Genomic DNA, 144,179 nt, shown 5'->3' with positions numbered 1-144,179 from the left:
ATAATACAAATTTTGTATTCTAAATTATACATTATAAAATACAAATTTTATATTTTAGATTCCAAAATAAAAATAATTATAAATCTTAACTTTTAGATTCTATAATTTTAGAAGTCACTGGATTTTATATTCTAGAATTAAAAAAATGTTAAAAAAATCCAAAAGATAATTTGGATATTTTTAAAGTATGGTGTGCTAAAAGAATGACATGCAACTGTAGGAAGAAATCCACTTAGGTTATGCAAAACGAACCTATGATGATGACAAACTTAAATGTGTAAATTGTAGTGCAATTGTTTACAACTGGCCATTAAGATTTATTTTGGTATAATCTATCCATTTTTAAGATAAAAGGTATCTCGGATCACGATTTTATGTCCGACTTAATTAAGAAGCCAATTACAGACCAAAAATGAAGTTAAGATGAAATAAAGTTGGGAATTAAGAAGATTAAAATATTTAAAAATTATTTTATTTGAGTATATCATTCTCAGTCTGAAGTTAAGACAACTTTTTTCTATCTTGAATAAATCTTCACCAATTGAAGTTGACATGCTTAGCCTGTGCCTGAGAATTAAGAAAGTAAAGTAAGAATTTCCCTTTGTTGCAAATTTATAGATAAAATTAAACTCAATTTTCATATGCATATATAAAAAAAGTAGATAAAATTAAACACAATTTTCATATGCATATATAAAAAAAAATAGATAGTTGAGGTGAAGAAGATTAAGATAAACAAAAAAGAAGTGGTGGCAATTCATTCCAGTCTCACCTGCCTCTACCTCTCAACTCTCAACATCAGCCATAACTTTAAGAGGGTCCCTCCTTTGCCTCTACTAATGTACCAATATACTATACCAATACAAAACAACAACACAAATTACATTTTCTTCTTTACCTCAAAACCAGTGAAAAATGAGAAAATGAAACTTTCTCTCCAATCTCATGCTCTCCCAACTACCCTCTTGCTAGTGCTTTCACCTTCTCCTCCAAATTAATTGGAATTGAGTAAAGTTATCATCTTTTCCCTATATTCATTTCTGGGTACTTCTTGCTCATAGCATTGGACTGTGCTGATTTGTCACTGCTATTAAGCTATGAACTCACCAATTCGTGCACCTTCATCATCAGCATCTTCTTCTTCTTCTTCCTCCCATGTGTTTCGTCCTCCTCCATGCCTCACTCATGCTTCTCGTAACCTCAAGGGTCCTCTGTAAGTGTTCCATTTTTCATGATTCTGATGCTTTTGTATTTTTTATTCTGACCCATGTTTTGGGAATCCAACAACTTTTCCATTTCATTCCCGGAACGGATTCTTAACATGACCTGAAATGGAATCAATGTAAAGGGTGTCCTGTTCATAATTTAAGTTGTTGATACTGGCATTTATAAGAAGGGTTTTCAGACAATGTTTAAATTACGAAAATGGCATTTCTTTCTCGGTCGGAGATGCAGGTCTACAAGATAATGCTTTATTGTTTGGATGGTAATGGTTGCTACTTAAGCTTTATTTGTAGAGTGGAGTTTAAACTACTACTTACATGGTTGGTTTACCTAAGGAAATATCCTTAGAATCAAGCACTCTTTGTTCCCTTTCAAGTTTATTGTCCATGAACAAAAGAATTTTGCAGAGTGCTCATGAGCATGATTTAAATTTTTGTTGCGTTTTTTGCCCTGAAGCTGCAAACTGCTAGACTTTCATCCGAACATTTTTATGTGTATAATTTTTATTTTTATGTTCATAGGTTGTTTCCACAGACAATCTGTACCTCTCAGAAGAAGATTCGCTGCTTTGGAGCTCATGTAGAGGCTTCTTTTAGCACTAATCCCTTGAAAAATTACAAATCGTCCAGATGTTCTCCATGGTGGTCTGAAGCACAATCCCTGGTTTCTAATCAATCACTCAACAAACAGTTCTCAGTAGGATCTTTAGCAACTTCTACATCTCAAGGTGTTTCTGATACCACTCGTCTTATTGATGATAAGATTGGAGTGTTACTGTTAAACCTTGGAGGTCCAGAGACTCTAGAAGATGTGCAGCCTTTTTTGTTTAACCTTTTTGCCGACCCGGTAATACACTTGGTTTTATACATTTTGCATTTCAGCTGTCATTTTTTATTCTTCAGTTCCTTTAGGTTGAGATTAACCCAAAACTATCAATTCCTTATTGTTTGATATTTTTAGAAGAAAAAAAAATGAATTGCTCTGATACCATTTTAGAAAGATAGCAGAATCGAAACAGAAGAATTATTATTATCTATGTGAGCTACATGAGCAGAGCTGTTTATATACAGAACATGAAAAGTAAATAACAGCTAGGTGAAATAGGTAGATAAGAGCTAGGTGAATAACGAATAACAGAAAGGTAAACCAGAATAACTGACTAACAGATATTATGTACAATCACACAGGACATAATACGATTGCCAAGGATATTTAGTTTTCTTCAAAAGCCATTGGCCCAATTTGTATCTATTGTAAGGGCCCCAAAAAGCAAAGAAGGCTATGCTTCAATCGGTGGTGGCTCTCCTCTCAGACGTATGACTGATGCACAGGCATGACTCTTCCTATCACTTGTTTATTTTCCAATATGACATACTTCATAGTCAAATTTGTAATTAGGCATTGGATACTTTCAATTTCAATTTCCACAAGTTGAACTGATTATATTTGAGAGGGAGTTGAGCTGTGTATATGTACCAGACATGAAATTTGTCTCTTGCCAATTTGGTCTGCTTCAGATTACGTAAACCGAAAGAAAAGCATAGAAGTAAAAAATTGCAAAGAGATTTCAAGAAATCATTGTCATGTGCATTTCAATTTTATTTAGCAATAGTATTTATAAATTATAACTAATATAAGTGGCTAATATTAGAGTAGTTTTTTTTTCTGTAAGTACATTAAGTTACTAACTCGGACAATGTTATACCATCACCTCATCCTTAATATTTTTCCAACTAATACAATCAAGTTTTGCAAATTTCAGTAGTCCATTTAGATATTACAATCAACTTATAATGCTATGGGACACGTTACATATTCATTCCATTAAATAGGTACTTTTGTTTGACTCTATTAGTTTCCTAGTAGTCCTGGTTCATCTAATGAGCTCCTTCACAGGCTGAAGAGTTGAAGAAATCTCTTTGGGAAAAGAATGTCCCAGCTAATGTGTATGTTGGAATGCGTTACTGGCATCCTTTCACTGAAGAAGCTATTGAGCAGGTAGTTCATGATGTAAAAGAATTTGTTGATGATCATGCCATTGGTGGATTCTCTTCCCTGTTATTGTCCTTCAATCTGAGTTAAAAGATGTAGCTGCATGCATCGAAATCTAAAAGAAAGCTTGCTACATTTAAAAGGGTTGCTTGAAGCAATTGTCTTTGATATTGCATTTATTTGGCAGATTCCATGCAGCCAATGTGTTTTATCCTTGTGAAGTTATGTCTTTGCCAATACCAACTGAACTCTGACTTCTAAACTTTTTACTAATGTTGTCAGTAATTAGCCTGAGATATTTCCTGGTCTCTTTATACTGTACACCAGTGAGCACGCATTCACATGCTTGTGTGAACAAAAGTATTGAGCTCTGATTCATAAGGAGATCACTGTGCTTATTGTAAACAAGTTAAAAAGATCAAGCTTGATTAGCAAAGAAAGAATAAATGATAATAGTATTTAAAATAAATCTTAAGGAATCATGAAATTTTATTAAAATCATGATAACTTTTACATCCATATTTAGCATTTATCTTTTTTGTGATTTCTTGACTACTCTCATTGTAATTAATTTATCCCTTAAAATATATTGTTTAGATTAAAAGGGATGGAATTACAAAGCTTGTTGTTCTTCCACTTTATCCTCAATTCTCAATCTCGACTAGTGGCTCAAGCCTACGTCTGCTGGAGAATATATTCCGGTGATTACTATAAAACAAATTGTTATCTCTTTTATTATACTTCAAATACATAAACTATCTAATGTGCTGTTATTTGCAAATTATTGTTGGTTCTTCAGAGAGGATGAGTATCTAGTCAACATGCAGCACACAGTAATACCATCATGGTATCAACGCGAAGGGTACATAAAGGCAATGGCAAATTTAATTGAAAAAGAGCTGAAGAGTTTTGACTGCCCTGAGGAGGTTCAACATTTTGTTAATGTTTTAAATTTAAATGACATAAAAAAAAGGGCATGGTTCGTTGACATTTTTGATAATTCAAATTTGACCGTATGGTAACAGATTGACAAACTAACTATACTTGATTTCATCATACTTTTAAGATATATTATACTTTGTTTTGTTGAAATTGCTCTGTTGACAACTATTGTTATACTCTATATCTTTGTTTGGCATTGCTGAGAAATATATTTCCTGAAATTTAGTTTGATAGGGCAAAATATGACTTAGGCAATTATAATTCTGTATTAGGAAGTTATTAGGTAGTTGCTTTTATATAATTCGGGATTAGGCAGTTGTAGGTTATGATGTGACAGTTATAGTGATCTAGACTTTTAAAAAGATAATCAAGATTAAGTCATCAGTGTTCTTTTTGGTGTTTTGAAGGAGGAAACTACCTGTTAGGGTGAAACCTTGTATCTGATGATGTTTGTCCTCAAATCTAGCCTAAAAACCAAATTATTTCTATAATTCAATATTCTTGTGTGCTCAACAATTGGTCTGACATTGTTGTTTCTTTTTTAAGTGTGAAACCAGGCAGAATGAAACACAATTTAAATAGGTGCAAGTTCTGCGTTCGTAATTTACACAATTTGTGTTTTATAAACTGTGGCACTTGGCATTTAGCTTATCATGGGCAGACTAGAAGGAGGGAAGAAGGTTTTTGGCTAACCGTTTGGGCCACTTCATAGGTGTTCTAAAAGGAAATTAAGAGTGCTTATTTTGTGAGAAGAGATGACAATGAGCAAAGAGAATTTCAAAGTTTAACTGATGGAACCAAACTTAAATGTTTTACTGCAAAGGACAGTTTCCTTATTTTAGCCTTGAGGACGAGGCTGCTTCTGTACTGGGAGACATTGATAAGCCAAAATCTGATTTAAGCTGTTATAATTCTGCATTAATAAGTTATGAGGCAATAACTTTAATAGTGATTTCGGACTAGGCAGACATAGGTTATAATTTACCAAATATACTGATATATAAGTTGTGTCATAGACTAGTAAAGAGAAATTAAGGTGTCAGATTGTCATTTCCAGTGTTTTAAAGAAGAAAACTCGCTAGGGGGAAACCCTTGTTTGTTGACAATGTACTCAAATTTAGCTTAAGAACCAGATCATTTCTATAACTTAAATCAGAATTCAGTGTTTATTTATTCAGTTCAAATAGTTGCTCTAGTTTCTGTGATTGCATGAGTCCAAGTAATTCATGCTTGTTGCAGGTCAGGATATTCTTCAGTGCACATGGGGTGCCTCTTGCCTATGTGGAAGAGGCTGGTGATCCATACAAGGTTGAAATGGAGGAATGTGTGGATTTGATCATGGAAGAACTCGAGACAAGAAAGATAACTAATGCTTACACCCTTGCTTATCAGGTGAATACTTTTTTGTTTTTTTTTCAGCAGTTGATTCTCTTTAAGTTTTGATTTCTATTACTTATTCTTTTTTAGATTTTCTACTAAAAGGATGGTATATTGTCCTGAGCCAAACCATAATTGGAAATTCTCTCAGTTGAGTGATTCACTAGGCTAATATTCTAAATAGCTCATGAAGTTCACCAATGCTCGCAAAAAGAAAGCTCCTTGGGAGAATTTCTTTACAATTAGTCCATCTGTTTTCAAACATACCATCTTTTGATACCCTACAGCTGGACACTTCTTTTAGAGTTAGACATTTCTTTTTCTGGATTTCTAACAGTTGACTAGAATATTGTAACAGAGTAGAGTTGGACCAGTGGAATGGTTAAGACCCTACACAGACGAGACAATAATTGAACTTGGAAAAAAGGGAGTGAAAAGTCTGCTGGCTGTTCCAATTAGGTATTAGTTTACTTCTATCTGTCTCTATCTTCGCCATATCTTTTCTTTGTTTCTCCCAAAGCACACTGTTAACCCCTGCTTAATTCACAGCTTTGTCAGTGAGCACATTGAAACTCTTGAAGAAATTGATGTTGAGTACAAAGAATTGGCTCTAGAATCTGGTATAGAAAATTGGGGCCGTGTTCCTGCTCTAGGATGTGAACCTACCTTCATTTCTGATTTGGCAGATGCTGTCATTGAGAGTCTCCCGTATGTTGGTGCCCTGGCAGCCTCAGACCTTGAAGCTCGACAGGTACTACTCTTTTGAACACCCATATAAATTTATGTTTCATATTCTAGATAGAAATCTGGATGGTTTGTGAAAAAAAGATAGATGTCACTGGAAGCACCAGTGAAGCGAGTCCCAATAGTTGTAATCCTGTAAAAGGGGCTAAAGAAATATATTTTGTAGCTATATAGTTACATCTTGTGATCTGATTGAAAGTTTGCTCTTTGTCAGTCCCTTGTTCCACTGGGCAGTGTAGAAGAGTTATTGGCAGCATATGATACACAACGCAAGGAGTTGCCACCACCAGTTATAGTGTGGGAATGGGGTTGGACAAAAAGTGCTGAAACTTGGAATGGAAGAGTAGCAATGCTGGCTGTGCTTCTTATTTTGTTTCTTGAAGTCACTACAGACAAGGGTTTGCTGCACCAGGTCGGAATATGGCCCTCACTTAGGTGAATGAAGCCTCACCACGTGCCCTCTAAAGACAGGATTTAGTTTTGAGTTCAGTTTTGATCCTTTGTCAGTACATGGCTTTTTTATACTACAGTAAAATCCTGTTCTTAACACAGTTTTCGAGTAGTTTTTATCATAGTCAAACTACACTTTACATTGTGTTAATTCATGATTACAGTAGTGTAAAAATGTCTTGACTGTGGATCAATTTAAAACCATTCAGTTTTGCTTGTATTTCCATTATTTAAGCATCATATTATACTTCTCAGATCCAAGGCATGGACCCAGGAGTTCTCAAATGTAGTTTAGGCACAGTATTTGAGGATGGAGAGAAAATGTGTATACTACACAATGTTTTTGTATGTATTTAAACTTGAAAACTGGCTTACATGAGTTGGAAAACTACTCGGCTGTAGTCGATGATCAGTTGAGGCAAAGGCAATAACAAATTCTTATGTGAAGTGTGAACTCGTCTGAGCACACTGGCAGTTTTATTATTATGTTATCCAAGATCTACAGAAGAGATTCTGTAAAAGGTAATGAAATTCTTGTTCAATTTCTTTGCACCTGGGCCAGACACAAGTGCCGATGTAGACATGTCTAGCAAAACTTAAAGAAGAAAGGTTAGGAAAAAAACGGACATTGCCTCATCTGAGTCAGTTTACCAGCTTCAATGAACATTACTGTTTACAGATGTACTCTATGTATTTTAGGAAAGTTACAGTTTCTGCAGGGCTTTCAAATGTTTAAAGTCTCTGCATGAGAAAAAGATACGAGTTAAGAGTAATGCTAAAGTTGCTACTTCGCTAACACATAGAGTAAGCTTGGAGGATAACAAATGGAAACCAAGGAATAAAGTGGAAATTTAACTAAAATAATAGGATAAGGGGGAGGAGAATATCGCTTTTTCAAAATTGTTTTTGTTAAACTAAAAAGTTAAAATTCATTTTGTAATGCTTTCAGTATTTTACTATTACTTAATTAAAAAATTAACTGGACCATTTTCCATTTTGTTGGGACTTTTTACTTCGATTTAATGAGTTACGGTTATCACAGCTAGTTTCTGCATGAATTTAAAATATCTATAATAAAATAGCACATCAAATCAAAAGACAAATCTGCAACGTAAGCAAGCAATTGTAGCTAGTTGTGAAGGTAGATTTCGCTTTAGTGAAATAAAAAAAACACACGTACGAACAAGTAAAAGTGGTGTTTGAAGGTTTTAAAATGGTTCCATGGGAAGAAAAACTGTAGCTTCTAGAAATCAGGGAAAGTAAAAAAAAACATTATCAGTTATAACACTTGCACCTGAAACTCAAACACCATCATGGCACATAATCTGATAATATAATTACAAGTAATTTGTAAACTGAAGCAGAGTGGTTTCCCTTTTTTTCCCTCCCATCTCCATACTAATCAAGACTAAATGAGAAATCACCAATCCCTCACAGCTTCAATAATACCAACTCCAAATGTAGACAAAAATGAAAAGAAAATATAAATATCCGGTTGTGAAGAGATCATTCACTAAAATCAAAGCTTCCACTGTGAGAGCTGCTGCCATTACGACTATGCAAGGAGAGGCCTCTAATGTGGCCAGACAAATTAGACCCATCCTTGTTTTCCTGAAAAAACTTCTCCCTCTCAACATGCTTTGCAGGTGGTGGTGGAATTGCCACATGATGCGGAACATCGCCGTTCTGTTTTGGCCGTGGCGGTGGAATCACAACAGGTGGAGATCGAGTGTGAGTGTCGGCTTCACGAGATGGCAGGATCACAACAGGTGGAGATCGAGTTCCAGCATCTCGAGATTGCGGTTCTATTGTGAGTGGTCGTATTAGTGGACGATTGAGTCTCTCACCAAGTAAACCCAAGGGAGGGATGTCGGTTTCTGTCTCCTCATCTTCAGGTCTTGCACAAGCCTTTCCCTTACGTAATCTGCAAGGAATCAGCCATACCGAGAGAAAAGAATTTTGAAAATTCAGTATGATCCTACATTACAAAAGTGTACTAAATTGAATTCCAAAAACAGGGAATGCACCTTCGGACTAACTGTTCAGGCTCCTCTTCTTCCTCCCCTTCCTCATGGTCAAACCGAGTTGCAGTTGTTGTAACTCTGCCAGCAAGAAGGTCATCATGTCTTGCAAGAACTTTCTGAAGTTGCTCATTCAATTCAATTGCCCGAGAAACTATCCTTTCATCTCTGCAAAAGACCAAAGCAAAACCAATTTATGGAACAAATTAACCATATAATGCTAATAAATACCTGGGTTGTGCATACGCAAATATATAAACACTAGGAAAGTACAAGGAAAAAATTCTAGCTTAAAGTTATTCTAGTTTAGGAATAATTAACTACTCAACTCATTGAGTGTGTTCAAACTGAGTAGAAATGTTCAATGACTTGTTTGTTAATAAAACTACAAATGTTCTTATTATGAGTATATGTACATCCATTGTGGCTTTCCCATATAAAGTCTACATGCACATGTTCATCTGAGGTTCTGGTCTTCCGCTCTTTGAAGACGTGTAAGGTAGAGTGGGTATGAGTCTATATTATTAAACAACTTTCTTCTTTTGGGTTTGCTAATTTGTATAGGATGAGTGTCAAAGGAAAAATCTTAGAGCAGGGCTACCAATAGACTAGAAGCAAAGGCATCAACATCCATCCTCTGAAGTCTGAGCAATGTCAAGTTCTCAAAGGAGAAAGACGGAAATTCTATAGACGAAAATTAAAGTTAGAAAGGAGAAATTTCAAGGAGCCTACCGAGAAGCCATCACAAGATGCATAACCCTTTGCTTTTGAAAAGAACATTGTTCTACAAGATCTAGGGTGAATTCATCCCTTGCTCCCTACAAAAGAAAACATTTATAAAGCTAAAGCAATAGTTAGAATGTAATTATTTCTAGATTCTAAACTAACTCTCGGGCTGGGAGTCACCTGAGGATTTTGAGCATCAACAGCATCCAGGACCTCTTTTAGTACTTCTAATGCATTGCTAGCCTTTTGAATAATGCTACAAAATACAAGTAGACTAGAATGAGATCTGAACAAAGAGTTTGAGAAAAAATTTATTAAAAAAACATTAAGGAAAAAAAAAAATCACCCAAAAGAAGATTTTGAAACTAACTCTCATCATTCATTTCATTTAACCATAAATATTCGTATTTAGCTAAATCTTTTTTATCCCAGTCTCCATCCTATAACTAAAGCAAATAATTCTTCTTGCCATAATAAATCATTTTAAATGTTCATCTAGAGAAGGATTTCTAAAGATCCTACCAATCACAAGAACACTAAAGCTGAAGCAAAAGTCACCTAGATTCAGGGACAGTCTGGGACTCAGCTTGCTGAGAAACCGCTTCATGTCTAGGTGCGGCCTGCTCCCTGTTTGGTACATTACTAGTCCTATTAGGTTGTGAACTGGGATGGTCTGATTGGACCACTTGATCCCTTTGAGAAAACTGCACTCCGGCACTCTGTAAAAAGAAAAAAACCAATGTCATACTTTGGGTTTAGTATTGTTCAAAGAGCATATAAATTATAATGACAAGTATTGGAAAAAGAAATATATTCCCCAGCAACCATTTTTTTTGTAACAACTACTTGTATTATGTACAAAAAGGACTAGGAAAGTGACAGCACTTCATACTTTAGGTAACAAATAAAGAGAAGTTAATTAACAATGTGTGACACTGGAAATGCTTACTACCCACCATATCTGCAGACCATGCCTTGAGCTCTAATATATAATGATACCACCACCATCAATCATGCCCCTTTTTATATGACCAAGAGTGCATACCATCATGTTAAAAGCTTAAACTGCAAATAGAAGTGCAACTCTAGCTAGACCTTAAGCTTGACCAAGGTTCGCCCTCAAACTTTGAGATAATTACAAACATGTTGAACCTAGTATTTGAACCAGCAATGTCTCTGAGACAAAACTCTTGACATGTAGCACTTTGGATCAGATGCAATCCAGTACTTATTTAAGCTATTATTGAACTTTACTTAAAATTAAACATATACCCATGCTACCTTCTCCACATACCATTCCCTCCCTCTAAGAAACAGTTGCCCAAGAACCTTGAAATAAGTAGAAACATATCAAACTTGAAATTTTAATATGTACGAGCTCTAATACAAAATACCAAATGATATGATCAATAGCGTTTACCACCATACTAAAAGTTTAAAGTTGTTAGCTAAAGCGCAACTCTTGAAGTGTAACACCTTGCATCAAATGCAGACTCATTCCTATTTAGGCCATTGGACATGGGCCACAAGGTTGAACCAGATGTACAAAACCCAACATGTACTTTTGCGACCCTTTGGGCATATCACCATGGCACAAAATTCCTTTCCCATTTAGTCATCACAATGCACTCTAAACTATATAAGCAACTACCATATAAATATAACCTGACCATCATTACCCGGAGTTATCACTTAGCTCATATATCATATATCCACTCTAAATATGAACACAAAAAATACCCTTCCAATAAGCAAGTAAAATTTCAATTGCTGCTAATTGAAAAATGACAGCTAGTCTCTTCTTATACTTTTAAAATCATAAAGTTTAAATAAACTTTCTTTGCCTAGTCAACAGCCTAAGCACAGCTTATTAATCAAATGAATCCAGATCAAAACATAAGAATGTCCTCGGGTTTTGTACGCAAATTTGTACCTACCACCAACTCATAATATGCATTATAATACTGTGGAAACTTTCCAGATGCACCACCAAGGGATGTTTGTGTGGCATCTAGTAGGAGAAAGATCCTCTCCCTCACAGCCAAATCAGACTGCAACCAGAGAGCAAAACAGAATAAAAAAGTGAGGTTAAGAAAAAATGACAATGCTAAATAACAGAAGACTTCGTGGAGAAAACTAACTTTTTTCTTCACAATTTTTACTAGAATAGGAATAATCCCAGTATCAATCACCAGCTCATGAATATGCTCTCCAATATTGTTCATCAACATTTCCAGCAGCTAGAAAAGCAAAATAGATCAAAGATGGTTCAGTACAATACTACAGAACACGAAGGCGAGAAATGTAAATATTTAACACAAGAAAGTCAAATAACCAAGCTTCTCTGTATCAGATACAGTGAAAACTATGTGGTTTCAAACTATCTTTATACAAGTTTTTCAGCATAGGTTAAAACTTTTAGAAATTCACACAAAAAAATTGAGTAACTAAATTCATAATAAAGTCATTTTACTCACCAGGACAGCATAAAGTTGAGTATCAGGGTGTTTGCTTCCTAGTCTCTTTTTTATAGCTTTAACAACATCTCTAGCTTGCCTGCATATTCAAAAGATATGATAGTTAAAAACAGAAGCAATGTTTGGATTATCCTGACAATCCAACATATTTATCTACGTTCATAATTAAGTGAAGATAATCAAGCCAAGATGGTGGTGAACAAGAACCATGAACTTAAATGGCAAATTAAGAACTCCTTTGGATTTGATCATTTTTTTAAGACTTAGTTGTTTCATTTTTTCAAAACCTCTTCAAGATTTCAATCATAAGATACTTTGAACACAATTAAGCTAATTTAACAACATAACAATTATGCTGGGCATAAGATATCAGTTATTCACCAACTAATTGAAGGGTTACAACTTTTCCTTTTGAGAAAAAAAAAATCAAATAAAAAAAGGTGCACCTAGAATGAAAAATAACTGATTCCTAAGAACCCTGCAATCAATTTCAGCAACACCAAAGAAAAATGATCATTCATAAGGGTTATCCTCCAATATTAAACACACAGTTAGCCACTTAGCAAAGCTCAAGTGGAAATGGTAAAAGATCATAGGTTCGTTTCCTATGCAAAGAAAAATAAAAAACACGCGCATTCACACAGTTTCCTTAGTCAAAATCTGAAACATAAAAAGTTATATATTAACAAATTTAAATGATTTTAGTCTCAGGTGATACAATAATACCATTGGCACCAACTGTTCATTTCCCAGTGTTTAAGCATATTGTTCAATCAGAAACAAGCAAACATTGAAGAAGGATATAAAAGGGTTGTGGGTACCTTCTATCATGAGCAACTAGCTCGCAGATTTCAATATTTTTTGTCCAATCAGTTTCAGCCAGTTTCTCGCTTGTTGCACCATTGACTAGCTCAGCTGCCATCTTTTTTCTAGATTTTAATCTAAAAATTAAATAGCATATAAAACGTTAAAGATATTTCAGAAGCAGAGGCAAACAGACAACAAAGAGATAATAATTAAAATCGACAGTTTACCAGCTATTGCTATGGAGAAACAAACAAAGCCTTCTTCTGATAGATTTTCAGAAAAAAGGATACCGTAAAATAAAGATTTGAGACATACAAATACAAATGTAAAAAAAAAAAAAAAAGGATAGCTTTAAATAAATAACAACAATTGAAGACAAAATGGAGAACCAATTTTTTTCCCTATGAATTGTATGACAGAAGACCCAGAAAAACTACAGCCAAAACCATTCAGAAGAACTTAGAGGCCAGTGGTTTATGCATATATATAATTTACAACAGAACATTATACTGTCCTTTGATCTCATGCAGTGTAAAAAAAGCTTGGCCTTTTGGTTGTCGCTGTATGAATAGCATTAGCATGATAGAATATGTATTGTATCTGTCAGATCTTTGAGAAGCCAGTATCACATAGTTTTAGTTAAAAGGTAGTCTTTAAGCAAGTACAAAGCAAAAATTAGAGATTCATATCAATCAGACTGTTAACCATCATATTATCATATACAATATATCTGCGGAGAAATGGATAGTGATTGAAAAACCATATACAAAAAACTGCTATCTCGACACTCATAAATTGTAACAATATCAAATCACCTTCAAGAAAATTAACCTCAGTCCAAAGTGAAAAATGTCATCATGTCACAATAGCAATCGAAGTCTGAAAGAGTATGTCATGGACTACCTGAAAAAAAAAATCAAGAGGCCGAATATTCAGAATATATGACTCAATTTCAATATCATGCAAAAGAAAAAGCATTGAAGAAAATAAGCCAGAACTACAATCTGTATGACCCTTATTAATCCCAGAAAGAAAGAAAAAACGGTTATACTCCAGAGGGGGCAAAAAACAGAAAATGTTGAAATGAGACAGTGAACTATGAAATTAAAATTACTGTCCATTCCTCCCATCTTTATATCCTCTTAAGCAAGCATAAACATAACGGGTATCTAATCAAGCTCAAAAAACAAGAACTTCTTCAGCATCCAACTGAATCGCGATACGACTTCAACTAGTCTCAGATCTGAATTAAGGCACAACAACAAAACCCACAACTCGAAGAAACATAATTGAAACTCAAGTAGAGTGAAAACCTTATAAAAAATAAAACTTTGAGGGGTTTGATCTTATGGGGTGAGAGTTAGCACCTGTGAAAACTGATACAACGATAGAGATGACGAGGAAGAAGGCGAGAAAACACTGATAGGCCCTAAAGAGCTTCAGCATTTGATTTCACAGAAGATCAAGTGCCAATTCTCTTGCTTTTTCTCTTTTTTTCTTAACTTTAACCTTTTCTGGAATATGATGATTGTGAAATTCGCATGTGGGACACTGTATTTTGAGGTTGTGGACAAATTGTTAGCTTGCAGAGAATAAGGTAAATGAACATAAGAAAGGGTTTGCGCATTAAATTTTGCTACAATTAGGAATTAAATTAATTAAATACATAAAAGATTAAGTAAGAAATTATTACTATTAATAATTATGGGAATTGAAAATAGGCAGAAAGAGAATCTAAGGTTGGCTGTTACGGCGGTTTACTTCCTTCAAGAGACTTGCACCGCCATGAGAGCTGTCTGTCCCAAAAGCTACATCTTTTTCTTCCAACCAATCCATGAAATATGGTATTCATCAATTTTTTTTTATTTCAATATAAAGCTTTTTATTACATCTATTTTAATGATGTTTTTTAAAAAATTTGTTAAAAAAAATATTTTAAGATAAAGGTAACTTTTTTTTATTTTTATAATTCAAAATTCAAAATCTTAAATTTTATGATACCCCAACACACTTGAAGTTCAAGTGAAAAAGTGTTATAAAAATTACATTTTAAACTTGTACCAAAATGTTTAACAATTTTTTTATTTATTTTTCCTCCACAACTAATATGTATCTTCTTGCAATTTTTTATAGGTGTTTTTATTTGTATTTTTTCCATAATTAATCTCTAACATTTGTATTATCACTTTAATTCTCCAAATCATATTTATAAAAGATCAAATTTGGAAATTTACTTATGAAATCTGGATTATTTGGTTTATGCCCTATTAGTTTTATTAGTTTTTGGAACATCAGCCATTTTCTTCTAATTGCAATAGAATAATTCTAAATTTTTCAACATTTTTTACTATATTTTTATTTATTAAGCAAAAAAGTATTGAATAGTTTTAAAATTTAAAACATTCAACATGTTTATTTTTATGAAATATTTTTCATAAAAATACTAATAAAGAATATATATGTTGATACAAGTGTATTGATTTGCATCCACTCACTCCTCCAAGGATATTTTATTGCTATCATTTTCTTTCTCTTTTTTTAATGAACTTTTTATTATTTATTTAGTAAACAAAGATTAATATTTAAGAAAGAGGAAATTACTTTCCAGTAAGAGTATATTTTTATGGAAGGGTATGGTTTAAACCATTTAAGTTAAATAAATATACTAACCATTTCAAAATATATAATTAATTATATCATGGTTATGTTGAGGGTACATATTTTAAATTTAAATTGAAATTATCAAATTATATTATATAATATAATTTTTTTAATATAAATGAGTATGAAAATGAGATTCTTGTGTTGAGAAAAAGTATGAATGGGGACAAAAGTCGACCACCAAACATCATCATGCTCCTTCTTCTTCCACCTGTCACCCCTTTCCAACCTCACCTCAAATAAATAAATTCAAATAACTTCTCATTTCTTTTCCTTAGACACACCACCTATTTAAGCCTTACATTTATTTTTTTATTTTTCAATTTAATACAATTTTTGTTCTTCAAAGATATTTATAAAAGCTAGTTCCTTAAAATATAAAATTAATTTGTAATCATTCAAATAAAAAAGTAACAGAAATTAATATTTAGAAATTTAATAAAAAAAATTAATGAAGATTAGTTATTAAAAAATAAAATCATTTTTCTTATTTAAAATATAATAAAAGTATGAACTTGTAAGGTATAAAAAGGACCCAATAAAACTCCTCAAAATAATTTTTCCTTTAATTTGAACTTCGTTATATTTCATTTGTGGAAAATTAATCTATAAAAAAACAACTTTTAAGAATTAATTTAAATGAATTTGAGAGTTAGATGTGTATGTAAAAAAAGGCGATGTTTTAAGATTAATTGAGAAGAGATAAAGTCTATAATATCCAACAAAAAACAAAGTTAAAGATCAATTAAGATATAATTATGTTGTGAGAATATGGAAAATCTTGTATTTGATCTCTAAGTTGTAGAAAATTTCAGTAACAGTGTTACGAGTAAATTTTTTTTTTTTCTAATAGAATAAATAAATAATTTTTTTCTAATGTTTTTTTAGAATGATAGAATAGAAATTAAACTCTTTTATCTGATCTAAAATTTTCATTCATAGACTATATATAATATATGGTGGGATAAGGGATTTAAAAAATGTGGAATGTGTAAAACTAAATGAAATGAAGAGAAGCTAAATGGTGTTTTCAATTACACGTATAGAGTTGATCTTTTCTCTTCATTGTGAAGAAAATCATGTTACACTTGTTAGAGAAATTACTTTGAATTACTCAATTTTTAGGTTTGTTTTGTTGAAGGAACTTTGGAAGTTCTTCAATACGAAGGCAACCTTTGAAGCTTAAAAATTACATACACAACTTATAACTACAGATTCATTCTTTAAATCAAAGACTAAAGTCTATTATGAAATCATAACTAGGATACATTAATTTCATCATTTGTCAATCCAACAAAACATATCAATTAAATATTTTCGATACTTGTAATATTTTGATATAAAGAATTTAACAAGATCTCGATCCTCATAAAGTATCTTATACAATTTCTTCCTCCACCTTTATACATTTTTCATTTCCAAAGTTATTCTTAATAAAAAAGGTATTAGATTTTTTTTCATTTTTATAATCTGTAAAATTTCTTTTCAAACTCTAAAAAATCATTATGAATTATAAAATTCAAAACACAATTTTGTATTATAAATTTTAGAATATTCAAAGATATTGACTGAATTTGAAAATACATGTTAAACTATTTCGAAATACAATTTTGTATTCTAATTTTATAGTTTAAAATATATTTATAGGTTCAAAAATATATTTTGAATTCAGAATATAAAATTGTATCCCGGATTAAAGTGAGTTATGAATTCTAAAACATATTATTTCAAATTTTATAGTTCAAAATGTATAAATAAAAAAAATGCCAATAAAAGTGATGGAAAAAGACCAAAATGGTCATTAAAGTGAACTTTACATCATTATTATTTATTGTTTTTACATTAAAAATAAAACAAAATGATTTTTTCAGTGAAAACCCATTTTTTTCTATTAAAATAACCCATTTTATTGCACACAATGAAAACATGTAAAATCATTACTGGTGGGTGGGGACTACAATTTAGTGTTGTTGTTTGAAATATTAAGGGAATGTTTATTCTTCTGTGTCTCTCCAGTTGGAATGTTTTTGAGTGCAGAAGTAGTGAAGTCATTCGACAGAGAATATGAAATTAAAAAGGTTTTGGAATTATGATAACTTCTAAAGGGAAAAGAAAATGGAATAACATACTTTATGTTAGTGTGTTTTAAGGAGTAAAGGTGGAAAAAAAATTCAAATTACAAGTCCAATCCATAATTATTCAAATCCATATTAGTTTTAATTCATTTAAATCAATTTATCTCAAATTCAAATTCATATTTTAATGAATTTTAAATCCAATTAATTGGATATTATAGATATAGATTTGATACATTTTTGGATTATCCAAATTGTATTTTGGGTTGGATTTTGACTTGGCCCGATCTAGGTTGAGCCAAGACAATCTGAACCTAGGTTGAGCAAAGTCGCCCCAAGTCCATGTCGACTCGGTATGGGCCAAAGTCGAGCCAAGTCGTTCCGGGCCAAAGTCGAGCCAAGTTGTTATGGGTCAAAGTCGAGCTGAGTCAACCCTGGACCAAGTCAAGTTGAGTGGGCCAGAGCCCAAGTCAAATCGACACCCGAACCAGGTTGAGTCGACACTGGCCATGTCGAACCAAGTCGTCCTGGGCCCATGTCGAGACAAGTCAATCCATACCCATCTAGACTCTAGTCGACCCAGGTCAATGATGACTCGAGTTGGTCTGGGCCCATATCGAGTCGAGTCGACCCATGTCAAATACCGAACCGAGTCAGCTCGAACCCATGTTGAGTCGAGTCGGGCTAATGTCAAGTAGAGTCGGCTTGAGTCGATGTTGAGTCGAGTTGGTCCAGGCCCGTGTCGAGCTGAGTCTTTTGGGTCCGATATCGGGTCGAGCAAGCCCAGGCTGATATCGAGACGAGCAGGCTAGGGCATGTCAAGCCATGCAAGCCCAAATTGATGTCGAGTTGAGCAGGCTCGGGCCAATGTCGAGTCGAGCGAGCCAAGGCTGATATCAAGTCGAGCGGGCCCAGACTGATGTGGAGCCGAGCGAGCCCAGGTTGATGTCGGGCCAAGCAGGCCCGTGAAGAACGAGCACGGGCCGATGTCGGGACAAACAGGCCCTGGCCAATGTCGGGACGAATGAGCCTGGGTCGATGTCGAGACGAGCGGGCTCGGGTCGATGTCGAATCGAATTGATCCAATCCCACATTTAGTTGAGTCGACGCAGTCGATGTTGAGCCAAGCAGATCCCGGCCCATGTCGAGCCGAATTTTTCTGGGCCGATATCGAGCAAAATTGGCTTGAGCCCATGTCCAGCCGAATTTGTCAGGGCCAATGTCAAACCGAGTTGATTCTGACCAATGTCGAGCCGAGTTGGTGTTGAGTCGAGTCGGTCTGAGCCATGTCGAGCTGAGTCAGTCCAGACCGATGTCGAGCCGAGTCGACCCAGGCCCATCTCATGCCAATTAAGTTCGGGTCGATGTCAAGCCGAGTCAGTTTGAACCGATGTGGTGCCGAGTCGGCCCAGACCGATGTCGAGCAAAGTCTGCCCAAGCCTTTGTCGAGCAGAGTCGGTCCTGATCCATGTCGAGCTGAGTCAGTTTGGGCTGTTGTTATGCCGAGTCGGCCTGGGTAGATATTGAGCGGTGTCAATCAGGGTCAATGTCAATCAGAGTCTGCCCAAGCCTTTGTCGAGCAGAGTCGGTCCTGATCCATGTCGAGCTGAGTCAGTTTGGGTTGTTGTTATGCCGAGTCGGCCTGGGTAGATATTGAGCTGAGTCGATCAGGGCCGATGTCGAGCGGAGTCGGGTTGGGCCCATGTCGAGCAAATTCGGTCCTGGACGATGTCAAACTGACTCAGTTTGGGTTGATGTTGTGCCGAGTCGGCCTGAGCCGATGTCGAGCGGAGCCAACCCGAGCTGATGTCGAGCAGAGTTGGCATGGCCCATGTTGAGTCAAGTTAGCCTGGGACCATGTCAAACTAAGTCGGTCTGATGTCGAGCTGAGTTAGTTTACGTTCAGGTTGAGTCAGCTTAGACCCAGTTCGAACCAAGTTAGTTTGTGTCCATATCAAAATGGATTTAATGTAATTGACAAAGTGAATTTAATGTAATTAATAAAGTGAGTTTAATCTAGATTTAATTCACTTTAAATGGATTTTAAAAAAATCCAAATAAATTTGATCTAGTTAAAATGGATATGAATTTTAAATCCAATCCATTTGTTTGGATTTAAATTGGATCTAGATTGGATTTTAATCCAATCTATTTGTTTGGATTTTGAATTGGATCTAGATTGGATTTTGAACATAACCACCCCTAGGAAAGGCAAATACAGTTCTCATCTCCCTAATTGAAGACTCTTCCCACCTAAATCAATGAATGTCAAGCAAGGATTGGTGTTGCAAGAAAGAAGTCCAAATGGTATATTATCATTGTTATTCATGAACATTCCCATGATCCAAGTCCAACAAAATCAAAGTTATTCCACGAGAATAGGAAAAATAGTCTTAGTGCCAAAAGAACAACGACCCAGGATTGCGAATGACCATCTTGTGCCAAAAGTATGTCTTCCTCTTTGTTCATGCTTTCCAACAATATCATCTTGTTTTACTAGCAAATATTGAAATAGTATATTTCATCGAATAAACATTTGAAAACTGAAAAGGAATTCTCTTATTGCAACAATATTAAAAAAAAAGTAAATTATCTTGAAATTGTTTATTTGAGCAAATGTAGGTTGCAATGATGTGATTGGGTGAGACCAGATGTTCCAATAATAGATGGATTGGTGATGGGGAGGGAATTCAAGACAGTATCTTCAATGAAACAATAATTGGATTGAGAAAAATAATTTATTGAAGGTATTTTGAGTTACACCTTTAATAAACATTTCATGATCTCAAACATGGAAGAAGTGCAGGTCCACACGTTTCTTCTGATAAACTCTTTTTACTTCCCTCATGTAACATCAACCCTCAACTTACTAAACGGAACTTAAGAGATTACACTTCCTTATTTACATTTTAATAATAACTCAAATTAATCTCCAACTCAACAAACAAATGACAGAACTCACACAAAATGGTACCTAAGATTAAGTTATCTCTATGTTCACTCTAAGATTAAGATATAAGCGATTCAAGAACCAAAATGGCCAAATCAGGCAACAAGAAAAAACCTAAAGTAAAACGTCATTTTTATAGTAGATTCTACAATCATGCAACATTATGTGCAAAATTTCAAAAACGAGCATCAATGAATACTTGCCCATCTTCCAAAACTGGATTGAAAAACAATCCCTATTCCCTCAAAGACCAGGAACCTAATACCTATGAAGTAGGGATTGACTGACCCTCCCCGAAAAACTTATCCACCTAATGTATAAAAAACCTAAGTCCCTCAAAAGTTTCAAACTTCATAAGATTGAAGAGCTAGACAAATGTCAGATCACCTTCATTCGCTTACTCTTCTTTCCACTTGTTTACATATCTAAGGAAAGCTTTGGCAGGATTCTTCCTAGGTGGTGCGCGAACACGAGTAGACCTTCTCACCACAGAATCATCCAGGGCAATATTATGCAACAAATCCTTTGAATTTTTCTGCAATTCTGAGCTGTAAACATACAACAAAAAAGGAAAGAACCTCACAAGTCAAGGGAGAAATGTTGATAAAATACAAATCCTTCATTATTAGAAGAGTGAACATAGAAATTACCTTAGTCTTCATTCTCTTCTAAATTTTTTAAAATATTCTTAATTATTTCAAAATTTTGTCGAAATAAAAAAAAATTATTTGTTAAAGAATTATTTTAAATAATCCCCATTTCTCAGTTTTCAAATCAAGTATATCTATCTCTGGTTCACTTTATGTTACATGTTCAAAGAAAGATTATAAGTTCGACAAGACAGCAATTATATTATTTGTTTTACCATAATTAATTTAGCTGTATTCATGTTAAAATCTGCTACAGTCAGCCAATAACTCCATTATATTAGCACAACTTGAAGATCTTTTTATATAATAGAACTTTAAGAAACTTGCATTTAACAGTACACACAATAGTAATTTTCTGAGTTATTCCTTCTGTTTCTTTTACTGGCAAGCAACATCTATTGAGCAAATGTTAATATTGGGCAAGGATCACAAAATCCATAATTAAAGGCTTTTACTGAAGAATAGTCATGAAATAGCTTAAGCATTGTGCGAAACGAAATCAAGGAGGGGGAAAAGCCAAATGTTCATTTCAATGAAATCAACTGAAGCAAATCTAACTCACCATATTCTACTATAATATTTGTTCAGTTGTTTTAGCAGTGCCCTTTCCCTCTCACCTTTGCAATTCAGTGAAGTCGTCAATCCATCAAGCTATTCAAATTCAAGCATGCCAACTGAAAATTAGAAAAGATTTATTTGTAAAAAAATGCATATATAGCATATGTATCAAGTACCTCTCCCTTGCTACTGTAGTATCCCCACTCCTTGGATTCAGGACTTTCAACAAATATCCTTCCATCACGGTAAAACCACCAATACCTATTATAATATCTGTCCATACCTAGGAAACTTGTACGAATACACCATTTCTCTATCTCCCGATCAAAATATTCTCTCTGTAGTAAATAACTTCATTAAAATATAAACTTCAACATGTAACATAGAACAGTTGAATAAGGGAAACAATTTTCACCCTTTGTTCGTAGTTTTTCTCTGATTGATCCTTATCACCCTTTGGTTGTTTCAGTGATTCCTTTCTGTATACTTTTCTGAATTCTGCAGATTGATTCAGCTCTTCAGCTGACATTTTTGAAGCAAGATTTGAATGCTTGATACCACTGTTGATATATTTATAAAAAAAGTTAAGTACCAGAATAACCAAGAAATAGAGAAAAATGTGTTTCGTAGATTTTCATAAAGACATGAAGATACAGCGCACAAGTCCAACCTATCCCATGCATCTTTTTGCCAAGATGATTCTATCTCTTTGTTTCTATTCTTTCCAATACTACCATTCTGTATTCTGTTACTGTTATTATTATTATCTGTTGACACAGTTGTATCCTGATCAAGATGACGCCAATTCTCACCACAGTTGCTTCCAGAATCAGCTTTCAACTGCTCCTTTACTTTTCTTCTCTTCGCAGAAGCTTCAATAGCTTCTTCCCTTTTAGCAGCCCCCAGTACCCGCCTTTGTATAATATACTCATCCAATTTTTCCCTGACAATAGCAGTACCAAGGGCTCGATTGACTAATTCGCTAAAGATTTCTAATTTAGCATTGACATCAACATAACCATAATGTCCCCGTTTAATTGTTGCTTCATACTGCCGCAGCTTGGGAATTTTGATCATTTCTAAAAACTCACATAAATACTCTTTCCAACTAATCATTGTAATCTGAAAAAAAAAATTGCATGAGACATTTACATATGAAAAACAGTGAGGGATAAGGGATGAGTCAAGGATGATACATGAATAATAAAAATAAAACATAATCGAGACCAATCTTTATCCATCACAACACTAACAAAAAGAATATACTTGAGAGGCACCAACCTTCTTCGGTAATTTGTCTTGAACAGCTGCATAGTATTCATCATCACCTTTGATGAGCACTCGAAAGAGTACTGCATGAGATTCCACCAGGAGAGCTACATTGCTATCCTTGTGACTGATTGCTTTTTCAAAATCTTTGAGAGAGTAAGGAGACAATCGTAACAGTTTACCAAACGACATAAAAAAATCCCAAACCATTAAGAGATCCCCTACACAATAAATAGGAACATTAAAGTCTCTTGATGGAGAAGGACGACTACTGAAAACAGGATCATCTGGACTAGGCTTCACTAATAGATCATCAATTGGATATTGGATTGACTCTTCCTGAACATGATAGATTTGAAACAACAAATCATAAATTTATTTAACAAACCAATCAGAAGTCTGTAAGCTATAAATCTATAAATTTTGACATTTGGGTGTTCTTGTACTCTCTTCTTCCTTTTTTACTTTGGCAGGAAACAAAATAGAAGCTGAAACTACCACATCCCTGTGTCTACCTACCTCATTCTTTCTTGTTTTGGTGAAGACCACAAGTCCATTGTTAAAGGAAACCTTTCCTCTTAACTCCTCTGGAATGTCAGTTGAGATACCATGTTTTTTTGCAAGTTTATCGTGTAAAACCCAAGGAGCATTTCGATATGTACATCCACGGACAAAAGACTTCAAAATATTTATACTAAAAGGTCGTTTCTTCTGCACCAAATCTTGAGAACTGACTTCTGCTCTTTCAATAACATTATTGCTCTCATCAAGCCAAGCCACCACATAGCTGATATTTTCAGCATCTTCCTGCATCACTTTCAATATTTTGCAAGGACACACCCTGTCATTTTTCTTTCCATACAATTGAGAGCCCACAAACAACTGCTCCTTCAACTTTTCAGCAATAGAATCAACAAGATCCTTCAATGGGAGCATGCCTGCAATAATAAAAGACCACTTAAAAGTACACAATGAAAAATAGTGCAAGCATTTATATCAGGAAAAGAGTAAAAACTTAGTCCAATTTGAAACAACACCTTATATTCATAGCAATTCTTAAACAATCATAACTTTTAAAGTTTCAAAATTCTAGGAATTTTTCTAAGAAAAATTGTCATAATCAATCATAATAATACATAACATGAATTTAGCAAACTCCTTCATTTTATGTATAGCATTGTTTGATCAAAAGTCAGAGCCACGCACAAATTGATGGTTCACAATTAAAGCAATCTGAATGGAAAAGTCATGAAAACCACAGTTCTTAGTTGCCTCAAAGTCACAAGATATTAGGATGCAGACATATATTACTTAGCTAATCCTACATTAGTGGATCATCTATAACTCTTAGCTACAATTTCCAGAACTCCCTGAGTCTTGATTTCAGACCTTGGAATAAGGCAAGCTCTCCTCCCATAAACTTCTGTCAACCAAAACAAACTGAAGAGGAATCCACTAGATATATACAAGCAACCTAAAACCATATTTGGCACGGCTTGTTTTAGCCACAATAATTTAATCTATTATACCAGCTAATTAGCCAAAGCTTACTCATCTTCAACTAGACCAACATAGGAGATAGACATGAGGCTTAGGATAATTTATGGAATAAACAGTAAAAAGCAATACTTGCATTGAACTGCTAGGTTGTAACTTGGTAGACTACTTCCTGTAATGAAAAACGGAACAATTATTTTAAAACCATTTTGTAGACCCTTAAAAACCACTCCCAAACCACAAAGGAAACATTCATTTTCAAATAACATTGTGGATGGTAGCATGATATACTTTTTGTTCAATCATTCAATTAAGCAACGTCCAGCTTAAAGTCACTGCCCCTACTGCAGGATTCAATATGCACATCCCATCACTTGGGCTTCTGCACAAGCATCTTACTTTGTTCCACAGGCGTCTAAAAGTGTATATTATAAGTTTTTAAGCATAACACACCCTTATAAAGAAAGCAAATTAACAAACGGCTTTCTAAACCTTATATTTTAATTTCAACAAATGCAGAAAACAGTGAAAATTTCAAATCACCCATGCAGAAGGCATAACCAATAACAAGCCACAAAGAAAAAAGAAACAGACAGTTCATTTTCCATCAACATAAACCTTTTTTTTCATTTTGGACCAAAATAGAACTTACTGTACTGAATAATCCTAAGTGCAGGTGCCTTTAATTCTTCCGGAATCTGTTGAACTTTCTCAGTGGCATGCATCTCTGACACCAGAGCCTCTTCATAAGTCAAGCCAGTTTTACCAGTTACTTTGCACGTCCAAACCCTCTGGCGGTATTGATTTAAACGGTTCAAATAATCACTTGTTCGTGTCAAGGAACCAACCATTAAACAAAAAGTCAAAATGCAAAAAAGTACAACAATTCATTATTTCACTACTCAACCTCTTCAACTCAAAATCACGCTCTTCTTTTGGTTTATTCCAAGTAATTAAGTGAGACAGGTAAAACTTTATAGAAATAAATGAACGACAAAAGATACTTATAATCTCGAAATATTTCTTTAGTAAATCTAATTTGAAAAAGACTCTCGCATGGCTCCCAATCATTAGGTGGCTCAGCCAGGGCAAAAGGCTTTCTCCTCAAAAGCGGCATTGGGATATAAAGCCTCAGTCCCTCTCAATCAGAGAAACCCTGCATCGAGAATTCAACACAACAACATAACTCTTTCAGCCATATAAGAAACCGCAACACAGAAACCACTTGAAACAATGCATGCAAAAGTTTCGACTTTTAATCTTTTCTTCGTTAAAATAAAAAGATAGAATAACAACAATAAAAATAATAATCTTTTTACTCTTAATTTAATATCTAATTCAATTAAATGGCGATACATAGAAAATCGAAACGGCCAGCATTGCAGGGTCCGAATGGGGTATTGGGTTGGGGGTGGATTAAGGGAAACCCTAGAATGTGGCATTTTCGGCGATTTCGGAACAAATGAAGTTTGGGTAACGAAACACGCAAACGATGCAACTATGGGAGTGTCGAGAAAAAAAAAAGAAAGGAATATTAGAGGAAGTGACGGCGTGAAATGAACCTTAATGGGAAAAGGAAACGGCAAGAATGGAGGAAAACGGCGAAAAAACGTGAATTCCCGCCATAACCGAATCGGCAATAGGAAGAAATGTGGAAGAAGATAAAAAGAAGTGAAAGAGAGTTAGAGAAAGAGAGAGAGCTGAAAAATGGAGTGAGATTAAGAAAAGAAGGATCTTACAGTGAAGGTTGGAAGCAAGAAGAGAGAGTATGGAGAAGAAAGGTCTTCACTCACCCTTCTTCGGTTTTCTGTTTCCCAATATTCAAAGTTTGTGAGCGATTCTATTATATAGTGTCTTCTCTTCCTCTCCCTCCCACAAAATACTATTTATTATTATTATTTGGAAAATGTTAAGAACATTATTTTAACTATAAATATAGTTGGATTATTAAGTGTAATAATATATTAACATTATCAAAGCATTCCTTATTTAACAAGTTTTACCAGTAAATTATACTTTTAAATGTATTTTAGAAAAATTATGACGATAAATTACTTGACATTATACACTAAATGTTATCTATTATTTGTTAAAATTGATAAAAAAAATTGTAAAATTTTGCTAGTCTTGTAATACAACAAAAAATGAAATGTTTTATGAAATACACATATTTTATTTTATGTCTTAGTGTTTACATTTGGATGAACATTGTGTTACGTGGATGAAATATAGGAAAATAGGTTGTTTGTATAAGGTGATTGGAAAGGAGTTGAGAGTGTGGATTTTTGCAACAAAATATGAGAAGAACTTCCTCAATGCAGTGTCGCGATTGTAGAAGAAATCCACATGGAGCAAGAGTTATACGACATTCTTACTCTTATGAAAGAGTCGTGAGATTTCTTTGACAACCATGCACAGTCGCAACATGCATGCAAAAATATATTCTTGAGCATCTAAAACCTTTTAGACTGGTAGTGTGGTTGAGGTTTATTACACCCATAAATACTTAACATTGTTCATATAGATGAGTGTGATGTTGGGTGTGAATGGTGTGAGTTTGGTGGTAAAATGAGAATGTTAAAGTGGTGCTTTGGTGTGACTCGGCGTGGTGTGCAATGGTGTTTTGTGTGTAGTGCTCAGTGCTTGGTGGTGGTTTGTGTGGTCGTCGATGATTTCTTCTTCATCCTCGTTTCAGCTAAAAACAATAAATGGTGGACAATCGATTTTGATGAGGGATAATTGATTCTCAAACTATTTTTATTGAAAAATCGATGTTCAAGCAAGAAGCATAATCAATTTTTTAAATTAATTTATATGTATAATCAATTATCTCCCTACAAAATCGATTATTCCAAATTTTTTTTGTTATAATCGATTTTTGCCAACCATAATCAATGTTTCTTTTGTATTTTATTTATTTGTAGTTTAATTTATGTATATATGCTGAGTTTGTTTTGGTTTAGAATAATTTTTTCTTTTGATTTTTATCTGATGTATGTATATAAAATATATAATGGTAACTAGGTGGTTTGTTGAATAAGACGTATTTCTTAAAAATATTCATAATGGTAATTAAGTTTAAGAATATAAATATTTTTTAAACAATAATATTAAGTAGATTTAATTAGGAAATTAAAATTTATTTATATTGTCCCAGATAATTGTAAAACTTATATATAATATAAATAAGGATATGATTGAAAAAAATTTATAAATATTATTTTGAATTCTAGTTATAGTTTTAGAACAAAACTAAATTGTTAAGTATAATTTGGAACCGAAAATGAAATTATTAATTTGGGTGCAACAAAATATGCAATTTTTTATGCAAAGTATAGAAATTATAAAATTTGGGTTTGATGCAACAAAATAATTTTATAAAATATGTCTCATTAATTTATTTTAGAGAAATGAAGATTTTTTGAAATATGTCTCAGAAGTTTATAACAGGGTCTAAAAGAAATTTTGGACTTATAAATAATTTTTTTATAAAATAATAATTAAATTTTTTTGTTTAAAAAGTTATGTTTTTTAAACGTGGTTCTTTAGATCTAATAGTTAAATTTATAAGACTGTTTGTGTTAAAGGATTTGTGACCATGGATAATGATAATCATTGGCTTATGTATTTTGACAATGTCAAGATGTCTAACACGAATGACATGAATTTCGATATTGTTGGTGTGAATTTCACACTAATTTCACAAATACAAAAGAAAATCAATTTGCAAACGCAAGTAGCAATAATGACAATCCTTTGCATGATTGTATATGGATTGAATATGTTGTGTGTTAACAGAGACAAATAATGTTATATTGAAGTTGGTTCCACAAAAAGAGTGTCGTTAACAAGCATTGATGTCGTACTTGGTCCATACTGAATGATGTCGTGACATTATTTGCATGGGTCCAAAAGCATTTATTAATTTATGTCAAAGAATAAGAGGAACGGATAAGGTTAAAGATGCATTTGGATCTACAATTGAAGAACAAGTGGCTAGATGTTTACGCATCATTGGTCATAACATTAAGAATTGAAGTAGTTTGATATTCTTTCATTGGTTTAGAGAAACAACGTCTCGCCAAATTCATAATGTTTTGAATGCAATATTGATGCTGGAAGGAGAGTTTTTAATTCAACCATCTAGGACTGAGGTTAAACCTCATATCTTAAACAACAGTCGATTTTTTCCATACTTTAAGGTATGAATATGAGAAAATGTACTTAGATATTTAATTGATGTTGTATGCAATGAAAGTTATTTATAAATGTGATTTTGTTGCGTATTAGGATTGTTTAAGTGTCAGACGGAACTTATGTCCGTGTGAAAGTCCCATGAGTTGATGCTCCTAGTTTTCATGGATGAAAAGACTGAGCAACTCAAAACGTATTTGTTGCTTGTGGTTTTGACATGAAATTCATATATGTTCTTGTCGGGTGGGAAAGAACAACTTCTGATTCCAAGATATTGAAGAATGCTTTTGTACAAGACGATTAATTGGTCATTCTGGAAGGTTAGTTGAGTGTGTTTTTTAGTGCAATAAATATTGATTTGATCACATTACTTATAAGTAATAAGTGTTAAGGGATGATCCTAGGCAAATACTACCTTGGAGACGCAGGTTTTATGCTCAAACCCCAATTGATAACTCCATATCATGGGGTTCAATACCATCTAAAATAATATTCTCGAAGAGATCCACAAAATGCGTGCGAGTTGTTTAAATTAATCATGATTGAAGAGATTGGATTTCACCACGATGTTGAATTCGCATCAGCTCCATATCTTTACCCAACTAATTTTGAATATCAAGCACATGTGAATCGATATGGGCCTTGAGTGCATCCAAAATATATGATGGATTCATGTTTGCTTGTGATGTTGAAGTTGTTGTTTGGTTTCTTGTAAGAACCATATGACAACATGGTCATGGAAAAAAAAATTTCTAGACCCCACGGTGGACGCCAAATGCTATTACAGATGATGAGTTGTCCTTCTTCTGAGGTGTATGTGGGTATGGCAAGAATATCCGAGTTGCTCCAATGAGTGGTGGTGCACATGCAGAAGATTCTTCAACGCTCAAGTCAATAAGAATACAAATGATTTTTTGTGTATATGTCAATGAATAATATGATAGATCTACTTCGTGAGAAAATTGAGGTATTTATAGACTCATGGACTTAAATACAAACTCAAATAAAGTGGCTACTTTGTAGTAACCATTTAGGCCTCGTTTTTTCTTACATATGTCCTATCATTAAGGTGTCTGGCAGTTACTTGGTAGTTAAGGTCGAACACTGAGTAATGTGGTAATTACTGTCGAGCTATAAGATGAATTGTCATAACTGATTTTAGTGGTGTTCATCCACTAATACGTGATATATTATAAATATCTATTATTTAGTTACTGTTCATCCTCTAGGATTGTTACGATCTTGATTAATATTATTTTCTCCTCTTAAATTTTAAATAATAAAAAAATTCTTAAATATATTTTTATCAAATTTATCATCATTATGATATTTTTATAATATTATAATACTTCACACATTTACTATTTTTAAAATTGCACACACATATATATATATATATATTAATAATATTATATAGTTTTTTTAAAATAAATTGTATCTGTGTAATATTTTAAAAATTTTATTACAGTGAAAATATTAAAATGATAAAATAATTTTTTGTTAAACATATATTTTTTTTACCAACAAACATAGAAATTTGTGTCCATTTTTTGCTAAAATTTCCCATGCGCGAAACATTAATGGTTGGATTATATCCCATTTATTTAAAATTTGGTGTACATGGTATTTAAATTATAATATTAGCTTAATTTGTTATTTGTATAATTTTTGTATCATTAATCGTGCTGTTTTAAGTATTAAATTTTTTAATTATATTCAGGTCAAAATATTATTTATTTATTTTTATAATTGAAGTTTTTAAAGTGTTAAATTTAAATTAATGGAAAATTTAATTAAAGCTGTACTCAGGTTAAAAAAATTGTATGAGTACATGACATGATTCATACAGGAGAATAACAATAAAAGCACTTAAAAAACAATTAGATTTAAGTAAAATTGGAGACTATGCTATCACAGATGATCAAAATGTTAGAAAATATTTACGAATATCTGTTATGTAAAAAAGTGATTTATGTTTTACACATTATAAAAGTTATTATTATATATATATATATATATATATATATATATATTTTGGATTGCATACAAATATGAGGTTTTAATTAATGAAATGTTAAGTGGAGCGATTAGGAACTTTTATGAAGTATAAGAAATATTAGGAATAATCCTACAAGATGCATATTATTGTCGAAGTTAAAATAATGAAGAGTAATTAAAAAAAATAAAAACAAATTAAATAATAATAATAATAATTTTAATAATTAACGTTATCAGATTTTAATTAAATCGTGTAATTTTAAGATGACTTATTCATTTTAATATTTTTTTTTAAAAAAATACTTATTTTAGTAATTAGCTGTGAAATTTTACAAATTTGATAAAAAAAATCTCCTTAAATCACACTGAAAAATAATAATAATAATAATAATAATAATAATGTTGGTATAGTTTTTTAAAATATTTGATTGGATGAATTTACTTGACTTTTGATGGATGGATGCTTGGATATAAATGATTACCACAAGTGCATCACAATATCTCACTTAATCTTAGTTAAATTTATCAATATTTCAAATTACAATCCAGGACAAACCATTTTATGTTTAAAGTCGTAGAAAGTTTCAGTGTAATTTTCTAGAAAAGAAATAAAAATATCAAAATTATCATTCTTTTTAATTACAATGAAATAAAAATAAATAAATTAATGTTGATGGTTTGGTCAAGTAAGAAATAAAATAAAAATGTATGATTTATTTTATTTAACGAGATTCTTATTTTATCCCTCATCTTATATAACATAATCTAAAATTAATGGAGTAAAATAGTAATTTTTTTCAATAGTCCTTTTATTATGTTCATCTTCTCTGCCAAACAATCTTTAACAATTTATTTCTTTTCTATCAAACCTAATATGTTATTTTATTTTTAATTTTAATTTTATATGTAATGAAGTTCTATTATAGAAGTTTATGATAATATATTAAAAATCATTCTCTTTTTTAACGATTGCTGACATTTTCGTCCCAATCAAGGATCGTGTTCTCTACATGGTGTTCTTTTAGACTTGAAATCAGAAACATCGATCATAAGAAAGCATACATACCTTGAAATATAATAAACTGATAATCGATAATATAATGTAAAATTAAAATCTATATAGAATTTACTAGGAACGTATAATTGTTAAAAATCATGCATTTGTATCGATTAAAAATAAACGATTAGCATAATTTGAGGGTGAAAACAACTAAAAATAAACATTCTTATATAATATAATTTATAAGTTAAACTATTTAATTCTATTTTTTTTTGTCTTATTCGTTGAATGACGATTTAATTATTTTTTTTCTCAAATGGCGATTTTCACTACGAGCCACCCCTGCATGGTGGTGTGGCCGCTAAGAACGCTGCCCCGGTAACCATAACACAACAGAAAGAGAAAGAGAAAGTCTTCGTTCACAGCACAACTCTTCGTTCACAGCACAACTCTTCGTTTATGCATTCATTCACATATTCATCATCTTCATCCCAACCCTATCCAATTCAATTCTCCAATGAATTCCTTCCGCGGATCACTGAACCGAAACAAACCCGCTCCAATCCCTTGCCAACCCGGATCCACTTCCGAGAACCAATCCATGGATCCGCCTGCATTGCGCTTCCGCTCGCTCTCGACCTGCAGCCACACCCGCCCCTCCGCCTCCCGCGCAGTGCAGCGCTCCGCCTCCGCGCGCTTAACCCGCCAGAGCACCACCACGCGGGGCGAGGTCATGCTCAGCGACGTTATCGGGAACGGCATCTCCGGCATCCTTCACAAGTGGGTGAACTACGGGCGCGGGTGGCGCCCCCGCTGGTTCGTCCTCCACGACGGCGTGCTTTCCTACTACAAGATCCACGGCCCCGACAAGCTCGTCCTCAATCGCGAGGTCGAGAACGGCTCCATGGTCATCGGCGAGGAGTCCCTCCGCCGCATCAATAGCCACCGCCACTGCCCCTCCCGCGACCGCAAACCCGTCAGCGAAATCCATCTTATGGTTAGTTCTCTCTCTTTAACCCTAATAATCAAATTATGTTATGCTTAGGAAGAAGATCATTTGTAACGGTTACCTTATTTTATCATCGAAATCATGTAATAATCAAGTTTAATAATCTGAAACACGTGATCAAGAGTTTAACTACAAGTTATTTATTGAAATTGAAATATGCACACAATTGTTAAGACATAGAGATTTCTCATTAATGAAATATTATTAAGTTCATGACAATATTCATTAAATTGAATATTTTAAAGACCTAATTTATCAATTGATAAAGTAGCTCTATTTTTTTTGTTGAATTGGTTGCTTTATGTTTTTTTTATATATATAAATCTCTATTACTCAGTTTGGATTAACAAAATTATATAAAAAGAACCTGCCTATTTTAGACGAGTATGTAAATATTTGAAATACAGACTTCAATTAAAAATTAATTTTAAAAATATAATCTAAATAAAATAATATAAAGTATTAGTATAAAAAAATATTCTTTTGAAAAAGACAAATTTAATTAAAGTAGACAACAGAATATAAGTTTCATATAATTATCTCTTTAAAAACAACTTTAATTTATAAGCTCAAATAAAAAATATAAATTGTTAATAATTTCTTCATCAATGACCTTATTTTAATCACTTAATTTTAGAAAATTATTCATATAAAAATATTTATCTGACAAATAGAAAAATATTTATATTTACATATATATCCTCTAATTAATAAACATATAATTAAAATAGTTATTCTTATTATTTTCATATATCTATTAAAAATATACATTACTATTAAACATACATGTGTTGTATACCTTGCCAATTTATGTCCGCTAAATCCCGTTCAAGGATATTTTTGCTATCCTTAGTCCCATTCAAGATGACGATGTCATCATTTTATTTATTTTAAGATAATTGATTTTAGATATTAATTCCTTCAATAATTTTGGATGAAATTATTTAACATTATTTTAGTAGTCAACACAAAGTAAGAGAAACTAAAAAATATTTAATATATAAATAGGTTGTGTTGAATATTTTATTTACAAAAACAGCAGAGATAAATAAAGTACAATAGATGATGATATAATGTAATAGAAAAAAAGAAAAAAAAATGAGTTAATTAGTGTGTGTTTGAATTAAGGAAAAAGATGGTTTGACACTCTAAACAATAAAAACATTTATTTCAAAGTATCAACACTCTTGAATTAATGTGAATTGAACTGGGAATTTTAGAAACAACAAATAGCTTTGTGGTTAATTTACCCTGAATTTATCTATTAGTTTCTTCCAATACACACTTAAACTTTGAAAAAGTGAGATATCTAAAAATTATATATTCCTTTATTTAACTACTTAAGCTTCTGAGACCGTGTTGTCAGTGTTCTTCAAACTGAAGTGAAGTTAATGCTTCAGTGGTTCAACAGTGTTGTACCTTTGTTTTTCATGTTCATTTTATACATTTGTAGGTGTGTTCGGTGCGAGAGAATAGGTCAGATAAGAGGAGGTTTTCTGTGTGGACGGGGACGAAGAAGAGGCTGCATTTGAGGGCGGAGAGCAAGGAAGATAGAGCAATGTGGGTGGATGCAATGATGGCAGTGAAGGACATGTATCCTCGCATGCCCAGTGCAGAGATTTTCTCACCCATGGCATCAGTGGCTATTTCCACTGATAAGTTGAGAGAGAGGATTTTAGAAGAGGGTGTGAGTGAAGCTACAATCTGGGAATGCGAGGAAATCATGAAATTCGAGTTCGCTCAGTTGAAGAAGCAAATGGTGGCTCTCAAGCACAAGCATTTGCTACTAATGGACACGTTACGCCAGTTAGAGGTATCACTTCATTGCTGCGTTAGTGTGAATTAACCAAAGCATATTTGTAATAATGACATTGATTCTTTTATATATTTAGTCGGAGAAAGTTGATTTGGAGAACACACTTATCGAAAGCCAGAGAAAATCAAAGGATGGAGCAGATACCCATCCATCAATGCAAGAAAAATATAGCGGTACGTGCATGAAATTAGTGCACTCAGTTATGTCTTAGAGCTCTTGTTCATTGAAGTAATAGGGAAATATAAGACTAGTGAATGTTGAACTTCATCGTTATTCATATAATTGCTGCTTTCTCTTCGTACTTAGTCGATCATATAGTTAAAATTATTAAAATGAATCTCACGGTAAGCATGCCTTTTGTTTGTCATCTTCAACTTATCTTAAAATTGTGTTAAGAATTTTAGTTCAAAATATTATATATACACTATTTCTCCAACCTTAGTATTTAAAAAAGTGATCCGTTAAGAACTCGTGTCTTAACCCGACTTTTAATATTTTAAAAAACTATATCCATTTTGGTAATAAGGGGCAAGCCCCCTACAAAAAATCATGTCTAGTGTTATGCTTTGACTCCTCTTCGTCATATAGTTTTGCATTGGTACACTAAAATATACAAAAACATCATGTTTCACTTACTGTGTTTTCTCCCTAGGGGCTATATAAACGAAGTACTTTTACTTTTTCGCAAACAGTTTTTAGCAAAGATATTATGCCACTACTTGTATGCCTCTTCGACCTCCTTTTTCTCCCTGAGTTCTTCTGTTTATTTTGTTGAATTACGTGTATCACTTTTTTGTTCTCTTGGTATCTCTTAGTAGGTGCATGCAGTTAGTGAATGTGTGGTCATTTCTCATCAATTTTAAACATGACGAATTATTATGATTGTGACAGAGGGAAGTGGGGATGACTCTTCTGATGAGAACGATAGGCTCGATGCTTCAGATGATGACGACGAGGCATTCTTTGATTCATATGATTTTCTATCAACAGACTCTGATCCCGTGAGATCCTGCCATGATTCTGAGCAGGATGAGACTGGTCCAAATGAGAAATGTGATGAAAAGGCACCCGGATCTGTAGGATTTAACTATCCTCATATCAAGCGACGAAAGAGGTTGCCCGATCCTACTGAGAAAGAAAGTAGCGTCAGTCTATGGTCAATCATAAAAGATAATATCGGGAAGGATCTTACAAAAGTTTGTCTTCCAGTTTACTTTAACGAGCCTCTCTCCTCACTGCAGAAATGTTTTGAAGATGTTGAGTACTCTTACCTTCTAGACCAAGCTTATGAATGGGGCAAAATGGTTAGTTTGTTAACTCTTGTTATTTAGTAGATAATTTATATAGTCAATGTCATAATTCACTAAGGAGTTGTTATGTGTGAGATTTTTCACATGCATGCTACTTATTGTGCACAGGGTGATGGTGTGAAGAGGATGGTGTATGTAGCTGGATTTGCAGCTTCGGCATATGCTAGCACCAAAGGTAGAAGTTGCAAACCTTTTAATCCACTGTTGGGAGAGACATATGAAGCAGATTACCCAGACAAAGGCATTCGCTTTATCTCTGAGAAGGTACAATTGTATATCAGTATCATTCTGTTGATGAAAAATGCGACATGTACACGTCCATTCTACTTGTTGGAAAAGATTATATATACAGTAAAAGATCCACCATTGGATAGCACGTCGCTAATTCGTCAGTTTCTTTTGCTTGAAAGGGAACCCTTCATGCCATGGCACGTGTGTGTATATATTTTTTTTTTAAGATTCCTTTTTCTTCAAAAATATGAATAAATAATGTGTGCCTTCCACAATCGAAAACTATTATACTATCATCCAATTACAAGCCATAAAATAGTACGCATGTCCGTATGCAATATGTAAAATAAAACATTAAAAAGAGGAACATATTTTTGTTGATCAAAACACAGGTGATTAATTCAGGTCGAATATATAAGTATCCATTAAACACGAATACAAGTATTGAAAGTATTATTCATACAAAAATTAATTTGGATATGTTTTCTTCTTTTTCTAAACGGGTAAACCATAAATTATTGAATACTCTACTAGTCTACCCTTTCCCTACTATATTTATTACCTTTCTTAAATTTGCATATTTCAATTATTCTTTTACTTTTTGTCCCTTTCTGTAAACATTTATGTTATTAACATAAAACAAAGTTGTCCTGAAATCTCTCTCTCCTTACAGGTCATACATTACAATCATCCACTTCTCACTCTCACACACCTTTCCCCTTAACATTAATGCCTCACTTTACCATTCCCTGTCCAACAATGTCTCTCTTCTAACATTTGTGGGGCTCATATTTTCATTCATATAACTCCAAACCATTTATAATGTTTCATGATAATAAGCCATAGACTTGCTTATCAATAGCTTGGCGTGTTATTTTTTCTTGTGTAAAGTGCTAGTGGTTTAAAGAAAAAGGCTAACGCTATTCATCTTGAGATAGGTCAGTCATCACCCCATGGTTGTAGCATGCCATTGTGAGGGAAGGGGCTGGAAATTCTGGGGTGACGTCAGTTTAAAAAGTAAATTTTGGGGTCGTTCAATCCAGCTTGACCCTGTTGGTGTATTGACAGTGGAATTTGATGATGGAGAAATTATTCATTGGAGCAAGGTATATATAGTTTTTTACATGAATGTATTTAGTAGCACTAGTACTTGTCAATCTCTTTCCAAAATACACTCTGAATATTAGCTAATTCATTTTCTATCACCAGGTAACAACATCCATTTACAACCTCATTTTAGGAAAACTCTACTGCGACCATTATGGTACAATGCGCCTAGAGGGGAACAGTGACTATTTATGTAAGATCAAATTCAAGGAGCAGTCAATCATTGATAGGAACCCTCACCAGGTGCCCTTTCTCATATCTTATTTTTATGTTTTTATTTGGTTCCTTTTAGGTGATGTATTCATCAAAATGTGTTACATTTTTTCGTACTATGACGTGTGCCACTTGTGGCTTTCGGGCAAAAATTGCATTTCAAGTCGGAGAATTATATTAGTATTAGTTTAGTAATTGCCAACCTATGCTATTCCTTGTTCTCCTTCCCCTCTTCAACTTGTTGCAGCATGTTATGGTTCCGAAACTTCCCTACGTGTTTTTATTATCAGAAATCTTTAGAGATTGACGAACAGAGAGTATAATACTCGGAGGATTTTTCAGGAAACATTTTACTGATACACTTGCCTCTGAAAGAAATTTTCCGAGGAAATTGAAGTCGAGAAGAAAAGGGCACGAGTGAAAAGTAAAATATTTAAGCAACACCCCAAAAGTACAAAAAGATAAAAACTGTACATGGTTTTTGACTCCATTCATTGTTTGTTATAAATGATAATTAGGAAGTTAAACACGCGAAGTAATTTTAATTTCAATCGACTTATACCAATGTCCCTATTCGACTTCAATTACCAAATATGAATCTAATGTTACAGATTCTTCAACATTTCTTCTGGATTGAATCAAATGACTTCATGTCAGTTTTAGTTTGACAGTGGATGCCCACTTTATCATTTTCATAGATTAAAGAGAAATATAAGATTACATTATGAGTTACATTATTTTCTTAAGCATAGTCCATAGACATATTATGTAACTTATGCTTTGTAATTTAAGTTCTGCTGCAGATTCACGGCATAGTGGAAGATAAGAAAGGTAGAACAGTAGCAACTCTAATTGGGAAGTGGGATGAAAGTTTGCACTACGCAATTGGGGGGAGTTTTGGGAAAGGAAAAGGGTCCAATGAGTCATCAAAACCACATCTTCTGTGGAAGAGGAGCCCGCCACCGGAGTACCAGACAAGATATAACTTCACACAATTTGCTATTACACTCAATGAAATCACACCTGGACTAAAGGCGAGTATGAATCACGCAATTGCACATTGAAATTTACAAAACCGATTTTCCAATTCTAATCCAAAAACACATCCAAACTCACAATAACATACAGGGTAACGATGTTCAAACTAAATATTCACATCTATAGTTTCGGTTTAAAGAATTGATTGTGCACTGAAAAATGATTTTAAATAGCTTTTCCGTTCCATAAAAGGTTTATAGTACTTTGTTTAAAAACATCCAAGCATAAAATGACTTTTATTTAAAATCATTACAATTTAGTCAAAAACTCATCAGATAGTAAATAATCATGCAGTTTAATGGAAAATCACATCAATAACGCATTAAAATTATGTTGTTGGTCAGTACTTATTTCTGACATTTTGTGTTAACAAACAGGAGAAGTTGCCACCGACAGATTCAAGGCTAAGACCTGATCAAAGGTGTTTGGAGAATGGACAGCATGAAATGGCCAATTCTGAAAAGTTGCGACTGGAACAAAGACAGCGGCAGGTACAATTGTTGCATTATTGGACCCTCCTGTAATGAAATGCATGATGTTGTGCTGGTTAATGTGCTCTCATTCATTAATAAACAAGAGACTCTCCATAATTGCAGGCACGAAAGATGCAAGAAAAGGGTTGGAAACCAAGGTGGTTTGCTAAGGAAAAAGGCAGCAGCTCTTACCGTTATACTGGAGGGTACTGGGAGAGTAGGGAAAAGGGGAACTGGGAATCCTGTCCTGACATTTTTGGTCAAGTCTCAACCGATACTGATGTTAACCCAAATCCATAAATTTTCATCTCTTTTTACCTGAGATCTCTACCTACTCCCCCTACCACCTCGCCCTTTTGATCAAAATATACATTCGTAACCATATTTATGATCACAACTTTTTTAGCATTCAACAGATATGGTTGATTAATGGCTTTGTGTACAGTCATATATGTACAGAAACAACTTCTTCTCAACAAGGCAACCTCCCATTTCCCTATTCCAACTGGCAACAACAACAACAACTTTTCTTGCTGTCAGATGCTTGTTTCAAAGTTGGGTTTAGAAGGGATGATGTGGAGCTTTATATGAAAGTCATAGTTGCTATCCTAATCATTTCAATGTCACAACATTCCAGAATGTGGAAAAGAATGAAAACTCATTAAATGAACATGCTCCTATTTTAATGCTTATTCTGATTATCCATTGAAACATGTTTAACTGTTTACACACGTTTATTCCAATTTGGTGCAACTTAAATTTACTAAGTAGTCCACCACAAGGGACAGAGAAAATGCTGCGCGTGCATTAGAAAACACAATTGACTAGAATCTTGTATTTATTTGTCGTTTTTATTCGCTGGAAAGATGGGGTAGTTGTGTGAAAAATCTTGTTAAAGAGCATTAACAAACAAGGGAGAAACATTGATCTTTTATGTATAGCAGCTTCCAAAAGATTAAGCGGCTATTCCCGTGATCCTTGAGATTGTTGTATCAGAACATGTCAAGGAAACAAAATAGAATGTTCACAGTATTTTGTGCTGTGAGAAGAACAAATAACAAGTTAAAAGTGGGGGCAAAAAGATGCAACCACTTGTCTACACCTATCCCACTTGATGATTTCTTGTTCAGTTGCGTGTTTCCAAACCTAATTCAATCTGTTCATCCTGAAAAATAAACATTTGTAAAGCAAAATATTTCTTCAAACATCTATATCTGACAAAATACTTTCTGATATACTATTAATGGAAGTAAAGTTAAAAGAGGATGTTCTTTCAAAGTGATAAACTGTATATGATTTATATATTCATCACAAAAGACGTTCATTTTTTAATTAGGGTGTTTACTATTTTTTTTAACCCTTTAACTTTTTTTTAATTTTAATCCTTAATCTAGATTTTGATATTGGTCAAGTCTCTGAATATTTTTTGTTATTACTTTTAATTTCCACTAGAGTTAATAGATGATGTAATAGTAATATTGACAACCCAATCATCATTGTTGAAGACTATTGAATCACCATGATTATAAGTTAGCATTGTTAACAACAAATACTAAAAATGATAACAAAGAAAGGGTTAAAGGACTTTCATAAATCAAAATTTAGATTAGAGATTAAATATATTCATTTAAAAATGTTTAATTAGGAAAATAAATAATAAATTCTTAATTATATTTCAGAAGGACCATGACGTTTATATATGAAATAAATCATGTGTAAAAGAAAAGTGATAACAAATTTATTAAAAAAAATACAAAAATATTTAAAAAAGTTAATGATAACAAATTCTAAAAAATTGGATTAAGAAAAATCATATAACACTAATTTTTTTTAATTAAATACAGACTAATTTTAAAGATAAAATATAATTAATCAACATATTAACTAATTTATATACTATTTTAAAAATTAAAAAAATATTAGTATTTAAAATAATTTTTATTATTAATAAATAGTTTTTAAATTATATCTAATTAATTATATAAATTATCAATATAGTGATTAATTAATTTTTGTCTCTAAAATTAGTCTTATTTAATAAAAAAAAATTAATATAAAGATTACTGTTACACTCTCCAAATCTCATTTTTATTATTTCAAACGTGTTTTTCTGAGTACAAAATTTATAAATATAACTTCTAATAATTTAGTTATGTGTAAAACTACAAAATCATACCATCACTTCACATACAATATATATCCAATTTAGTTCGCAATATGTCTATGTAATAATATAAAAAAAAGAATAACCTATTTGATTACGTGACCAAATACAATAGCTCATGGCTGAAAACAATGATTATTACAACAAAAATTGTATTTATAGAAAATATATTCAAAAGCTTCTGCGATAAAAAAAAGATAGAAAAATAAGTCTAAGATATAAGATGGTCAATGTAATGGAAGAAAAAAAATAAAACATTATTGTATAATTCTATAGCTCTAATTGTGGACCTATCATTAATGAGAAGTAGAAAATAAATTATAATCTAGGATATGTGCTCGGATAAATTTAGTATAGTATATATGTTTTTTTAAGAAGTTGTTGAATAATTTTTTTACAAGACTTACAAAATATAATTAATTGCTAAAATTATTGTAAGAGATTGATTTTTTTAGCAAATATCAAAACTTTTGTAAAGACAAAATAATTTGTAACTATTCCATGTCATCATATTAGTAAGAATCATGATAAGAATACTGAATTTTAAAATATCAAAATACATTATCAAAATAAGAAAGACATATAAGAGATTAAATATGTGTTGACTTTAAATAAATAATTTGTTTATCCAACTATCATTTCAAAATACTATATTTAGAAAGAAAAGTCATACTTCTACAACAATATATATACCATTATATAAATTTGTTATAACTATTTTGGTGTTATTTTTAATTAAGTAATTGTGTCTTGCATTAAATTAAATTAGTTCTATTATTTAATAAAATACACACAGTAGAATCTCTCATATCTAAAAGTAATCACATACAAAAAGTAACATTTCAAATATTTTATAATTATTTGAATTAAAAAAATTGTTTGTAAACAAAACATAGAAATATTGTTAAATAATGAGTTAATGGATAAAAGTGAAGCAATTGTGGAATACATTTAAGAAAACATGTTATGTGGTCAACTGTCCCCTTCCAAGTGATTGATTTAAGCAAAAAAGTGCTTAGTTGATAACATTATTTTATTTCCAAGTCATTAGATCTAGTTTCTTGAGTTTGATGCCACCTTGTGTTGTGGCCCAGAAATCATTGCAACAAATATGGAAGATGAGATATGTTTTGTTTCATTTTTTATCCCAGATCAAAGTTACAAATCAAACCAACACACCACTTTTTCCTTTTTCTCCAAACAATTCAATGCTTCACTTCCATTATATGATGCGCCAAGTGATAATAATTAATATCAAAACATACACACATTTATAAGTTGTTAAGTAAGTGTAGTTCTTTTATATTCTTACAAAACAACAAAAACCATGCTTCAATTCAAAATACTCTATGGTGGGTTCAAACTTGTCACATTTAAATATATATATATATATATATATATAAACTTATCATCATCATCTATGATTGTTTGATTAATTTATAAACAAAAGTTGGTGTTGAAAGTGTTTATATAGTTTTTGTTTTTCATTCTATATTGGTACCTGGTAATTTGTATATTCCTATCAGAGGTCATTTGGCTCTTGCAGAATGCAAAGTTCAGAAATAGTAGGTCAACTCAAATGTGATTTATTGTATTAAAATGCATTTAAAATTTGAGGTCAATTTCTTACATTAAATTAAGCTTGAGTTATGTGGTGTGAAGTTAGCTTAAAACAAATTTAATTTCCAACATAAATAAATATTGGTCCTAACATTATGATTAATGTTAGATTTAAAAAAAAATTGTAATGTTTTAAAGAGAAGATTAAGATGAAATAGGTAAATTAGAAATGTTAGGAAAAGGAAAAGAAGAGAAAAGGTAATGGAGGTGTTTGGTATAGAAATAAAAGAGAGGAAGAGGAAGAGGTTGGTATGGCAATGTTCCTAGGCCTTAACCATAACATAACTATAACAATAACCATAAACATAACCATAACCACTTTCTCTGTGTTCCTTCTCTGGTTTTTATTTCTCTTTTCCCAAAGCACTGTCACTTGGTTCTCTCTATAGTCTCTTCTCTTCCATTGGTGACAGCAAGAGCAGCATTATTACCGTTAGAGAGTTGGCAACGGCATTTGAAATGTGAGGCTGTCTTCAGGAGGAGCTAAGCAAAAATGCAAGAGACGCTGCTCACACTGTCGGACCAACAAAAGGACAACAACACGACCACCAAGGACATCCAGCTCCTCCTGCCGCCGCCGCCCTGCCGCCGTCCCACAAGGACGCGCCGCGTGTCTCCCGGCGCGGTGGAGAGGGCGCTGCCCAACGGGGACATCTACAGCGGCAGCCTGTCGGGAAACGCGCCGCACGGAAGCGGCAAGTACCTCTGGTCGGACGGGTGCATGTACGAGGGAGAGTGGAGGAAGGGAAAGGCGAGCGGCAAGGGGCGCTTCTCGTGGCCTTCCGGCGCTACCTACGAGGGCGAGTTCGCCGCGGGCAGGATGCACGGCCACGGTACCTTCGTCGGCGTCGAAGGAGACACGTATCGCGGCGGGTGGATCTCGGACCGGAAGCACGGGTTCGGGGAGAAGCGGTACGCGAACGGCGACGTGTACGAGGGGTGGTGGCGGTGCAACCTGCAGGAGGGGGAGGGGAGGTACGCGTGGCGCAACGGGAACGAGTACGTCGGGGAGTGGAAGAACGGCGCCATCTCCGGGAAGGGCGTGTTGGTGTGGAAGAACGGGAACCGTTACGAGGGGTGTTGGGAGAACGGGGTTCCCAAAGGGAGAGGCGTGTTCACGTGGCGGGATGGGAGCACCTCCTCTGGGAATTGGGGGAAGGAGTTTGTGAATGAGAAACGTGTGTCGGTGGATGAGTGTTGTAACAACAACAACAACCACAGCACCAAGAGTGTGAGTTTTCCCAGGATTTGCATTTGGGAGCTTGATGGTGAGGCTGGGGATATCACCTGTGACATTGTGGAGACTTCTGTGTTTTATGGTGGTGGAGGGTGTGAGAGTGGTGGAGGAGGCACAGGGTGCGAGAGTGGTGGAGGAGTCACAGGGTGCGAGAATGGTGGAAGAGGTACAGGGTGTGAGAGCGTGCAGTTCCAGAGGATTCCTTGTGGTTCTGTTGACGGGGATGTTAAGAAGCCTGGTCACACTGTTTCCAAAGGGCACAAGAATTATGATTTCATGCTTAATCTTCAACTGGGTATTAGGTATTTACTTTGATTTTACCTACATTCGTTGTTTAATTTAAGTAGATACATCCCTTTGAGACTGAATTGTTTCTGTGTAGATACTCTGTTGGAAAGCATGCTTCGATTTTGCAAGGGCTTAGGCCTGGGGATTTTGATCCCAAGGAGAAGTTCTGGACGAGGTTCCCTCCGGAGGGCTCTAAGTTTACACCTCCTCATCAGTCTGTGGACTTTAGGTGGAAAGATTACTGTCCTGTGGTGTTCAGGTATGCACTAATGGACATGTTCTTTTTCTGTGAACTTTATTTGATTGGTGCTGTGTGGACTAATTATGGCTATGTCTTGGTGGGCATTTAGACATCTAAGGGAATTATTTGGAATAGATCCTGCGGATTACATGCTTGCTATTTGCGGCAATGACACACTAAGGGCGATGTCTTCTCCTGGCAAAAGTGGAAGCTTCTTTTACCTCACTCAGGACGACCGGTTCATTATCAAAACCTTGAAGAAGTCTGAAGTCAAGGTTAGTTGCTAGCCTTAACTAGACTTTAAGATGCATTCAATTTTATGAGAAAGAAAACCATAAAACCTATATTTAGTACGGTGAGGTCTCACTTTCAGCTCTTTGCCACCGTCCTTTTTTTTCTGTGGGTATTCACCATTCAATAATTAGTTGGTGGCCATGTCAGGTGCTCATCAGGATGCTTCCGAGTTACTATCAACATGTGTGTCAGTACAAGAATTCGCTGGTAACAAAATTTCTGGGGGTTCACTGTGTCAAACCGATTGGAGGTCAAAAGGTTTGTATGAACTTACCTTATTTGAACTTTGCTCTCTACTGGTTTACTGTGTGTGAATACTTGTAACAAATTACAACGAGATGAACACTTGTAAATTATGCTGTGAAAAACAGACTCGGTTTATTGTGATGGGCAATGTATTTTGCTCGGAGTATCGGATCCATAAAAGGTTTGATCTCAAAGGTTCTTCTCATGGTCGAACAACCGATAAACCCCGCGAGGAGATTGATGAGACTACCACTCTTAAAGACCTTGATCTTTGTTTTGTCTTCCGCCTGGAACAGTCTTGGTTTCAAGAGCTAAAATGGTACAGAATCTGCTGCCAGGGTTTTACATATTGCTTTTACTTTTAACATTTTCTATGCTCTTAAAGTTGGTCTCTTGTGATGACTTCTGCTCAGGCAACTTGATAGAGACTGTGAATTCTTGGAAGCAGAGGGAATAATGGATTACAGTTTTTTGATTGGCCTTCATTTTCGTGATGATAGCTCAGTTGATGACGTGAAGACTTTAACGAATGAGTTGTGTTCGGGTACACGCCTCTTCTTACTTCCTCGTAGTTCTGTGTTTCTTTTCATTTGGATTAATTGATTGGGTCCGAGAGGTAAAAAATCTGTGGAATTTATGGGTATGGCAGGCAAGAGAGACGTGCAAAATGATGATATACAGGATACGAAGTGGATACCCATAGGCCGGTATGCCCTTTACCCTTAATCCACAGTATCTGACATTTTTTGTTGTTTCATCATGATGAATAAATTCCTATGAAGTTATGGAAACGAACAGAAATTATTGTCCTCCTTGAATTTTTCATTTATATTCCCAAAAAAAGGACAATATTTAGGGATTTTAGAGATCTTTGTGCAGTTCTATTATTAGCTTGAGTGGTCATGTGAATGCCAATCCAGCCCCTCATTTCTTGAAGATGGACCATTCCAAGTCAATTAATGGAATTTGCTTCGGGTAAAGATGGACCATTCTAAGTTGCAATATTTCATGACCAGAGATGGTTTAGTGGGGATATACCTTTATTAGTCTCTTGATACTTACACCCATTGGTAGCCATAGCTTTCACTTCTATGACTTGTTTGCATGCATGTGCCATGTTCTTCGAGCCGTAGTCTGTCTGGACCCAGTCATAAAACAAACAGAAGCAAAATGCTTCTGTCTTAAACTGTCAATATGGCCCATACGCATGCAAATAGGTAAGTCTATATGGTCACAAAGTCATGTAGAAACAAAGCAATTGCAAATAAATTAGCCCCTCTCCATTTGTGATTTAGGAGTAGGTGACTTGCTAGTTATCTCCTTTTTGGAATACGATTCTGTTGGTGGAGATGGACAGAAAATGACTTGAGTTATCATGGCAAAATTGGAGGTAGTTTTATTGACAACAAATGCTGGTGGGGTCGTTTGATTTTTCTGAGAAGGGCAAAACCTTGTTTGCAAAGCTAGTTGTTAGTTGACTCGCGATTGTGATATTGATAAAGCAGTGGCTGTTGTTAGTACTTTTGAAGCTTGGGATATATATATATATATATATATATATATATATATATATATTTGCGTGCCGGTAACATAAAAATCTGGTCTTGTTTTGTTAATATATACACGTTTTTTTTGTTTCTAAACTATAATTACCAGTTGGGTTTCCACTTTTAAGATTTATCAAATAAACTGAACTATTAAATTTCTTATTAACCAAATTAATGTACAAATTTATTGTTCATATCCCAATTATGCAAATATTTGATTTGAATTCTAATTCTAATTTTTCTATGAATTGTGGTGATTCTTGGTATTCCAGGGGACCTCTAATTCGACTGGGAACAAACATGCCTGCCAGACCTGAGAGAGTGTGTAAAGCTGGATTGGATCAGCACACTTGTACTGGAAGTAGCAATTCTACCCCTTCAGAGAGTGGTGATGAGGTCTCTGATGTAATCCTCTACTTTGGCATAATTGACATTCTTCAAGATTATGATATAAGCAAAAAGCTAGAGCATGCATACAAGTCGCTGCAAGTGGATTCCTCCTCCATCTCAGCCGTTGATCCCAAGCTATACTCCAAAAGGTTTAGAGATTTCATACACAGAATCTTTGTGGAGGACAAATGATAGATATACTTGGAGAGAGACAATTGGAACTGAAACGGGACCAACTTTAGCGTGGTGACACCTTAGCATCAGGATCAGGACATGTCAGTGAATGCTGCAAATGTTGGCGATTTAAAGTTTGAACATGTTGGTGCTAAAATTAAATACAAGTCTCAAATGGGAGGCCTTGGTAGTTGATGGCTAAATTTTTCTCATAGCCATTGCAAATGGAATGAAAAGTGAACACTAGTGGGGGGTGCTGGTAGATGATAGACATGGCAGGGGATGCTTTATTTATTTATTTTTTTTTTATTTATTGAGGGGAGAGATTGTGACAATAGTTGGTTGTACATGTAAAATGCATCATAGGGCATGTGATGAGAGATATTCTTTTTTGATGACTTTTGTTGTGGTTGAGGAGAGAAAGAGGTATAGGGAATAGAAAAATGGGTATGGAGGATTCATATTTGACCGGGGTGGGGGTTAAATAACTGTACAGACAGTCAAAGATGGATAAAGGAATGGAATTGAGTGAACATACATTTTTGGTTGGCGAGATCGAAAGGAGAAGGTTTGCCTGATGTGCAAGAAAGAAAAGTTCCCACAGAGGACCCCTCTGTCTCAGTCTCTCTCTCTCTGTCTGCTGTATGCATTAAAATGGGTGTTTTCTCTTTTGCAGTGAATAAGGCATAAAAAGAAGAGAAAAGCGCAAGAAAGAAAGAGTTGGGTGTTTCCATGGTTCATGTTCTTTCTTTGTCACTCTATAAACGAAGTTTAGAAAAGCAGAATAACAATAATACAAGGGTGTGTCCTTTTTGCTTCTTTTGAACAATACCAAGATGCAAACAACTCGACAAAGCAATAAATTTGGACACGTAATGTGAACATGTTTGGTATTTGAGAGCGATAGCTATCCATGCATGTTGTGCCCCTGTATTTTAATAACAAGAGAAAAACAGTGAAACTCGAACCTGTGTCTGCACACTTGTTGCTTTTGTCAAATAATTTTTTCTTACAACTATAACTAAAGTGAAGTTAATTATTTCACATAACATGAACTAATGATCTTGTGACCAAACATTCGGGTGGTATAATTTGAAATGACGCAATATGAGTGGAATGAAATCGAGAAGTGAAGGCTCTTGGATCTATCTCTCCTAAACTCTGGTAGAAACAAGAAATGAAAACGAAGAGGACAAAAAGTGGGCTATTTAAGTAATGGACTGTTGAGTGATCCTGCGCTGCTTTGCCTGCTTTGATCCTGAATCTGGCAGGGCTTGTTTTGTTGTTGGAGTGAGTGATGGTGTCTCTTGCATGGAATATAGTAAACTTTTATTTCTTCTGCAAACTAAACTAAACTTTACCAGACCAGACCCAGGGGACCAATAAATTTACCCCCATCATCTAAAATTCCCCCTGCCAGAACACTGGATTTGTTTTGTATTCATCAAATCACAGTTGTAATATTGTAGCTGAAATTCTCCAATAGTCTAGTAGGAAGGAAAATACCATCACACAGAACTATAAATGGTGTTCAATATGCTTCCTTAACTAACACATTACCAATATTTTTGTTCCATTTCACATAACTTTGCTTCTTGCAGAATCTTATCTATCTATAATACAAAATACAAATGGAGGGGATTCACCCGAAAACTTTTGATAAATGGCTGTACCAGAAAAAAATTCAAAATAAATTAAAATTAAAACAATGCAATTTTTACAAAAATAGAAATCTGAAATGTATTATGCGCGTGACAAGTGAAACTGTGTAATGTCTACACATGTTCTATTTTTCATTTTGAATTCCTTTCATGGTTTTTCTCTATTTTTTTTTTATTTTTTAGTTTTCTCTCTTTTTCATTTCTTCTAAAACTTCTTCTTTTTTGCTTTATCTCTCTCGTTTTTTCTTTAATTTTGTCTTTTGCGTTTCTATCATCACCACCGGTTTCCATGGGTTTTTCTTCATTTTCATCTTTGTGAAATTGAATCCCCTCAATGTTCACACACTGAGGTAAGATATTTTCGTTCTTTTCTACGCATTGGTTTTTTCATTGTAGGTTTTTCTTTTTTTTAATCGTCAATCATTATCTCATTTTAGATTTTGATATTCTTTCGTGGCCACCGCTACTTCCATAGGTTTTTCTTCATTTCCATGTTTGTGAAACTGAACTCCTGGATGTTGAAGCACCGAGGTAACATCTTTTGTTTTTATTTTACGTATTGCTTTTTACATTGTTTTGAGGGTTTAATTGTGAATGAAGTCATTTTGTTTTTTTTTTTACTCCCTAGGGTTTTCACTTTTAATCTATTTTTAACCGTATTTCAATATTTTTTTTGTCAAAGACCTTTCCTTTTTATGCTTAATCTCTGTTTTCAATCTTTGGCTTATTGAATTATTTTTAGTATTTATGGTCTACCTTTTTCCCATTTTGAACCCTATTTTCAAGTAATTTTTGCAAAGATATCCATCATATGTTGCGTTATGTGATAAGTATTATGTCGAAAGTGTTTATTTAATAATAGCAAGTAAGCAAACAATGTTTTCCAAAATCATGCATACATGTACGATTATAAATTTTAAGTTTTGACTTGATGTATTTAGAACAATGTGTTTACCACTTTCTATGTCTTGGATTACATCTAAGTCTCTCTCTGGTTTGTTCTCCTTTTTCGAGTGGTGTCTCGAACCTTTGGTCTGTATGACGATGGTTTTTTGAATTATTTTTTAGCTCAGATTGTATGGGCTGAGTTTGGATGGTTTAGTAATTCTAGGCGTCTGGCGGTGTGAGTGTTGAGATGAAGTGTCTTAAATATTTTATGTTTGTATAAGGGTTGAATCACCCTTGAAGTAGTTCACATTTATTTATTTTTTATTGTCGATAAAAAAAATGTGGTTAACATGCATAATAAGGCAGCTACATCAATATATGATTTTTAATTTTCATTCTTCATTACTACCTCGTATGCATATTGTATCTGATACCATATCATTTATATTTGCACCTATCAAATAAATTAAACATAGTCACATCAAAGTAAAATTTCATTCAGAAAACTCATTTTGTTATCAACAATATTCAACTAAAAGGTATATTTAGTTCTTGTATTTTATTATTTTTGTATTTAATAAATCTTATTTAATTCTTTTTGTGACATTACATGCCTTGATGAAAATCTGATATTCAAAGGAGAGACTCTACAACCATCCTGAATTGATCAATAATTTTTGTCATAATACTTTTGTTTTTGGTCAATTTTATCTTTTCTTAAATTATTTAGTAATAATTGATGTAATTTTGATTTTTATGTGTTGGAGATCCCACATCGACTAGATATGAGGACAATTTATTGTATATAAGTGGGTGCAAACTTTACCTCATGAGTTAATTTTATGGGATTAAGTTAAACTTAAACTCCATTTTGTAATAATAATTATAAGTGTTTTAAATTATTAATTATTGTTAAATTTTTTTCTATATTGTGTTTTTAATTTACCGAGTATATCTATTTTTAATTTATATCATTCTTAATTCATTTAATTTTAACCTACAAATTATTATATAACTAATATTATAATTTAATATATTATATGTGAGAAAAACAAATTTAATGTAATATATATAATTATCCATAATTATTATAATATTATCATTTAAATGTGAAATTTTTAAAAAAAAATCCCGTGCATTGAACGGTCAAGATTCTAGTTAATAACATAATATAATTTTACATTACTTGACTTGAACTTCATTTCAGATAATGTTTCTCTTTTAGCTCAAACAATGAAAACATCGACTTCACTTCTAATATACATTTCTGAATAATGAATAACAGTTAGAACAATTCTTTATTGAAAGCATGTAAAAATAAACTCTAAACAATGTTGTCTCGTGAGCATTTTAATGTCAAACCCAATACATTTGAAACTGTATGTTTTAGACAAACGTTTGTTTTTAACTTTTTATTATTGCAGCATAATGATGAGCACAACACACGCACGCACTAGTGAGTAGTTTACAGAGATACAATCACTACCAGTGGATCTGATTCATTTTGTAACATGTGAAATGAAACAGGAAAACGAAATAAAACCAATTAATTACACATACATCATTGAAATAGGAATATCCAAACAAGCAAATTCCTCCTCCTTAGATGGTGAGCAACAAAGAAACAAATGAGATGATAAATAGAGGGAACAGAAGTGGTCAGAACACAGCAGCAGCAACAAATCAAACAATTGACAACACAAAGGAATAAGTTGGCACATAGACACAACAGAGGCGTGAAGCCGCAGAAAGGACTATCTTTGTAACATAACGTGACATTCAGATTCTTATGTTTTCATTTTCTGAAAAAAAAAAAAAAACATTGCCCAATCAAAAACCATGCATCCTAAGTTAGTTCATGTTAGTTAGTTTGGTTTTGTTGACTACCTAAAAATGATTCTTCAAACTAAATTCATAGCATGTTTTCTTCCTTAATATTTCGTTAGAAGAGACACACAAAATTTGAATACTATGTATGTGTGTGTAATTGATTTAACTCTAGAAATAACATGCTCTGCTTAACTATTTTGCAAGTTTGATTGGATTGCACATGCTATGATGCTGACTCTGGATATAATCTGAATCTGTCCTGCATAATTCTTGAGTTGTGGTAGGGGAAGTAGGTGGATGTCGGTTCATTTTTTTTCTAAATTATAAGTTTTCACAATAATTATTCTAATATACACATTTATTTAGATTAAAGTTGTGTTTGTAATAAAGTTTTCAAATAAAACAATCACGTATGAATATGACCAAACATTGAGTGCAAAATGAAAAATAAAAAAAACTATAAAAGTACAAAAGAAATTGCTGCAAAGGAATGTGAGCGTATCCACCTAGAGTGGTGCAAGAGTCGCACACATAATCAACACCACACACATGTAATGATTTGTATCTTTGTTTAGTCCTTTGTGAAGGTACAATAATTTTCCCCTTTTAATTTAGCCTAACTCAACAAAACAATCACACCGTGACATTTAAAAAATTGTTGTACCAGCAATACCAATAATAGAAAAGAAAGATAACATGTTGGGATGGCTTTGGAAGCCTTTATCAAGTTTGATTTTTATCAACTGGTTATCGATTTATATATGCTCAAGATATTGATAATGTATTTTTGAATAATTGTCTAGAAATTAATTTGTAGAATTTTTTTGAATTTATCTATAAAAATTTGAAAATCATTGTAGATTTCATAATCTAGAAATGTAATTCAAAACATGTTTACAAACTCCGCAATCAACCATACGCTTTTTAAACATTTGCAACACCTCTAGAAGAAATCACGAGGGTGCAAAAAGTGAACGTCCCAACTTGGTAAGACAAAACTAGGGATAAATGAAAAAATACATTCTGGATAAAAAGATCTGGAACATAAAATTAAAAAAGTGTTCCGGAATATTTTCGGATAAAAGGATTTGGAAGTAATTTTTATTTACACCCTTATATGTTTTAAGGTTATTTTCGTCATTATTGAAGAACAATTTTGTCATTTTCAATTTCAGATTGGATGTATGTTAGAATTGATATGGTGCAGGGAACATTTGCCAAACTTTTGAGCTAATATTAACATCCTTGTTGAAATGTACGGGGTTTCTCTTTTGCACTCCCATACTTTTCTTTTGCACTTCAATAAATATGAAAATCTCTACTTTGCCCTTTTGATTTAAAGTCTTTTTCTTTTCTGAATTTTGTAATTCAAGTATAATTTGAAAATAAAAATGTATTTTAGATGGTTTCGCATAAAAGGAATACATTGACTTCTATATTATATAATCTCTAAGTATTTTTTATATAAATAAAATGTTTGCATTGTATAATTTAAAAATCATCTTTTATTTTTAAAATAAATAAACCAAAATTTATTTTCAGTATAATTCAAAAGTAATTTTTTTATTTCCGAATTAAACCATCTCAAAAACAATTTTGCAATTTTTTTTCCAAATTACCCTTTGTAAGCTATTTTTTTTTTGTAAAAAAAAGCGGTTAGATTATATAATCCGAGTGTCGTATGGATTTCACAATTCCAATCCAAAATGAAAAAGAAATTATTGAGTATAAAAAAAGCTTCATCAGAATATTAACTTCTTACAAGTGGAGAATGCTAACTTAGAAAAGTCCAAGGGGTGGCAAGGGAAGAAAAGAGAAAGAACTAGTGACCACGACATAGAAAGAAATATATACTTATAAACTTTTTACACGTGGTGGTGTTATCATTTTTTTTAAAAAAAAATATTAATATTTACTGAAAGAAAAAAGTTTGACGTGTGTGAAAATTTTTGTTTTTTTTTTTAACACAAGCCCTTGATTTAGCTAAAAAAATCGGCCAAATGTTTTAAAACTCACTTTTTTCCCATTCTCTCTCTTTCCTCAATCTTTTTCATTCTGTTTTCGCAGCTCTCTCTCTAAAGCAACTAAATTAGGGTTTTTGAACATGGTTTTTCCTTTTCCGTGAATGGCTGTGCAATGTCGATTCCAACAGATGTTGCAGAACAATGACAGAACACCCTTCAGGTAATGGCTTTTGAATTTGAATTTCCGATTTCTAGCGTTTTTTTTCCGCTTTCCCATTCTCTCTGTCTCTGAAACTTGATTACTCTTTTTTTCTCTCAAACCCTAATCGCAACCCTTCATCTCAACCTTACACCCTCCCTTCTCTCCTCTTCCTTTACTCCTTTTCACCATTTCGGAAACTTTAGAGATATCGTATTTGAAAGCATTTTTGCCCGAAAACACCATTAGACATTTAGAAATGGCGCGTGCTTTTGAATTCTATACTTATAACATTTGAGGGAGCACAACCAGGAAAATTTCTACACGTGGCATTCTCACATTTTTTTGAAAAAAAAAACAATATTAATATTTATTGAAAGAAGAAAGTTTGACATGTGTCGCAATGTGAGATTTTTTTATTTTTTTTTGAACAAAACGAGCCCTTGCTTCAGCTAGTGCAAAACCGGTCCAATGTTTTAAAACTCACTTTTTTCTCATTCTCTCTCTTTTCCCAATCTCTTTCGTTTTGTTTTTGCAATTCTCTCTCTCTCTAAATCAACTAAATTAGGATTCCTGAATTAGGGTTTTTGAACATAGCTTTTCCTTTTTCGTGAATGGTTGTGCATTGTCGATTCCAACAGATGTTGAAGAACAATGACAGAGCACCCTTCAGGTCATGGTTTTTGAATTTGAATTTCCGATTTCTAGCATCTTTTTCCGCTTTCCCCATTCTCTGTCTCTGATACCTGATTACTCTCTTTCCTCTCAAACCCTAATCGCAACCCTTCATCCCAACCTTCCGCCCTCCCTTCTCTCCTCTTCCTTTACTCCTTTTCACCATTTTGGCAACTTTAGAGATGTCGTATTTGAAAGCATTTTTGCCCAAAAACACCATTAGACATTTAGAAATGGCGCGTGCTTTTGAAATCTATACTTATAACATTTGAGAGAGCACAATCAGGAAACTTTCTACACGTGGCGTTCTCACGTTTTTTTGAAAAAATAAACAATATTAATATTTACTGAAAAAAGAAAGTTTGACATGTGTCGCAATGTGAGATTTTTTGATTTTTTTTTAACAAAACGAGCCCTTGCTTCAGCTAGTGCAAAACCGGTCCAATGTTTTAAAACTCACTTTTTCCTCATTCTCTCTCTTTCCCCAATCTCTTTCGTTTTGTTTTTGCAATTTTCTCTCTCTAAAGCAACTAAATTAAGATTCCTGAATTAGGGTTTTTGAACATAGCTTTTCCTTTTCCGTGAATGGCTGTGCAATGTCGTTTCCAACAGATGTTGCTGAACAATGACAGAGCACCCTTCAGGTCATGGTTTTTGAATTTGAATTTCCGATTTCTAACATCTTTTTCCGCTTTCCCCATTCTCTGTCTCTGAAACCTGATTATTCTCTTTCCTCTCAAACCCTAATCGCAACCCTTCATCTCAACCTTCTGCCCTCCCTTCTCTCCTCTTCCTTTACTCCTTTTCACCATTTTGGCAACTTTAGAGATGTCGTATTTGAAAGCACTTTTGCCCAAAAACACCATTAGACATTTAGAAATGACGTGTGCTTTTGAAATCTATACTTATAACATTTAAGGGAGCACAACCAAGAAACTTTCTACACGTGGTGTTCTCACATTTTTTTGAAAAGAAAACCGATATTAATATGTACTGAAAGAATAAAGTTTGACACGTGTCGATCGTAATGTGAATTTTTTTTTATTTTTTTTGTGAACAAAACAGGCCCTTGCTTCCGCTGGTGCAAAACTGGCCAATGTTTTAAAACTCACTTTTTTTCCCATTCTCTCTCTTTCCCCAATCTCTTTCATTTTGTTTTTGCAGTTCTCTCTCTAAAGCAACTAAATTAGGATTCTTGAATTAGGGTTTTTGAACATGGTTTTTCCTTTTCCGTGAATGACTGTGCAATGTCGATTCCAACAGATGTTGGAGAACAATGACAGAGCATCCTTAAGGTAATGGTTTTTGAATTTGAATTTGAATTTCCGATTTCTAGCGTTTTTTTTTTCGCTTTCCCCATTCTCTCGGTCTCTGAAACCTGATTACTCTCTTTCCTCTCAAACCCTAATCGCAACCCTTCATCTCAACCTTCTGCCCTCCCTTCTCTCCTTTTCCTTTACTCCTTTTCACCATTTCGACAACTTTAGAGATGTCGTATTTGAAAGTATTTTTTCCCCAAAACACCATTAGACATTTAGAAATGGCGCGTGCTTTTGAATAATGTTAGGTCTTCAACTCGAGGAGAAACAACTACATGATCTCTGTCTATTAAAAATACAAGTGTTATTAATGGCAAATGGGTAGTCATTACAAGAATTTGTCTGTTTGCCTTGATCCTTCTCATTCATCTTTGTTTCAAAATAGGTTTATTATGGATGAACTTAACAACAACAAAGATGAAATGGAAAAAGAGCATATGTCATTGTTGATATGTCTCACAACTGAGCAATTAAATGTTTATGAAGAGAACATTTCATCAGTTGAGTCTGAAAAGAGTGCTTTCTTCTTTCTATATGGTTATGGTGGAACTGACAAAACTCTCATGCGGAGAACATTATCTGCTGCAGTTAGATCTACAGGAAAGATTGTTTTGAATGTAGTATCAAGCGGAATTGCTTCTTTACTACTACCTGGAGGGAAGACAACACATTCTAGATTTTGCATTCCTATTCTAATAAATGAAGAATCAACTTGTAATATACCTTAAGGAAGTCATTGTGCTAGACTTTTGATTGAAATGAGATTGATTATTTGGGATGAAGCACCAATGATGAATGGAATGTGTTTTGAGGCCTTTGACAGAACTTTGAGAGATGTTATGAGAATGATTAATGAGGGAAATAGTAAAAAACCTTTTGGTGGGAAGTTTGTGGTTTTGGGAGGTGATTTCAGGCAAATATTGCTAGTTGTAAAAAAATGATCAAGATACGATGTTGTGAAGTCAACAATCAACTCTTCTCATTTGTGGCTAAGCTGTCATCTTAAAACTTTCTCAAAACATGAGATTAAACAATGCAAAATCTAATGTAAGCGCAAACAGTATCAAAGAATTTGTTGATTGGATTCTCAAAATTGGAGATGGCCAAATTGGTTTGAATGAAAATGGTGAGTGTGTAGTGGAAATCCCACCTGATCTATTGATTGAGCCCACAGAAACACCTTTGTTGTCATTGGTGAATTTTGTTTATCCTAATTTGTTAACTGACATGATGTGTTTTGGGTACTTTGAGGATGGAGCAATACTTTGTCCAACAATTGAATCAGTATAGCAAGTGAATGATTTTATTTTATCTATGTTAAATGGTAAAGAAATAACTTATCTTAGTTTGGATACACCTTGCCAATCAGAGGAAGATCATGAAATTGAAGGTGAATGGTTCACCTCTAAGTTCTTAAATGAGAAAAAATGTTCAGGGATACCAATCATCGACTTCATTTGAAAATTGGCGTGCCTATTATGCTTTTGAGAAATATTGATCAAGTCAATGGTCTTTGTAATGGAACAAGGTTGCAAGTTCTTGATTTGAAGAAAAATGTTATCTGTGTAGCAGTTCTAACAAGAACAAATATTGGTGATAAAATCTTCATTTCAAGAATGAATTTGATCCCTTCAGATTCAGGTATGCCATTCAAATTTCAAAGAAGACAATTTCAAGTAGCTCTATGTTTTGCAACAACAATCAATAAAAGCCAAGGTCAATCATTGACTAAAGTTGGTTTATATCTTCCACGTCTAGTTTTCACACATGGACAATTCTATGTAGCTATTTCTAGAGTTAGAACAAAAAAATGAATGAAAATTCTTATTCTTGATGAAGATAGAAAATGTTGTTTACACTGAAATTTTTTATAATATTTAAAAACAATGGAATAATGTGATAAACCTATAATTATAGTTTCAACTTAAATCTTAAATCATAATGTGAACTTCAATTTATATTAAAAAATGACAACATGTATATTTTGATATTAACTGTTTATTATTATAATAGTAATTTATAGCATAACAGAGTGTTTTATATTATAGATTTCATAAATTTTTATGATTCATTAGGAAATAGTATTGCATGGAATTATAATAATCACTAAATGTTAAGCTAGTAAAGGTAAAACACAGTTGAGTGACATTTATTATAATTGTTACAATAATATGTGATTAAAAATCAATTTTACTTTTATAACAAACTGATGTATTTAATATTGTTATATTAAATATTTATAATAGTACCGTTATTTAATAAACTTAGTCTTTAGAAAAGTATACTGCTTTTTTATTCCTACTTCATAATAAATGTATATGCTAACTAATTAAAAATAAATGAAATTAATTTTCTAATTATAAAAGATAATTATTGTTAATTTAAAACTAAAAGTATGATAATTAAATAGAAACAAAATACATAAAATGTATACCTAACTTGAACACCTTTTCAAACTCTTGAACTCATTGTTTACCCAATGTTCTTTTTTATGGTTTTAGAAAAGTATACTACTTTTTTTATTTCTACTTCATAATATATGCTAATTAATTAAAAATAAAAGAAATTAATTTTGTAATTGTAAAAGATGTTTATTGTTAATTTGAAATTAAAGAAATGATAATTAAATAGAAACAAAATACATAAAATGTATACCTAATTCTTGAAGTCCTTTTCAATTTATTGAATTTTAAACCCATTGTTTACCCAATATTCTTTTTTATGGTTTTCTGTACTTCTCATTCATAGTGAAGAATAGTAATTTATTTAGTATCACTGTCATTTTCAAAAATTTAGAAAAACGGATTCCTACTTCATACTAAATGTATAAGCTAACTAATTAAAAATAAAATAAATTAAATATAGAATGTAATTTTTGTTAATTTTAAATTAAAAATATGATATATTAAAATGAATTTATGATGTGCACATGTATGTTCAAATATGCACCACGCACTTTATTTGGAATTCTGTTTATTTTTTTTAGAGACGGGATATTTGTGAATGGGTATTTAACCACAAAAATATTTATTTATTCATGAGGGTGCATTTTTTAGACAGGCACTCTGCTCTGCTGGATTGGATTGATGTGTTGCCTCATAGGTTTCTCATTTCACATTAAAACGTATACTTAACTACTGAAGTCTTTTTCAAACTTTTGTATTTTAAACTCATTGTTTACACAATCTTCTTTTCTATGGTTGTCTGTACTTCTCATTCATAATGGAAAATACCAATTTATTTAGTATGACTGTTATTTCCAAAAATTACCATTCATCATTTCAATACCTAGAAATGTAACATTTTTTTCCTTTTCTTTATTAATTATTAGTTATTATTTATAAATTATATACCTTTCCACAATCACACCATTAGTTTGCATTTCTGAAAAGTTTCTGAACTTTAATCTACCTCTACCCTCTGTATACTTTTATCTAGTAAACCACTTCAGTGTTTCATTAACTTTTAATGAACAACGCAGACTCAACAGAAATCATAAGCAGGAAAACAATAGGTACATTCAAGAGCATCATCCTTCGGAGGTATATGTTCTCATATTTATTCTCCATATGTTATTTTTTTCTTTCCGTTTTAGGATTAACTATTCTTTGTCAACATTCTCATATTATGCTTATATTATCATAGTATGATTTTTTTGTGGATGGGGCCTTTGCAATAATATTTGGTACGAAACTGAATTTTATATGGACCCTTGCACATCAAAAGGAAATATATTCAAGGTACGTTATAATATGGACATGCATAATCCCTTAATGGTTAAAGGTTGCGATGGAGTGCGCGTTAAAAGAAGGATCTCATCAAATTGTCTTCCGTTACGTGGGGATAGCTGTTTTGATGTAACCATATTTGAGGATACGTTGTCCGAAACTACTACCGTAGAGATTGAAAGTCGAAGCTCACTATCATGCACTGCATTTTACACTAACTTTGGCTGCTTTCGAGTGCACAACAAGTCATCTGATATCTTTTTTTATAACTGACTTTTGCTTTACATATATTATATGAAATGATTTTTTTTTCACAATTGCAAATATTTAACTTTTTATTGTTGTGTAGGATTTGCCTGTGACTTTCGCAGTTTATGTGCGAAGAGGTAGATTCCAAAATGTCACTTTGCACGGTCCAAATGAACAAGTGCAATGCAAAGTTCTAATCCGAAATGTTTCCAAAAAGACTGTCAAATTGGGAAGTGGATGGAAAGAATTCTATGGGGAACACTCACTTCAGGAAAATGATAAAATTATTTTTGAAGTAGATGATGATGAACATACATGACAACACTTTCGAGTTATCATTATGAAAATAATTTGATTGAAAGTTTATTGTAATATATTTGGGAGTCATGACTGTTTTTAAAGCCTGATAAAAAAGATAAATTTTTAAATTTAGTTGGACTTAATGTGTACAACGGTTGCTCAAACATTATTAATATTTATAATTATTATATTTCTGCTTTCTAACTTATGTTTTTTTTTGTTATTTGGTATTTGGTTATTTGGTATAAATGTGATATCTTTGTTATATTGAATAAAATTTTTTTATTATTAAAACATTTCAATGTATAAATATTTTTATATAAGACACTTTAAGACATCTTTAATGCAAAAAAAAAAAGTTAAAATATATTACCTACATAAATTATAATTATTTAATTATTTATTAATATATTCTTTTGCAAACAATCTTTCCCGGGTTAATAACCCAGTAACATATATAAAGATATTTTTATTTTATATAGACCCACAGAGGTGCAGGAAAAAATTATGGGAGTGCAGGAAGAAACACACTCGAACGGATCCAGCCCAACTTGATCCAGCACAAAAGTTAAGTTGAAGGCTCGTGTTCCATTGGCAACGGTGCAGTAGAGTCACACTTCCAATGGCCGCAGAAATTTGTGGCGCGTCTCTATTCTTATCCGTTAAAACTCAACTGCAACAACCACACCACCACCAACGCGCGCTCTTCCATGCTCAACGAAGCAGAACAAGAAGAACCACTACCAGATTCCACTCATCCAAACGCTGCCTTAGTTCCGTCTTTCCAAATGCTTCCACGTTTCGCTCCGGCGTTTTGTGCCAGGTCGCCAGCACCGACTTCGACTCCGCCGCCAAAGCCGGCGAACACCGTCTCTCTAAGGTATCACCATTAGTTACATTTTGTCGTATTTCCCCAAATTGCCCGTCGTTCGTAGCAGTAAACATGTTTGGATTGTATTGGTTTTAGGTGCCGGTGCGTAATATAAGGAACTTCTCCATCATTGCGCATATTGACCACGGGAAATCGACGTTGGCGGATAAGTTGCTTCAGGTTACTGGCACGGTGCAACAGCGAGACATGAAGGATCAGTTTCTCGATAACATGGACTTGGAGAGAGAAAGAGGCATCACTATTAAGCTCCAGGTTCCACCATTTCCTAATCCCGTATTATATTAGCTTAATCGTGTGTGAGAGATTGGGAAATGTGAGTTTGAAGTTGTTTTTCGATGTTAAGATATTTGAGAAGGTATTTGGCTGATTTTTATCATGGCAGGCAGCTCGAATGCGTTATGTTTTTGAAAATGAACCTTATTGCTTGAATCTAATCGATACACCAGGTCATGTCGACTTCTCCTATGAGGTATGTGATGTAGTTAGTTATACGTACATGCTAACTGCCTATCTGTTATATGCTTCTTTCTATTGTATTATTTTTTGCACCAGTCTTGTCCCATTTCATTTCTTTTTGCTTCAAATTTAGGGACTACAACGACATGTAACACCTATATGAACATTGAACAGAGAAACTTAAGCACGACTGTCAGTCTTGTGAACTCTCTCCATCAAGTTGTAGTTTCAAGAATTTGTAGGCATAAATGGCGAGCTTTTGAAAATAAATTGGTTTTTCAAAAAAGAAACAGAAAACAGAGGACGGCTATCAAATGTGGGTGGCATTCTATTTGATCTCCGCCCCCACCTCTCTTTCCTTCTCTTTTTCTAGAACCTTTTAAGAAGCCACATCCTTTGTTTTTAGCTAACAATGAGAACAAAAACTGCATGAAAATGTAAATAAAACGCTATATATCAATCACATTTTAGAGTTTCCATTTAGTCTTTCTAAATGACACTTCCCACTCAATTGGGTTTGAGTGTTGGAAATGAACATAATCTTCTTTTCTTTCTTTTTTGGTGGCCGTTAAACCCTTCTCAGAATCAATACAATAATACATTGTGACTATTCAACTGTGGCCAGGTTTCCCGGTCACTTGCTGCATGTGAGGGTGCTCTTCTAGTAGTAGATGCTTCTCAGGTGAATCTCTATGCTTTTATTGCTCTTTTTTCCCCTCTGGTTTTATTTCCTTTATCATGTGAGAGTGATCTTTCAGTAATTCTTGTTTATGCTTTTGCAAAAATTTGCTTTCAAATCACAGGGTGTTGAAGCACAAACCCTAGCTAATGTTTATTTGGCTTTGGAGAACAACCTAGAAATCATCCCTGTGAGTACATTATTTCTGTTATTCTACTTTTAACTTATATTTAATTTTTGTTTTAGTTTACTGAGATACACATTATCCTTTATTGATGCTATTTTTCAATTAATAAACCCAAATATTTCTTTTTTTTTTGGGAAAAAAGACCACATATTTACACTTACTAAGCAGTTGTGTAATTTTGTGGCATGGCTCTTTTCAAAATAAGGATGAATTGTTTTTGTATTTTTTTCATTACTTTTCTGAAGTCATAAAATCATGAGATAAAATGTCCGAATGTGTTGCATGTGTGCATGTTTAGTAACACTAGATATTCTGTAACAGGTTTTGAACAAAATAGATCTCCCAGGTGCAGAACCAGATCGAGTTATCAAGGAGATTGAAGAGGTTTGTCTGCCTACTTAGACCGCTGATATCATATTCCTAGTTTAAATTTTTCAGTTTCACATTAAGATAGTCTAGGACCCTTCTCATTAAGTTACCCTTATGACACTATACTTTTCCTTTTTTTGGTAAGAAAGGAATTGATTAGGATAGAGGGCAACCGTGAGCATAAGGGTAGAGCACTACAAGAGGCTAGAAAAACTACTCAATCCCAAACGAACTTAATAGAAGATTGGGGTCCCCAGGATTATAGCAATTTCTTTACAACCAAATACACAAAAGTGAAGCTTGAGAATGCCAGCAAACTTTTTGGCATTATAAAATTGATATGTTCTTTGATTGGAGCATACCTGTACTGATCATTAGCTTATAGTTCTGTTAGAGTATGGCCTTGACAACTGTTATGGTTCAGTAATCCAGGGGAGCATGTTTGGTGACTTTAAAGCAGGAACTGCACCATAAACTTGCACAATTTAATGGATTAAATGGCCAAATAATCAATTATTCACTTGCAATAAACAATTAAAAGTCATTAAAAGTGCATCTCCGAGACTTTTAAAGTCTATGATAGACAAAATAATCAATTGATATGTATTCTTTACATAATAACACAATAGTTTCTTTTTCTCAGTTTCTCTATCTCTCTCTCTCTACTATTTTAACACATTCTTAAGTCTCATTATTCCTAGTTTAATTACTACTACTAGAATGGTTATAGTTTCACTGCTGGAGATATACATTTTTAGAATGGGTTAACTAGGGCATCCTTGCATGAGCATTGCTAGTTTGTTTATTTATTAATTCTTGAATTATTTTTATGATATTGATAAGAAAAATCGTGAGTGGAATTGATTTCTTGTATAGATTGTAGGTCTAGATTGCAGCAATGCGATTCTCTGCTCTGCAAAGGTTTGTTATTGTTCTTTCATTTCCTGTTGTTTTCTCTGGTTTATGATTTTACGTTAATATGTACATGTTTCTACGTAATGAAGTACTTTCTGCTGTAGGAAGGAATAGGTATAATTGATATTCTCAATGCGATTGTTGCAAGAATTCCCCCACCTGAAGATACATCTAAAAGACCGTTGAGGGCTTTAATATTTGACAGGTACTGTTCATTCTTTTCAAATGTTATCAGACTAATCCATTTGATGATAAATATAAGCAGTATACTATTGATTCACATAGCTTGTCCTTTTAGATTTGGATGACATTGATACCATGAAATAATTTTGGTAAGGTCCCTACAATCTAGAAATTATAACATGTTGAATTAAGACTTGGTATACTAATTGTAAAGTTCAAGGATCTAATTTACATGTCTAGGCTTCATCCCATACTTTAGGTAATTCTTTTTCTATGTAGTTTGTTGTTGTGTGCTTAATGCAAGTTCAGATACCTGTACTTTATGCATCTATTTGTTATACAATTACTCTCTACAAAGACATCCTTGGATGCAATAGCTTTCATAAAGATGTGAAGTATTTACATGGATAAAATTCCTTTAGTATGTATGGCTGGTTAACCCCCCTTGCATGTTGTTTATGCTAATATTCTTTTCATGTGGTATTTATCCTTTAGGCACTCATATTTATTATTTCTTTAAATGCAGCTACTATGATCCATACAGAGGTGTTATTGTATACTTCCGAATTGTAGATGGGTCTATAAAGAAAGGTGATAGAGTTTATTTCATGGCTAGTGGGAAGGTATAGTACGTTTGCTATTTTTTGATCCCTTATTCTTGCCTGTGGTGACAAACTGTTAGTATAGTTGCCTGTTTGTAATAAAACGGAAAATGATTAATCTGAATGAGAGTAGATTTTATTCAATTGATTGATTTGAATACATTAGCCTCTATATATTGAGAATTTTAACTCTAAAGTATTGATTACAAAGAGATCTCTAGAATATTCTAACACTACACTTAATTTCCTACAACAACACTCCTCCTCAAGCAGGTATTTAAGATAAATAAAAGAGACAAGATATTTTAGAGGGCTTAATCACACACCTCTCTTATGTTCACCTTTATATTGATATAATTCTGATACAATAAGTAGAGGGGAGAACAAATATCAAAAGCCAAAACTAGAGTCCTAGGTACATAGATAGGTACAACTCAGCAATTTTCCAATACAACTACTTACTACCTATATTTAATACCTATGCTAACCACCCCCCTCCTTAAGGAGCATACAAATTGTATATACCAAGTTTGGAACAAATAAATTCAATCCAAGGTCCCCTTAAGGATTTTGTTGACACATCTGCAAGTTGATCATTTGATCATTGAATCTGGCAAACTCAGTACAAATTTACTTGGATAGCAACTTTTCCTGAATAAAATGACAATCAATTTCTGTGTTTAGTTCCCTCGTGGAGAATTGGATTGGAAGCAATGTGTAGAGCATTTAAGATAATTTAGAATAATTCTCAGCCATTTCAAATCACGCACCCCATGTGTCATAGCTCAGAATTCAGCCTATGGAGTAGACCTTGCAACAATGTTTTGTTTCTTCTCCAAATCACCAAATTTCCACCTAAGAACATGCAATATCCCGAGATGAATTTCCTATCTATGATAGACCCTGCATAATCTGCATCAATATACACCTTCATTTTTAATTGTTCATACCTTTCGAACAATAATCTCCTTAATGGATTTGTCTTCAAATATTGAAGGATTCTGTTCATGGCTTGTAAATGTCCCTCCCTTGGATTATGCATTAACTGACTAAGTACGCTCACAAAATAGGCTATGTCAGGTTTAGTGTGGGCTAACTAAAGGAGCTTCCCCAAAAGTCTTTGGTATTGGCCTTTATTCATAGTAGAACTACCTTTATCACTCCTAATTCTATGGTTTTGTTCTATAAATCTTACCTGTTTGATTGAGAAGATCATGAACATACTTTTTTGGAGATAAAGATGCCTTTTTTTCGAGTAAGCTACTTCTATCCCAAGGAAGTACTGTAATTTTTCTAGATCCTTCATCTAAAACTGAGCAACAAGCTTTTCTTTCAAGATTTGTTTTTCGTATTCATCATCTCATGCAACAATCATATCATCAACATAGACCAAGAGTAGAGTAAGTTTACCTTCTAGTATGGTCACCTTGACTCTATCGATACCCCATGGAGATCATAGCCTAAGTCAGTCTACCAAACCAAGCATGGGGTGACTGCTTTAGTACGTAAGCTTTCTTCAACCCGCACACTTTATTCCCTTCTTCAATAGACCTAAAACCTAGAGGAATTTCCATGTAGACTTTTTCCTCTAAATGTCCATGCAAGAAAACATTTTTCACATCAAATTGTTGCAATTTCCATCCAAAATAAGTTGTCAATGGGAGAATGATTTTAACAATATTCATCTTTGTCAATGGAGCAAATGTCTCCTTATAATCAACACCATAAGTTTGAGTATATCCTTTAGCAAACTAACCTTTCTTTGTAAAGGTCTTATAAACACATTTGCATCCTACTGCCTTTTTATCTAGTGATGCCTTTTTATCTAGTTCTATTTTTAGTTAGAGTACATATTTGCAATAATATTTGGGATACTTTGTGGCATTTTTACTACTTAATGTAGTTATTTTAGTGTTGTACAATTAATTACTTTGAATGATTATGTTGTTAAAATATTTTTTTTTATATAAAGTAAACTCTTACGAATTGAGTTTACTAAACTCTCACGAGTCTACGGAGACTCTCGAGTTTGACAACCTTGAACACGGGTACAATCATCAATGAAAGTGACAAATCATTTAGCACTAGATATACTAGAGTTTGATGTAGGCCCCCAAACATCAAAATGAACCAAATCACAAGAATGAACCCTCTTTGTATTACTATGAGGGTATGTGGCACGATGGTGCTTTGCAAGTTGAAATACATCACATTTAAATGGCTCAATAAGGAGGGGAAAGACTCTTTGGAAAATATGGAGGGGAACATAAACTTTAAAACGAAAAAGGATGGAAGTCCTCGACGATGGTGGAGAAGCCAAATTTAGAGGACTCAAAAGTAGTGCCAAACTTGAGACAAGAGATAGACGCTTGTTTATTGATCCTATCCTTAGTTCCAAAGTTGTTAAAATAATATAACCCTCTCTGCTCCTTAACAATTCCAATTGTCCTTCCCATAGTAAGATCCTGAAAAACACAATGAGTAGGAAAGAATGTTACAAATTAATTTAGGTCATCGTAAAGTTTTTTTAACGCAAGCAAGGTTATTAGAAAGTTTTGGAACGTAAGGGACGTCTTTAAGGCTGAGAGATGACGAAAGAAAAATATTACCACGTCCAACTATTGGGATACAATACAGGTCCCATTGGCAACAGTAATGTGGTTATCAGAAAGAGAAACATATGATGTTAAAAGAGATGGATGAGGGATCATATAGCTTGTCGCACCAGAGTCTAGAAGCCAAGAGTCCTTATATAAAATTTTAAAATTTTAAAAGAGGAGTTCTTACCAGTCATGGTTAGGAAGCAAGTACCAGAAGGTGGCTTATTTATGAACTCTGAGAAATTTTAGACATTCAATTTCAGCACGTAATGCAAACATTTCTTCTTCAATTGAAAAGGATGAAGGAGTCGTGCTAGAATTTTCATAATCTGATGTTGCCCGATAAGCCTTCCTTGAGGGCTATCCTTTTATTCCAGCCAAACGATTGAGAGTTTTCTTCTTTCCATGTAGCGTAAAGCAAGTCTCGTTATTGTGGCTAGATTTCATACAATGAGATTACCAACAATTCTCTTTGTCTTTTAAGTTAAGTTTCATGTTTCCAGGATTTGAGGTCCCAGGTTTGGAAGCCTTTTTAGAGAACATAGCAGCTCCTTCAGTTGAGGGCTCATTCATCATGACCATTCAACGAGTTTCCTTACCTCGGACAATGTAGAAGACTTCAAAAAGAGAAGGAAGTATTTCCTTCCCAAGAATTTGTCCTAACCGGATAAATATCTGAGACCATTCAAAAACTAAGCAAGAGTGACAACATCTCTGCTATTTTCAAGATTCAAATTTTGATGCTGGTCCAAGTCAATCCACAAACCTTTCAACACTACCGGGAGAGTGCCTTGCTTGGCTCCAAAGATCTTTGTTTCTAACTCATAACATGTAGAGATGTCTTATTGCATAGAATAAGTATTTGCAATGTTTTCCCAAATTGCATGGGCACTGGAGTAGAACGTATAATTTCTCTTGATTTCTATAATCATGGATCCCCATAACCATGTAATAATTCGTGAGTCATCACTGTCCCAAATTTAGAAAATTAGGCTTGTCCTGAGATATGACCTCTCCTTCAATATGGTTGAGCCTACCCATACCCTTTAACATGCATCTGATAAATTGAGCTCACCAAAGATAAGTTTGACCATTAAGGTGACTGTCATAAGGCAGGTGCAGAAGATCAACATTGCTTAGTGGAGTTGGCATGCTTAAATAAATTGGGATTCCTTAGCCCCCCTCATAAATAAAATAGAGAACATTAAGACAACAGAACAGAACAATGTTGTCCATGAACAATGCTCCTTTTAAAGGAGAGATGCGCAACCCAAGGAAAAAGGGAAACACTGGCAGATTTGGAACTTCCATCTTCAGGCAGCTCTAACGACACAAACGGCAGTGGGAACTACTTTCGGGCGCGGCATCACGTGCCAGAAAAATGTGGCTCGCAAAACTCACTCGCGGAGAGTGATTGCGTATGTGCAGGTGTGTGATAGCTCCGATGGCGGTGTGACTCTGGCAACAGACAAATTGGAGGATGCCTATCTGATTGGATGCTACAGCGGCAGCTCCGGCAACAATAGCTGCAGTGGAAACAACAGTGACAAAACCACGAGTTCGGTTCTTTTCATGCAATCCCCAATAATCAAAGGAAATAGGTGCACCTCAGGCAACCCTAAAAAAAAGAACCGTAACTAAGACGGTAAAGAAGAGCCCCAAGATCGAAAGCTCTAATATCAACTGATTGATTTTAAACATTACATCAGCATCTCTATATATAGAGTTCTAACCCTAAAGTATTGATTACAAAGAGATGTCTAGAATCTTCTAACAACTTCTAATATTACACTTAATATCCTACTAACAACATTTATCAAATTTTTAATTATGACTGCAAACAAATTCAAACAAGTTTTAATCTATAATTGGTAAAAACTTGGTCATTGTGGTGACCACTAATGTTCTCTGAAGTCTGAAGGTAATTGATTATTAAATTGCAGGATTACTTTGCTGATGAAATTGGAGTTTTGTCTCCCAATCAACTACAAGTTGAAGAACTGTATGCTGGTGAGGTAAAATAGTACTTCTGGATGGTTTAATTAGCTGGTTGATGTATTTCATATTGCTTATGGTATTTTTGGTTTGTCTCTCCTATCCTTTTTTTTGTAACATATCGTACGTACACTCTATGAGAAATGAGATAAAAGACTTAAAAAATGGCATAAAAAAGATGACACAATGCATGGCAGTGGTGTATTGTTTCTGCTGAGTAACTATGCATCTGTATGTGCATATTTTTAGCTGGCATGACAATTCCTTTCTATGGTAAATGCATTATTGTCATTTTTGTTCTCTAAAGAAAGATAAAATAAACATTTTTTATTCATTATTACTGATGATATCTTGTTGTGCTTTAATAGGTGGGCTATCTCTCTGCATCAATAAGAACAGTAGCTGATGCTAGAGTGGGTGACACTATTACTCACTATGGCAGAAAGGCTGATAAGTCACTCCCTGGATACGAGGAAGCCACTCCTATGGTGTTCTGTGGCTTGTTTCCTGTTGATGCTGACCAGTATTTATCTCTTGTTGACTCTCTTCTTTCTTGAGCAAAACAATTGTATTATTACTCTTGAATGTATCTGAAATTAATCATTAATGATTCCCTTATTATCATTTATTGTCAGATTCCCTGATCTGCGTGATGCACTTGAGAAGCTACAACTCAATGATGCTGCACTAAAGGTTATACTGATATGTTTGAACAATGGTTTATCTTTTGTTTCTAGACTTTTGGCAAAGGAACATAATTTGGTTTTTGGTTATTCAATTTAATTTTTTCTTGATTTAGTTATAATTTCCTTTTATCAATTTGATATTTCTTTAAACTGTGATGTTTATTAACTTATTCAGTTGTACTTTTGAATTAGTTTTCTTTGGTGAGAGAAGCATTCAGAGTCTGCCAGCCATAAAGTTTATTTAAACTACTCGATTGAGATCTTCATGTACAGCTGTTTTTTGACATTTGGTGGATTATAATATACAATTTTATCCAAAGTTTGGCACCAAACAATTCTTTTTCTTAAATATCCAATTTTCTTAGAGTCAAGCGGACAATGGTAGGGTTAGTGATATATTGAAAGACTTCATTTTTCTTTTCTGGTTTACAGTTTGAACCTGAGACCTCGAGTGCCATGGGATTTGGCTTTAGATGTGGGTTTCTGGGTCTTCTTCATATGGAAATTGTCCAGGTTTGCATTTGTTGAAGTATCTACACTTTGGCTTTCAGAGGAAATGCTTGAATGTTCTTATATATGGCATAATTCCCAGAAATATGATTTGTCATTTTGATTAACTATGGAAACCTGGTTTACTTTGCATTACAGGAGAGACTTGAGAGAGAATACAACTTGAGCTTGATAACAACTGCTCCTAGTGTTGTGTACAGAGTAAACTGTGTAAATGGTGATACTGTAATTTCTTCTCATTCCTAAGCTCCCTTTCTATGTAATAGTTTTTTGGGTGAACTACTTGTTAAAACTGAATATATGCTATTTTTTAAATGTCATATTAACGCCATAATTTTTGTCGGAATCACAAAATTGTTGAAGGTTGAATGCTCCAACCCATCATTACTTCCTGAGCCTGGAAAAAGGAAATCAATTGAGGAGCCATTTGTTAAGGTTAGTTCTTGCACTTTGTTCTCTTTATTGTTCACCTTTTTCAAGAATTAGAACAGTTAGGGGAAAACATTTTAATTCGGAAGTTGTGTGTGTGTGTGTGTGTGTGTTTATTGTCTTTATTTGTAATTAATGTAGTTGTGTACAGATTGAGATGCTTACACCAAAAGACTACATTGGTTCACTTATGGAACTGGCACAAGAAAGAAGAGGGCAGTTTAAAGAAATGAAATTTATTGCTGAAAATAGGGCATCACTTGTCTATGAATTACCATTAGCAGAGGTAATCTCGTACTTTATTTCTTTTCAATTAACCTTTTAACCATGCTTCTGTTTGACTAGTTTTGACTTTCAGGTGTCTGAATTGTTTTAAATGTCAATTTTGTAGATGGTTGGTGATTTCTTTGATCAGTTGAAGTCAAGAAGTAAGGGTTATGCTAGTATGGAGTATACGTTTGTTGGGTAAATGTCTCCAAGAGCATAATTTATTGATAATATTCACACGAGGTTCTGTTGGCTTTCAAGTTACTGTTGATTACTGTAAATACCCCCGACTCTCTAGTGTAATCAGGGTAGTTTTGATAAAATAAGACATACCTAATGCTTAGGGACTGTAAGTTAATGTAGGCATCACTGATTTTTGGATTGGCTTCTAGACATGGAATCTTTTCAATTGTAAAAACCTACCAATAAGACATTTCTAAGGCAGGAATGATGGGCTTCTTAAGTTAAATAGATGTCTATGAAGAAGTTAGACGAGAGAGCTCTAAAACGGTTGAGGTGCATAAATTAATTTTAACTTAGTATGTGCTTCAATTTTGTTTTTGTAGAGCTTATTTCTATATAGATGTACTCTAACAATCATGTAAAAGAAATTTTATGTCTAGACTCTGAATATGTGATTAGGTGCAAAGTAATTTTTAGATTATCTATTTTTTTAGAATTGTCTAAAGTAATAATTGTTTTTGTAAAATTACTAAAAGGGGTATGAAATTATTTATAGTCTCCAAAAACAATCCAATCCTAACACACTTTTATATGAGAATTTTAATTCATTTTATCCCTGAACTCATTTATTTTCTCTTCCTGTAAGTGTTTATTTAGAAGTTTATCAAAATTGGTGATTTATCATCTTGTAAATGATGCACAGTCTTAGCATGACACATATACCTTTAACTCTGGATCAGAAGAGGATGAATATTTGAAGCACATAATAATTTTATATATAGTTGTAAAGTTATCCTTGCGCATTATTAAGTATTTATATATTATCTCATATACTCTTAACTCTGCGCCAGAGGAGGATGAACTTTATTTTTTTAATATTTCAAGCACATAAAATACTTTTATATATTAGTTTTAAAGTTATGCTTGCGTATTATTAACTATTAAGTATGGACTGAGAAGGTTGTCTTTCCAAAGTTTCTCATAAGGCTCTAATGCTTTCTTATAATTAATTTTCAGGTACGTCGAAAATAATTTAATTAAACTTGACATACGGATAAATGGTGACTGTGTGGAGCCATTGGCCACAATTGTGCACAATGATAAGGTAACTTATAAATTCTTTCTGTTTTGGTCTATGCATGGGTTGGAAATAAATATATGTATCTGGCTAAATGTAATTTTCCTGTCAATAGAACTTAAGGAATCATACTGGTTTGGAGAAACCCTACTTGAATATATGATTTTCTATTTTTTCTGAAAAAATTGTCTGGTAAATAATTCTTTAACTCTGATTGCAATTGTTTAAATGCAAGTACTCAGGCAGGCATTTAAACTGAGGAGAAGTGACCCTTAATTCAGTAATCAGAATAGTTGGTCAGACCTGTAATTCTTATTTTATTCAATGAGAATAAATAAAAGAGAGTTAGTATAATGAAAGAATTTGTATTTAATAGAAACTAATAAAAAACACATTTTTGGTCTATTACAGCTTGAAAATTGCCATTTGCTGGAAAAACCTCATTGGACGAGCTTCTCCATTAGGACTTCTAATAGATAGAAATATGAAGAAAAAATAATTAATTTGATTTCTCCATAAGTTAAAATTAGTTTATGCATAAGTTAAAAATAAAATTTTTGAGAAGTTATATGAGTGCTTCTTCAAATTAGTTTATGCATAAACTATTAACTTATATGGAGTTATATATATATATATTATTTTCTTTTCTGTTCTCGAAATTCTCATGGAGAAATTACGAGAGCGCTTCTTCTAATTAGTTAGTTTATGCGTAAACTGATTTTAACTTGTGAAGAAATATATTTCATTTTTTTCTTTTCTCTTCTAAAAATTCTCAAAGCTCGTCTGAATAGATCCCAAGTAATCTCAATATTGTGTTGTCTATTCTAGCTTTTATTACTGTTGTTAAAAGATCTCAATTATTAATTGCACGAGATAGTGACACTATCACGACTATCTTGGCGGTTACTGTGAACAGGAGCCAGCCCCTCCAATTTTCTGTGTAGCTGACCAGTTTTTTTGAGGGGTTGTTTTATAATTCTCCCTTTTTTCATTGGAGTGTAGTAGTGAAGTATTTGTATACAATCATTACACATCCTGCGTTTTCTTGTGTGGGCGTACATTTATCTTAACATTATCATTTTGCTTCTATTTTTTCCATATTCTCCCTTTAAAGCTATGATCCTAAATAAAAGGAAAAAAATTGTACGGCTTTGATTCAAACTTAAATGGTTTATTTAACTATTTAAACTACTATATTCCTATCAGTGACGTGTAAAACAACAGTCTTAGCCCTCCACTTAATCCCCCGCATCTCAGCGTTAATACCTATTTCACTACACTACTATCTTACTGATTCTTCCCCTTGCACTCACCTCAAGTGCTGTTGTCACTTATTGCAGAACTTGAAGTATAAAATATCACAAGATACTATTTTCAGTATTTAAAAGATTGTCTACGGCTCACTTGGTTTACTGTTTATGTTTCACTGCTACTCCCGTCTGCATAAGCTACGCTTCATCATATATTATATAGGCTACACCATTATAGTTAAATTTGGCTGCATATCCTGTGATTATACTTAATTTTGATGTCTACAAATTATCAGAAAATCAACTGAGGCTTTTATTTTCAGGCGTATTCTGTGGGAAGGGCTTTGACTCTGAAGTTGAAGGAGCTCATACCACGACAAATGTTTAAAGTACCAATTCAAGTAAGCATCGAGTACACTTCTAATGTTAATTTTTTTTTAAAAAAATTGTTCAAAATCATTAAGCTAACCATGATAACATTAACATATATGCTTGCTTTCTTTATTCTAGGCATGTATAGGATCAAAAGTGATTGCCAGTGAAGCGATATCTGCAATAAGGAAGGATGTACTAGCCAAATGCTACGGTGAGAGAATATAGCAAACCTTAGGGGTTGTCTTGCATAAACATGCTTAAAAATATTTAAATCATTATTACCACCAGGATGCCTCAGTAGATTTTGGGTTGCTATTTGTTCTTAAATGAAATCTTTTAACTTGTTTTTTCGTGTTCCTCTTCCCACATATTTTGAGAAGATTTCCTGACCATGTGGCTCTTCATATTATAAGTGAAATTTCCTTCTTATGTAGATATTTAGAAAATAGAAACTACGAACAATATTGTATTTGGTACAACACATCCATCTTTCACTTTATTTTTTCCTCGTACTGATCTGATTGCCTGAATTTATTTTTTCTCTTTGATGTTCTAGGTGGGGATATTTCAAGAAAAAAGAAATTGCTTAAGAAACAGGTATGTTCTAGTATAAATTCGCAATTTTTTTGTTATATTAAGGCTATCGAAATGGATGTCTAGTATGTATATAGTGAACAGTGAAATATGTATAGCTATAGATGTGTGTCTCACTTCAGCTTCTGTAGTATTTTGTGTTAACAAAGAAAAATGGTTATTACTTCATTAATTGCGTGGTGGAAATGTAAAATTACTTATACGCAATTGATGTTTTAATTCTGATTTATACCTTGGATTGTTCATAATACTATTATCGTCTATTTCCAACCAGGCTGAAGGAAAGAAAAGGATGAAGTCTATTGGTAAAGTTGATGTTCCCCAAGAAGCTTTCATGGCAGTTTTGAAACTTGAAAAGGAGGTAATATGATTGTGTTTACGTGTAAGTTGCAGCATGATCTTAAATTGTAAATATATTAAGAAAATATTAGAATCTTGGTCTCTTTTTGTTTGGTATAATTGTTCAATTGTAATTCTATGATTCTCAGTTGCATTATATAAGATTGGATTCTTGATAAGTTCTCTTTAGTTTTAAAAATTGATATATAGTGTCAAGGTTCTAGTTAATGCCGTAATCGTCGAGACTTTTCTTTATTGACAGAATTCGGCCACCTGAAATGATCACTTACTAGTTTATTGATTCTGCCAATGCTAAATTACTAATATATACATATGCACAAACTATAGGGACATAATTATAAGTGGGATAGCTACAATAATGATGATAATAAAGTTATATTTTTATTATTTATAACTTTGGTCTCTAATATTTTTTTAATCGTTTCGTCCTTAATAATTATTTTAATTTTTTTATCGCCAAACCGACTAACATAATGCTTTAAACAGTTAACTAAAGTGATTTAGTTAGTGTTTTGAACAGTTTAATTAAAGATTTTTAGAAAAGGTTTTAGGGACTAAAAGTAAAGGAACAAAAAGAAATGTGCGAATGTGCGACATATAGTGCAGCACCTTGAAATTTGTTTTATAACATTGTTTAGCAACAAATATTTTTAAAATTAAAATTGTTTTCTTAAAATTACATTTGACCATGATCAAAACTTGTACCCGAAGTTAGATCACAAATTATTGATTTAATATTTTTAGGTAACTGCTCATAAATTCATTTAAGAGTTAGTAACTGCAAGTATTATAAATGTAATTGTTAGCAATGATAATAAAATGTCTTCCTCTGATTTATTCTAAAAAAACAACATCAGAGCTATCTTCTTGAGGGATCTGTGAGGTTAGTAGAGTGCATCAAGGAGGTTTCAATTTTTCAGCAATGGTACCACCTATCTTTGATGGAGACAATTATCAAATGTGGACTTTTCGTATGAAGACCTACCTAGAAGCATTGGATTTATGTGGGAAGCTGTAGAAGAGGAAATTCAATCTCTTCCAAAAAACCCTACTATGGCACAAATAAAATCATAGAAGGAAAAGAAGATGAAAAGATCTAAGGCAAAAACATGTCTATTTGCAGTTGTATCTCCTATGGTATGGTATTCACAAGGATAATGTCCTTGAAGTCAACAAAAGGAATTTGGGATTACCTCAAGACCGAATATGAAGGTGATGAGAGGATTCGTGGAATGCAAGTGCTGAATCTAATCAGGGAGTTTGAACTACTGAGAATCCGTAAAAGAGTACTCTGACAGACTTCTAAGCATTGCCAACAAAGTGAGGTTGCTTGGATCTGTGTTAAAAGATTCAAGAATTGTGGAAAAACTGCTTTTAACGATTTGAGAGAGGTTTGAAGCCACCATAACAACACTAGAGAACACAAAGGACCTATCAAAACTTTATCTTGCAGAGCTCTTAAATGCTTTACAAGCAGAAGAGTCATGAGACAAGATGGAACAATAGAAGGAGCCTTAACCGCCAATCATGAAGATGAGACAAGATGAAAAAGGTAGCCAGATCAAGCCGAATCAGCAAGAAAATGGAGAAGTTGTTGTACACAATAACAAAAAAAGGAGAAATTACCCTCCTTGTAAGCATTGCAACAAGTTAGGTCATCCATTGTTTAAGTGTTGGAGAAGACCTGATGCTAAGTGCAACAAGTGCAATCAACTGGTGCATGAAGCAGTCATTTGTAGAAACCAAAGTGAGGAACAAGATGTAAACCAAAGTGAGCAACAAGATGTAGATGCTCAATTTGCAAATGAGGAGGATGTACTTTTCGTTGCAACTGGTTTCTCCAACAATATTTCAAGTGCATTGTGGCTAATTGATAGTGGATGCACAAATCACGTGACTTATAACAAAAAACAAAAAACTTTTCAAGGAGTTGAAGCCTTCAAAAATTTCAAAGGTCAAGATACTCCATGAGGGTCACATTTCAGTAAAAGGAATAGGAACCATTGTTAGCAACACATCATTCAGGTACTAAAACTATTACTGATGTGTTATATGTACCGAACATAGAGCAATTTATTGAAGATAACCACTATTTGATCAAGGATGCTACAGGACAAGATTTGTTCAAGGTACAAATGAGAGACAAAAGTTTCTCATTAGATCTATGTCAGGAGGAGCTGACTGGTCAAGGACTTCTCAAGATGCAAAAATCTGGTCAAGAGAAATTTTTGATAGGTCCTTTGTGTTCTCTAGGGTTGTTATGGTGCCTTCAGTTAAAAGCAGTTTTTCCACAATTCTTGAATCTTTTAACACAGATCCAAGCAACCTCACTTTATTGGCAATGCTTAGAAGTCTGTCAGAGTACTCTTTTACGGATTCTAACTCCTTCATTCTCTGCAGTTCAAACTCTCTGATTAGATTCAGCACTTGCATTCCACGAATCCTCTCATCACCTTCATATTTGGCCTTGAGGTAATCCGACTTCAAGGACATTATCCTTGTGAATACCATAGGAGATACAGCTGCAAATAGACATGTTTTTGCCTTTGACCTTTTCATCTTCTTTTCCTGATTTTATTTGTGCCACAGTAGGGTTTTCTAGGACTGAATTTCCTCTTCTACAGCTTCCCACATAAATCCAATGCTTCTAGGTAGGTCTCCATACGAACAACCCACATTTGATAATTGTCTCCATCAAAGACAGGTGGTACCATTGCTGAAAAATTGAAACATTCTTCCATTGATACACTCTACTAACCTCACACATCCCTCAAGAATATAGCTTTGATACCAATTGTTGGTTATTTAGAATAAATCAGACGAAAATATTTTATTATCATCGCTAACAAAGTACTTGCATTAACTGACTCTTAAATGATTTTATGAACAGTTACCTAAAAATATTAAATCAACAATTAAAATAGAATAATAAAATATCACGTGTACTTATGTGCATTTATTTGCTATTTGCAGTTAAAAAACAAAATTTCCAACACTTGAATTATAAATGCATTCAAAGATTACTTTAACTCGAAATTTAATTATAAACTACGCATTAATTAAATTTAGAATCAATATTTTCTCTGACTCAGCCAATTTCTTATGTAAAGAGTACAAAGCTCTTTGCTAGCTATGGCAGAAAATTATTCTAGATTATTTAAGATTGACGTGAATGGACCAACGGAGTTCTACTATGACAAATAAACAAAATATTACCCATAACCTTACATGACTGATAGTTCAACTGATAGCCAAACTAAGAATAAAGAAATCTATTTTTTTATTAGTTTCACGGGTAGTGTTGAGTTAAAATATGTAAATATAAGTTACAATTCCTAAAATCAAGAGATTTATTTGGACAGCTAATCCGGCAATTGCTTCCTTTGATGGGATATCTTACTTAGCCAGCAATAGCATCACAGTCTGTCTTACGTCTGATGGCCAAGCGATGAAGCCATAAGAGAAGTTCAAGAATATAATGGTCCACTTTATCTTTATCTGCATGGTGGAATGTCTCATTCCACATTACACCACCCTTCCTGTTTACCTCATACCTTTAAGAACCAACAAAGTATTTAAATAAATAAAAAATTAATATACAAAAAGGAAAAAATGTACAGATTTCTAACTCAAATATAGCAGCAGAGAATTGCTGCTTACCTTGTGTTTGCCCACTGCCCAAGCCAACCAAATCTATGATGTGCTCTGGACCAATTTTAAAACAACCAAAAAAAAAGGCCAAAAAGAATTAGAGTTAACTTGTATGAGGTAGATATAGTGATGATAGAAGGCTTTTCATATGGGTAGTTAGGAGCTAGTTGACAACAAGCCAGATATCTTACTTGGATGTCTTAGTGGCCATGGGAACCAACCAACGTAAGGTTTTATTCATCTCACTTTTTATATCGGCTACACTTTGCTGCAAGACTCAAACGGCAACCATGAGGAAAGAGTAAAAAAGAACAAAATGTGGAAAGATGAAAGTAGAAGAAAAGTTATTCTTCAAAAATTAAGCATTTTCCGCGGCATTCTAAATATCATCATGTTATGCGGTGACTAAACAATCTAGCCAAGTACGAAGGCATGTCCTTTGGTGAAAGAATCATTGGTAAATTAAATTGAGGGCGTTCAATATGGACTGAGTATGATGAGTGACTGCTTGATTTCAATGAGGAGGTTGAATGGCGTCATTGTTTAACAGCTATATAGTTGGTATACTTTTTATTTTCCCTTGTCTATTGCGGGCTATAGGCAAAGTGTGCATAAACCTTAGGCCTTTTTGTCTATTCTAAACTTTCCTTCTATCTATTTTTTGTGGTTTTTTAACAGAAGTGGTAATAATAGAAAGTATCAGCAGTTAATCATACCTCTTCTACAGCATGAAAGGATGGTAATTTAGAACGTAGAGCTAATTTTATATTAGGAGGCAAGCTTTGATAGAGTGAATCCTTTGTATTTGCAGCAGACATGGTTGATTTGGTTACCTGAGTGTCAATGCCGGATACAGCACAATGTTACTCAAATGTAGTTTGCTTAGAATCACACAAATTTGAACAACTATGATTAGTATATATAACTACACTACACCTTATTCAATCTTAGAAAGTACAGGGAATCATTAGTGAACAAATCATATCCCAATATCATATAACTAAGTATGAATATAGAATCTGATCAAAACATACGAGTACGAATGTAAAATTTCATGGATATATATTTCAATCTCCTAATTTATTTTAGAGGAAATGTGGTGCGTTATGATCTAGATCAGGCTAAGGTGTTCTCTGACTAGAATGTGTTATGTACGAGAACATGGGAAGGTATGTTATTTGATGCCTTGACAAATTGGGAAGTATCAACTACGGCCAAGCAATGGTTGAAAACCAAAAATTAAAGAAAACTTTGAATTTTCCTGGCACAGGCTACGCTATGATTTAGGTGTTGGATCTAATGCAGCATGGAAAAAAAGGCACCACAGTTACTTTTCCATTCTTAAAGTACATGTAGAAGGCAGTGAGGCATGTTGATAAAAATTAACCACGAAAATACCAGATTTTCTTTTCTTTAGAGGCAGTGTGCATTCAAATATTCCAGATTACAAACATGTCTTTCAAAAATCACAAGTCATAAGAACCTTCACAAAGTTATGCAACAGCTATAGACAAGGTTCATAAACATTAACAATTTTCCTCCTAGTCTTATTTACATCACATTACAAACATGAGTAACCAAAGACATCCTTAGTATTGAGCTCACTGTCGTAAACCAAATATTATATATTTATAAATTTTGAGGATCATCCGTTTTCACTTGAAAAAAAGGGGATCATCTAGTTTCAAAGTCCAGGTCACAGGTGGTGTAGCAAACTGAAAGGCAGTTAGTATTAGAAACTTGAAAGCACATAAATTTTCTACCAAATTGGCACCATCTGATGTGAAGGGCAGCCAAAATTTGTATAAGTCAAATGCTTCGCTTTGCTGCTGATTCTTGGCTGAGTTTCCCTCTTAATTTTATTGATTAAAATAAATATGTTTACAGCCAAATCCAAATATTTAATTACATCAAATCTGAAAGTAATTAGGAAGGAAGTTACAGAGAAGTAGCACAATAGAAATTCAATACTTAACGACAGAAGCTACTCTAGAAATTCAATTTCTGGTTCAAGATAAGGAAAAAAAATAACAGAGATAGAATGGATTAAATATAAAGATCAACTCACAAGAGTATCGATTTGACGCACTATATTTGCATAATGCAAAGCAAGGCCTGCAGGGCCCAATCTTTGGCAATTGCTCATGTGTCCAATTGATGGTTCGTGATCATCTGCAGATGCCCATGGATAAACATTACAGGTATGTAGAATATAGATTTCATTTAAAGCTGGATTTTACCAGGAAAATGAAATGCTTCTACCCCACCCTCTCCCCTTCCAAAAAAACACCCACCTTATTCTCCCTTTCTAATTTAAAATAAGAATCACTTGTGTTAATTAAGTCCTGACATGGAAAAGAACTGATATTTAATGCTTAATATTAAGTGGGCCAGAACAGCATTACAGATCAAGGGAAGCAAACATAATCTAATGGCAAACCTGTATTGCCAAAGACATTGATTATCTCCAAATGCAAAAAAAGGACAATATCTACAAGCTTCTCCATAACCTGTAATACATTAGATTATGAATTATATTCAACTTTTGCATTATTTCTCTATAGTATATTTGGCATTATACGTGGATCGGATGGAATGAGAATCTAATTGAGGATAAAACAAACAATGAGGAGAATACTGAGCGACAAGATAAACATATTTTGCTGAGAAGAAATCTAATGCTACCTCCTCCAAACTTCTAGACCAGAGTGATTTTTTCTTTAAATGACTAATTTGCTTCTTTCGATTTTTAATTTCCGCCGTCAAGACTGCAAGGTCATCATCACCTATAGGATAGAGACCACATAAATACTGCTCAATATACTGAAAGATAAAACTTTTGAATCAGAGTGACTTTTTCTTCAAACATGTGCAATATATATAGTTAACAATCATTCAGGCCCTCAGACAACACTATGTAGTTTTGGCTCTAAACAAAAAGAAAAACAAATATTACCAAAAAAGTAAAGTAGGGGTTTTTGAAAAAGTTATCTGTCTGTAAAGCGTTAAAAATTAAAATTTAACAGGGACATAAGATACAAAAATAGGATACGACTAAAGCAGTGTAGATAACTATAGTGTACAGATCCTATATTCATTTCAGAGTCCTTGATGAAAGAGTTGTTGATGCTAGCATATATCTTTTAAACATTTTGCATGATCAGTGTGGACCTTGTCCCAAGGTTCTACACATTCTCACCGACTAAATGATGGCTCTATTTCCAACTACAACAATAACATTAATGCCAAATTATTCTTCACTTTAAATTAAGTCTCTAAGAGCTTCAGATTTAAGATTAAAAATTGCTACATACGAATACAAAGACAAGATGCATATTATGCTATGGCCCATTGGTAACATTGAACAACTCCCTCTTTGATCCTCCAACTCACTTACGTTGAAAATCTTGTTGAAGTTTATCCCAAGCATCTAATTCATGGTACAATTTCTGCAGCCACAGACAATTGTGTTCCAAATTTAGAATTAAACCCACAGAAAAAAATACTTAGTTGAATAAAAAGAAGATGCATAGAGAACTTGGTTTCGGCAAAGTAATAGAAAATCTAGAAGATCAAGTAACTGCAAAATGGGAGAAAATGAGCAGAGGAAACAAAAGGTGCAGAAAGAAGACACCTCAGGCAATTTAATAAACCAATTTATATAAGTAGTATATACAACATTTCCACAATTACTTTTAATAACATTTAATTTGTACAGTCAAAATAAATGAGTAAAGATTAGATTAATCAAGAAGGTATCATAACCATCATATTGGTTTCATTTCTAAAACACATGTGTCATTATGAAATTTTGGTACATATTCAATTCCAAATTTACATGATTGGTAGTTACATTATAGGGTCATAATGGAGAACATGATCAAAATGAGTAGTTAAATCACTTAAATGTACCTACAGTTACTACAGAGCTGAAGCAGATGAACTCAGAAACTCCCATTATACCTTTGTAAATCATGATTCGTCTAAAAGGTATTAAGTAGGACCCGAAGAAAGTGATGGAAAGAAATAAAGCCCTTTGCAATTGATATGTATGCAATATGAGGTAAATAGTTTGAAATTCTTCAACTATTTCCCCTATAATGAATTTCTGAAAAATTACAAAAATAAATTGATGGATAAAGTATTTCCTATTAGAGGACAGTCACTCATTCAACTGGTTAAAAATGTTGAAAGTTGGCTTCATTAGCAATAATTTATAAATTCAATTAACCACTTGACTTACTTATTCTTATATTGCAAATGCTTTTCCAATGAATCCCTTTCCTTTTTAAGTTTTCTTACATTATCAGCTTCAAAAGTTACTATTACCAGTTATTGACACAAGGAATACACTCACAACTGTAAAATGAACCAAAGTCATCAAGCGTTGCGTTGTTGATTCTGCCTCGTCTCTTGACAGTCTTCCATTTAATTGTCTGTTAATTCTAAAATTTACAAAGGAAATACAACAAAGAATAAATGAGAGGCTAAATAGTTTTTTGATGATGAATGAAAGGCTAGACAAATTGAATGAGTACAATTTATATTACTTCTCTAAGTAACGGTCTAAATTGTGCCACTGAGGATCCTTCGAACGATTTCCAAAACGAATCACCTCATTAGAAAAAACTTTCAACTCCTGCCTGACAACATAATCCAAAATGACATACACTTGATATTTCGTTTTATAGAGCCATGGTAATGCAAAACAATAAACTAGTTAAGGTCTGTTTGCATAAATTTCTCCAGAAGCACTTTGGAAGAGAAAATGTGAAGAAAAGACTAAATAAATTTCTCCAAAAACTAAAATTAGGTTATGCTAATTTGTAAAAACTCTCTCATGTTAGGTTTTTAGCTTTTTGAGAAGTTTATTCCATTTTTTTTCCTTTTATTTTCTTCTCCAAGTATTTATAGAGAAATTGGTCCAAACAAACCTCTTAGTTTATTGATGGTACAGAACTCATTCTTAGTAATTTAATTTAACCAATAGTTTACCTCTTGTCTGCTGCAACAATCCTAAGAAGTTCATTCATATCTTCTGATATTAAATTCTGCACACCCTTTGAAAGAAGCACCTTTTCTTTTAAATGCCTAATACTTTCTGCGGACAGAGATTCCAGAAGATTAAAACCTTTGACAATTGTGTTTGCAACCTCAAATGCTAAAATTGAAATTCCATTCCCCTTAATCGCAGCTCCAGAAGCAAACCCATTGCCAGCATTTAGACTTGTAATGCTGCTCCCAATGGTATCCAAAACCATTCCACATCCAATACTTCCAGCTCTGCCCAAGTGTAAACTCACCTCTGAGACCTGAAAATCAACACTTCTTTGGATAAACTTCCAAATAAACAGTTATAGAAGAGAGAGACAAAAAGTAGAATAAATCAAACACCCTCCAAAAAGTAGAATAATAACAGTTACTAATAAATATACCTTAAACCCAGTTATATTTAGCAGAACACACAAGAGTGAATGATTTGAAATCAAAATTAAAAACCAACCAAACAACCTTTGAGATTGATCTTGACTTGTGGAGAAAGCAAACATCGGCAAAGCATGGGATTCCATCATAGAAATGTTGGTCGAAAACAGTAACTCGTTCTTGCACTTGTGTTTGTGGTTGCAGATTATTCCCTTCAATTATGCCCTGTTGTGTGTTTGTGGAATCAGTGGCCCTGTTGACATGATGAGGCCTCTTTGAATTTGAACCCCCTGCCATTGCTGCACCTGAGACTAAGAGAGTTCAACCTCAACACAAAGGATCATCACCTTCACCTTCTTCTCCATACCACCCTCAACTATAAATTGATAATCTTCAAATAATACCTTCTAAGCAATTTCTCATTAACATGGAAATTGCTTAGTAGCTGCGTTTCAATATCACACGCAGGCACGTTTGTATGAAGAAATTTTCCCTTCTTTTCTAGAAACATTTTTTTATATATCATAAACTCTAATAAATTAATTTTTTTATTAATTATTCACGTCAAAATATATTCTTTATTATTAACAAAATTATGAAAAACCAGTCTCAGTCATTTTGGATTGAGTTTTTAGGAAAATATGCTTTATTTATAATAAAATTAAAAGGAATTGCAACTTCTTTTGGTATTATTTTCTGTGTATAAATTGAAATGATTATTATGGATAAAAATAATAGAAGTGAAAAAGGTCCATTTTTCCCTTTAATTAGGTAAATTAAGAAAGTTTTATTACTTTTACATACTAAATTATTCATATATAATAAATAATTAAAACTTCATTTGTAAATATTAATAATTTAAATTTTATTCTTATTCTTATATATTTTTTATTATAAAATATTTTAATCTTTGAAATTAATTTTAATTATATAAAAAGGGTGCGGGTTCACTTTGCAATCCTTAAATTTTAGCATTATTTTAACTTCTATTATTCAATTTATCATTTTTAATACTTTTAGTTATATTAAATTTCAATAACTTCAAAAAATATTAGTAATCAAAACGATACTATATCACAATATAAATTATTTATTATAAATATAAATAAATTTTATATGTTTAAAATTTCTAGTTATTATATATGTAAAAGCATTTTTATATTATTTGTTTTATTATAAAAATAAACATATATTTTACGCACGTAAGGCCTTTACAAACTATATTGTATTAATCTTTTACTTTTTCATAGGTAAACTATCTAAGTATTTGAGGAAAATGGGTAAAATTTTAAATGCTGACTTTTTATATTAGGTAATTTGTACAGTAATAAGATTTTAATTTACTATTTTTATTTAGTTATCAAGGTTTTCAAAACAAAAATATTTTTTTTATTTTTATAGTTCAGGGGTTTAAAATTTTATGTTATGGGAGGACAGTTCAATAAAAGAAATTACTAGTCTTTGATGATAGATTTATAATGTTATATGAAAAGAAGTCATGATTTGAGATAGGTGAAGTTTCATGGGAAATTGTGGAAATTAAACTAACTTTGACACTTCAACAACCAATGAATGGTTAAAGGATAGGCTTTGGAATATATTGTTTCTTTTATTTTCTGATAGGCTGTGTTAAATGCTATGCTCCCCACAGTATTAAGTGTTGTCAATTACAGGTTAAGTCTCACATCTCACACTCCAACTTCCAAAGAATCATTAATGCATTATGAGTATAAAAAATCTATCTACAAATGCACACGAATATCGTATAACCAAGAAAAAATACTTTTCTTTCTCATAATCTTTCAAAATTCTTTGCACTATGTATTTTTTAATCTTAATATTCTTAATTTATTTGTATTATTACACTCCAAACTATATGTCATTGGATACAATTATATAACTTTAATGTCTTGAGTTCTGCTAAAAAACACTTTTTGGACTATGATGGATTACGTGATTTTTTTAGATGAAAATTAGGATATTTTTTAAGTAAATATTGAAAATATAGGAGAATATTATAAATAATTAATTGAACAAGAATAATTTGAATGTTGAACAATAAAGGAATGATTACATAGTTCAGGAATTAAAATAAAGAGTAACTAAGAGACCTGGTTGACGTGCATGAAATATGAGGTGAAATGTTTGTTGGGACATCATAAATAGGAGCGTATAATGCAAATATACGAACTCTTAAAAAACAAAGGTAATCTGTACTAATATTATACCTTAATATTGTTCAATGTAATATTCACACAACATTTGAGTACAAAGTACACAATAAACAAATTAGAAGAAACACAAAAAATGTTGTCACAGACAAGTAAACGAATCATACATTGTAGAAAACTAAAACATAACCAAAATTCATCTATTTTTTTTCATGATGTTCATCTACAACAATTGGAGTTCTTCTAAAACTCCAATCAGCATGCATGTCCCAACTGAAAAGGGGCTACATATGTTTTATCTCATTTCCAAAATATCATTGTTTTTAAGGATGCTATTTTTAAAATTTTCCTTTTGCCATTAGAAGTGTAAAAAAACATCTACAAAGCACGATATTACTACTAAACTGAGATGCAATTTAATTAAACCTACTTATTAGTACTAAAGCTAGATCCAATTTCATAATTTTACAGTGTTCTGTAATTAGAGTTGAAATTTTACTTTGACAATCTACCTAATGATTGTATACATTAAATGTCAATAAAAATGATAGATGGCGATTAATTAAAAAAATAAAATAAATGTAAAAACTGAGATGCTGAAAACTCAGTTAATAAAATTCTCTACATTAGACAGTGACCATGGGTAGTCAAACCAGAAAAGGAGAGACAAATAAGAAAAGGGATGAGCACTATATCCTCGTTACATCATAATACATATATACACTCAACAATGAACTAGTCCACTCCGCTCCTATACTAAGTGGGCTTTGCAGTCACATTCATTCAAGCATGAATGTCTATCGTCTCAACAGTTAGCTTGTGCCATATAAAGATACCTACATCACACGGAACTTCACCGAAACAGATCACCCAAACGAAGCCAATGGGAATCCGAAGTACCAAAGGTTCCGCAAAAATATGGCATTCAACAGCAAGAATGTGGCATGTGCATGCAAAGAAAACCCACTACCATGCCTACATGTACTTTGGCTCCTTTCAATTCATTTTAGAGGCAATCAAGGAAGCTTGCAAATTACCTTAGCACATCCAGTCTGTCGATCACGTTCAATGCCCTTTCTTTGTCAATATCAAAATCAATCACTGGAAGCTTAGACAAAATCCTATTGAAACATATCTCCTTGCTTTTACTTGATGAATGACTTCTACTCTTGGTCAATCTGTAGTTGTCCCTGAATCTAATATTCACACTGCCAAAATCCCAGCTTTTACTGATTCGTGTAACAGGTTTTTTCATATTTACATCCTGCAGCATGTTTTGCTCGTCCAATGTCAACAATGATAATACTGCATTTGTAGACTGTTCATTTGTCTTTTGCAAAGCAGCGCCAACAGGGGACTTGATGGCAGGCCTTACTTTGCCAGCATCACTGCCTGCCTTACTTCTGATGACCAAGCGATGAAGCCATACAAGAAGTTCAACAATATAATATTCCACTTTGTCTTTATCTGCATGGTGGAATGTCTCAACCCGCATTGCACCAGACTTCATGTTTACCTCAGAGCTTCAAGAACAAAGCAAGTATTTAAAATCGGAAAGGATTAAAAACACAGACAATACAAAAAAGGAAAAAACGTACAAATTTCTAATTCAAAAACTTACCCTGTGTTTGCCCACTCCCCTACCCAACCAAAGCCATGATGTGCCCTGAACCAATTTTAAAACAACCAAAATAAAGGCCATAAAAAGACTAGTGTTAGCTTATGTATGAGGTAAATAAACTAATGATAAAAAACGAAAGGATAATAAAATAAGGAGATAGTTGACAAAATGCCAGATATCTTACTTGGATGTGTTAGTGGCCATGGGGGCCAACCATTGTAATGTTTTCTCCATCTCATCAGTGATATCGGCTACAGTTAACTGCAAGACTCAGACATTATGAGGAGCAAGCAAATAAAAGAAAAATTTAAGGAATTCTTCATCTTTGGTTGAAAGTGGAAAGCTGAAAGCAAAAGAAAATTTATTCAAAAAAGTTGTTGACCATTTTCCTTGCCATTCTATATATTTCTTAGTATTTAGACTTGAGCTGTGATTCAACTCTACAAAATCAGATTATAAGACAAGAGAATTGTCCAAACTTTATAAGCACTATTCAGACCTAATGTATAATTGAGGTGTGATTCATCTTTGTAAGTGTTCACGTCTCAATGTCTCCACACTACGACACTTCACACTTGTCCTTTTTGGTAAGCTCCCTACCCTTTTGAAACCTTGAAACTAAGGCAACCTTTCAATAAGTGTGGTCCATCAATGAATTGCAATACAAGTGGTCCATCAATGAATCTAAGTTAACGTTATAATTATAGAAATAATGCATATACCCTTTATAATTAAGAATTTCAAAATTATATATGTATTATTAGGAACGTTTTTATTCTAGTATCATATTTTTATTTTTAGAGGACATCAAATCTACTTTATTTATCGAATTGATATTGTTTTCACAATATAAATAAATCTCACGCAAACGCCGGTTGAAAACCTCATGCACATCCTTTCCAAAAATAGAGAAGAATAGAGAAGTGAGCCATAATTTTGCAAGTGCTGAAATTCTGCCAAAATACTATGTTCCCTAAAGCTTTGCAAAGATCATTGTTTGTATTCAATTCAGCAAACTAATGATAAAGTCTAACCATGTACACATCGAAAAATGCTACACTCTCTAGTGAGCTAAGCTCATTAGTTGAGCTTGAAATGGCTTGGGAAAGAATACTTGTTTGAGCCAAAAGCGATTTGGGAAAGAATACTTGAACAGGGTTAAACTAGGAGGTGGCTGGTCGAAAGATTACTTGCTTGAGCCAAAAGCGATTTGGGAAAGAATAGTTGACTGGCTAGTCAAGAATCGGACGTAGTCTATGTGATCAGACAAAACAATATACAAAAACTAAGTATCTTTTCTTTCCTTTGATATTTTACATTGCATGTTATATATTTGTTTAACTAACTAAAGAATGAAGGAAAAGTTAAAGTCAACCTTGCAAAAAAAATTAATTTTATTGGTGTATTCATCTTTGTATTGCTTGACAGTGCTTGCACAAACGATATCAGTGAAAAACTGCAAAAAAATTTAAAACACATTCTAACCCTTCCTTCTTGTGTTATTTCCTATTTTGCGCAATTTCTTCTAAACTTTAAACTTATTTCTTTCTGTGATTCTTTTAACAAAGTGGTAAAAATAGAAAGTAGCATTCTCATACCTCTTCTACAACACAAATGGATGGTAATTTGGAGCGCAGAGCTAATTTTATATTAGGAGGCAAGCTTTGATATAATGAATCCTTTGTATTTGCAGGCACGGAGGATCTAGCCACCTGAAAGTGCCAACAGTCAACACCAGACCAAAAACAATAATATTACTTCAATGAACTAACTTCTTAAGACATAAATTTGATTGTCGGTGAATAAGTATATATAAGCACACCTTATCAATCCAAGAAAGGACAAAGGCAAGTAGGAGTTAAGGGTAAACATAGGTGGGGTTGAGTTAGGTTTGGGGGAGAATCTTGAAGCCAAACCAAATGAAAATAGTTTGGTTGAGTGGTGAGTGGCTCAACCCAACCCGACCACAACTAGATTGTGACAGAGTTGGGTCATTGGATTAGATGATGCAAAGAAAATGGAAGGAAAAAGCACAAAAAGGGGGAAAAATAAAAAATAGAAAGGATATAGATATTTATTCCAAGTTAATATCAAATAGTATCAAAGGATATAGAAAAAGGATAAATAAATAAAAGGGTAATTACATATTAAGTATTTTATATTTTAATATGATTAGGTCAGCTCAGGTGTGAAGTTTCCAAACCAAAATCAATTACTTCCAATTTATCCAATTTTAAAACCAACTCAACCCAATCCAGTGTTTTTATCTCAATTTGGTCAAGTGGAACCAACCCACGATGATTAACTCTATCTGTAGTGAAGAAATCACATACCAATTATCATATAGTCAAGCATAAAAGCACAACCTGATCAAAGCATAGTGTCATGAACTAATATATAAAGATGCCCCACTTCCTAATTTGTTAGTTGTGAACATACTGTCTGCACCTAACCGATTTGCCAAAAAACTAAGTGCGGACCTGACAAGTGCATTTCAATTTGATGATGACATCCAGATTCCAGTTCAGGCACGGTTCAGCATTGTCAAGAAATTATTATGAAGATCACACTTGTTGAATGAAAGATCATAAATGCATCTAGTAGTTTATTTCTGGTGCATATATATTTCTATCACCCAAATTATTTTATATGTAAATCACAAACAAGATCAACCTAAGACATTGACACCTTGGTATTGAGTTCACTGTCACAACTCAATCAGAGAAATATTATTCCATTAGAAACTATTACGAAGCTTTAAATTCAATTTTGAGGATCATCCAATTCTCATTTTAACAGTTAGGATTATCAATGCGGGCCACAGATTGTGTAACAAACTGAGGCAATTAGTAATAGAAACTTGAGCCTATGGAATTGTCTATCAAAATTGTTAGATGTCAATGACAGCCAAATTTATAGTAAATGCTTAGCTTTACTACTGATTCGTGGTTGAGTTTCCCTCTTTAATACAAGCATTCAATTACATAAATCTGAAGTTAATAGAAGGACGTTACATGGAAGTAGAACAGAAGAAATCATAATAAATATCCTACATATATCTGATATTACTAATTTAGATAAATATCTCGTTTATTTCCTTTATGTTATTTCCCTATTTCACTTAGAAGGGTTAGTCATTATTAGCCAAAGGGAGATTAGTGTGTATTAAAACACACAGAAAGATAAATGTTTTACGAGTCAAGTGAAATTCAATAGGCAACAAAAGGAGCAACTCTAGAACTCAATTAATTTTTACCAGCTCCAAACCAAGTTAGGGAATAAAATAAACAGACATGGAATGATGAAGTAAATACAAGGAAGATTAACTCACAATAGTATCAATTTGAAGCACTACATTAGCATAATGCAAAGCAAGGCCTGCAGGGCCCAGTCTTAGGCGATTGCTTGTGTGTCCAGTTAATGGTTTGTGGCTATCTGCAGAGGCACATCGATAAACAACATTACAGGTATGACTGATTTCAACAGTAATTTGATACGAATACAGACTGATATTTAATACTTAAATACATTAAGTGGTACAGAACAGCATTACAAATCAAGTGAAACAAACATAACCTAATAGCATTTAGTGGGTACAAACCTGTATTGCCAAAGGCATTGCTCATCTCCAAAAGCAAAAAATGGACAATATCTACAAGCTTCTCCATAACCTGTAATCCATTACATTATGAATTATATTCAACCTTTGTCAGTTCTCCGTAGGTGATATGATATGCACAAGATGAACCCACATCTATAAATAAAAATTATTTCTCTACATAGTTCAAGTAATATATTGGGCATAACACATGGATCCGATACAATGACAGTCTAAATGAGGATAAAACAAACCAAGAGGAGGATACTGAGGGACAAGAAAACACATTGCACAGAGAAGCAATCTGATGTTACCTCCTCCAAACTTCTAGACCAGAGTGATTTTTTCTTTAATTGTCTAACTTGCTTCTTTTGACTTTTAATTTCGGCCCTCAAGAATGCAATGCCATCACCTATATGATAGGGATATACTGAAGTTCAAAATTATATCTAGAAGAGACTACATAAACAAATACTGCTCAATATACTGAAAGGTCAAACTTCTGAATCAGAGTGATTTTTTCTTCAAAAATGTGTAATATAAATAGTAAACAGTCATTTAGGCCTCAGAATTACATCGTCAACAACAATATGAAGAAGGGATGATTATGGAAAAACAATATCAAAGTAGGGTTTTGGAACTGCTACAATTTAACAGGATGATTTTCAATGAGACAAAATGGCAGATGAAGAAGACATTCAGAACAGAATAGCAAAACCATAAAAAAGAATACAGCTCAAGCAGAATATAGATAGCCAGTATTCAACCAACATTCATTTCAGAGTCCTTGATCAAAGTGTTGTTGATGCTAGCATATATCTTTTTAAACATCTCAAAACCAACTACGCGATCAGTGTTAACCTAGTCCTAAGGTTCCACATATTTATCACCATCTCAATGATTGGTCTATTTGAAGAAAATAATAACAATAAATAATCATACCAAAATCCATCCTCGTGTTAAACTAAAAATCTTCAATAGATTCAGATTTACACTTTCTTTGGTTGGAGGTGTGGAAAGTGGAGGATTAATTTGTAAATGAAAAGTGAGGTGGTTTGGTTTAATAGAAAGACAGAAGATTTGAATAAAAAGTTTATTGCTATATGTTAGGCAAGAAGACAAGGACAGAGTACGGAGGGTGTATTATAGAAAGAAATTTAAGAACAAGGGATAAGGGGTTTCGGTTAGTTGTTGGCTATGGTTGGTCTTTAAATAAAGACCAACCCGGAAAGTTAAAGGGGAGGCTTGTTGTATGTTAAATGTAGTGACAGGCTAATACCTGTGTGAAAGGAATTTGTTTTCCTTTGTAAGCGTTTGGGTGATCTGTTAAAGTGCTGGAATAATAAATCAAAGAGAGGTATTCATTCTTTTACAGTGTTTTGTGAGTGAATCTTTTGTCTTTCTTTCTTTCTGGGAACGTAATAGTATATGTGATCGATTTGATTGACAGAAGGTTGGTAGGTTATTTTTTAGTCTAAGATGAAAATAGCCCTTAGGTATAATTTTTAAAATATAAACATCTTTTTGTTAAAAAAATTAGTAGAGAAAATGAAAATAAATCATTTCTTAAAAGATATTATTGATTTTAAAATATTATTTATTAATTTCCAATAATAATTATAAAAAATTAAAGAAAAATCCGATAAATAGAATTATTTAAAAAAAAAGGTTGAAGGCGCAAATTAGTAATTTATCAAACAATTCCCACAAATCCATCTTTTTCTCCTCATCTCACACTCCATTTTTTCTTTCAAAACTTTCCCTACAAATTATCACAAATCACCAAAATACACACAATCCTCATAAATCAATCCACAAATAGTAAATGACCAAACAATGCATTAAGGTTAAAAATCGCTAGTTACGAAAAACAATGCATAGCACTCATAGCTCAAGGGTAACATGCTACAATTACCCTTTTCATCATCATCCTCACACTTGCGCTGAACATCTTGTTCAAATCTATGCAAAGCATGTAATTCGTGGTATAATTCCTGCAGTCACAGAAAATTGATTTTCCAACTTCTTTTAAAAGAACCACATAAAAGAATGACTACATTGAATAAAAAGCAAATGCATGGAGCACTTGGTCTCAGCGATGAATACATGTCTTTTTTTTTAATTTATGGTAGATAATGCCAAATTTACATGATTGGAAGTTTTATTCTAGGGTGATAATAGAAACCAAAATGAATTTTTAAATGTACCTACAGGTTACTACAGAGCTATTGCAGATGAAATCAAATTCTCCTTTACATCTTTGAGTAAAGATCATAATTAAAGGTATTGAGTAAGTGAGGAGAGTAAGAAAACTCTATACAACTTATATGTAATATAATAGAAGATACAGTCGTTCAAAATCCTTAAGAAAATCCCCTTATAATACATTTCCGGAAAAATTGCAAAACAAAATTATAGAAAAAAGTATTTCCTATTTAGGGACAATCACTCACTGTACTGGTTAACAATATTGAAAGAGTGGTTTAATGAGTAATCACTTAAAAACTTGATTAACCCATGAGTTAGTTGTTCTTAAATTATAAATACTTTTAGTAATAATTCTTTTTTTAATTTTCATATATTTTCAGCTTCAGAAGTTACTATAAGTCCTCGAGCAACACTAAGCATTTTCTTTAGTGACACAAGGAATACACTCACAGCTGTAAACTGAACCAAAGTCATCAATTGTTCCATTATTGATTCTGCCTCGTCTCTTGAGGGTCTTTGAGCATTCAATTCTCCGCTAACCCTAAAATTTACAATGAAATCACAGCTTAGAATAAATACAAGGAAGGCTAATATTTTTTTGAAGATGAATGAAAGGCTAGTAGAATTGAGTGAGTACAATTTATATTACTTCTCAAAGTATCGGTCTAAGTTGTGCCATTGAGGATTCTTCGAACGATTTCCAAACCGAATCACCTCATCAGAATAAACTTTCAACTCCTGCCTGACAACATAATCCAAAACCATATACAGTTGATATTTTAATTTTACAGTCATGGTAATGCAAAAAGAAAAAAATAGTTAACTTAGTCATGGTACAGAAGCGTGCTTAGAAATTTGATTTAATCCATATTTACCTCTTGTCTGCTGCAACAATCCCAAGAAGTTCATCCATATCCTTTGACACTAAATCTTGCACAGGATGTGAAAGAAGAACCTCTTCTTTTAAATGCCTAATACTTTTAGCGGAAAGAGATTGCAGAAGATTAAAACCTTTGACAATTGTGTTTGCAACCTCAAAAGCCAAGATGCCAATTTCATTCCCCTTAATTGCAGCTCCGGAAACAAACCCACTGCTAGCATTTAAATTTGTCATGCTGCTCCCAAGAGTGTCCAAAACCTCTACTGCTTTCTCAAGTCCAATAGCAATTCCAGTAGTACCAGCTTTGCTCAAGCGTGAACTCACCTCTGAGACCTGAAACAGAAAGAGCTCAGTAGATATTTTCATTTTTTTCTCCAGTATTATTCCATTTAAGCAGGAGAAAATTTAATGGTTTTATACATGCTCCCTTGCCCAAAAGCCCTTTGGACTTGATGCTAAAATGCACGCAAGCCCATCCACCTTTGTCTTATATCTGAAATAATACCTTCTGACATCCAAAGCCCTGGGATAATTTCCCTTTCTAGCACATAAAACCTATTGCCAAGCCTCAAGTACATAAATACAACCATAAACAAGATAAACAACACAATTCTAAAACTCCTAATTATTAACAAAAAAACAAACCCTAATCCCCAACCACACACCTTACTTCCAAATTACACAAGTCACCAAAATATTCACAGGTCTTCTCTAATTCAAACCGCATCTTCAATAACCTCATTAACTTCTTGCCTAGCCTCTGTGAACTACCAGCCCTAGATGCGACTAAACCATCAACAACGACTCAACACGCTATACATCACTCCAGTTCAGTACATATTTATTAACAACAGAGAAACAGTCTGTTTAACCTTTGACCTAGGCTTCTGAGGCAAGGAGTCCTTAGGGAAGCGCGGGATTCCGTCGTAAAACTCTTCGTCGACAGGGGAAGAAGCTCCGCCGTTAGTTCTAGAAGGTTCGGGAAGATTCCTCTCCATCCTCTGAGGCGCGGCGGAGAAAACAGCGGCGTCGGCGGCGGCAGGTTTACTCTGAGCAGCAGAATCGGCGTTGACAAAAACTCGGTCGTCCTCGGCAGAGCGCGAACAGAGCCCTCCCATGACTTGCGACAACCACACCAAGAACTCGATCTTGGAATTCGAAGCCCCTGCCATGTAGTAGTTCCCCTAAGATCCTAAGGCTCATTGATTTTTGGTCATTGCATTAGTTGGTAGCAGTGATGAATAGTAAGGAAGAAGAAAAAAATTTGTAGCATAAGGTGTATGAGTAAACTAATAAACGAATTCCAAAAGGGAAGAAGAAGACAGAATGAGAAGAGACTGGGTGGTGAGTTATCACGTGTGGGGTAGTGTCCCAAAAGTCCACCCCTCCCATTGGGTGCCAACCAGATGAAATTCAAAACTACTCTAGGGTTGACTATTATCCATTCGGTCCAACCATCTGTGACTTACTCTCACTCACCATGCACCCTACCTTATAGGCTAGGCCTTAAAATTACGGACATAAACCCTTACTTTTCGTTCGTGCCTCCTTTTTTTTTCCGTTGGAAAACTTCAACTCTCGTTCACCTTCTTCAACCAATCGCTTTCGCTTTTACCTTCACGCTACAACCAAATATATTTAATTTATTTCCCTTGTGATAGAGTGTTTTATTTTATTTTATTTAATTATAGGTTATTTTTTTATTATTTAAAAAAAGCTAAACTAAGACATAAAAACTAGATGCTGTAACGAACGAAGATGTTTTGTCTCTATAATTTATTTTAGTCTTTTAAAATATTTTTTGAGTGTGTCAAATTTAAAAATATTTTATTAATCTCCACATTTAAGAGTGATTTTTTAATTCGTTTAATTTTAATTATTTAGTTTTGATTGATGTTATTTAAAATCTGTTTAGTAACTCACGTGTTTAAGTTGAGAAATATGATTTTAATATTGGAAGTGTTTATTTCAGGCTCAATTTCCTATCTACACCATTTCAAAAATCTATAAACATAAATAGTGCACACACAAATAATTTATGTTTATAGATTCAACTTTTATGTTGTTGTAGGGTTTAATTTCTTATTTTTTCATTCTTAAAAAAATAATTTTAAACTAAACATTTTTATTTTATTTTTATTTTTTTTATTTTGTAAAAACTCATTTTTTTATTCATTAATTATATTTCTAACTATTTTAAACATTAAAAATACTTATTTTTTAATACATTCAAAATTAAAATTATAAAAAAAAAATTATTATTATTTTTATTTATTTTTTAAATGGTGCTAAATAGGGAAATAAAAAAAATAAAAGGATGCTAGATAGGGAAATAAAAACAAAAGGATGCTAGTTAGGAAAATAAAAATGTAAATAGTGCTATATAAAAAATTTACCCCTTTATTTCATGGTATTTTTTTTCTTATTAAATGTCTCAATTCAACCCAGTTATAATTTAGCTGAGTTTGGCGGTTAGAAATATGTTAGGTCAAAAATTATACTAAACCCAACCCAATTTAGTTTATGTTTTACCTTTTACATTCTTTAAACATTGTTATGAATGGAGTTTTAACTTAATTTTTTTTCCTTCACTGCATTTTAGAGGTTTAAAATCATGAACAAACTTATTTTAAAATATTATTTAATAATCTAAATTTTAAAAATTGTTTTGAGTTTTAAAACAATCAATTGTTTTGAGTTTTAAAACAATCAATTGTTTTGAACAACCATTCATTCACTCAAAAGTTAGTCATATTGTCATTATCTACTTTGTCATGTTAGATTTTTCCACAACCAAACTAATATCTCACTCCAAAAAAATTTCAATACCAGGTTGTATAGAAGATAAGTGCGGTTTATTCAGGTTAGCCAATAAGTCTAATCCAAATAAGATTTCACTCAAAAAAATTTACAACATAGCTTCAAAATAGTTGCAACTTTAATTTTGATACGAAAAGGAAAGTTTTTTATTTATTTGCATGGTGCAATTTTATTTTGCTTTTATCTGAATGAGTATTTTTTTTTATGTAAAAGTTGTGTATGGAGGTACAACTTTGAAATACAAAAATAATCCTGGTTAGTATCTAACATTATTCAACTTCTCGTCACACATGCACACCAATACACACTCAAGCACATACACACATATAGACACACACTCACACACATACATATATATACATAAAAAAAAATCAAAATAAATATATATAGATAGATAAAAATGCATATATCTATTTTGGTTATTTTCCTTTTACTTTTGCTTAGTCTTTCTATCTGAACTATCTCTTACAAACATTTACAAATAAGAAAATACAGTAAAATAGAGTTGATAAAAAAATCATAAAAAATTATTAAACAATAACAATTATATATTTCAATTTCATTCATATTCATTCAAACATTTCACATAATCAAGTGTCTTTCAAAAATAAGTGAAATCTACAACTCATGTTAGAACTGTACTGACACACATCACCGAACACTCAACTCTATCCAAAAGACACATGCATTGAATTTGACTCAAGGATTTGCATTTGTCATACTACATTCAATGTGTTATCTCTCTAACCCAGCCACATAAAATAGAAACGAAGTCTCCTCATATGATAGGGTCAATCCATATGACCTGTCAAACCAACTATTTTTCAAACTGTAAAGTTAAGATATCTCCTTCTAAATAAATATCGAATTCAATACATATCTTATAGATCTCAACATAACAGTATCTTTCCTAGCAATATTTATGCATACATCATACCTCAGTTCCTAAATAAGTTATTCATACAAATTATGAATTCAATTCAAATACCACTAACATGGAAACTTTATCATTTTTTTACTCTATTAATTAATCAACCACAAAATTTCATAATCTAATACAATCATAGATTTACATTCATACATATACATCTAACTCTTTTTAAATGCAAATAAATTGAAATTCATTCTCCATTACATATAATAATGTTCAAATACAATATATTAGTCAAATATAATGAAAGATACACACATTTTGGCATTTAGAAACATTTTAAAACGTTTCTTCAAAATTTAGAAAACATCATCTCATCCAACAAGCATAGCCATCATTTTGCTCGCTCTACCAAAGGCACACCATAGTTGACCACTTTTAGACACCCAACAAGCAAAATGTTCATCAAGCGACTACTCCATTGGGAGATTTCCATAAAAACATTTCGCCCAAAGACAAAAATATTAAGAGTTTTGGTTTAAAAGGTTTGCTCAACGACCAAAACTCATGTTTTTATTAAAAAGAAATTTGCTTAACGAGCACATGACTCGCCCAACGAGTCTGCATAATTCAAAAAATAATAATGCAGATAACACAGGGATTCTAATTGGTTAAATGTGAAATTTAACTTAATTATTTCTACTATAAAGTTGAATATATTATCTAAAACTAACTACATCTTGTACCAATATACCCTAATCGCATAAATCTAATAACCAACTTTATACATGCATATTCATTTCAAAAGCATTTGAAAACAAAATGAGATTTACATTTCAATTCAACCAATACAAATATTCCATATCACAATGAATTAAACATCAAATCAAGATAATCTCATTTAAATCAAAATTAATCAAAATATTAATTTATGAAAAGCTTGTTTAAATTTATGTGAACAAGTCACCATCACATCCAGATTGTTTAACCTAAAGTTCTATTGAAAACTAAACTAGTTTCCCGTATTTGTTTATATTACTCAACATCAAACCAAAATTCTAAACTCAAGGATAAATCTTTGTTTGGAGCTGACCCAAACATTGACATAGTCTATAAGGAGTTCAATGAAAAAAATATTTTGTCTGGAACTGAATCGGACTTTGTTCAAATAACTTGTGAAGACTTGCAATAAAACAAGAAGATCAAAAGTTTAAACAACTTCATGAGGTAGAAAAATTGAAAATAAAAATAACAGTACTCCTTAGGTTTATTTTGTCAAAATATCATGTAAGGGGTACATTGACCTTAACACAAATGTCCTTTCTTCCATTTTTCTTCATATATTTTGTTGTACGTGTTTCATTCATTTTATTTTTTGATTTTTTTTTCATAGGATAGCTCAAAAGGATATTAGTATATTAAAAACATAAATTTTTGAAGAAAACCTTAATCTTTAAAAACATAATAAAATGACCATATTACATCGACAAAGAAAATATTTTGCATGCTTATATCACTTGATCGAGGTAATTTGTCTTCCTATTCCTATTCCTGTTCTATTTCTTCTACATTGTGTTCTCCATTTTATGTGGTGTCTAACTTACCTACATTAGGTAATAAGATCCACCATAATGGTACCACACAACCCAATTCTTTTGTTTTTTCACCATGTTTACATATCCTTTAGATTTTATTCTTTTGCATTGTCCTTATGTTTTGTACTTTTTACAAGTGGATACATGACCCAGGTGGAACATGCTCACCTTGTTCCATTCATAAGGTGGCACCCTATTTTGGATTTGAGGTCATATCCTTTTGAATAGGGGGAACCTGATGGAGGATCATCCCCACTCCCCAAGCCATCATACACTAAGTTAAGAGTGGATAACAACCTCGAGATATATAGAATATATATTTGTCTTCGCTTGTATTAAACTTGTAAAAAGTATAGTAGATAATTCTCTAAATCCTGTATTTTTAAACCATTTTTTGAGTAGGTTGTTAAATAATTTCACTTGTCATACAAGCAAGGCTTTCTAAGAGCATCTTAAGAAGTTCGGGCGACATCTTATTAGACTATTATAACTGACTGTGGTTAAGCTTGCTTAACTAGAGTTATGGTATATTAAGTAGCAAGCTACCTCCATCTTCTTTTCACCTTTTGTATTTAAATTTGCAATTAATTGAATGAAGTGTTATGAATTTCAAACTCCTTCTCTTCCAAATCTCCATTTGTTAGAGAGCCTCCAAAGCCTAGTGAATCCCTAAAAAGTTGATCAAACCTCTTTCTAGTCCTAAGCACCAAGAATACTCCAACTCCTTAGTAAACCCTCTCACCTTTGTTGCATGATTCATTCATTTCGCTACCATTCCAATCATCTTCCATAATTCATAGTCTTGGACTCCATCACACTGTAATTTTTTGTTTTCAATTACACGAATTGAGTTCATGTTCAATTCCATCCCTCTTTTATAACCAATTGTCGCTACATCTATCTTTTCCTAATCATATTTGTTCAAATTAAGTATTGCAAATATCCTTTGAATATATTGTGAATATATCTAAATCTTTTCTAAATATAAACAATTTGAAAAAAAATAAAAATCTCAAATACTTTTGTTTTAGGTATCACATATTATTTGAAATAAACAAATTTTCTGATTATGTTTTGATTTGATTTTATTGACACATATTGAACATACTTTTGAATTAGTTTCTTAAACAAATTTGAAGCAAAGACAAATTGAAAGATTACAAATTTAAGCTTTCTATTTTTGAGCGTTCAGCACAAAAAGATGAAGATATGAATATATTGCAATATCCAAACTTAACCAATTTAAGTGTCAAAGGACAATTTCAAAAAGTTATATAAGGGGATTGAAGGTGAAGAATGATAAGTGCCAATGTGTAGTTTTTATGATTGAGAAAATTGAACACTTTGGAACTTAATTGTTGCTTAATGTAAGAAAATTACCCTAATCTAAGAATTATTGAATCTGATTATATATTTTGAACCAAGAAACAAATGAAGAAATTTAATCTCAATTTTTGTGTAAATTGCAGATGAATATGAAGCATTGAAAGTATGTATTCAAACTGGCATTGAAAGAAAAAAAAACTGAATTGGATCACAAGAAGATTTAGCTCAAGCTAAAATTGTCCAGAGTTGATTAAAAGTGCAGTACAATTTTAGCCCAGGCTAGAATTGCTAACTCAAGCTAAAATTGTCCAGAGTTGATTAAAGGTGCAGTACTGATCTAGCTCAGGCTAGAATCGCTAGCTCAAGCTAAAAATGCACCGAAAGATCTAGCTTAAGCTAAAACAGGCTAGCTTGAGCTAAAGTTGATTATATAAATTCTGAAACATAACTCAAAACCAGCAATGGAAAACAGATTGGGTTTTTTAGAGAGAGACTAGTGAGAGAAAGAGAAGAAACCTCTGTTCTTAGGAGAAGAACTTGCTCAAATCAGCCCTTCTTATGCAATCCAGATCAAGAATGAAGATCGGAGGAGCTGTCATGAGTGGCTAAGTTCTTTCTAACTTGGGATTGAATGTAATTTATCTTGATCAAATGTATTCTTGGTGATATATATATAAAATTCTCTTTTCTACTTGTTCTTGGTATTTTCGTTTTATGCTTATTGCTTGATTCTGTCTGATCAATAGAGTCTTTTTTATCCTTAAATTTAACTGGAAAGTACCTTTAAGGATCTGAAATAAACGAAAATACTTGATAACTTGTAATGTTAGGAATAGATTTCAGGTTATTGATTGCATTGTAATTTTGTTCCTAAAGCTGGATGATTTGTTAAATATCTGAGGAATCAGTGTTTGAGAAATTATCTTATGAATTTCATATGTGAGGAATCAAGATGAATGACTTTAAATTAAGCATAAAGAATAAGTAGTTTTGAGTATTATATATTGTATTATTCAAAATACAGATGATTGAGATAAACGCAATTCAATCCCAAGTATCTTTCTCTACATTTGATAAGTTGGTTTTGTTACGCCTTAAATCAAACCCTAACTCTCCGAGTTATTTGTGAAATCTTTAATTTGGTTATGAACAAAGTCTCAAAATTATTTTTTATATTCAATGAGTTTTAAAACAGAACATCTTAATTAGAATTGTTCCTTGTGGGTTCGGCATTCGTACTTTAAAGAGTACTATATTACAGTTGATTCGGTACACTTGCCGAGAAAAATCAACAAAGAACAAAAGCAAGGCAAGTTGAGCAATTTAAATTATTAAAGCAATCTTATTGAAAATACAAGAGTTATAATGATCGTCTAATCTAACTATTAAAGTGTCTAGTCTTTTGGGTTGTGTGGAAAACCATTGTAATTCTTCACTTTGTGAAGTTATACCTATGTGAGCTTCTTTATGCTATATCTGAAATTGTTCTTTATTTTCTTGAGAGTGATATTTATTTTATTTTGAGATTTCTTAATCTTAGGAGAAGGTTAAGAAGGTATAATCTAGAGATGTATAAATAGTCATTGTAACTTAAGATATATGAATACTTGTTGTAATCTAAAGATGTGAGAATACTTATTATTACTAAGTGTGTTCGTAGTGGAAACTCTTAAGCAGTTTCTTAAAGGGACCAAATGCAACATGAGTTTAGGTCAACCAAAATAAGTTTTTGTGTGCTGATTTCTCATTATTTTTGTTGTTGTTTATCGTCTTATTCTTTATTAGACAACTAGTTAGAAGATGGAAGAAAATATTTTTCTAGACAATCTAATTTGTTTATCTGTTGTGAAAAAAAATCTAAATCTCCATTCAACATTTCTTTTTGAAACCAACCACACCTAAAAACGTGCTTCCAAGTATGAATTACCTATTTTCAAAAAAAGTAAATAGTTCATTATGATGAAAGCGAAACAAAATTGCACAATTTACTTAAAAAAAGAAAGAACGTAAACAACACTCCTTTCAAATCATTAAATCTGCAATACCTTTTTTAAAATTAATCATAAAATCTTATAAACTAATTGTTTCAATTAAACAATAGAGGTTTTCATAAAAATATACTTTTAAATAATAATAATAATAATTATTCATATTTTAGATTATTATAAATAATTTATTATTTTAAATAATTCGTTATATTAAAATGAACATAATTTTGTTTAGTAATGGCTTGTGTTATGAGGAAACCAGCTTATACACGGCATAACAGTTGACACTTAAGTTTGCATCATCAATTAAAAATAAATAAAAAACACTTTCTCTCTCTGTTTCTCCCTCCTCCCAAAATGCGTTCAAAATCAAAACCACCCGTCAATTCCACCTCATTGACCAAAGAGGACAGTAAAATAACACAGCGCGTCCCGCCAGAAAACCAAAACGCGAATTTCATCTTCTCTCACTCTCGTTCTTGCATTCTTGTAATTTAAACTCTTATCTAGGGTTTCAAATCACTGTTCATTTTGTTGTCATTTCAATGCACAGAAACCATGTTCTCCACTAATCTCACTGGTTTCGTCTTAGCTATCGTTTCCAGCGCTTTCATCGGCTCCAGCTTCATCATCAAGAAGAAAGGCCTCCAACGTGCCACTCTCAACGGCTCACGTGCCAGTTACCTCTCTCTCTCTCTCACGCACTCGTTTATTGCGCTTTCAGTGCCATTTTCCTCTTCCTAATTCCTCATTTTCAGGTGGCGGCGGCTACGGTTACTTGCTACAACCTCTTTGGTGGCTCGGAATGGTTACCAGTCAGTACCTAGCTAATTTTGTTTACGCTTAATTACATTTTTAGTCACCTAATTGCCTAAATCGTGTGAGTTTGGTATCTCAGGTTTTAATTGTGTCAATCGAGTTCTTCGACATTTTTATCGTTTACAGTTCCATTGGATATTTAACGAAATTAGCTAACGTCACTAATTGGATGAAAAAAGGATGAAGAGAATTGAGAAAACTGGAAGGAGCAATTGACACAGTTAGAAAATTGAGACCGAAATTGTTTGTGATGGACACAAATGTAATTAAGGCTTTTATTTATTTATTTATTTATTTTTTCACTTTCTTTTCTATTCTTCCTGGTTTCAGCTTCGTTTTTGTTTTTTAGTGATTGTAGGAGAGATAGCGAACTTTGTGGCATACGTGTATGCCCCTGCTGTGCTTGTCACACCGCTTGGTGCTTTGAGTATTATTGTTAGGTAAGATAAAATTCTTGCAGATTTTTTATTCTTTTTCTAAATAAACTGGTTAATTTTATTGTTTTGTGTGGGAATGTGTAGTGCTGTCTTGGCGCATTGCATGTTGAACGAGAAGCTGCAGAAAATGGGCATGCTTGGATGTCTTCTGTGCATTGTGGGGTCCACTGAGATTGTGCTCCATGCGCCTCAAGAGAAGTCCCTTACTTCTGTAGATGAAATATGGCAGTTGGCACTTCAACCCGGTATGCAGTTGCCTGTCCAGGTTTTATTGTTTGTATCTGCGATGAAATGCAGATTGTGTGAGGTATAGCGACAGCTAACAATATCATAGCTGGATTTGTTTTCTTACTTGAATAAATGAGGTGGAGAAAGTACCGTGTATTCAACTTACTCTGTTTTTACCTTTTATTGATGTATGTATGTGTGTGTGACACTTACTTGAAACCCTAACCTTAAAGCTTGGTACATACAAAAGAAATAATAATAAAATAACATTACATTTCAATACTCCCTCCAGCTGAAGCATATAGATGATATACACCAAGCTTGGAACATATAAACTGAATCTTAGGTTCTCCTATAGATTTAACTAGAATGTGTGCGAGTTGTTCATTAGAGCTGACAAACTTAGTAATAAGACAATTAATCTCTATATGTTTAGTTCTCTCATGAAACACCGGATTACAGGCAATATGAAGAACTGCCTAATTGAGATAATATAACTTCATATGCTCATTTTCACAAAATTTGAACTCTTGAAGGAGTTGTTTAATCCACACAAGTTTACATATACCTAGGGCCATAGATCTATATTCAGCATATGCACTAATTCAAGCAACAACACTTTGCTTCTTACTTTTCCAAGATATAACTTTCCCTCGAAGGAATACACAATATCTTGTGCTAGATCTCCTCTCAATGGGACAACCAGCCCAATTGGCATCACAATACCCTAAGACTTGAGTATTTACCTTGTTCTCATACAACAATCCTAGTCCTGGATTCCATTTTACTTATTTGAGAACGCGAATCACAACATTTCAATGACCAATATGTGGGTTCTGCATAAATTGACTCACAACTCCCATTGGACAAGAAAGATCATGTCTTTTATAGTGAGATAAATGAGTTTTCCCACCAACTTTCTATATTTCTCAGGGTTTGAGAAAAATTCACCTTGGTCTCATTAACTTTTTGATTTGAGTCCATAAGACTATCGATGAGCTTGCAATTTGTCAGGCCTATCTCCTCCAAAATATCAAGAACATATTTTCTTTGTGAAATAATGACACTTTTTGATTGCGCCACTTCAATACCAAGAAAAAGTTTTTAGATAACTTAGATCGTTGGTCTACAGGCGGTTGAATAAATACTTTTTTTATTGAGCAATTCCAGTGATATCATTTTTTGTAATAACAATATCATCAACATAGACTATAAGAAAAACACACTTCCCAAAAGAAGTATGACAATTAAACATTGAATGATATCTTAAAAAATTTTATAAACAAAATATGGATTATGAATGGATCAAATACCTTTTCCAAGAGCAATAGGTCAAGCATAATTAGAGTCAGGAGAAGGTGAGGAGGATGAAAGATCCATGGTATGAAAATCTGGTGGTGGAGGAATTGTGTCATGAGGATCTTCAGGCAATGGTGAAGGAGTTATTTGTGCCCGATGCTGATAAGTGAGAAGAGGTGGTGGAATAATGTCATCTCATATGCACTTTGAGTTTGAGTTTGAGAGGAAGTAGGAATAATCAACGGATCATAGCATTGTACATGAAGGACATGTTGAATAGATGAACAATGTTCCATGGAGGACAAGAAAAAAGTGTATTCTCAAAGAAGGTAACATCAATAGACATATAATACCTTTTTGTTAAGGGAGAATAACATTTATACTTGAAGATGAGAGTATCCCAAAAAGACACACTTAATATCCTTTGCAGAAAGCTTGTCAAAACCTGGAGAGACATTATGAACAAAACAAGTACACCCAAACACACGAGGAGAGACATGATATAGAGGGTCATTTGGAAAAATTATAGAGTGAGGAACTTTATTTTCAAGAGAGGAAGAAGACATCCTATTGATTAGGAAACAAACAATGAGAAATGTATCTCCCTAATGATGAACAAGAACATTAGTATTCAACATTAGAGAGCGCGCAGTTTCAATAAAATGTCTATTCTTCCTCTATGCTATACCATTTTGTTGTGGAGTGTGAGGACATGTTGACTTATGTAAAGCTCCCTAGGAAGATAAGAATGAAGAAGAATGAAAAAAACGCAATAGAAAAATATTCCTTAGCATTATCACTTATGAGAATTTTAATCATCTTTCAAAATTGGTTCTTAATTTCATTGAAGAAAGACATAAATAAGGATAAAAGTTCATATCTATCTTTCATTAAATAAATTGAAGTACATCGATATAATTAAGGTTACACAATAATTAAAGCTAAAAGAAGTGACACAAATTGGTCCTCAAATATCATAATGAATATTAGAAAGATAGAATTACACCGTGTTTTAGACTTTTTAGGAAAAGAATATCTAATATGTTTTTCTAATTGACAAGATTCACAATTTAAAACTTGAATGTGTTTAAGACTAGGAACCTTCGTCTTCAACTTAGATAAACTTGGGTGGCCCAAATGACCATGCAAAATTTTTAGGGTTGAAGGTGCAAAACTAGATATTGAGGGGCATGGTTTTAGATAATAAAGACCTCGTGACTCGTGTCCTTCTCCAATCAGACGATGGTACCATGTTCCTTTATAGCAAAGGAATTAGCAGTAAATGTTACAATAGTTTAAAGAATGAGTCAATTGACTTAGAGAGATTAAATTGTAAGGATAATGAGGAATGAACAAGACAAAATTTAAATTTAGTAGATGGGTTAAAGAAACTTGGCCAACTCCTTGAGATGCCACTGTGGATCCATTGGCAACAATAACAAGATGAGGAATTTTTGGGGAAGAAATTGAGCTATTAAGAAGTGGACTTTAAGCTTAACTTAACCTTATAAAATCGGCTTATAAGGTGAGGTTTGCACTCACTTATATCCTAAGAAATGATCTTATCTTTAGTTAATGTGAGATTTTCAACACCCTCTCTCACGTCGAGGCTACCAACTCGTGCGTGAGATTATATATTATGGGTGATCTAATAGCGGTCCGATATCAGGTGACCTGACTTTGATATTATATTAAAAAGTGGACTTTAAGTCTAACTCAACCTTATAAAAATCGACTTATAAGATGAGATTTGCAACCACTTATATCCAAAGAAATGTCCTTATCTCTAGTTGACGTGGAATCTCCAACAGGAGGAGAATGAAGTAATATTACTAAAGATATGGTTTAGGGCACCTGAATCAAGAATCTGTTGACTTTGACCTTCCACATATTGAAAAATTGCATGCTGTTGACACACTTGACATTAAGAGGATTGACCAAGATTGATGGATTTCCCAGACTTGTACTTCAAAAATTCTTGGACTCTTCAACAAACGTTTGGATTCTAAATTTTCATATTTAGACATATGAACAACTTTTTTTTGGAGAACAATGCAAGGAATAATAGTTCTCTTGGGTATGACCCATTTTCTTGCAATATGAGCATTGAGGATGCCCATTCTGGCCACCACGTCCTCATTGGTTGTCACGACCTACTCCTCTTCCTTGTGGTTCTACCATTGTTGTTGCTTCAATAACATCAGCTGAGTTTTCATCTTTTAACAAGGTAGGCACTCGAAGAAGTCTAGCAACTAAGTTGTCTGTCGAAGGAATCTGATCACCAACTAAAATTTGGTTATGTATATGATCAAAATCCAAGTGTAGGCTTCTCAGAATTAAGACCATGTAGCTTATCGAGTATTTTTTGTTGATATCCTCCACTGAATCAACCAAAACAAATCTCTTCAATTCTTCTACTGCAGCTACGGGTGACAATGGTCGGGGTGGGTTTGAGTTTGACTATTCCATCTCCATCCCCAAAGAAAAATTTTATTCCCATCCCCATCCTCATCCTCATACCCAACGCGTATGATTTTTTTGTCCCATCCCTTCCATTTGGGAACAGATATACCTGTACCCAACCCCTGACTATTCCAAATATTAATTAAATATTTTTTTATAAAAAATAAAAATCACAACAAATGAAACATGTTATTATCAAATATTCAATATTAAAAAGATACCCATTTTCTTTTCCGCAATGTCAAATATCAAGAAAGAAATTATAATTGTTTAAATATCAAATGAGAGTATCAAATAATAATTAGATAAAGGTCAAACAAGTATAAAAAAAAAGTAAAAATATCAAATGTATAACCTAAAAATAAGTTATGAAACTAAGGACCAAAGAAAAGTTAACACAAGTTTTAGGTTACGTAATAAATTAAAGTTGTATTAGTAATTTAAAACGGAGATGAGTATGAGGACGAAAATGGGTATTGGAACAGGGTGAATATGTACATACCCATACCCATACTCAGTCAATGCTGGGATTTCTCATCAAATTCGGGACGAGTTCAGACAATACCCACGGAACAAGTTCATTTGCCATCTCTAACTACAACTCGAGCCTTTTCTACATGTGAGATAATGTCATGATTGGTCTGTCTGAGAGAAACTACTCTTTGAGTTGCATCAAAGAGACGTTGAATGTCATTAGCAAAAATACTTGCGCTTTTTCCTAAAAGGAAGAACATGTATGAAATGATCTCAGAATTTCTAAGATATTATGTTCAACTGATTGCCTTAAAACTGTGCATAATTGGAAGTCCAGTTTCTGCCACTGAGGTTTTTCTTCATCCGAAATAGCGGTGACATCCTTCTCCAAATGGTCATGGTATCTTTGACCAAGGAACCATAACTCTACGGATGCAGACCAAGATAAATAGTTTTTTCAGTTGAACTTTGTTGTGGTAATAGTAGGAGAGATACTTACTTGAAACCTTAACCCTAACGCTGGGTATATACAAAAGAAATAATGACAAAATAACATTACATTTCAACAGTTATGTATGGCTGATGTTTCTGTTTTCTGTTTTTTCAAAAGAAATAATAATAAAATAACATTACATTACATTTCAACAGTTATGTGTGGATGATGTTTCTGCTTTCTTTTTTTCATCCAGAATTCCTGATGTACACAGCTTCGGTGATTGCTGTTGCGTTCTTTTTGATTTTGTATTGTGCTCCCCGCTATGGCCAGACTAATATCTTAGTTTATGTTGGAATATGCTCCATAATTGGATCCTTAACTGTAAGTCACTCTTTGCACCCTTATCTTTGAAGTTCTAATATAACAGTCGAAAAAATTCAATGCAAGGGTTCACCTTTTCTTTTGCACTTCTGATAGAATGTATTGTTTCTCAGGTCATGAGCATAAAAGCTATTGGCATTGCTATAAGACTTACGATTGAGGGTGCAGACCAGTTTGCTCACGTTCAAACATGGATATTTACGATGGTTGCTATTTCCTGCATCGTTACTCAGTTAAATTATCTTAATATGGTATGTGTCGCTCTTAACATTTGTGTGAACATAATTTTGGAACTTGAACTATAAAGTTAAAGCCTAAGTTTATCCTTTCTCTAGAAGAAATTACATTAATCTCCTGTGTTGGATTTCTCTAGAAGAAATTTATGTTAGAAAGCATTTTAGTTTGTACAAGAAAGGGAATCATACTTTTAAAGGCTTTGTGGCATCTGTTTTCTTCTTCAGCTGCTGCCTATTGTCAACATTCTTGTTTTAAAGTTTTCATCCAAAATATTTGCATATTATTATATCAATTAAAGAAGCATTTTGTTAGTTATGAGCTGATTTAGAAGTTTAAGAAACTTGAACTAGGTCACCATAACTGATAGTATTAAATTCCTGATTCCTAGTTACAAGATTGTTGTTTCCGTGGCATTCAGTGACCATTTTCTTGCTGGTCAGTCTTCAAACTGGGCTTTTGTGTTCACGAACTCTTGCATGACTGCAGGCATTAGATACTTTTAACACAGCAGTTGTTTCTCCGATCTACTATGCCTTGTTCACATCTTTTACAATATTAGCTAGTGCAATCATGTTTAAGGTAGGTATTTCGTTGAAACAAAATGAAAAATGCATTTAAAGAGACATCGTAATGATCAAGTTATTAATTATCTCTTGTATCCTGCTTCTTCTGCTTTTATAATTTAGGACTATTCTGGTCAAAGTGTAAGCAGTATCGCATCAGAGCTATGTGGTTTCATTACTGTTTTATCTGGAACAACTGTATTACACAGCACAAGAGAGCCAGATCCTCCAGTTAACACAGGTAAATCATTGTATTGAGCTGCAATAAAAGATTTTATCAATATTTGGTAGCTGGGCCCGTAATAAAGTCTGATCTGAGGCTAAATTTTATATCATATAAAAAAATGCTCATATGTCATGTTGACTTCTTACTCTATTCTGCCATGAGTAGTTGTTGCCACGGAATAGATACTTTAGTTTTTGTATAAATTATTAGAGTAACTAGCAAGGTTGCCAAATGAAGCTCTTATTTGGGATTGGAAAGGGAGGTGAAAGACATAAATTGCCGGGTAGTAAGATCTTACCTAAAATACAAATCTGTTTCATGAAAAAAATAGTATTTAATGAATATTGATATTGTATTTAAGAAAAACTTTATTTCCACCTTTCTCTCTCTCTCTCTTTTCTTTAGTATTACTTAAATGTAAGAATATATTTGAAATCTTAATTTGAAATCAATAAAAAAGGAGAAAAGTGGAAATGAAAAAGGGAGCACAATATTACATGTCAAAAGGGAAAAGAAAATAGAGAAGAAGAAAAAAAGTTGTAACCCAAAAGAACCCTTTTGAGAAGAAGAACTTGTTTCATTATTTTGAGCATTAAGTAGAGTTGCTCAAATGGAAATTGAGCTAGTTCAATAGAAGTGAAAAAGTGGAGCGAAGAACAAATCTGTTAAGGAACACCTAGAGGGGAAATACTAGTGTAGTAGATGTGAAGCTCACTAAAGTCTCAACAGAGACTGATCCTACGGGAGTCAAAATATGTTTTGTTAAAGAACAAAGAACTCAAAGAACAAGTTGCAAGTCTTGAGGTGAATTCAAAGAGTTCGAGCAGAGGTGGTCGAAAAATGTCACTTAGTGCAAATGGGAGAGAAGAAGGGTTAAGGGGAAAAGCCTAATAAAATGTATTCCCTTCCAAGTTACACAACTTGACTTGTGAATTCACCGACCTAAAACACAAAGAAGCTCAACAATCCTGCTATCGAGCAACTTGGTGATTTTGCTTTGATCCTACGTAGAACAATGATGTATAGAGTTTTTGTTACAGTCATGTAAATTTAGTAGCGGTGGATGTTAGGTTTAATTAGATTGATTATATATGTATGTTATTAGCCTAAAATATGGTAACTTAATTTTTAATTATGTCCTCAATATTTGTAATTATGTTTTGTGCCTTATAGCTTCGCTATAGTCTAAACACACGAAATTCATCTAATGCTCTCTTGTTTCTTGCTCTCTCTCAACATGGTATTAGAGCCTAACAAGAGGTTGATTTTGGGATATCCCAATGATTACACTATTCATCGGAATCTATTTTTTTCCTGTCACTGTTTCTTTACCAGCTGAGAAGTCAATTGTTGGTTGTCGATGGGTGTATATGGTCAAGGTTGGTCCAGACAACAATGTTAATTGACTTAAGGCTTGTCTTGTCGCAAGCTATACTTAAACCTTTGTTAGATTATGGGAGTAATTTTTCTCTTGTTGCCAAAATGTCTTTTATGTGATTATTCCTACCTATTGTTGCCATTCATCATGGCCTCTCACCAATTGGATATCAAGAATATATTTTTACTTAGTGATTAACTCGAGCAAGTCTACATGCAACAACCTTCTTTCTTTGTTGTTTAGGAGGAGTTTTCTAGTCTTGTATATCAATTGTTTATACAACCTCAAACAACAACCTAAAACATGATTCAATTGATTTAGTACTATATTCAACAATTTGGTGTGATTCAGAGCGAGACTACCATGTTATCTTCTATTGCCACCAAGGTTGTCAAACTCGAAAGTCTATATAAACTTGTGGGAGCTCTGTAAACTCGTAAACTCGTAAGAGTTTATTTCATATGAAAAAAAAATCAATAATATAATTAATCAAAATAATTGAAACAAATAAGTGTTTTAAGTGAAGTCCTAATAATAGTAGCAATATTTGTTATTTCATGCTTAAGATGCTCAAGTTTGAATTTAGTTGCCTTAAAATGAACTAAAAGTCTGTTATTTTCTGGGATAAAAGTATACTCTTAGTATTGATATTTAGTGTTGAATGCTTTTATGTACATCTGATTCCATTATTTCCCAATTAAAGACTTTTTTTTTTCATTCTATGATTCACTTTCAGCCTTAGATTAAACTAAGGTCGACCATCAACTGAACGGGTCTAGTTCGGCTAGATTCCAACCTTAGAATAAACTAAGGTTGACTGTTGAATGAACGGGTCTAGCTCGGCTAGATTTCAGCCTTAGATTAAACTAAGGTTGACCATCGACTGAATAGGTTTAGCTCGGCTAGATTCCAGCCTTAGATTAATTGACTAAATGGGTCTAGCTCAACTAGATTCCAACCTTAGAATAAACTAAGATTGACCATCGACTGATCGGGTCTAGCTCGATTAGATTCCAGCCTTATATTAAACTAAGGTTGACCGTCAATGGAGTAAATCAGTTAATATCTGACCATGGAAGCAACAAAACAACGAACATCAAGCAATTGAATGATTAAAATGAACTACATGAGAGTTGAAGGTTGATCTGTTAAGGTATTTAATATTTTCCTACACTTGATATTTTTATGCCTCAAAAATCAATATTTTCGTACGCTCATAGAATGCTTAGGATTTTTCAGACTTTATTTAATGTTTTTTCAAATATTCTGCCTTTAGACGTGCATACTTAATGTTTTCATCTTCTAAGTAAAGATATTGTGATACTTTAAATGATAGAACAAAAACATGGTAATAACACAACATAGAGTATAAGCTTGAAACAAATACTATTAAGCTAAAGACTTAGAAGCTCAGAATGTAACTTGCGGAAAGAAGAAAAGAACACTATTCTTCTTCCACCAGTTGTCCATTTACAACAACCTTACAAGGGTCCATGGCAGAAAGATCCAAATCAGGGCAAAACGATAATAAAGAATATGACCTTAAATTGATCAACACAACTTACATCGTAATTTATTTCTTGTTTTTTTGCTAAATAAACCTCTTTGCCTCGTCTCGACTTGAGGCTGGGGGTTGTGTACCGGTAGTTGGTATGATCTCCTATTAATAAGGAATGTAACTTATCTAAAGTCGGTTATAGGGCCTATTAATTATTAACAAAAGAGATTCAATAAAACTACCCAAAATCTTAGCCAAGAATAAAAGAATATCTACTAGTGGTACTTGAAATAAGTTGAGAAAACACAAACTTTAAAAATTACATAATGTAAGTTAAGATTCAGAAGATAACAGACAACTAACTAGGGCCTATGAAATGCATCTCTCACTATGAGGGGACTCAACTTGAATGCTTTGGTTTGAAGCCATTTAAACTTTGAACCTGGACAGTAGTAAATCAGTTCCTCAAATCTCCATGTAAGGAACATTAGGACATAATGACTTGCATTGTTCAATACATCGAAGGAGTTCCAAGAAAAGGTCTTTTGTACGAAGACAAAGGACACATTTGAGTTGTGGGATATTCTGATTCAAATTGGACAAACTCCCCCATTGATAGAAGGTCCACTTTTGGCTTTTTTATATTTGGCAAAGATAACATTTGCCTCCGGGAAAAATAGAAAGTGAGTGTTGTAGCCTGAGGTTCAAACACTCCTCTTAAATGGCGTGTCCGTGTCGGACACGTATCTGTGAAATGTCTAATTCAAAAAATATTTGTTAGATTTTTTATAATTCTTATACGGTTCTAACACAATTTTAAAAAAGAGAAATACATTCATTTTCTAAAAACTCAAACTTATTGTATAAATTTTTATTACGATTATAAAAATAAGGAACAAATCTTTCGAACCAGCCATGAAAAACATTTTTCTGCTCCAAAAAAAATCTGAAGTATACTTGTGTAGATAAATCCTTATTGTCAATTTATATAATTCATAATTATATAAAATATAGATCTATGTTCTCGTGTCCTACATTTTAGAAATTATACATATCTTCGTGTTCGTGTCCATGTTGTATCAGTGTCTTACTACATAGGTTGTAACTAGGTAGGCAAAGTATCAAGTTATGGCTATATAGCCACTTAGAAGCTTATATGGCTCAAAAATGGAAAGAAAAAGAAATAGATGGAATATATTTCTGAGTTCACTTACAAATGTGATTACAGTCTCTATTTATAGACTGTTTTACAACCTAATTAAAGAAAGAAATAATAGGCAATGAAAGCCAGAAATAATGAGTGTTTAAAGCTTTACAAATCAAATAAAATCAAATCACTAACAAATCTGTCCTAATAAATATAAAATGGAATCTGCACTTAATTATAACATAATTCTCCTGATTATGCAACACTCCCCCTCAAGTTGGTGAATGTATATCTATCATTCCCAACTTGCAAGTAAGATCTTCGAATTGTTTTGTGGGAAGTCCCTTAGTAAACATATCTGCCAATTGGAGTCTTGAAGGGATGTACTCAGTGGCTATAAGACCATCATCCAACTTCTCTTTAATAAAATGTCGGTCTATCTCTACGTGCTTTGTTCGATCATGTTGAACCGGATTGTGTGCAATACTGATAGCGGACTTATTATCACATGCCAAACCCATAGGAGCTTCATATTTTATTTTTAGGTCATCAAGTATGATCTTCATCCATAAGAGTTCACACACCCCTTGAGCCATGGCTCTAAATTCTGCCTCTGCACTTGATCTTGCAACTACATTTTGCTTCTTGCTCCTCCATGTCACCAGATTTCCACCCAAGAACATGCAGTAGCCTGTGGTGGATCTCCTATCAACAATCGATCCTGCATAGTCAGCATCAGTATATACTTTCATGGATAAGTTTTCCCCCTTTTTGAATAGCAATCCTTTTCCTGGAGAGGCTTTTAAGTATTGAATAATTTTATCTACTGCCTGCAAGTGTCTTTCTCTTGGATCATGCATAAATTGACTAACCACACTAACTGCATAGGCTATATCTGGCCTAGTGTGTGAAAGATAAATGAGTTTTCCCACAAGTCTTTGATATTGTGTCTTCTCCACTTTTGGGTTTTCCTCATCATTCCCAATCCTATGATTTTGCTCTATTGGCACTCCAGTGGGCTTACAACCCAACTTACCAATCTCTTTGAGAAGATCAAGGATGTATTTCCTTTGAGAAATAAAGATGCCCTGTCTCGAGTAAGCAACCTCTATCCCAAGGAAGTACTTCAACTTCCCAAGATCCTTCATTTCAAATTGAGCAGCTAGTCTCTCCCTCAAATTTTGTTTTTCAATCTCATCATCACCTGTAATAATCATATCATCTACATAGACCAAAAGTAGAGTGAGTTTACCATTCTGAGAATGTTTTATAAACAGAGTATGGTCACCTTGGCTTTGTCGGTACCCTAAAGATACCATAGCTTGAGTAAACCTTCCAAACCAAGCACGAGGTGATTGTTTAAGACCATATAGGGCCTTCTTAAGTCTGCACGCCTTATTCCCTTCATTAACAATACCATAACCAGGTGGAATCTCCATGTATACTTCTTCCTCCAAGCTTCCATGCAAGAAGGCATTTTTAACATCAAATTGATGCATTGCCCAACCAAAGTGTGCTGCCAGGGAGAGAATAATCCTGACGGTATTCATTTTTGCCACTGGAGCAAAAGTCTCCTCATAATCGATCCCATAGGTTTGAGTGTACCCTTTTGCAACCAACCTTGCTTTATACCGATCCAGTGTGCCATCAGACTTATACTTAATTGTGTATATCCACCTACAACCCACTGCTTTCTTATCTTTTGGTCTCTCTACAATCTCCCAAGTCTCATTCCTTTCTAACGCGCTCATTTCTTCATTCATGGCTCGAATCCAGTTCTCATCTTTTAAGGCTTCTTGTACCGATGAAGGGATTTTGATAGAATCAATAGCTGAAAGAAAACTCTGGTGCTGCATAGAAAGTTTTTCTGTAGACACAAATTGGGATATAGGATATTTGGCACAAGATCTTTTTTCTTTTCTCAAGGCAATAGGTAAATCATTTAGGTTAGGTTCAAAAGCAGTATGTTCGACCAGGACGGGTTCTTGTTGCCTTCGCTGATATTGTTTTCCAAAATATTTGTCTTCATTATTCTTCTCTGGTAATGATGTTGGTGCAGGGTCTTTGTCATCCTCCCTAAGAACGAAATCCTGCAACAAAGGAAAAGGTGGCAACTCAAGGTCCTCAACTTCTTGAATACTCTCCCCCTGACGCTGAGAACTAGGAAAGAAAGACTCTGTTTCATGGAAGGTGACATCTTTAGAAATATACACTTTACGACTTTGAGGATGATAACATTTGTATCCCTTTTTGTTAGGGGCATAACCTAGGAAGACACATTTGATGGCACGAGGATCTAACTTACCCCGATAAGGACTATGAACATGGACAAAAGCAGGACAACCAAAGACACGATTCTGAAGACTATTCAACATGGGAATAGAAGGATAGAATGTGGTCATAACCTGAATAGGAGTAACACCCTCTAGAACCCGAGAGGGTAATCTATTAATCAAATAAGTGGCAGTCAAGACTGCTTCCCCCCAGTAAGATCTAGGAACAGATGTTTGGAAAAGTAAAGCTCGAGTAACCTCAAGGAGATGACGATTTTTCCTTTCAGCAACCCCATTTTGTTGAGGAGTGTCCACACAGGTTAATTCATGAACAACTCCATTTTCCTCAAGGAACTTGGAAAGGTTTTGGTTCACATATTCTCTTCCATTATCAGAACGCAATCTCTTAATTGGACTTTCAAATTGTGTTTGAATCATTCTGTAAAACTTTACAAACAAGTGAAAAACTTCAGACTTATCTTTCATGAGGAATATCCAAGTAACCCGAGTACAATCATCAATAAATGAAACAAACCATTTTGCACCTGAGATATTAGGAATAGATGAAGGTCCCCATACATCTGAATGAATAAGATCAAAAGGTTTAGAACTTTTATTACCATTGGGAGGAAAAGTTGTCTGATGGTGTTTAGCAAACTGACAAACATCACAATGAAATGACTCAGCAGACACTTTTGTAAATAAAACAGGAAATAAGGACTTTAGGGTACTAAATGGAGGATGACCAAGACGTCTGTGTTGAAGCCATATCTGAGAGGATGACCAAGATTCACGACCTTGCTGAAGATTAGAAGTGTGTGCCTGTAGTCTAACACCCTTTTTACTTTCTTCATGCTGTAAATAATATAACCCGCCCTGTTCTTTAGCAATTCCAATAGTCTTCCCCGTGGCAAGATCCTGAAAAACACAATGGGAAGGGAAAAATACCACTGCACAATTTAAATCTTGGGTAATTTTTTGAATAGACAAGAGGTTATTGGATAGTTTGGGAACATGAAGCACATTTTTTAAAGGAAATGAAGGTTGAAGGTGAATGTTACCACGACCATTAATGGGGGTAGTGGAACCATTAGCAACAGTAATATATGGCTTACCGGATAAAGTAGTGTAGGATGAAAAAAAAGAGGAATGAGGTGTCATATGATCAGTAGCACCAGAGTCTATAATCCAGATATTTTCAGTACTAGAAGCATTAAAGGATAAAAAACTAGAACTCTTACCACTCATAGTAAAGGAACAATAGCTAGATGGCTTACTAAGGGAGTCCATGAGAGTTCAAAACCAACTTTTTTCAGATTGGCAAAATTTGATCCTGTTCACGCACAAAAAAAAAAAAATCCGCCGGAAAAATTTTCCGGTGGCGGTTTCCGGCGGTCGGCGGCGGTTTCCGGCGAGCAGTGGCAGTTCCGGCGAGCGGTGCAGTTTCCGGCGAGCGACGGCAGTGGTGGTCGGTGGTGGTGGTCAGCGGTGGCCAATGGCGGTGGCAGTAACGGTCAATGGTGCAAGGTGGTGGTGGTGGTCAATGGAGAAAGGATAAGGAAAATAGAAAGTTGCAGCAATGAAGGCTGTCCAAAAAAAATAAAAAAAATAATTACAGCAATAAAGGCTGTCAAGGAAAATGATTACAGCAATGACGGCTGTCAAGGAAAATGATTACAGCAATGAAGGCTAAAAAAATTGCGGAAGCAGAGTCTCCTAGATCAGGAGCTCTGATACCAAGTGGAAAGAAAAAGAAATAGATGAAATATATTTCTGAGTTCACTTACAAATGTGATTACAGTCTCTATTTATAGACTGTTTTACAACCTAATTAAAGAAAGAAATAATAGGCAATGAAAGCCAGAAATAATGAGTGTTTAAAGCTTTACAAATCAAATAAAATCAAAAATCACTAACAAATCTGTCCTAATAAATATAAAATGGAATCTGCACTTAATTATAACATAATTCTCCTGATTATGCAACAAAGTTGTTTCAAGAACTAAAGTTTGGGAGTTTTACACAATTGTAACTTATATGTGAAACATTGAAGTTGATTGTCATTTTGTCAAAGAGAAAGTGATATTCAAGGAAATATCTACTAGTTTTGTCAATTCTCATGATCAACTAGTATATATATTCACTAAGTCACTAGGAGTCGGCTGATCAATCATATGTGTAACAAACATGGTCCATATAACCTATATCTCTAGCTTGAGGGGAGTGTTGCAATCTAATTAACAGGGGAGATAACATAATTATAAAAGAGTCAATAGTCACTTTACTACAACAAATATTGACATATTTCATTTTTAGTACAATAAGAAAAAAAAACTACAATCTTAGTACAATAACTCTAATTCTGTTAGTTTTTGTATACTAAGACTATAAATTTTTTTTATTGTATTAAAAATGAAATTTGATAATACCTGTTGTACTGAAAGGACCATTTACCATTATAAAATATTCAGTTACCCTTATTTTGGACTTATAATATAAATATAGAATCAATCTAATTAATCCTAATATCATTAGTTATTATATCTATAAGATTCTAATAGCAAGTATCAAGTGGGGTGGCCGCATAAATTATGTATACACATGCAATGACAAACAAGTTCTGCTTTGAAAATAAAGGTGCATTCAAAGGAGGTTAAACCAGAAAATGTTTGTGTCGAGGGCACATAGACAGCATTGACAAACTAAGATTTGTTTACATTACTTTAACATGTTTTGACTATGAGATTGGAATTTGTTTACTAGTTTATAGGTTTATTTAAAGTTGAGTTTAGAAGCTAATGTTGTTTTTCAGAAATCCATATTCTATTAATTTCCCTCTCCCTTCTGAGCAACCTGGGAGATACTGCCTAATTATTCTACAACATGCAGATTTATATAGTCCCTTATCTCCGAAAGTATCGTGGTATTCCCAAGGCAATGGTGAACCTTGGAAACAGAAGGAGGAAGAGGAATCACCCTTTAATTTAATTACAGTTATCCGGCAAGATCATTTCAAGTAATGCAGAATTCTTAGACTGTTAGAAAGATGTTAGATCTGTCTGTCGTTATATTGCCATTAAGACAGGGACTCGCATTTTTCTCGTTCAGAGCTCTTGGGACTTACTCAGCAAACTTATGTAAATTAAGCAATTGAAATGTGGCAAAGTGTGCGGTTTGGCTCTAACCCCATCTATTTCATTTAGCAAGATTCAAAGACAATCACATTGTGCAGGCGAGACGGTATAGTGCTCTCTTCTTGAGTGTTGTTCATTAGTTAGTATCATATGAAATGAAATCTTGATTCCTATCTTATAGGACATGTATATTTGAGTTTGCCGCAGCGGCGACACCATGATTATCTAGTTTTGCATTGTTCCCCCCTCTTCTATTTATTTCCCCAATTCTATTACTTCTGGTCCCCTCCATTAATTTATCTTTACAATGTGAAACATAGTTATGTATATAGATTAGTGTAATATAATTTTCATTATTTAATTAGAAGACCTTATTGTAGGTATATGAGTATGGATATCTATAATGTCCTGCAGTTGGAAGTTCATCTTTGCTTGGAAATTGTTACTGTTCTGAGCCATAACAAAGATACTTCGGCTTAAATTGTTTGTCCAAATAGATAAAAAACGTATTTGTCAGATATGTTAGTGATAAGTTTAAGCTAATATGTTATTGAGTTTAAATAAAACTAAACAATACTAATTTTTGTTTTCATTATTGTCCAATCATGATTATTATAATACTCAATAGAAAATTGTTTAGTTTTATAATAGTCATTTTAAAAGTCACACTAAAATATTTTCTATTGATTTATGACGCAAAAGTTGATCTTGATAATATACGAAAATTAAATTATATATTTGTTTGAATCGTAATAAACATTTAAATCTTAATTAGGAAAATTGCTTATGTTTGTACTAATTATTTTAAAATCATATTTAAAATAGTTTTTAGTTGACCAAATTTGGTTATGTATGTCATGATATTACAAATAAAAAAGCTTAACATATAATTCGTAATTGTAGAGTAATCAAACCACCCATGGGCTAATATTACTCTAGCAAAAACTTAAAAAGGAATTTTAAAATAAAATGAAAACTTTGGTAGTTAGCTAAAAGTAATTTCGTACTAAGTTTTAATGTCAATAGTTCTCGAGCTTTGAACTAGACTTGTACCATTAAATATTGAATGGTTATTGTGAGATATAAATGAATTTTATAACAACAACCTATAATCATTAGTAACTTATAATCTATTTAAGGTCTGGTTTATATGTTTTAAATATAATATTAAACAAATAATTATTGTCTGATTTATGAGCCTTAAATATTATATTAAATGAACCGTTATTGGTCTAAATGTATCCTGTTGTAATTGACTACAAGCTTCTAGAAATTAGGTCAAATGTAAGCACATGGGGGAGTTTTTTAGAATCTAGGTCAAAGGTGAACACATGGGTGATCTTCTAGAAACTAGGGTTTCTAAAAGCTTAAGCTAGCTTATTATTATTTTATCTTGGCCAATGTGAGCCCAATTGATTACAAATTAAACTTGTCTTAAAAAAATTAGAAGAAAAAATAATTAAGATGCTTGACCTAGTCTTGAATAGTCGTTTGTACTTGTGGCCAACTTTTTGTAAAGTTGGGTCATATCACTAAGAGAGAAACTACGTAAGTTGAAGTTCATTAATACTTCAACTAAATCATGTTAAGTTTTTGTGTGTGATTCTCTCTTCCTCCTGTTTTATTGTTTACGTTATATTATCTAACACTTGTAAATATTTGTAATCGATTGTGTTTGTGTGATAGATGTTATGAATGAATTTGTTGATTTAACTTCCTGAGTACATGATTGCAAAGCAAATATGTATATCTTGGTGCAACAAGAAACCAATAATGAAAAGAACAAAGAAAATATCTCCCATTTGGAAAATAAAAAAGAAATATCAATTTCAAAAACTAATTAGTAAATTTAACCAATAATATGTATATTATAAATACGAGAAAAAAACTCAAAATCATGATTAATTTCAAATTCAAAACGGATAATTTGACTTTAGTTTAAGCTTATATGGTTTCAACATCCAATGCATTTTATTAGCTTTTTATATCAATTCATCAAATTTATCTATTTTATTAATTCTCAGTTGATTCATGGAGTAAGAGTGGGTTTTATAGTTACAAAATTAAATAATAAGTAATTTTTCTTATCACTTTTAAGGAAGAAAGTTAAGAAATTTATTATAGATTGAATTTTACATAAATAGTACACAATTTTCTCTTAAATGGTTTTTCTATCTAACTGTTTGTTGTGCATGGGTTTAAGGGGTTGAAAATATTAAATAAAGATGTTTTTGTTTGGAAAATCAATTAAGTTTCAATCTAGCAAACAAAATTATGTTCTCAAAAGGTAAAAACAGCATTTATGATCTAAAAATTAAACTAAAAGGAAAATAAAATTAAAGTATCATGAGGAACAATCAGAACTCTCATAACAAACATGTGGCTGTAGTTTAGTGGTAAGAATTCCACGTTGTGGCCGTGGAGACCTGGGCTCGAATCCCAGCAGCCACACATGATTTTTGTTGTTCTAAACAACAGACCTATATTTTTTATTTATTTATTTGTTGATTTTACAAATTCAAAATGCAATTTGGAATAATATAAAATTATTTTAGAATGAAGGGATTCCTTGATACATTTCAGCTGTAATTTGTTGAGACACTAATATATGAGAATCGCCATTACCAAAGTGAGTGGAAACTGTTTATATATGAGAATGTATTTTTCAATCAATTCTTATTAAGCATTTTATCCAATTGAATACTTAAAATATTTTATTTTATTTTCATCTAATTATTCTACCTATTTGATTTTATTATCAAATAACATGATATGGTCATTATTTTTATCTTTTTAGTCCATTAAATAAAAAAATTTAGTATTATAGACTATTCAATTTTTATGAATAAATTATATATTATTTATATTTTGGAATGATAATTTTGAAAACATTTCAGAATATCCAATTCTGAAATCACACTAATTTGCATAAGAATAATGAATTTTCAAATATAAAAAAAAATAGAGAGACAAGTGAGGATAAATTTGGAAATAAATTTTTTCAAAATAAATAAAAAAGTTTAGGAAGATATTTTTTGTGAGAAATTAGAAGAATGAGCCCAATACTAGAAAAGAGTAATCTTAAAATCGATTTTTTACCCCAATAGTGTAATTTCATTTCATATTTCTCGAAATGGGTAAAAAAAATAAAAGATTGGACAAGTTCATGTATAACTACTACATGTAGGACTTGTTCAATTTTAGCATATTTTTTTTTTCATTTCAAAAAATAACAAATGTAATTACTCTATATATAGGGAAAAAAACCCTTAAAATCACTCTATTAATTAAGAACCCAAACATTACACAAAGGATCCAGAAAAAAAGTTTTTGTTTTAAATTTTTTCCCAGAGATTGAAGAGATTATTTCTTTAAACCTAGCTATCACTGAATCATGTCTCAAATTCGATCATGAGAGACTATGGTATGTCAAAAATTTGCTACTCTTGATAATCGTGATCAGGTTAAGGAAAATAAGACGAGTTAAATACAAAGGAAAGAAAATATGAAGGAAAAGAGACACCAAAAACACAAACTTGTTTCCTTCTAAGTGTCTGTTCTGTCAAGTTTGAATTAATTGCTTCCTTCCAACTGTTGTGGCAGTGCATCCAAACACGACGGATCTCTCCATGGCATGAATGCCCCATCATGTGCTAAATTCTGCCACCACACAACATATAAATCAGAAAGGGGGCATTCAAATAGAGCCTCTAACTCCCTTGAACTAAAAAGGGGATGTAAATTTTTTAAGGCTAACTTTGATTTTGTGATACAATTCACACACACACACTAAAAAATGATACAAAATTTTATAGGTGTCACTTTTGTGGACTAATGCAAGATTGATGAAGTTTAAGATACAGGTGAGTGAGTTGCAAAATAGGGTAATGTGGACAAATATACAAAAGCATAATGATGATTATTTTACACAATGAAAATATTCAGTCACAAAGAGACTTAGAATTTTTTTGATTCAATGTGCATCTTCAAAGCATAATAATTACCCGCATCATATTATTTGAGAACTAAACTGAGGGCAGGGCATAGTGTGATGCAACAGAAGAAAATCAAAATTAATAACAAATGACATACCAACTATTAACATACTTTGAGACTTTTGTTCATTACACCTAAATCGTATTACACCTAAATCGTGTCACGTTGGTACAACTTCATAAAACTTTAAAAAAAGTGACCCATTCTAGTAATAAGGGAATTTTCTTAAAAAATCCACATATTTTGTTAGTTGGATAGATGTGTTATTAGTTACTCTTTCTACCTTCACTCAGTTGTCTCTAGCTCTAGTCATATTTCTCAACACATATTTTGAGATGACTTGAGAGTTAAATATTTTAAGGTGAATTGAGAATTGCATGAAATACTATACAAAATAAAATGTGTATTCGGATGTGAAATATCATAAGATACTTACTTTCAACCAATAGAAAAATCCACGCAAGAGATTCAGAACTCTGGGATGATCACCATGAGCTGTGTTTATTCTCTCGGCAAGATCTGCAGAACAAGCACACATCTCACACTCATAGTTTGTCTTGCAACATAACATTTATAAATTAATTAGAATGCACTGGAAATGTAAAGGCTTTTTACTTTGCTATATTGTTATAAATACTAAATTATTGACTTCCATATTAATTACTTTGAATTTCATATTTAAGATGGTTTCTAATTTATTAACATTGTAAAAATCTTAACATCGACGGTCCACAAAATCTATGTTTGCATTCTGTCATATGATATCCACCTGTAACCGTGTGTCAGAAGAATTCTACTAGTTTGGTTTGATAATAATGTAGGTAGGATTTTTGTGAGAATTTCTATTCAAATTCCTTTAGAATGTCTTAATTATTTCGAACATTATATGCAGCTTCCTCCATATTTTCCTTGCCAAAGAAAGCAACTAATTTGCTGTTTGCTAAAGTACTTTCTCAACATGCTCTGCTTCTAAAATCTAAATATGCACAAGTGACAAAATGGACACTAATACAACTATGACTGATAATAAAACCACAAAATGCTCTTATGTAGCCAACAAGATGGATTTGCATCTTCTGTTATTGTTAAGGTCAATGTTTGCATCAATAAGGAAAACATGCAGCAAAAAGAAGTCCCAAGAATGAATTATTTTAAGAATAGTTAACTTAAAAGAAAACTGTATTGAGATGCATAAACAAGAAATGGATAGAAATATATGAAATTTTCCATCCCAATTGGGTAAGCACATGAACTCCAATAACATCATGCAAACACAGAAAGTGGAATGTAAAAGAGAAGGGTCATATCTTACTTACCACAATTAAAATCAAGATAAGACTTTCCAAGATAATTTTCATCATAGATTTTGATACGTCCACGCAGGTCTCTATGGTGTTGGACTGGCTTTCGAACAGTAATGTTGTGTAAAAGCCTCTTGTACTCTTCCTCACAGAAAGGAGCCTTTAGTTCTTCCATGAGCTTTTCTTTGAAAGATGTAGTTGCCTTGCCTTTATCATATTCTTGCCAACAATGTTCCACCTTCAACAGGGAAGTAACAGATAACATATATAGCTAACAAAAACTAAGTGAAGAACATTGAACATAAAGGAAGAACTCATGATTTTGGATGCATACAATCTGGCCTTGCACAGACCATGTTATATCTTCTGCTGCATCATCACTATCTTTAATCACCAATATTTGTGAGCTAGGTGTGGTTTTCATCTTCTCACTCCTATGCTTACCCTTCCTGTTACTTACACATTTCTGTGCCTCAGAAGTCACAGTCTCAGAAGTCACATCACTGCTCTTAGCAACACTGAGTTTTGTACTTTTTGGCGTCCTACCCCTAAGCTTCACAAGATTGCTAATAACATTAGGACTCTTACAGTCTACAAGAGAATTCACATGCATATCTGTGTCTAAGCACACATTGACCTCTTCATAATCAGACTCATACTTTACATAGACACCATCCTCAGGGATATCTAGTACATAAGATTTTCCACGAGGCCTCACATGATCCATGAAATACTTATGCTGGGGATCCACTATCACACAGTTATCCTTGTTGTCATGGTCATCATCATTCGTTCCCTTTTCCTCAGCAGCGTTCTCTATGTTAGGGTACTCAAGATGAAGCATCTGAGACTTTACAATGCTGTGTAAACCATCCATGAACTGTACCAATTCTTGGTCAGCCTTTGGATCCTCTACAACGAAGTGCTGCAAAAGGGTATTGAAATAGTTGAACTTTTTAGTTCCACAGTTAAGGACCTTATTCTGCTCTTGCAAGTGGCTATATATATCATATTCACAGTCCCAGGTTCTGTTTCTCGGTAGCATCTGCAGTGCCAATGCCTTTTGCTTTTTCGGAGTAGGTACCATTCTTGTTGCTCAAATGCTTCTGAAATGAAGAATATACATTACTTAGTTTAGTATATGGTCAGAAAAATTCTTTTCTTTTATTACCAAAAAATGTTCATTTTTTATTTTGGGTGAAGTTATGATGATACCTTTTTATTTATTGATAATCCATTGTACATTCTCTTCTAAAGAGAATCTCAATGATAATCTTAGAAGTAGAAAAAGTTACTATAAACTACTAACTGGCAAAGAATAAAGTTATTTGAGCTAGAGAAATTCTGGGTGTTGGTGCTACATCTCATGGAATGGAAAAGAACAAATAAAAGAGAAGAACAAAAATGGCTTTCTTTGCACACCACATAGAAAAAGAAGAAGAGAAAGCATGCATGCAAGGCTAACCTGTGGAACAGAAGCAGATTGCAGCAAACTCAGCTCAGGTCCTGTTGGTTTAGAAGAAAGTGACAACTATGGAAATGACCAAACTCTACAATGGTCATAAATATAAAATGGTTTTTTTACATTGTTTCACTAAATATTAATATTTTAATTATTTTTAATTTAAAAAATTATTAATTTTTTTTTATTTTTTTTTATTATAAATAATTTTTTTTATTATAAATATTAATATTTTGTTATGGACTTAGAGTAGAATATCAAAATATCATTACCCATAAACTAAATATCTAAATTAACAAATTTAAATGTTATATTGTTATATTATTATAGTAACAAGCAGTTCTATATAAAATAAAAATTATTAAAATATTATTGTTCAAAAAGTTATTAAAAAAAATGGTGAAACATATTAACATATTTAATTAAAATTTCAACAATTATATATAAAAAAAATCCAGATTATGTAAATTTGTTAGAAAATAAAAAATTATCATAAAATAATTGTGTTTGCAGTATTAAATTTTGATAATTATAAAATTTTAGATGGAAAATTATCCATATATGTAAAAATTTAAAATTGTTAGATAAAAAATGATAATTTAAATATTCATAATTTTATAAAATATAATTATAAAATAATTTTATATTGAATTTAAATAATATTATTAATTATAAAATAATTTTAAACCTATTAGGAATAAGGGTAGGGTTCAGGTTGAGACTAGGTTTATAGACATGGTTAAGGTTAATGTGGTAATGTTAGAATTATGATTATGATTAGGGATAAGATTAGTGTTACATTTACAGTCAGAAAATGTTAGAGGTATGATAAAGTTAAAGTTAGGTTATGTTTATGGGTTAGGATTACCATCAGAACTAATTATATTAATATGCAAAAATAAATTTATAACCAAGTATGTTCATATCAACATAATTATAATACACGAAAATATATTTATATAAACATAACAACAAATTCAATATAAACATAACAATATTTTATTAAATATTAAATATATATTATAAAATTTTAAATAAAATTAATATGAATAACACAAAATAGAAAATACATTTTTTTTTTCATTATTAAAAAGAGTTGCAGTATCGGAAAATCAAAACATACTACTCCAACAAAAATTTAATCATCATAACTAATTAAAAAAAAAAATCAATATTAATAACATAAATAGAAAACATAATTTTTTTCATTATTGAAAAAGGTTGCCAACAAAATCAAAACATACTACTTGTCAACACAAAAAGCAAAAAAAAAGTTATCTTTTAAATAAAAACATAAAATAATTGAATAAAAAATTAAAATAAAATATAAAAAAATGGTACAAAAAAAATCAAACAAAAAATAATAAAAATAAACTTTCTTATTCTATTTTTAATTAAAGAATCTTTTGATGTTACTTTTCACACCCCCAGTTTCCATTTTTCTCACCTCTATGTTTCTTCCATTTTTCTTTTTATCCCTAGTCTCCTTCACTATTTTCCCTTTCACATTCCCACTCTTACTCAGTGCACCTGTCATCCCACTTTCACTGTTTTCCTGCTCATACCCCCTATTTCACTTAGCACACCTCCTAGCCCATCTCATTTATTACTCTCCACATGTCCTACTTCTCTTTCACTACACTCCAAAAAATTATAAGATATCTTGCATTGTTGCCTCAATTCAAGGGGTTTAGTTGTTGTGTGTTTTCATTTTGAGATGCCCAAGAATAGGTTGTGTTTGCATTGAGGTTATTTATGTGTTTACACCTGGACAAGTGAAAAATATGTTGTGTTTGCACTGCTGTTTTTGCATTTCCATCACTTGCTAAAAGTTTCTAATGTTTTTTTCTTCTTATAGAAAAGCATTACCAAATATTACTGCAGCATGTTTTCTTTGTTTTTTTAAGTATTTTAATAGTTTCACCACCACTTTGATTTCTAAACAAGAAGAGAAAAAACTGGACCTGCCCAGCATTTCAATGGCAATTTCTTCCTACACCCAATCCATTGTGATTGTCACTCGACGAACATTCTAAAATTCAATTGTACCCTTGTCATGTTTATTTTGAAAAAGCTTGTAGGGTGCGCTGATGCCCTCATACCTTTGCGCAACAATGGAGGACCTTCGCGTTCCTGGCTTCATCTTTGTTCAAGGGGTCCTTCCACTTAACACTACGTTGCCGGAGAAATGTCAACCAAGATATGAGGATGCGAACGCTCGTGCGAGAGATGGTGTTGGGTGCGAGAATGGCAGAAACAAACTTGAATGTGTGATTGGGTGCAGAAATCACTAAACCCTAATTTCATTTTCATTAAGAGTAATTCGGTACTTTCACAAATGCAATTGGGTGCAGGTCCAATTTGATTGGGTGTAGGGAGAATCAACCCATTTCAATTGTTTATCGCTTGCGCTTTCCTTACACACACTCCACCAACCTTTTAAAGCCTATACACACCACTTCTGCCAAATAAGTTTGAGCCCATTCACTGGCCCAAAAATGTTGCTATCTGTCATCCTTTTTTACTTTATACACCCACCAACTTTTAAATTTTTTCTAAATAATTATTTGAGTAATTGTACAATTGTAGGTATCACCTTTACCTTTTAGTTATTTTTCGATTAAAAATAAAAAAACATAAAAAAAGATAAAATTTTAAAATTAAAAATATTAACAATCAAACAAAATCTTTTTTCAAAGCCAGTTCCAACTCACATAACTATGTAATTCCTGATTTATTTTGTTCTTAACTAGAAGCAAGGTTCTTCATTATCGTACTAACACAAACATTTTTTAAATAGTTAAATCTTATAATTATGTAATCTTTGAATTTTCGTTATAAACGAAAATACGTAGTACTAAGGTCCATCCTTATCGGACTTAAATAAAAAATTTCAAAAATATTTTCTCGTTCTTCTGTTACAACTTAAATAATTACTTTTGCTTATTGTCATTTTTCAAAAGCTTTTCTAACATGCTATGTAACTAGATTTTGTTTTTCTTTCAAAATATGCTAGTTCAAAGTATAGGTAAGCATCAATCCATAACAGTAATCAAAGTCAGACTTGAACATAGCCAACTCTAATTCTATTTTTGAAAGAAAATAAAATAAAAAACACAATTAAAGGCTTAGATCAACCAATTTGAAAAATTTATTAATTCGGATAAACTTTTATGACAACTTTTAAAAATGGACTATTTTCAGTTGAACCTGCAAATCACAAATTAAAAGTGACCACGGATTAAAAGTGACCACGGTTCACTTTGTGTTAAAAGAATGTGAATATAAACATTAAATAACAAAACAATTGAAAATTAAAATTTACCTTTAAGGATTATCAGACTATCAAAAAATTATTGATTCGGGATTTCCATATGTCTTGACATTTTAGTCATCTACTTTAAAGTTTGAAAAATCAACTTTAAACCATTCTTCCAATCCTATGTTTGAAAATTCTTGGTATGTCCAATTGGTTATATCCTTATCAGACTCAGATGTAGGAATCTCATTTGTCTATATCTCTCTTAGTTGTCTCATTTGTATTCTCCTTATTTGTTTTATCAATATGTGTCTCAATAGGAGAAATATCATGAATGTCTTCTTTCCAGACTATTTGTTTTACTTTACAGGTTCAACCATAACTCTATTGGTTGAAATCTCAGTAGGCGGGGATACATTAGAACACTGAAATGAATTAGTTGAAATATGTGATTTCCTGAGTGCATAGTTCCCGACCAATTGAGTTGTTGCAAAATTGGATCAAAAATCTACTTTGTTATTTGGAGATGGTAATAGTGTATTTATACCTGTAAATGAGGATAAAGTAAAAAAAATATAATTGATAACATATAAAAATGCACTTTACATAAATATAAACAATTTTATACCTTGGATTTTATTTTTCTTGCAACTATAGATTCATATGCTATTAGAGTATCTTTTCTCTTTTTGTCAAACACTCTAATCATAGGTGATGACAAGCTTACGTTGTCCAGAGGTATGGGTGACAACACCATTGTGTTTTGCATAGGAAAAATGGTACTAATAGATGCAACTAACAAAAATGAAAAAAATAAATCCACATGTTAAAAATGAAAAGAACTAAAAAATGAAAAAATCAACATTAACAATATTTGAATTCATTAAGAACTAGAAAAATAGTGTACCAACCTGGAAGATTTCTATTAGAATTTTGTATTGGAGGAACAATTGCAGAATTTGTAATAATGGTTGCAGCATTGGACAAGGGTGATCTTGCATAGAAGAAACTATTGAGAGCATTCTGCATGTCTTGCAACAACATTTGGATTCTATTTTTCTCTTGCATCACCATCACCTTTTCTATATCCAACACAACATTTGTTGCTTCATAAATACATATTGATTCAGCATCTCCTCCAAACTCAACACATTATGTGACACCACGAAAACAAAAATTGACGAGAAGGTGAAGAAATAACACCAACTTATTCGTAAAAGAATGAAAGAGAAAAGAAAAGAAGAAAAAATGTTGAAAAAGTAGAAAGAGTAACCTCATCTAATAAGGAATTGACAAGGAGTGGTGAAGCTTTGCTGCGAAAAATGGTTCGAGTTTTGGAAAATTGGTTGTGAGAGAGATATTGATCCACAATGAAGGCAACTAGAGTCTCGAAAACGTTATTCCTTTCATAAGTCATTGAGAAACCACACACCTTTGAATTTGTTCAACAAAATCATTTAACCAAAACATAGTGAAACAAATCAAAATCACTACAAGAAAAATACCTACGGATTATCCACGAAAAAAAAAATCGTATGTAATGTGGGCGTCGGTAACGAAAACAGTAGTTACCTACCAACTGCAGTCCGTAGGTAATACCCACGGACTCCAAGTCCGTAGATAATGTTAATATACTTTATTTTTAAAATTTTAATTATTATTTGAATTTTTTTTTCAGTTATTATTTACATATATTATGTTTTGCCAATTTTTATGATTATTTTTGTCAATTATTATATATGATATGAGAATTATAATTAATGTTAGAACTAAACTGCAACAGGTGATACTCGAAGTCAAGTCCTTGAGGAATGTCCATAGAAGCTTTAATCATTACAGCAGTCAACTTTTGTTGTCATGTTACGATTATTATTATACTTATGAGTATAATTATCAATATTAAAATAATTAATAAAATAAAAATTAATAATATTATTCATATATTTAATATCATTATTATTATTAATATTGTTAAATATTCTTAAAATTATTATATATTCTTAGTAGTATTAACTACTATTAAATATTATTAATATTATTAATATTATTAATATTATTAATATTATTAATATTATTAATATTATTAATATTTTTAATATTATGTATATAATTATTATGATAATAGGTGGTAGGTAATAGAAATTTGTGGGTGATAGTTGGTAGATAATAAAGATCCGTATGTAAAAGTTGGTAGGTAATAAGATTCGTGAGTAATAGTTGGTAGGTAATAGAGATTCGTAGGTAAAAATTGGTAGGTAATAAGATTCGTGGATAATAGTTGGTAGGTAATGCTGAATTTACCTACGGATTCAGAATTTGTGGGTAATGTCTGTAAGGAATGTTGTTCATAGGTAATATCCGTAGGTAATGTTGAATTTACCTACGGACTCAGATCCGTGGGTAAAAATCCGTAAATAATATGAATTTTTTTTTTTGTAGTGAATACACAACTCAAAATCTTTTACAATTTGAAATCAAACTTTAAGAAGAGAAAAAAAAATAAAAATATTATGCAATAGTGTGAGAGGGTCTGAAATAAATTAATTATAAATAGTTTTTAATTTATTTAGAAGATTAAAAATGAAGATAATATGTTATTTATTTTAATTATCTTTTGTTATAGTTTTTAAGATGGAAATTATGTAATTTTGTGTTAAAAAGGTTACACTATTTTTATTGAATATTTTTTCTTTTATCAACATATTATTATTATTATTATTTTATAAATATAAATAACTAAAATTTCAAATCATATTACCTTATTAATATTTTATATTAATTTGAGACTAACAAATATTATTGAAATTTTAAACAGAATAACATCGTAAACAGTACACTACTTCCGTTATTCACGCATTAAAAATAATATAATTTCAAAAATACAGTTTTATAAAAATAGTATTAAAAACATTAAAAGAATATAATTTAAAAAAATATAATTTTTTTAAATAAAGATAGTATTAAAAATTATTTGGTGGTTACTTTTAAATAGAGCAATTATGGACTTATTTATTAGTAAAAAGATGCTCAATTATTTTTATTTATTAAAAGTTAAAATGATCTAATTAAAAAGACGAAAAAAATAATAATTGGTCCAATTTGAAATGCGTTTGGTATAATTTGAAAACTAGAATTATAGGTATTTTAATTTCTAAAAATAAAATGAAACTACTAAATAAAAAGATTAAGAAAGTGTCATTAAAGATTTGTTAAGTGATTTAATTCATTTGGATATAATTAAGATAAATACACAATTTAGTATTATTACTAGTTAAATTTGTTGTTATTATATTAATAAATGTGTTCAGAAAAAAATTAACTCAAACTTCATTGATAGTTATTCTTTTTATCAAACTAATGTGCGATGACACATGGGTGTACCTCAACCGAAAGTACAATACATATAAACTGAAACGTTAGTGACCAAACACAAATACCAAAATAACAACAAAACAAATAAGTACAAAAATAATTAAATCAAATCAAATCAAATCAAATCAAATGAAATAAATAATCAAAACAAAATCAAAAGCCATAAAATCAAAGCAAATAAAATAAAAATAATATAGGAACTATCTAGACCCTAAAATATTATAGATTGCAACAACTCCCATTTGATATTTAGGTTGTATTATACATAAATAATTAATATTGATTAGAATTCATTTAATCCTAGGATTAATTTGATAGAATCAATAGACCATTAAAAATTTATTAAACACATCTCGTGTGTCTCAAACAATTTAAAAAAATAGGACAATTTGTTTTAAGAAAATAACATTAAGGATGCATAGACTAAAACAGAATTATAAACAATAAAATTAGGAATAAGAATAGAACAGATTAACTACTTACTTTGATTAAACTATTAATTATCACCATTTAAATTGATTTTAAATTAATTAACATCACACTAATCAATATAAGTAAAATTCATACCATCGCTGCTGGCTCATTGATTAAAGATTAGAGTTTAGTCAAATACTTTTTCTACACTCTAATCATTCTTAAATTGAAATTTTATTATTAAAGAAATAATTATCAAATTATACACGATTATTGTATTTGAAGTGAGAAAGTCTTAGAGAAAGAGAATATATAGATTTTCATTTTTCTTACCATCTTCTTATGTAATTTTCTTATATTCATCATTTGTAAAACAAATTCATTCAAAATCTATCACAAATAGATTACGAATTCATTGAAAACAAAAAATAATAATCTTCAAACATTCAAGCTTTCATGTGAGACTCATTAAATAGTGTGTGATGTAGATAGTAAAAAGGAGAGTAGAAGATATAGAAAAAAAATACTAACCTTATAGTGCGTTTAGATTAGGAAGAGGATGTGTGAAGATTTTATAAAGTGAATTTGGAGTAATTTGAGAGAAAAATGTGAAGAAAATAAGGTTGTTTGAATTAAGGTAGGTAAAATGAATTTCTAGAGAAAATTGATTGAAATTTGTAAGTGATGTAATAATTGTGAACTAATTTATAATATTTTAAAAATGTTTAAAATATAACTTCACAAATTTACCCATATCTTTAAAAATATTTGAATAATAAAATATGAGATACTTTTATAAAGATTTTAGTTAATTAAAACTTTATACATTATTTTCAATATCATTAAATAATTATTTTTGAAAAAAAATACGAATTATTTATCTTTATTATATAAACTCAATATAAAAATACAAGTCATATTTTCAAAGGAAATATTTTTAACTAAGAAATAACCATTTTCTCAATATTGAACTCACAAAGCAAGATAGAAAAGAAAATTATTTTGATTGAATTTAAAAACAATTAAATTAAATTAAAAAATAAAAGACGGTTAAATCTAGTTAAAATTTAAAAAAATAAATTATTTAGCCTAAATAAAGGAAACACATGTCATAAAAAAGGAATATACAGGAAGATACGCATACGTGTCCACTGTGAAACCAGAAAACGTGCATGTATTAAGGGTAATATGGTAATAAGATCTTCAAGCCATTATTTGGTTAATCTTCATTCAGACAATTTGCCCATCTAAGGTGGGTAACTTCATTTTTAAATGGGGAGAAGAAATAACATCTCCTAGCTTCAATGTTGGATCGTCCCAATAACAAATTATACATATTCATTATGATGTACTTTACTTGAACTTTTGTTAAAGGTTTCAGATTGTTCATCGTACATCTCAAGGTTATCGTTGGCCTTTAACCGTTCTTCGTAGGCCTTTATTGCGTCTTCCATCAACTGGCATAATGCTTCTGCTTCTTCACAAAGCTGTTCACACTCCACTCATGTTTCCTCTCGTAAACAATGGGTTTCTGCTTTGGCATTCTTAACTTGTGTTCATTATTTGTTGTAACGTAGTATCAGAGTTGCCATTTGCTAAGATGTGGCTCCATGTAGGTGGTCAAGGGTTGCTCATCTTGATAGTATTTTTTATAAATTTTCATGTGGGATTGGGGATACTTTTACCAGCCCACGGTGTCGCCAATTGTTCTCATCAAGAAAAACCATTTTCCAAAGCAATAAAGGAATTTCTAATTTACTGAATTTGTTCCCTTAATTTGCCTCAATAATCTTTGGGCCCGTAAAGTACGGGTTAGATTGGTTTCTCCTTGTAAGGAGTGTGAATTCATTTTACTGATCCGTCTTGCATAAGAGATAACTTGTATAAGAAAAATAATTTTTTTAAAAATTAAAATTTTATTAATTATAAAAAATTTTATTCTTACTATTAAAAAATTAAAATTTTATCCGTGTTTCAATTCATTCAAGATAAAAATATAAATTCAAGTATTGATTAAAATCTTAAGATTTAGGGTTTATGATTGTTAGAAGGTTTGATTAAAAATAATTAAAATTTTGCTTTACATATATTTTTTCCTATATATGTATGTAAATGTATAAGAATATCTTATCAAAGTTTTGCTATGAAATATTTTAATAAGGATGACTAATTTTTTAACTATCCTATTAAAATCTCTACTTTATATTATTTTTTATTAACAAATTTTAAATATAAAATTTTAATTAAAAGTAAATCCATTGTCACCCTTAATACTAACTCATTTAGATTATTAAAATAAAACATTCATTTTTAGTATATTAAATTATTTTTTAAAAATAAAAGAAAATAAAGATTACAATATAATAATAGATGAATGAGATATGATTTTTTTTTTATTTATGCGGTCAACCATCCCAGTATTAATCCGTACGAACTATGTTAGTGAGCTCATTCCACATTTTTTGGTACTGAGCTATGGCCAACCCACATGCCCATCCCACGTTAACTCCTACCCAATCTATTCAGCAAAAGAAAAAAAACTTCAATTTCTCCATAACTAAGGGTTGAGAGATAGAGGTCGTTAAAATATATTTTCAGAGGTGCTCGTGATCACTTAATCTTGGCGTCTCTCGATCACTCAGATATCCTATGTAACTTTTCAATAACTAAGATTTTGTTTAGATTGAGCTCAGTAAGACAATTTCTACTATTTTAAAATAAAATTATTTCATTAGAAATAGTACTTTAAAGCATGATTAATTTAGAATTCTTATTATTTTAAATGATTTCTCTAATAGAAATCATGTTTTAAGAATTGATAATATTTAAAAAAAATTAGCACAAAATGTAAAAGGGAATAGGATGGAAAAGTGCATGAAGAAGGAATTGGAAAAGAATATATAATATGGAGAAGGAATTGTTTAGAAATGTAATAAAGTTGGGAGTAAGTACAATGATATATATCTCCTAAGTCTTGGGGCCTTTTACAAGGACAGGACAAGGGGAGAAGGAGATTCCACACAACCTATGTCCCATCAGCTCAATATTGATGCTGATGCCCATATGCATTGTTTTACACTTATATTCACACAACATGTTTTGTCAATTTCCTCAACATTTTCATTTGGTTCGGTCAAGGACATGTGCTTCTCATTCTTTCCCCAAAAGATGCACCACACTCTTCTGCCCACAACATTTTTTCCTGTTTCCTCTTTTTTTTTTGGTCAATATGCACCCATATTTATATCTTACCTGCCTCCTTGGAAAAACAGTGTTTGTTATGTTGGGTTAAATCAGCATGAGGGTGGAACATGGAATCCATTTTTGATGGGTGAAAAAAATAAGAAAAAGAAGCTAAAAGATCATAATCAAAGGGCAAAATAAAAGGTAGAAAGGGAATTTGTCTTTTGAAATCATTTTAGTTGGTGCCCCCAATTCATTCAACCTATATTCAAAAGGTGCATCATCACCTTCTACGTGCCTCCTATCATGGGGATGTGACTTCATTTTGTTCCTCAGATAATTAAAGTGTCTCCAATACTCTCAGGTTAAGACCCCTATCAATCAATAATCAGATTTTTCCTATCACATAATCCCCCACTACCTTTACTTCATTTATTTTAATTATGCTACAAAATATTAACCATTTTCAACTTTTTTCCCTTTTTTTTTTATCAGATAACACCATTTTTATCTTTATTTCTCCAATTAGTATTATTTCGTTTTTATTTTTCTATCTAGCATTTTTTTTTATGGTTTCATTTTGTATTTTAAAAAAAAATCCCTCTTAGAATTTTGTTTATGGAGATGATGTTTTCAGAATTTGTATTTCTTTCTCTAGAGTGAATGGAAAAGAAAAAGAAAAAGAAAATAAAAATAAAAATAAATTTAAGAACCAATAAAATAAAATAAAATAATTTTTAAAAACTTTTTTAAGTAAAATATGTTTTGAAAATTTTAATTAAAAATGGAGAGAATAAATTTTAAATATTTATAAAATTGTAGTGAATTTAAACATTTATAAAATTGAAATACAAGAAAATTTGAAATTTGAAAATTAAAAATTAATTATATAAAAATTTATGAAGAAATATCAATACAAAGAGAGTGAATAAATATTTTATAGGTATTTTGATGTAAGTAAATATTATGAATAAAATAAATTTAAAATTGTAATATTATTTTGCTTTTTTTATTTTTATAGTAAATTTGAATTGTGGAGAATAAATTATAATACATTTGTAAATATATTTTTATAATAAAATTTTGGATGAAAAAATTATAATAAATTATAATGTTGGTACCAAATTAAATGTTGGTATTTTTTGTTTGTTAAAAAAATATCAAAACAAGTAATAGTAAAAATTAAATAAAATTGTTTGGATATTTTATAAAAAAAAATATTAACTGAATGGTTTAAAAAATTATAAATAAAGATTAAGTTATTCATTGATGATATGTATAATTTTTTATCATTACTATCATTGTGAATTGTTTTTAAATGTTTTCATATATTAGTTGTGATTTGTTAATTTCTCATTTCAATATTATTTGTATGTTCATTACTAATTAATACTAATTGACTTTGATTTTTTTATAATTTTGTACTGTCTTTTTTACTTAAAATTAACATGATTACATAATCAATAATAATAAAAATAAATATTAATTTATGTTTATAGATTCATTTTTTTATGTTGTTGTAGGGCTTAATTTTTTTAATTTTACAAAAATAAATTTTAAATTAAATATTTTAAATTTATTACTTTTTATTTTTATTTTGTAAAAACTCATTTCTTTCGTCAATAATTATATTTCCAACTATTTTAAACATTAAAAATATTTTTTTTACAACCAATACATTTATTTTTTTAATGCATCCAAAATTGAAATTATCAATTCTTTTTAATTTATTAATTCTTTTTTACTTTTTATTTTATTTTATTGGTTCTTAAATTTATTTTTATTCTATTTTATATATATATTTTTTCTTTTCCATTCACTCTAGACAAAGAAATAAAAATTTCTAAAAACACCTTTCCTAGAAACCAAATGCTAACAGGTTTTTTTTTACGAAAATACAAAATGAAACCATGGAAAGAAACTGATCCGATCGGTCATCGGTAGTCGATGACGTCAGCATCAGAGAACCACGTGGACCACTCGCCGGGTGACACGTGGACCAGGTGGCAGAGAGGTCAGAGGGACGATCGCCAAGAGAGGTGATCGGCGGTCAGTAATCAAGTGACCACCAACAGATCAGGCGGTAGAGAGGTCGGGGGACAGATCATCCGGGAAGGTGATCGGTGGTCAGTAGCCAAGTGGCCACCAACAGATCAGTTCTCAGACTAACGCCTGAAGGCAGAACGCGAGAAACAGATAAACACTGATCAGTCATCGGGGTATTGTCATCGGGGTCTCGTGTTACACGCAGTTAAACTGGGAATGAGGTTCCCAGCGAGAGCGTTACGCATGGATCTCGCATGTGCACACCTCAGGGAATCATGCACGAGAGTGGCCTGAGGGGACTAGTAAACCAGCCAGTGGTTGGTGATTCCCTCAACCCATTACGTGCATGGCATCGTGAAGGGTAAGCTGTATACGCAGAGAGCAACGCTTGGTGAGTGTGCCTAGACCAGCCACACCCGACGTTCTCCCAAGAGTACGCGATCTGCCCAGATAAGAGAAACATCCTACGTTACTCCGCGAGGGCGTAACTTAGGCCCACAAAGAGAAGCGCTAGAGCCCTTCCAGTAAGTGACGCGCGTGTGGTTAGATGTGAGTTGCAGGCCTCCACGTGTCATCATCTGAGAGGGGTGCGGTCCAGACAAAAGAGCACTCCGTACCACTAAAGGTACAGACAGGCGCAGCCAAGCGCAGAGACGCGCAGACATGCGCAGACCCTCACGCTCTCCACTGCTGATTCTGAAGGTACGCTTTCTCTGAAAAGCATAACAGGGTTCTGACACATGCCAGAAAAGCATAACAGAATTCTGTTATGCCCAGAAGCAGGGAAAGAGAGATAAAAGAGAGAATCAGGGGAGAGTGGGGGAGAGAGAAAAAAAGGGAGACGAAAAACAGAGTGCAAGAGTTTTACACACACACATTACTAGTTTCCAGTTTCTGGTGGTTCTGTTGGACTAACTTGATCGTCGGAGTGCAAACGGCCGCTAGAGGCGCCGTCTGTGTGTTTTGCAGGTCACGACTGGAACACCAAGAGAAGGTCCTGAGGGTGATTCTGCGGAAGACGCAGTCGCGTAGACAGGGCAGAGAGTGCTACGAAGCGATTCCTCCCCGTTCGAGTTGCCGGCAGGATCATTTGGCGCCCACCGTGGGGCCCGAGTGAATCGTTGTCCCATATATACCACAGTTTTAAAGCTTACCAGAGTTTAATCAGTTCTTTGATAGAGAAGGATGCCTAGAAACAGACAACCATCACCTGCGCCATCCACTGACGAAGGAGCTGTGACAATGGCGCAGGTCCTGGAAATGGTGCGCACGCTGCAGGATAACGCTGCAGCGTCGAAAGTTGAACAAGAAAGGATGCAGACGGAGTTGGCTGCGTCGCAAAGCAGGAACGATGAGCTGAATCGTGTCAACGAAGAGTTGAGAAGGACGCTGCAGGCGCAGAGGGAGCACGTTGTTGAAGAAAGGGAGTCTAGGCAGCCCTCACCTCCAAGGGCATTTCCCATGCCATTCTCCCCTGAGATCATGGGAACCATGGTGCCTCCCAACCTGGTGGGGGTAAAAGCGTCGTTCAAAGGGGTAGAAGACCCGGAGGCGCATCTGACGGCATTCCACACCCAGATGATGTTGTCTGGGGGCTCAGACGCTGTGTACTGCAAGATGTTCATGAGCACATTGAGCGGAATCGCCATGGAGTGGTTCGTGAGTTTACCAGAAGGGCATATCACGTCTTTCTCTCAGTTCTCGAAGCTCTTCACTGAACAATACATCGTCAACAAGGCACCTGCAGTGGTGTCCTACGATCTGTTCGACGTGCGCCAGTACCAAGGTGAGTCGCTGAAGGACTACCTCAACCGCTTTGGGGCACAAGTGGTTAGACTGCCCAGCAAAGATGAAGATATGCTGGTGCACGCGTTTAAGAAGGGTGTGCTGCCTGGCCCTTTCAGCGAGTCTCTCATCAGGAGCCATCCCAGCACCTTTGCAGAGAATCGACGACGTGCGGTGGCGCACATAGTGGCAGAAACAGAGGTTTCTGAGAAGAGGGGAAGTGCTGCACCACCCAGGCCGCGTGGAGGGCAAGGAAAGCCACAGCAAGCCAGGGTGCATGAGGCCAAGGAGGGGAAGAAGGTGCGGGAAAAACCTCGTCCCTATGCACCAGGCAAAGACCAGAGCAAGGGGCGCGCAAGGGAGAATAACGCACCCCCGAGATACAACTTCATGGTGGGATTGGCGGATCTCATCGCCCTTCCTGCCGTAGTGGCAAGGCTACGAGTACCAGAGAAGACAGATAAGGTACTTGGAAGGAAGAAGAATGAATGGTGTGAGTTTCATCAGGCCTTTGGCCATACACTTCATTCCTGTTTGGCGCTGGGACACCAACTGGCAGAGTTGGTGAAGTCTGGTTTTCTAGCAGATTACCTGCGTGAGCCGCAGGGTGATCGCGCGTCAGGATCCCAAACTGGAGAGCAACAGCATGAAGTCCCTGTGCATGGGGAAGTGCAGACGATCGCTGGAGGCTTCTCTGGTGGGGGATGCACAGCTTCACAAAGAAGGAGATACACTCGATCGGTGATGGCGGTAGATGCAGTGAATGAGAGTCATTACCCTGAGGTGGACATTATCTTCAGGAAAGCTGACCTACGGGACGTTGTCCCGCACGACAACGACCCTGTGGTCATTTCTCTCATCACAGCAGGAAGACGGGTGCATAAAGTACTCGTAGATCAAGGAAGCTCGGCGGATGTCATGTTCTGGCCAACATTCAACAAGCTACAGTTGTCCCCTGATCAGTTAAGACCGTATACTGGTTGTCTCTACGGTTTTGCAGGGGACCAGGTAGAGGTGCGGGGATACATCGAGCTGAGGACCACGTTCACTGACGGAACAACAGCCCGCACTGAAAAGATAAAGTACCTAGTGGTGAATGCCCCTTCTGCGTACAACGTTTTGTTGGGTAGGCCCACACTCAATAGACTGGGCGCAATACCATCGACGAGGCATATGAAGTTGAAGCTGCCGTCGATGGAGGGGACCGTGATAACCATCAAGTCGGATCAGGCTGAGGCAAGACGCTGTTATGAGAACAGCTTGAAGCAAAAAAGAAGTGTGTGCTATGTCACCACAAAACCACCACCAGGCGCTCAGAGGATGGAGGACGCTGCGGTGGGGGGCTCCCAGGTAGCCCAAGTTGAAGAAGAAGAGGAAAGCACGATCACTCCTCGCAAGTCAGGGATCGCGAGAGCGGTCATTGCCAGTGAGAGAAGGCCCCACCCAGCTGAAGGATGGGTCGAAGTGGACATCAGGGGAAGAAAATTCAAGCTGGGGGGATCCCTCATTGAAGAAGAGCGAAGGCTGATCATGGGTGTGATTGAGAAGCACATGAATGCCTTTGCATGGTCAGCATCCGACATGCCGGGGATCGACCCCGATTTCCTCTGCCATCGTCTATCGATGGACCCCATGGTTCGACCGGTGCGACAGAGGAGAAGGAAATTCAACGAGGAGAAGAGGAAGGTGATCCACGACGAAGCGCAGAAGCTCCTTGTCGCAGGGCATATCAGAGAAATCCAGTACCCCGAGTGGCTAGCGAACGTGGTACTGGTGCAGAAGGCAAGCGGCAAGTGGAGAATGTGCGTGGACTTCACTGACCTCAACAAGGCGTGCCCCAAGGATTCTTACCCCCTACCCAGTATAGATGCTCTAGTTGATAGCGCCTCGGGGGGAAAGCTACTCAGCTTCTTGGACGCTTTCTCAGGGTATAACCAGATCAGGATGCACCCAATGGACGAATGCAAGACCACGTTTATGACGGAACGGTCTTGCTATTGCTACAAGGTCATTCCATTTGGGTTGAAGAATGCGGGGGCTACCTACCAGCGGCTCATGGATAGGGTGCTCTCGCCCATGCTGGGAAGGAACGTACACGCCTATGTAGATGACATAGTGGTTACGTCCCAAGAGAAGAAGCATCATGCAGCTGATCTGGAAGAGCTATTCACCACCATTGCCAAGTATAGGCTGAAGCTCAACCCTGAGAAATGCATATTCGGTGTGGAGGCCGGGAAGTTCTTGGGTTTCCTCTTGACAGAGCGAGGGATCGAAGCTAACCCGGAGAAGTGTGCGGCGATCGTGGCAATGAGGAGCCCAACAACGGTGAAGGAGATGCAGCAACTCACCGGTCGCTTGGCAGCACTGTCCCGATTTATGTCCGCTGGTGGGGAGAAAGGTCACCCATACTTCCAGTGTCTCAAACGCAACAGCAGATTTCTCTGGACACAGGAGTGCGAGGAGGCTTTCGTCAAGCTAAAGGAGTACCTGGCGAGCCCACCAGTCCTGCGAAAGCCCCAGGTAGGCATCCCTCTTCGTCTATACTTTGCTGTTACGGAGAGGGCAGTCAGCTCAGTCCTGGTGCAAGAGCAGGACCAGGCCTAGAGGCCTGTTTACTTCGTGAGTAAGGTGCTGCAAGGCCCTGAAACAAGGTACCAGGCCCTCGAGAAGGCTGCTCTGGCGGTGGTGTTTTTAGCCAGAAGACTCAGGCATTACTTCCATAGCTTCACAGTGGTCGTGATGACTGATCTGCCTATCCAGAACGTATTGAAGAAACCTGATGTAGCAGGCAGGATGGTCAAATGGGCAGTAGAATTGTCAGAATTTGATATTCAGTACGAGCCCCGAGGACCGATCAAGGGGCAGGTGTTCGCGGACTTCGTAGTTGAGCTATCATCCATCGCGACACCTATAGAAGGGCTAAATTTCCGATGGGTGTTATCGGTGGATGGCTCCTCTAATCAGCAGGGAAGCGGCGCGGGAGTCATCCTGGAAGGACCAAATGGGGTACTGATCGAGCAGTCCCTCCGCTTCGCCTTCAAAGCTAGCAACAATCAGGCGGAGTATGAGGCCCTGATCGCAGGAATGTTGTTAGCAAGAGAAATGGGAGCAAGAAATCTGCTGGCCAAGAGCGATTCGCTACTGGTCACCGGGCAGGTTACCGGGGAGTTCCAAGCAAAGGACCCCCAGATGGCAGCCTACCTGGAGTATGTGCGGCTCCTGAAGGCGTCCTTCGCCGAGTTTGAGTTAGTGCACGTGCCAAGAGAGCAGAATGCCCGAGCAGACCTGCTTGCCAAGCTGGCCAGTTCAGGCAAGGGGGGGAAGCAGAGGACCGTCATTCAGGAGACCCTGAAGGTGCCGCGCGCGTTCGTATCAGACAACCAGGTGCTTCACGTATGCAAGTCAATGGAGCGTCTAACGATCGGTCATCGGTCGTTGACCCAAGAAACGCTAAGAGCACCGAGGGTGAGATCGCGACCCTCAAAGACCGATGAGTCGATGGAGGTTCATGCGGAGAAGGAACCCGACACCTGGATGACGCCATACCAGCTATACTTAGAAGATGGTGTACTCCCGCTCGATCTGGCAGAGGCAAAAAGAATAAAGAGGGGTTCAAGTAAGTTTACTCTTATAGATGGAAGCCTATTTAGATTTGGATTTTCTCACCCTGTGCAGATCTGTGTGCACGGCGAGCAATGCACCAGACTCATGTCTGAGCTGCACGAGGGGGTGTGCGGAAGCCACGTAGGTGGCCGCGCTTTGGCAAGTAGAGTACTCCGCGC

The 144,179-nt window shown here is 33.2% G+C and overlaps 9 protein-coding genes and 1 non-coding gene across 16 annotated transcripts; 6 read left to right on the top strand and 4 right to left on the bottom strand.

Annotated features, from left to right (window-relative positions):
• Nucleotides 1-728: 728 nt before the first annotated feature.
• LOC137820953 (ferrochelatase-2, chloroplastic-like) lies at nt 729-7,212 on the top strand. Its single transcript, XM_068625308.1, has 10 exons — nt 729-1,213; nt 1,746-2,070; nt 2,412-2,555; nt 3,121-3,222; nt 3,814-3,917; nt 4,016-4,142; nt 5,398-5,550; nt 5,894-5,994; nt 6,085-6,286; nt 6,494-7,212. The coding sequence occupies exons 1-10, from the start codon at nt 1,098-1,100 to the stop codon at nt 6,716-6,718; spliced, it is 1,599 nt and encodes a 532-aa protein (XP_068481409.1). The 5' UTR covers nt 729-1,097; the 3' UTR covers nt 6,719-7,212.
• Nucleotides 7,213-8,024: 812 nt separating this feature from the next.
• On the bottom strand, nt 8,025-14,268 carry LOC137820956 (TOM1-like protein 5). Of its 3 annotated transcripts, none has more exons than XM_068625310.1 (11): nt 14,128-14,268; nt 13,576-13,663; nt 12,775-12,894; nt 11,954-12,032; nt 11,618-11,716; nt 11,414-11,527; nt 10,035-10,195; nt 9,657-9,732; nt 9,483-9,568; nt 8,757-8,918; nt 8,025-8,653 (listed from the first exon to the last, which is right to left on the bottom strand). In XM_068625310.1, exons 3-11 carry the CDS (start codon nt 12,873-12,875, stop codon nt 8,236-8,238), a joined length of 1,296 nt encoding a protein of 431 aa, XP_068481411.1. In that variant the 5' UTR covers nt 12,876-12,894; nt 13,576-13,663; nt 14,128-14,268; the 3' UTR covers nt 8,025-8,235. The 3 variants fall into 3 exon arrangements, with proteins under 3 accessions (XP_068481411.1, XP_068481413.1, XP_068481412.1); XM_068625312.1 differs by having other exon boundaries at nt 13,592-13,663; XM_068625311.1 differs by lacking the exon at nt 14,128-14,268 and adding an exon at nt 14,074-14,092.
• Nucleotides 14,269-20,561: 6,293 nt separating this feature from the next.
• Nucleotides 20,562-26,278, bottom strand: LOC137821971 (uncharacterized). Of its 2 annotated transcripts, none has more exons than XM_068626797.1 (10): nt 26,214-26,278; nt 25,425-25,576; nt 25,073-25,245; nt 23,443-23,861; nt 22,936-23,262; nt 22,325-22,776; nt 22,070-22,214; nt 21,831-21,992; nt 21,659-21,747; nt 20,562-20,994 (listed from the first exon to the last, which is right to left on the bottom strand). In XM_068626797.1, the coding sequence occupies exons 2-10, from the start codon at nt 25,535-25,537 to the stop codon at nt 20,844-20,846; spliced, it is 2,031 nt and encodes a 676-aa protein (XP_068482898.1). In that variant the 5' UTR covers nt 25,538-25,576; nt 26,214-26,278; the 3' UTR covers nt 20,562-20,843. The 2 variants fall into 2 exon arrangements, with proteins under 2 accessions (XP_068482898.1, XP_068482897.1); XM_068626796.1 differs by having other exon boundaries at nt 26,160-26,239.
• Nucleotides 26,279-31,945: 5,667 nt separating this feature from the next.
• On the top strand, nt 31,946-39,536 carry LOC137823028 (oxysterol-binding protein-related protein 1C-like). The gene is made up of 10 exons (XM_068628097.1): nt 31,946-32,609; nt 34,075-34,434; nt 34,514-34,610; nt 35,329-35,741; nt 35,856-36,011; nt 36,917-37,084; nt 37,188-37,328; nt 38,102-38,332; nt 38,714-38,827; nt 38,933-39,536. The coding sequence occupies exons 1-10, from the start codon at nt 32,130-32,132 to the stop codon at nt 39,107-39,109; spliced, it is 2,337 nt and encodes a 778-aa protein (XP_068484198.1). The 5' UTR covers nt 31,946-32,129; the 3' UTR covers nt 39,110-39,536.
• A 3,139-nt stretch (nt 39,537-42,675) lies between these two features.
• Nucleotides 42,676-47,839, top strand: LOC137821088 (phosphatidylinositol 4-phosphate 5-kinase 1-like). Its single transcript, XM_068625513.1, has 8 exons — nt 42,676-44,132; nt 44,213-44,377; nt 44,469-44,634; nt 44,801-44,911; nt 45,025-45,218; nt 45,313-45,443; nt 45,549-45,606; nt 46,719-47,839. The coding sequence occupies exons 1-8, from the start codon at nt 43,087-43,089 to the stop codon at nt 47,026-47,028; spliced, it is 2,181 nt and encodes a 726-aa protein (XP_068481614.1). The 5' UTR covers nt 42,676-43,086; the 3' UTR covers nt 47,029-47,839.
• Nucleotides 47,840-60,309: 12,470 nt separating this feature from the next.
• Nucleotides 60,310-74,591, top strand: LOC137820092 (translation factor GUF1 homolog, chloroplastic). The gene is made up of 22 exons (XM_068623895.1): nt 60,310-60,703; nt 60,791-60,967; nt 61,098-61,184; nt 61,797-61,853; nt 61,975-62,040; nt 62,359-62,421; nt 63,283-63,327; nt 63,426-63,526; nt 64,031-64,127; nt 68,650-68,721; nt 69,070-69,224; nt 69,337-69,394; nt 69,820-69,900; nt 70,036-70,122; nt 70,261-70,332; nt 70,478-70,612; nt 70,718-70,791; nt 71,794-71,881; nt 73,428-73,505; nt 73,615-73,690; nt 74,036-74,076; nt 74,348-74,591. Exons 1-22 carry the CDS (start codon nt 60,446-60,448, stop codon nt 74,441-74,443), a joined length of 2,064 nt encoding a protein of 687 aa, XP_068479996.1. The 5' UTR covers nt 60,310-60,445; the 3' UTR covers nt 74,444-74,591.
• Nucleotides 74,592-77,690: 3,099 nt separating this feature from the next.
• LOC137821852 (protein PSK SIMULATOR 1-like) lies at nt 77,691-84,002 on the bottom strand. Of its 2 annotated transcripts, none has more exons than XM_068626630.1 (12): nt 83,596-84,002; nt 83,080-83,396; nt 82,635-82,727; nt 82,442-82,529; nt 81,481-81,533; nt 80,770-80,866; nt 80,525-80,594; nt 80,153-80,256; nt 78,801-78,917; nt 78,276-78,352; nt 78,094-78,138; nt 77,691-77,987 (listed from the first exon to the last, which is right to left on the bottom strand). In XM_068626630.1, exons 1-12 carry the CDS (start codon nt 83,803-83,805, stop codon nt 77,834-77,836), a joined length of 1,425 nt encoding a protein of 474 aa, XP_068482731.1. In that variant the 5' UTR covers nt 83,806-84,002; the 3' UTR covers nt 77,691-77,833. The 2 variants fall into 2 exon arrangements, with proteins under 2 accessions (XP_068482731.1, XP_068482730.1); XM_068626629.1 differs by having other exon boundaries at nt 80,770-80,870; nt 81,482-81,533.
• A 2,229-nt stretch (nt 84,003-86,231) lies between these two features.
• On the bottom strand, nt 86,232-95,631 carry LOC137820707 (protein PSK SIMULATOR 1-like). The gene is made up of 12 exons (XM_068624920.1): nt 94,859-95,631; nt 93,982-94,319; nt 93,756-93,848; nt 93,557-93,647; nt 92,814-92,892; nt 91,213-91,310; nt 90,902-90,971; nt 90,632-90,735; nt 88,899-89,012; nt 87,485-87,561; nt 87,301-87,345; nt 86,232-87,202 (listed from the first exon to the last, which is right to left on the bottom strand). The coding sequence occupies exons 1-12, from the start codon at nt 95,156-95,158 to the stop codon at nt 86,713-86,715; spliced, it is 1,899 nt and encodes a 632-aa protein (XP_068481021.1). The 5' UTR covers nt 95,159-95,631; the 3' UTR covers nt 86,232-86,712.
• A 7,303-nt stretch (nt 95,632-102,934) lies between these two features.
• On the top strand, nt 102,935-119,962 carry LOC137821220 (probable magnesium transporter NIPA6). Of its 3 annotated transcripts, XM_068625707.1 has the most exons (10): nt 102,935-103,075; nt 103,179-103,265; nt 103,345-103,401; nt 103,755-103,845; nt 103,927-104,087; nt 108,996-109,123; nt 109,237-109,374; nt 109,847-109,939; nt 110,047-110,164; nt 119,335-119,962. In XM_068625707.1, exons 3-10 carry the CDS (start codon nt 103,392-103,394, stop codon nt 119,463-119,465), a joined length of 870 nt encoding a protein of 289 aa, XP_068481808.1. In that variant the 5' UTR covers nt 102,935-103,075; nt 103,179-103,265; nt 103,345-103,391; the 3' UTR covers nt 119,466-119,962. The 3 variants fall into 3 exon arrangements, with proteins under 3 accessions (XP_068481808.1, XP_068481805.1, XP_068481807.1); XM_068625704.1 differs by having other exon boundaries at nt 102,997-103,265; XM_068625706.1 differs by lacking the exon at nt 109,847-109,939 and having other exon boundaries at nt 102,997-103,265.
• Nucleotides 119,963-121,958: 1,996 nt separating this feature from the next.
• TRNAH-GUG (transfer RNA histidin (anticodon GUG)) lies at nt 121,959-122,030 on the top strand. Its single transcript has one exon. It is a non-coding gene; the product is annotated as a tRNA-His (tRNA).
• The last annotated feature ends 22,149 nt before the right edge of the window (nt 122,031-144,179 follow it).

Source organism: Phaseolus vulgaris, chromosome 9 (assembly GCF_000499845.2).
Source record: "Phaseolus vulgaris cultivar G19833 chromosome 9, P. vulgaris v2.0, whole genome shotgun sequence".
NCBI classification, from domain to species: domain Eukaryota; kingdom Viridiplantae; phylum Streptophyta; class Magnoliopsida; order Fabales; family Fabaceae; genus Phaseolus; species Phaseolus vulgaris.
This window is presented reverse-complemented; position numbering and strand designations above follow the sequence as displayed.

What these genes read in the sequence shown, in the direction of transcription:
- LOC137820953 (XM_068625308.1), top strand. Translation starts at nt 1,098, where the DNA reads ATGAACTCACCAATTCGTGCACCTTCATCATCAGCATCTTCTTCTTCT. An exon ending in TTAACCTTTTTGCCGACCCG is followed by an intron (nt 2,071 to 2,411) that starts GTAATACACTTG and finishes ACAATCACACAG; the next exon opens with GACATAATACGATTGCCAAG. An exon ending in CTGCTGGCTGTTCCAATTAG is followed by an intron (nt 5,995 to 6,084) that starts GTATTAGTTTAC and finishes CTTAATTCACAG; the next exon opens with CTTTGTCAGTGAGCACATTG.
- LOC137820956 (XM_068625310.1), bottom strand. Translation starts at nt 12,875, where the DNA reads ATGGCAGCTGAGCTAGTCAATGGTGCAACAAGCGAGAAACTGGCTGAA. An exon ending in TAAAAATTGTGAAGAAAAAA is followed by an intron (nt 11,528 to 11,617) that starts GTTAGTTTTCTC and finishes CTCTGGTTGCAG; the next exon opens with TCTGATTTGGCTGTGAGGGA. An exon ending in TTGATGCTCAAAATCCTCAG is followed by an intron (nt 9,569 to 9,656) that starts GTGACTCCCAGC and finishes TTTCTTTTGTAG; the next exon opens with GGAGCAAGGGATGAATTCAC.
- LOC137821971 (XM_068626797.1), bottom strand. Translation starts at nt 25,537, where the DNA reads ATGCCGCTTTTGAGGAGAAAGCCTTTTGCCCTGGCTGAGCCACCTAAT. An exon ending in CCAAAACAAGAAAGAATGAG is followed by an intron (nt 23,263 to 23,442) that starts GTAGGTAGACAC and finishes TATCATGTTCAG; the next exon opens with GAAGAGTCAATCCAATATCC. An exon ending in AGAAAAACTACGAACAAAGG is followed by an intron (nt 21,993 to 22,069) that starts GTGAAAATTGTT and finishes TATTTACTACAG; the next exon opens with AGAGAATATTTTGATCGGGA.
- LOC137823028 (XM_068628097.1), top strand. Translation starts at nt 32,130, where the DNA reads ATGAATTCCTTCCGCGGATCACTGAACCGAAACAAACCCGCTCCAATC. An exon ending in TTGATAGGAACCCTCACCAG is followed by an intron (nt 37,329 to 38,101) that starts GTGCCCTTTCTC and finishes GTTCTGCTGCAG; the next exon opens with ATTCACGGCATAGTGGAAGA. An exon ending in AAATCACACCTGGACTAAAG is followed by an intron (nt 38,333 to 38,713) that starts GCGAGTATGAAT and finishes GTTAACAAACAG; the next exon opens with GAGAAGTTGCCACCGACAGA.
- LOC137821088 (XM_068625513.1), top strand. Translation starts at nt 43,087, where the DNA reads ATGCAAGAGACGCTGCTCACACTGTCGGACCAACAAAAGGACAACAAC. An exon ending in TGGTTTCAAGAGCTAAAATG is followed by an intron (nt 45,219 to 45,312) that starts GTACAGAATCTG and finishes ACTTCTGCTCAG; the next exon opens with GCAACTTGATAGAGACTGTG. An exon ending in AACGAATGAGTTGTGTTCGG is followed by an intron (nt 45,444 to 45,548) that starts GTACACGCCTCT and finishes TGGGTATGGCAG; the next exon opens with GCAAGAGAGACGTGCAAAAT.
- LOC137820092 (XM_068623895.1), top strand. Translation starts at nt 60,446, where the DNA reads ATGGCCGCAGAAATTTGTGGCGCGTCTCTATTCTTATCCGTTAAAACT. An exon ending in ATTTCATGGCTAGTGGGAAG is followed by an intron (nt 64,128 to 68,649) that starts GTATAGTACGTT and finishes ATTAAATTGCAG; the next exon opens with GATTACTTTGCTGATGAAAT. An exon ending in TTGAGGAGCCATTTGTTAAG is followed by an intron (nt 70,333 to 70,477) that starts GTTAGTTCTTGC and finishes AGTTGTGTACAG; the next exon opens with ATTGAGATGCTTACACCAAA.
- LOC137821852 (XM_068626629.1), bottom strand. Translation starts at nt 83,805, where the DNA reads ATGGCAGGGGGTTCAAATTCAAAGAGGCCTCATCATGTCAACAGGGCC. An exon ending in AGTCAAGATCAATCTCAAAG is followed by an intron (nt 83,397 to 83,595) that starts GTTGTTTGGTTG and finishes GTTGATTTTCAG; the next exon opens with GTCTCAGAGGTGAGTTTACA. An exon ending in TTAGACCGTTACTTAGAGAA is followed by an intron (nt 82,530 to 82,634) that starts GTAATATAAATT and finishes TGTAAATTTTAG; the next exon opens with AATTAACAGACAATTAAATG.
- LOC137820707 (XM_068624920.1), bottom strand. Translation starts at nt 95,158, where the DNA reads ATGGCAGGGGCTTCGAATTCCAAGATCGAGTTCTTGGTGTGGTTGTCG. An exon ending in TTAGACCGATACTTTGAGAA is followed by an intron (nt 93,648 to 93,755) that starts GTAATATAAATT and finishes TGTAAATTTTAG; the next exon opens with GGTTAGCGGAGAATTGAATG. An exon ending in TGCTTCAAATTGATACTATT is followed by an intron (nt 89,013 to 90,631) that starts GTGAGTTAATCT and finishes TGGCACTTTCAG; the next exon opens with GTGGCTAGATCCTCCGTGCC.
- LOC137821220 (XM_068625704.1), top strand. Translation starts at nt 103,145, where the DNA reads ATGTTCTCCACTAATCTCACTGGTTTCGTCTTAGCTATCGTTTCCAGC. An exon ending in GTGGCTCGGAATGGTTACCA is followed by an intron (nt 103,402 to 103,754) that starts GTCAGTACCTAG and finishes TTTGTTTTTTAG; the next exon opens with TGATTGTAGGAGAGATAGCG. An exon ending in AGTTAAATTATCTTAATATG is followed by an intron (nt 109,375 to 109,846) that starts GTATGTGTCGCT and finishes GCATGACTGCAG; the next exon opens with GCATTAGATACTTTTAACAC.